The sequence below is a fragment of the Actinia tenebrosa genome, unplaced genomic scaffold, assembly GCF_029948245.1.
Source record: "Actinia tenebrosa isolate PJP-AT-01 unplaced genomic scaffold, QUT_ActTen_1.0 PGA_scaffold0__85_contigs__length_37466705, whole genome shotgun sequence".
NCBI classification, from domain to species: Eukaryota; Metazoa; Cnidaria; class Anthozoa; order Actiniaria; family Actiniidae; genus Actinia; species Actinia tenebrosa.
The window spans coordinates 29,819,361-29,941,256 of NW_028292569.1; the positions used below are offsets into that span (position 1 = coordinate 29,819,361).

General features: G+C 37.9%; 6 protein-coding genes and 1 pseudogene across 6 annotated transcripts; 5 read left to right on the forward strand and 2 right to left on the reverse strand.

Moving 5' to 3' along the window:
* The first annotated feature begins 104 nt into the window (after nucleotides 1–104).
* On the forward strand, nucleotides 105–9,508 carry LOC116299489 (deoxynucleoside triphosphate triphosphohydrolase SAMHD1-like). Its single transcript, XM_089026059.1, has 17 exons — nucleotides 105–110; nucleotides 416–518; nucleotides 958–1,015; nucleotides 1,781–1,896; nucleotides 2,245–2,315; nucleotides 2,785–2,937; nucleotides 3,792–3,839; nucleotides 4,084–4,181; nucleotides 4,406–4,564; nucleotides 5,071–5,127; nucleotides 5,473–5,581; nucleotides 5,733–5,816; nucleotides 6,862–6,957; nucleotides 7,302–7,406; nucleotides 7,857–7,948; nucleotides 8,394–8,439; nucleotides 9,101–9,508. Exons 1-17 carry the CDS (start codon nucleotides 105–107, stop codon nucleotides 9,209–9,211), a joined length of 1,512 nt encoding a protein of 503 aa, XP_088882185.1. The 3' UTR covers nucleotides 9,212–9,508.
* A 5,609-nt stretch (nucleotides 9,509–15,117) lies between these two features.
* On the forward strand, nucleotides 15,118–29,558 carry LOC116299487 (deoxynucleoside triphosphate triphosphohydrolase SAMHD1-like). Its single transcript, XM_031708148.2, has 17 exons — nucleotides 15,118–15,273; nucleotides 16,033–16,135; nucleotides 16,218–16,275; nucleotides 17,143–17,261; nucleotides 17,813–17,883; nucleotides 18,094–18,240; nucleotides 19,098–19,148; nucleotides 20,393–20,490; nucleotides 23,236–23,400; nucleotides 24,463–24,522; nucleotides 24,803–24,914; nucleotides 25,755–25,838; nucleotides 26,497–26,583; nucleotides 27,014–27,121; nucleotides 27,800–27,891; nucleotides 28,331–28,370; nucleotides 28,592–29,558. The coding sequence occupies exons 2-17, from the start codon at nucleotides 16,066–16,068 to the stop codon at nucleotides 28,622–28,624; spliced, it is 1,395 nt and encodes a 464-aa protein (XP_031564008.2). The 5' UTR covers nucleotides 15,118–15,273; nucleotides 16,033–16,065; the 3' UTR covers nucleotides 28,625–29,558.
* A 2,562-nt stretch (nucleotides 29,559–32,120) lies between these two features.
* Nucleotides 32,121–52,574, forward strand: LOC116299486 (deoxynucleoside triphosphate triphosphohydrolase SAMHD1-like). Its single transcript, XM_089026069.1, has 18 exons — nucleotides 32,121–32,216; nucleotides 32,943–32,959; nucleotides 33,162–33,264; nucleotides 33,352–33,409; nucleotides 34,285–34,403; nucleotides 34,993–35,063; nucleotides 35,275–35,421; nucleotides 35,996–36,046; nucleotides 43,956–44,053; nucleotides 45,286–45,450; nucleotides 46,248–46,307; nucleotides 46,597–46,705; nucleotides 47,056–47,139; nucleotides 48,523–48,609; nucleotides 49,020–49,127; nucleotides 50,719–50,810; nucleotides 51,288–51,336; nucleotides 51,782–52,574. The coding sequence occupies exons 1-18, from the start codon at nucleotides 32,210–32,212 to the stop codon at nucleotides 51,860–51,862; spliced, it is 1,506 nt and encodes a 501-aa protein (XP_088882195.1). The 5' UTR covers nucleotides 32,121–32,209; the 3' UTR covers nucleotides 51,863–52,574.
* Nucleotides 52,575–56,129: 3,555 nt separating this feature from the next.
* LOC116299490 (deoxynucleoside triphosphate triphosphohydrolase SAMHD1-like) lies at nucleotides 56,130–76,797 on the forward strand. The gene is made up of 18 exons (XM_031708151.2): nucleotides 56,130–56,308; nucleotides 57,042–57,058; nucleotides 57,338–57,440; nucleotides 59,541–59,598; nucleotides 60,637–60,761; nucleotides 61,279–61,355; nucleotides 64,640–64,777; nucleotides 65,128–65,175; nucleotides 66,799–66,896; nucleotides 67,566–67,733; nucleotides 68,455–68,511; nucleotides 69,000–69,108; nucleotides 70,146–70,226; nucleotides 71,194–71,268; nucleotides 71,840–71,944; nucleotides 72,521–72,618; nucleotides 74,065–74,107; nucleotides 74,766–76,797. The coding sequence occupies exons 1-18, from the start codon at nucleotides 56,302–56,304 to the stop codon at nucleotides 74,886–74,888; spliced, it is 1,530 nt and encodes a 509-aa protein (XP_031564011.2). The 5' UTR covers nucleotides 56,130–56,301; the 3' UTR covers nucleotides 74,889–76,797.
* Nucleotides 76,798–77,430: 633 nt separating this feature from the next.
* LOC116299488 (polycystin-1-like protein 2) lies at nucleotides 77,431–87,035 on the forward strand. The gene is given in 6 exon segments (XM_089039588.1): nucleotides 77,431–77,906; nucleotides 80,611–81,016; nucleotides 81,186–81,593; nucleotides 81,595–83,400; nucleotides 84,277–84,439; nucleotides 84,752–87,035. Coding segments are annotated over 5 exon segments (4,170 nt in total). The 5' UTR covers nucleotides 77,431–77,906; nucleotides 80,611–80,812; the 3' UTR covers nucleotides 86,341–87,035.
* Nucleotides 87,036–93,526: 6,491 nt separating this feature from the next.
* Nucleotides 93,527–119,110, reverse strand: LOC116299484 (uncharacterized). The gene is given in 32 exon segments (XM_089026071.1): nucleotides 93,527–94,071; nucleotides 94,523–95,297; nucleotides 95,865–96,407; nucleotides 96,520–96,750; nucleotides 96,952–97,049; nucleotides 97,201–97,383; nucleotides 97,908–97,924; nucleotides 97,926–98,103; nucleotides 98,483–98,919; nucleotides 99,557–99,900; nucleotides 100,019–100,167; nucleotides 100,850–101,224; nucleotides 102,160–102,941; nucleotides 103,274–103,333; nucleotides 103,841–104,018; nucleotides 104,624–104,928; nucleotides 105,337–105,788; nucleotides 106,223–106,251; nucleotides 109,376–109,508; nucleotides 110,147–110,349; nucleotides 110,676–110,853; nucleotides 111,219–111,435; nucleotides 111,921–112,191; nucleotides 112,853–112,977; nucleotides 113,624–113,771; nucleotides 114,262–114,914; nucleotides 115,208–115,270; nucleotides 115,938–116,097; nucleotides 116,188–116,924; nucleotides 117,234–117,552; nucleotides 118,203–118,800; nucleotides 119,075–119,110. Coding segments are annotated over 32 exon segments (9,012 nt in total). The 3' UTR covers nucleotides 93,527–94,036.
* A 944-nt stretch (nucleotides 119,111–120,054) lies between these two features.
* On the reverse strand, nucleotides 120,055–121,287 carry LOC148914046 (uncharacterized; annotated as a pseudogene).
* Between the last annotated feature and the right edge of the window lie 609 nt (nucleotides 121,288–121,896).

Genomic DNA, 121,896 nt, shown 5'->3' on the forward strand with positions numbered 1-121,896 from the left:
AACAAGTCCTGATGTTTCCCTCTCACTGGGCAACAATATGTTGTTGACCGGTAATAAAAATACCAGAAGTAATTTTCCTGGAAATGTGTTTTGTATAAGATAACATGAATGTATTAAAATAATCATAGAAATAATAAAAACTAATAATAAAATAAAAATTATAATATTTCTATTTTATTTTACGGGACTAAACCTGTTTAAACAAGTCACTTACCATTAAAAACAGTGTTCTGTGTTAAATTAATAACAAATAATATTAATATGATAAATAAATATTAACAAAATATTTACAAAAAAAATTTTCTATGAGTCTATACATCTAAACCTGCATAATTAAGTTTGTTGCCATGAAATAGTGTTCTGTATCAAACAAGAAGGTTGGGTATTGTCTTAATGTTAATTTTTTTATGTACAGGTTTTTAATGATCCAGTTCATGGTCACATTGAAGTGCATCCACTCTGCATCAAGATCATCGACACACCACAGTTCCAAAGATTAAGGAACATTAAACAACTAGGTGAACTATGAATCAGTTTAAATGTTTTCTTCATTCTTTGTAAGTTATTTGGTGGTCCTGTTACCTCCAACCTCCTAGGGAACAGAGAAAATGTTCATAATATACAGAATACAAGATAACGGGATGGTTTTCAATGGGACCCTACCATAGTTAATAAGCCTGGAAATATATCCTCCCCACCCCCCATTTTACCAATTTGGCAATTTGATACCATGTGTCATTCTTTTGAGAATAATATTCTATGTTCAAGGTGCATCCACGTTCTTCTCAACTTCAAAAAGTTGAAAAGAATTAGGTTAGAAAATTGTTTAAAAAATATTAAAATATTAAAAAAATAAGATACTCTTGAGGATGAGACATGGTCAGAAATACAAAACATTGTGTCCAAACTAAAGATGTCTATTAATATTTATAATGACTGTTACTTTTGACTGTTTAGGTGGATGCTATTTTGTTTTCCCCGGTGCTGCTCACAATAGATTTGAACATTCAATAGGGTGAGTACAAATTTTATGATCCAGTATTGCTGGTTTGCAATCATTCCCAAGAGAATAATATTTAATACCAAACAATGAAACAAGAACTTGCAAAAGCCATTCATTTAAATATAGGATGCCAAAAATTTCTAAGAATGTTTTTTAAGTTTTCTTTTTTTCCTAGATCAATTCCAGAATGGAATTCTCTACCCGCAGAAACCATAAACTTTATGACACTAGCTCTATTTAAGTCTAAATTAGAGACCTACCTAAAATAGGTAGTATAAGGATCTTATAATATTGAATATATTTTTTATATTATTTATCATTATTTATTTCGTGATTTGAAGATATTTATATCTTACCTTTATGCAAAACTAATTTTTCATGGTTCTATTCGTGTTTTTTTAATTTAATATATTTTTAGTATTTCTTATATTTATATGTAGCTATTTTGCTTTATAGTTGATGTGATATCTTACCGATTTTATAAATGGTGGTGCTTATATAGCACATTTCACATGGTTTCAATGCGCTTTTACATTGCAGTGGAGGACTTTACGGGCTGCATATTTAGGCGCTATTGGCAGCCGTGCAGCTTACAATCATGAGACAGTGATTTATTAGTACGTTAGTGTTATGCCTCCAGACAGGGATAGGCTGTTGAACCGGGAGACAATCCCCTTCTCAATCAACTCAATAAAATGTAGATGTAGATGAAATTTATCGTCAATAAGAGGACAGACACATAAAAAACATGTTTATATTTTAAATTGTTAACATCAGGACGTCATATCTAGCTGGAAAGCTTGTAAAGAGCCTTCAGAAAAGACAGCAAGAATTGGATATAAAAGAAAAAGATGTTCTGAGTGTTATAATTGCAGGACTTTGTCATGATTTAGGTAAGATAACATTAAAGTACATTGCAACTTTATCAACTCTAAAACTATGTCTTCGGAAGACACTTCGAGAAATTTTAACTCTTAATTCTTAAAAGTAGAGAGTTGTGTTCTCTAACTCGAAGATATTTTTGATATTAATTACTAATATTACTATTATTTATCATAATATTTTAAATATCAATTTATAATTCTTACATTTTGTGTTTTTTTCATGGATAAATCTGTTTAATTTGTGTATAAAACATGTAAATAATTAATAGAAGGATGGTAGCTTTTTCTGAGTTGCCTGATTACTGCCAATTATTGTAAACATTATTGATAAGTGATGTGTTATTGAATGCATTCCAGGACATGGACCATTTTCGCACATGTTCGATGGGCAGTTTATTCCAGCTGCAAGACCTGAAATCCACTGGAAGGTTTGTTAACCTTAAGTTAAATCAGGGGCATACTGATGGAGCAGGGGAGGGGGTTAAGCGATAAAGGGGGTAGTATATTAAAATATTTGAGATCAAAGTGCTGTGTTGCTACATCTACAAATGTTAAGATTTTCAAGTGGCTCGGATGACCACGTTAATGGCGGTCCCATCTTTCGACACTTCATCATTACTAACTAATATAGAAGGGACGTAAGAGAACCACTGAGCACGTAAAGAAACCCTGGCAGTGACCACCCTCAGTGCTTACACCTCATACTAACCATCTCTCATAAATTAATAACTCATTTTAAGCGCCTTTGATTATATCAATAACGAAGAAGGCGCTTAATATCAATCATGAATCATCAAACTGGCGCAGGACTTTGTATGTTAACATACAAATTGGTCATATGATATCTGGCACCGTTCAATCAGGAATACTGTTGTGAATGTAATTTCCCCCCTGCAGCACGAAGAGGCAAGTGTGCAAATGTTCGATTATCTTGTGGACTCCAACAACTTGAAACAAGAATTCGTGAAGTATGATCTAGATCAGCAGGATCTGACATTCATTAAAGAGCTGATTGCTGGCCCACGTGGTGATACTCCAGCAAGAACTCAGGTTTGAATTGGAATTGTTTCTACATAACTATATTTACTTCTCTTTCACTCCCCCTCCACCCCAACACGACAGCCAGCAATTCAGTCTAATGTTTTGATAAACCATATCAGTTATGAGAGCAGGGTTCGTGCTACTCCTTAAACTCCTTGAAAGTTCCTTGAATTTAATGTAAGGGCACTTGAAAAGCTTTAAGTGAATTTTATGATGTTAGCAAAACTCCTTGAAACTTTTTGCATTGTTCATTACTTGCATGGTTCTGAAATAGATCTAGTCAGAAATGTCGAAAAATCTTAACGTTGGCCATGTGCAACCACTGTGTAAAACCTTGGTATAGTTAGCTGGATATCCTCCTTGAAAATTCATTTTTTGGGTCCTTGTATACTCCTTGAATAGTCCTTGAATTTTTTAAGTGGTTACCCCTGCACGAACCCTGTGAGAGGTAACTGGATTGAGAATCTTTTGGCGGGCTTTTTATCACGATCGAAACAAATCATAAATCATATGATATTTATCTTTTTACAGTACGGTATCCTAAGAACTGTGCGTTCTGATTTGCTGTTGGAGCGGTAATATTTTCTGTGTCTGACCGCGGTCTACTATCCCTTGATAGCGGATTGCTAAATACCAAAACGAATTATAAAAAGAAGCATAAAAGTAAATGAAAAAAAAAGTTATTCACCGTCTAAAAGTCAGCCTAGAGAGGGAAAAACTGCTTACCATCAGGACCTCCTGGTCAGAGAGAGAAAGAGAAAACTATAAAATAACTACTACAAATGACGCGACGTGTACGTTAAATCTAGAGGAACAACGTAGGTGGTTATGGTATAATTTCTAATCCAGTCCTTTTCTTATAGGACTGGCCTTACTTCGGTAGAGAAAAGTGCAAGAGCTATTTATATGAGGTATAGTTGGTTTACGATATTTGAAAAGAGAAGGAAAAAACAAATGACCAGGCTGACATGTTAGGTGATGACGCTATAGGGATTATGGGATTGCGGGATACCCGAAGAAAAAGTTGTAAGATACGGGATGGATTAGATTTGGTACGGCAGACCAAAAGGAATATGCATAACCTTTGCATTAGCCAGTCAGTAAAGAGTAGTCGTTACTGATTTCTTTGACACATTTGCATTCCTTTTTTCCAAGATTGTGGCCAACAAGAGGACAGGCATTGATGTTGATAAGTGGGACTACTTTGCTCGCGACTGTCATAACCTCGGCATCAAAAACTCTTTTGATCACAAGTAAGAATTCTACTGGTTGAGCACTTGCCTTGAGTACAAACATGTATTGTATTTTTGGTTAGATTACTTTCTCATAGTTTACCATTCTCAAGGGTAGCATTGCAATAGTGCACTCGCCTCTCATCTTTGAAGCCTTGAGTTCGTTGAGCGTTGACTTGCGGCATCTCGCAACCCTTCTACAGCGCCGCAAATTTAGGATAACGACCCTTATTGCTCTTGAACAGGAGATTTATCAAGATGGCTCGAGTTATCAACGTAGAAAACAAGTTACAGATCTGTGTACGAGACAAGGAAGCTGGCAACATCTACGATATGTTCCACACACGGTTCTGTCTGTTTATACGAGCTTATCAACACAAGACATCCAACATTATTGAAACCATGTAAGTATCGGGAGCTCCTCGTTAATAGTGTAAGGACACACTGTGATACCGACAGTTATCTAGAACAGTTTTCTGTTCTAGGGCACACTACAGAAACAATGCAATAGCTTCTGAAATAATAATTTCTAAAGTTACGAACATGGTTCATTTTGTTCTAGGTTCTATCATCATCATGCCTTTAATGGGTTGTGCTGCCAACTCAACAATAGTCCCCTTCACAGCTCCCTACGCCATCTTGAAAGGTAGTTGTGCCTTTACAACGAAGCAAGACGAACGTTAAGCTTGCATTAATAGAGACCTTTTTAAAACCTTGAACAATTATTCACGTCTCTATTATTACCAAGCTCGCCGTTCGTCTCGCTTCGATGCAAAGGCACGGCTACTTTCCAAGATGGCGCAGGGAACTGTGAGAGGGACTATTCAAATTACTGTATCTTGAGAGACTGGTTCTGGCAAACAAACTAATTTCTTGTTTTTTTTTTTTCTTCCATATCTTTTCTTTAAAGGATGACCGAAGCCTTATTGAAAGCAAATCCGTATCTTCTATTTGAGGGAAAAGACGGGTAAGAAAATCCTCTGTGCCACACACCTTTTTGACACGTTAACCAATCAGAAAGCTGTAATTTCTTATTTTTAAAGTGCAACCACATGACCAAAAATTCCTTTGAGATACTAAAAACGATGAAACAGCCGCCATCTCAGTTGATCTAACAAGAAAAGCTTAATGAGAAATGCTTTGTTTAGTCAACCAACATGGAGGCTATGTCGTAACATACACCCCAAGAATACACGTAATTGTGTAAATGGAGTGAGCCCTCGATTTAACCGCTGAATTAGTCCTGTCGAAACTCATGGATGCATGTAATAATTGTCATTCAATTTGTACATGTTTTTCATCTCCAATGTAGAAAAAAGCTGAAGATGTCTGAAGCGATAGACGACATGGTGGCTTATTCCAAGGTAACAGACCAAGTCTACTACCAAATACTTCATGGCAGTGATTCACGACTAGAAGAGGTATGATTGTTTTATAAAACCACAGGGAGCCCAACTTTGTTTTCCCATATGAGTAAAATCACACTTAAAATCTCCAGGATTTACTTTTCCATTGATATTTCATGACATATAGAGAATGTATTTATGTTGTGATTGTTTTTTTTCCTTTTAGGCTAAGAAGATTTTACAGTTAGTTGAATGTCGATCGTTATACAAGTGTATAGGACAAACCATCTTGAAAAAGCCGAGAGAAAAAGTAGGTGACGACATTGTGGTCAGCGGTTTAACTTAACTTAAAATCTTCTCGTCATTCGAGTGCGCGACAAACAAGGACAGAATCAAAAGGATAATTGGGGCGAATACTAACACACACGCCAATATATGTGCCTTGTATTTTATAGTAATTGAGAAAATTGGGCCAAGTTCTAGACCACTTTACCTTGGGCGTAATATTTCCCCAATTCATACGAAGTCATTCTTGATAATAAGATTCTTTGTTGGAGTCGTGTCTATATTCATGTATTTTCATGCGCAACCGTTAAACATAGAAATTATTTTCAAGGAGAATGACACGTGGTCTGAGATCGGAAAGCATTACGCCCAAGGAAAAACCATCTATTGACTTATTCGCCTCGCTTGCATGATATTTAAGAACAAATTAAACTCATCGTTAATGATGAGCTTGGCCTTAGGGGCTTATTCGGTGGGATGGACGGAGCCAGGCACAAATTAGCGGTAACCATGGTCACCATGTCACCACCCACCTAACACCTGTCACATTGACCGCGACCAGTCAATGGAATATTTACCTCTACTTACCTGAACCAATGGTAGGGATGGCGGGCGGGAAATTAAACTCGTGTTGTAGCGTAATAGCGTAATAGCGTAATAGCTTCGTATAGCGAGTGCTAGCGATAGATATCGATGGCGAATAAAGGTTCGCGTGGTTGGCATTAAGCTAGCGTGATCACGTGTGTAGCGTCTTATCGTATTTCGTAATGATAGCTATGATCCATATCTCATACAGGCCACAGTGATCGACTAGAATAGATTGCGACATGCTATAAACAATGCTAGCTGAGTCGATCAACGATCGCGTGAGGTAATAAATGCGTTGACAGCGGAGATAGCGGTACGCGTCCGGAAAACGCTACTGCGAGATGTCATTGACCTCGAGTCTAACTTAGACTAAATTACATTTAACCACATTAATATTTGATTTTAGGCTTTGTTTTAAACAAAACCGTTTCTAGCAGCTGGTATATTGCATTTACTGTATTGTGCTTCCCTTGGCTTCGTAGGAAGAGGCACACGATATTTCTAAAGACATCGCTGACAGCGTACCTCCTGACATGGCAAGTGGTACACAACTGGAACCAGAAGACATTATTGTTCATGTAGGTGTTGTTATCAATTTATATCTATTAGAAAATCCTTCAGCTTTCATCGATACCCTGAAACCACCTCTGGGCTGATTACATTCAGGGCATGGCTAACTCACAAACCAAACCCTGAAACGATCTCTGGGCTCGGATCAAAGTCAGGGCACAGCCAACTCACACATAGAATTGGAATTTCGCTTGTTAGGCCGAAGAAAAACCTCTTTGAATCAATGGAGTGACCTCCAAACTCTACTCACATCTAAAGTGAAGCTTCTGCTTCTTGTCATGATCAGTCCATGCCTTCCGCTACGCTGGGAATCGAAATGTCATCTTACTTGATTTACTTTCTTGTATTGCAGTTGATTACATTCGATTATGGCATGAAAAACCAGAATCCAATCGATAATTTGCGGTTTTACACAAAGGAAAATCCTTCCCAGGCTATGAGATTCAGAAAAGATCAGGTCAGAACTTGTATTACTGTGGTGCTCAATCTTACTTCTGGAGCCTGCGTTCCTCGTGGCCAGCAGCTAGAAACACGAGAAGGTGCCGACGAGGAGGAACGCAGGCTCTTGGAAGAATGTGTAAGATATGTTTTAGAATGTTTTTTTATGGGCAGTGTAGTTTTTCGTGGTACTTATCCTATTTCTTCGATTAAATTACGCCAGAGAAATTTTCTGTTTACACTGGAAATGGCAGATTTTAATGTGTTCGTGTACATTGGGATGGCATTTGCTTCCCATAAAGCCTTGGGACTAGCCTATAGTGGGTCGACGCTAATGACGACTGCAAAGAAAACTAGGATAGGATTGGCATCGGCAAGAGTTCGTATCGGTTACGATTTTCCGAACATGCGCATTACTGTCATGCTCCATTCGAGAATGTGTCGTGTGACTTTCGTTATTTGTTCGCAGGTTTCTCGGCTCCTACCCGAGTCTTTTGCCGAACAACACATGAGAATCTACTGTCGCAAAAGGGACGAAGACAGTATAGAGAAAGCGAAAGCGTAAGTGTGACAAATATTACCTTCAGTTTGAACTTTATCTTGCCCTAAAATAAACATTGAAATTTGTGAAACCTAAGGGCATGGCAAACTCGCATAGCGGTTTTTCGGAGAGAAGAGGATTGAAATCCAGGTGGAAAAGGCCTTGAAGAATATGAGAGATGCAACACGAAACGAAACGGAACTTATGAAAGGGGAATCAAGGGTAGTATAACGGAACTGCACTCGCTTCTCATCTCCCTCAATAAATCGTCTCCCTCTGAATCCCAACCCCACAATTTATTGAGGGTCGCTACGCAGGCTATCCCTTGTTCGACTCGGCATCACGTGACTAGAGTTTGTTGGACCTCCCTAGATTCGAAGGTTTTTCTCGCGTGTTCTTTGGTCTTCAAAAAAGTAAAAGATGCATGGCACTCCTGGAACACACTGTTTAACGTTTCCTTTTCAGAGCGTTCTTCCAATGGACTCTCGGTCAAGAGTGCACTACGCCCAAGGTATGCTACCTGTCCTAGTTTGTAGCGCGTGTCATTCCCCTTGAGGATTATTTCTTTATTCAGCCAACATGCATAGAAATAAGTTATTACAAATTAAAAATATTGAAGTAATTCTCAAGGGAATGACAGGTAGTCTGAAATGTGAAAAAATTAAGGTGCTGTTACGATTTTCTAGCAAATTTTCTAGCAACTCGTCTGCATTTCTGTTGCGCGATAAAAGACAGTGCGTTGCAGTTGCATCAACATGGTATGTTACGCCAGGCAATGTTTCATGCAACTTGTGTCCTACATTAGACTGTAATGTTAGGGTAATAAATAATTTACGCCCGATGAAATATCTTTGTCTGTCATAACAAATCGTTGCGAGACAAGTTGCAAGAAGTATGTTACACTAGGCAATGTCTAGCAGTTTTGTTTCGCAAAAGTAGAACTCATTTCTACTTCTTACAACGGTTGCAGGCGACAAAATTAGGAGGCACTTTTAGTATGATACACTAGACAATTTCCCGATTTGTCTTACTTGGGAGTGGGGTGGGGAGGGGAAGGGTGGAGAGGGGAGGGGAGGGAAGGGGAGGGAACGGGTAGTGGTAGCGAATCTGTGCACGCTGTTTCAAATATCTAGACAAATTTTCATGATTGTATCTGGACTTCTTCCTTTCAGTTTGGTGATTCCGTTGCCGAACTAACGCCAATGAAGTCTACGACTGCTGACGGCCAGAGCGGAGGAGTCGCACAGAAGTTACAATTCAATGACGAAATTGAGTTCTTTTAGAGAACCTGTTCTAAATATTTTAAATAATACAATTCAGAATAAACTCGAAGAAGGAATGAATTAGTTTTTAGTGCTTGTCAAGAGTAATCTTCGTCGTGGCGAAGTAGGTCTTGATAGATGTCAATCAAGACGTTTCTATGACATTCCCGTAGTCACGTGCACTTGAAAAATGCCATGGAAATCTTTGATTGACGTCTACCAAAACACTTTTTATAATCTAGAATGATCTAAAATGAGATACACCTACTTGCAAGAACGTTGTCATGCGATATTAGAAGATTAGTAATTTAGCGAGAAAGGAATACATTAAAAGACAAAAGAAAAAGTTAGCTTCAGTGATCTTCTTTCGTTTTTTAATATAATTCCTATCCCACTAAATCACTATTTTCTATTTTCGTATGACATCTATTAGTGATTCATCTGCTTAATATTTTAAAAATCGTTAGTCGCGTTAAGAAATGTTTAAAATAATGAACTAATACTAGGAATATTATTTGCAGTTGTTAATTAAATAATATTAAAAACAGTTTTCTGGATTGTAATTGCTATCAAATCAGATATTATTTAAAGGTTACTGCATGGTTGGTAATTTAAATGAAAATCAGACAAAACAAACTGCGTTGTCATAGTAACAACCTGTATATATACCTTTCCTCAAACTTATTTTCCAGTTTTGCAATGTTTTTGTCACAAAAATCTATTTATCAGCCGACGTTCAGAGAGATTGGGAAAAATACAGCTGTAAATTTTTACCAGTTCACCGACGCCTAATAGACGTCTAATAAACTCTAAATACGAAATCCGGACAAAATAGGCAAAATTCTGTTCATCTTGGTGACAATGCTTTTTAAATACTTGAAACGAGCTTTCTTTTATTAATTTTTAAAACACTTTTGATTTCTTGGAAATGTTAGTCACGTGACAACGAAAGCGAACCTGAAAGAATCTATAACGATAAGCCGTTTCTATCTTGGTGGCGAGGTTAAGAGGGCGTCTCTGTAACAGCGTGCCACTCGATCTGGGCTCGAAAAATAGATTTCTTTTATATTCCTACCATCGAAAGTACTATCTATCCTCACTACAAAATTGCAGTTAGAATTGTTCTAAATTCTTTTTTCCACCCGCTATGCGAATTTTTGTCCATCGACCCCAAATCAGTGAAAGACGCCGATTTTCGAGGTCGGCCGAGGGCTACTTTCAAAGTCTGTTTTCTCGGGTTTCTCTCCACATAAAAGCTAATTTTTCTATCCAGAACTTTAGTCTAGTGTAACTTCTGCATAAAAACAGTAATAGTTTTTTTTGGAATGCTCGAATTCTGAAAAATAATCCTAACTGATCGAGATTACTGAAAGCGTGACGTGGAAAGCTAAGATTATGAGACCTCGAATATTGCAAATTTCTCATTTGTGGCACCTAACCCAGCCCTAAAATATCATTCAACCTTGAGATAAGAAGCTATTTTATAGATGTGTGCAATAAAATTTGCGGCACATTGCGTTTCTACGAAATAAGCTAAGTTTCAAATTGTTCTATTTTCAGTTATTTCCTTGCGTGACACGACAGGCCGTTGGGTCTGTGACGGCTACTTCTTTGCTCATTATCCTCAATACCATTACCTAAAATATAATATGATGAATTAAACCTTAACTTTACAATATTTGTTCCAATATAAAAGATTTCAATGATCTACGGCTTCATTTAATAGTGTTTTTATAAGCTGTTTTGAAATTTCACCGCACAGTAATTTTTTTTATTTGAATATCTCGAGGTCGGGAGGTCAATCGCTATTTGTTTATTTAATTGTCGTAAAGAAATCCTCGAAACATACTAAAGAGATCCAAAAATGAGAAGTGTTCTTGTTTGTAGAGCTGAATATTTCTAGTTTTTTTTTAGTTGAAGGTAACATATTATTTATATCATTGTGAGTGAAGGATGTACTCGCCCGAGTTAGCAGCGTTATTGATCAACTCTATACTTATATTAGTAGTACTTGGAATACTGAATCTATATGTCTTTGTACTGAATACTAGTGAGTTAGACTAGGACGTCTAAATTGAAGACTCTTGCAAAAAAATAAAATAAAATAAAACAAAATAACAATGCATAATATATATATTTTAATATACATCTGTAATATAATACAGATAACCATAATTACAAATACGAATATATATCTAAGAGCTAAATTATCAGAGAGAAATGAAACTATATACCATGGGCTCCGCCGAGAACCAGACGAAGCTTCTTATACAGTATATCACTTGTTCAAGAGACATCTTCAACACTTAGCATGGGCTGGGCTCTAAAACCAAGATCCGGAGCTGCTCTACAGAAAATGTGCGGTCGTATTTGACAGTGAAGTTTGACCTGGGTGAGAGGACTGGTTGAAAAGCAGACCCTGAACAAGTTGCCGCGGAAATGCGGTGCGCGAGAAATGATAACAATGGAAGGCGCTTTGAAAGAGTAGAATCGGGCTATCGAAGACCCAGATTGCAGGATTCTTTTCGCGTCTTTCCACTTCGCGAAAAAAATCCACAGTACGAGATATTTCCGTGACCAGTCCTCAACAAAATGTACGATCTTTGGTGGACGAGGAAGACATTCAGGATGTAATACGAGAGTCAGAACGTAAATCTGTTACAAGAAATTGAGGATAGCATTGGCCTGCAACACCACATTATGCACTAGTCAATTGAAACCCCCACCCCCCGACCCCCGCGAAAGAAGGATAATAAGAACCTATAAGGCTACAATTTCAAGAAAGGTTCCGATCAGTGGAGTTCAGTGTAAAAGTGTATAGGTAGAAACTACTATAAGTTTGTTTGAGCATGTATTTTGTGTAGAACATACTGCTATGCATTTGGCTACGGGTTGCCTGTGCTTGGAATCACAACGCCTTCTTTGGTATTTTTCAAGATGGCCGACCTCTTGTTTCAAACGAGCGTTAAAATCCCCGCTCGATTCCCCGCTGAGAAAACCATTCGTTAAATCCCCGAACCCCGGGTGCAATCATGCTCTTAAAAGCACATCAAAAACGCGTCACGACCCCGTTCAGTGCCCGGCTAGCCGCGGGGGTTTCATTTGACTAGTGCATTATGACACCTACGATCTATGCGACTACTATATCAAAGAAACAAGATCTCTGCCTTCAATGGCGGAAGCTGAACATTAGAGAGTTTTAGATTGACCAGGCGCAAATATTCTTTTGATGATCGATGACACTGACACTGACACTGACACTGACACTGACACTGACACTGACACTGACACTGACACTGACACTGACACTGACACTGACACTGACACTGACACTGACACTGACACTGACACTGACACTGACACTGACACTGACACTGACACTGACACTGACACTGACACTGACACTGACACTGACACTGACACTGACACTGACACTGACACTGACACTGACACTGACACTGACACTGACACTGACACTGACAATGATAATAATAATAATACAGCAAAACAACGATAAAAGAAAAGGCCGTCCAATAAAAACATCAATAAGAACAATCTACCAAAGATTTCAGGAATATCAACCATCACAGATTTTGAAAGAATGCTTTAGACGCAACCATAATAGCTTGGCTTCAAAGTAGTTGAACTTACTCGGGTAGAGTGAAAGCTGAATGTTTCTCTAAGAAAAATGAGCAATTTACAGAGTAGCTCTATATCTTCAAAATTATTAAATTGGAGGAGCCAGTACCCGCAACCTCCACTTCCGAACCGCCGCCCCTATATGATCATAATTTTCACAATCACTCGTTCTGTAGTTATAAATGAATTCATACGTTTGTTTGCACCTGTTGCTATAATACTAGAAGAAAAAATGACCTGCACTTACCTTTACCTAAATTAAGCTTAGGTAAGAAAACGTTTAAATATTCAGGATCTCTTATGTTCAATACACTACCTAGAGATATTAAGGATATTTCATCTTTAAGTATTTTTAAGAGTCGCCTAAAAAAGTATTACTTAGCTTAAAAGTTTCGTTTTTTTTTTAGACATATAACATATATAGTTTTTTTTCTAGGTACATGTTATTCTTAAATTTAAATTTTATATAAATATTAGTTAGGATTTTTTCAGATTTTATCATAGAATTAGTTTGTATATAGTGAAGTATATATTTTTATAGTTTGTAATTAGTTTATTGTTTTATATGCAGGGCCCCTATGGATATCAGCCTAGTTGCTGAAAGGGCTACCCTGCTGAAATTAAGTCTTTATTATATTATTGCAAAAATCGTCGTCTCAGCCGAAGAACAGTCAAGACTGCAAAGTATTTTTTAGAAAAAATGATAGTATATGGAGTTCGAAAATATCGGAAGGACGAAATACCTTTTCACAATAAAAAATGATGGATAACTTATAAAGGAAAGAAACGTTGAGAATGTTAAATGACTAGTGACAAAGATATCAATGATATATTACCTACAACTTAAAAAAACTATAAATATTCAGCTCTACAAACAAGAACAGTTCTCAGTTTTGGATCTATTTAGGATGTTTCGACATATTACTAAGCGAGTATTTCTTTACTAAATTTACTATAATTAAATAAACAAATAACGATTGACCTCCCGCGGAGCTCGAAATAAAAAAAAAACAAACTGTGCGGTGAAATTTCAAAACAGCTTATAAAAACACTATTAAATGAAGCCGTAGATCATTGAAATCTTTTATATTGGAACAAATATTGTAAAGTTAAGGTTTAATTCATCATATTATATTTTAGGTAATGGTATTGAGGATAATGAGCAAAGAAGTAGCCGTCACAGACCCAACGGCCTGTCGTGTCACGCAAGGAAATAACTGAAAATAGAACAATTTGAAACTTAGCTTATTTCGTAGAAACGCAATGTGCCGCAAATTTTATTGCACACATCTATAAAATAGCTTCTTATCTCAAGGTTGAATGATATTTTAGGGCTGGGTTAGGTGCCACAAATGAGAAATTTGCAATATTCGAGGTCTCATAATCTTAGCTTTCCACGTCACGCTTTCAGTAATCTCGATCAGTTAGGATTATTTTTCAGAATTCGAGCATTCCAAAAAAAACTATTACTGTTTTTATGCAGAAGTTACACTAGACTAAAGTTCTGGATAGAAAAATTAGCTTTTATGTGGAGAGAAACCCGAGAAAACAGACTTTGAAAGTAGCCCTCGGCCGACCTCGAAAATCGGCGTCTTTCACTGATTTGGGGTCGATGGACAAAAATTCGCATAGCGGGTGGAAAAAAGAATTTAGAACAATTCTAACTGCAATTTTGTAGTGAGGATAGATAGTACTTTCGATGGTAGGAATATAAAAGAAATCTATTTTTCGAGCCCAGATCGAGTGGCACGCTGTTACAGAGACGCCCTCTTAACTATCGATCGTTCGCTTGCTTCCACAGTTCTATATGAGTCATTTCTTGAAACTGTTCATCAATGCAACATCTTGGTCTCATAAAAAATAGATGGCCAAATGTTTTGTAAATCTTTGAAACACGCTTTCTTTTAATAATATATCATTTTTGATTTCTTAGAAATATTTATCGGCTAAAGTCAGCTGGTGGGAAAATCAATCACGTGACAACGAAAGCGAACCTGAAAGAATTTAACGAAAGCTATTTCTATCTTGATGGCGAGGATAACTATCGATCGTTCGCTTGCTTCCACAGTCTTATATGAGTCAATTTTTTAAACTATTTATAAATACATGCAGAATCTTGGTCCCATAATAGGTGAATAAATGTTTTTTTTTAATCGTTGAAAGGAGCATACCAAACCAGCTTGAAAGATGTCATGGAAACACTGATTGACGCACACTAAAACCCTCTCGATTTCTTGGAAATGTTTATCGTCTGAGGGCAGCTGGTGGGAAATTATTTACTTAACGTCTGAAGGAAACTACAAAATACTGCATATAGACAATGTGCATTTTATGTTTTTGTGATCCTTAAAGACTCCAGCTTCTAATTTTAAAGCCATTTCTATTTGGTGTCGAGGATAACTAACGATCGTTAGCTTGCGCTACAATTCTATTCGAAATGGTCGGTAAGTGAGAACATTAAAAACCATTTTCTCTTTCCGTGTCCGATTCAATGTGAATAGAATTCAATTTTATGTATTTCTATTTAAGATAGAAAATGGCTTCAACTAACTAATAATCTTTCTAACTCGACACTGAACAGCATTCGCTCTATATATACCTATATATGTTCTGAAGTCGTCGCTCCTTTTTTCTCAGCCCTTTTCAGCATGCTACTTCGCTCTGTAAAAGTTACTGCAAAGTGTATAGGAGACAGTGTTTTTCCAAACAAAGTTTCATACTTCAAAGTCAAAAGCGATAGTAGGCGATAAGCGATAAGAGATAGGTCATTCCAAGATCCAAGAATAGATGGAACACGGAGGTTCATTTAGCGTTGATATATTCAGTGTTGTTTGTAGTTGACAAAAAACCATTTCTGAAAGGCCTCGATTATTCCTGTTCAGCATAAACATTTAGATAATTCAGTTAGTTAGTAGTGAAGTTCGTTGTAGAAGTATAATAAGAATAATACATTCTAGAAAAAAATAGTATGCTCATATTCATTCTTTACGTTGCAGACAGGAAAAAACCAAAAGTAAGAAATATGAGTGGAAACTGAATTTATCGCATCGCAACATTTTTCTAACCAAGAACCACACACAGAATCGATTAATTCTACAGCTCCGTTTTAATACTTCATCATCATCACTAATGATTTCACTTATAACTCCTTTTACTTGATTCATCTTTAGTTCCCACTAATAAGTGATTTTTTTTTGTATTAGGTATTCAATGATTCTATTCATGGCTATATTGAGATGCATCCACTATGTGTCACTATCATCGACACGGAACAATTTCAACGTCTTCGCTGCATCAAGCAGATGGGTGCGTTTCGATTGACGACTGATATTAGCTCTCTTTTCTAAAGAAAAGTGTTGTTATTCATCATGAAAATGGTTCATTTTAGGTGGCACTTATCTTGTCTATCCGGGAGCATCGCACAACAGGTTCGAACACTCAATAGGGTAAGCCGATCATTGGATCATTGGACTTATGAGCTAATGTTAGTATTTATATATGTTTAGTATTTGGGTCTGGAATTTTTTTGCTAATTTTAAAAGGTTCACCTGGAAATAAAGTTTTTACATTTAAATTAACATGTAATTTTTTTTAAACATTCACGTACGGCGATATTCGTACTCCAACGAAGGACCAAGGCGAAAGCTCAGCATAATATATATATATATATTTATTTAATTATACAGCGTTCAAATTTATCCACCGTTTATGCTTTATACATCGACGGTACTCGAACTTATTCATTTATCTATTTGTTATCTTTACGACTAGTTTTATGCAAAAAAGAAACCACAAACCCAAACACATGCAAAAAAAGAAAAAAAGGAAGTAAAAAAGAATAAAAACTAGTTAAGGGAAAGGACAAGAGTCCCATATGAAGTTCCTCCAACACAAACGTTTTATGAATAATAAATACTTATGAAAAGCTACGAACAGCAGGTGACATTGTAAAAGCGGCATTTAGAACAATAGGTCTTCCAGGTTCTCGTTCTGTCAACGTCAAAGGTAGAGTCAAATATTTGGAAAAATAGTGTCTGTAACTAATAGAAGTTTATACTTGCCCTCCCAAGCTTTCTTTCGTATAACATGTAGTTTGTTCTATTGTTCGTAAAACCGCACTTGCTTCAATAAATATTTAACAGCAGCAACGAAAAAAAAAAAAAAGAATTCAGGCTCGTACGCTAAAACAGCCCCATGATGCAGAGCGCGCTCTACTTGTTATCAGCTTTCCGCGCAACCTCGGAAAGGCCAATATTGGCCAATATAGTGTACATCTAGTATAATTTATTTTAGTATTTAATCAACTTTTACAGGACATCCTATCTTGCTGGCTATTTCGTAGAAAGCTTGAGAAGGAAACAAGGAGAAGAGTTAAATATAGATGACAAAGACGTGTTATGCGTCAAAATTGCCGGCCTTTGTCATGACTTGGGTGAGTAATTGAAGCTTTAAACAGACCTCTTCACCTTAAACGTAATGATTATTCCATTTCTTTTGAGAATGATATTCTTCGTTTAAGTCGTATCGATATTCATGTGTCTTCTCATGTGAACCATTTAACAAAAAAGTGATACTCAAGGGAACAACACGTGGTTTGAAATAGAAAAACATTGCCCCAATGTAATTCTAAAAAGGGACTAAAAAGGTCTATTACTCCACAGTTTTAAATATGAAATTGTTGATCATTCGATACTTTGTGAATAATTCGTGATTATGGCTATATTCCAAACAATCGATTGCGATTAATACCCGATGAAGTCATCCCTTTAGGCATGCGTACAAAGAAGTACGTCTTCCTAAAATTCAAGAACGTATGACAAGAAATGCTCGATGCCTGAAATGCTACTTTTCGGCTTATCATCATTGGTATTATTTTTAAAAAAATTTCTAAAGCCCCCTAATTAATTCGGTAAAAACACAAACACAAACAAACACTCCTGCTTGTTTACTAAACTATACGTAATATATTTGGTGCTTCGTCAGGGCATGGACCGTTTTCCCACATGTTTGACAACGATTTTATTCCTAGAGTGATACCTGGGCTGAAATGGTCGGTAAGTTTATTTTTTTTATTCATTTGATAAAATTTTTCATTTTACTATTACACCGTCCATGTAGGGAGTAATTGCTCGGTCGAAGGCTCAGGAGTAGCCTGATAGTCGCTATTTTTCTAATTAGTATTTTTTGGGACAAAGCCGCATTATTTGGATCCTGGACCCAATAACCACATTTATCTGATCTCTGAATTTTGTAGTCATTTTCAGCATGAGAAAGCCAGTAAAGATATGTTTGACCATCTCATTGAATCGAACCCCAATGTCGAGGACATGTTTAAAGAATACGGCCTCGGTGACGAAGACAAATGTTTTATCAAGAAATTAATGACTGGTAAAACACCAAAATCTGAAGAGGTATGATGACAAATAAGACCGCTGATTAGATCAACGTTATCGAACAAGCCCAGCCATTATTAATCATTATTATTAGTATGCAGCTTCTCATTAATCCCATATATAGGTAACTGTCCAATTATTTTCTAAATTGGACAGGTCTTGTTGATATTGTGGATTAATTAGGCAGCTATATAATTAATAGGTAATGGTATTTCATGCTCCCCAATCAAGAAATAAATAGACTCAAAAAATTTTCTGACTGGTAAATTGGACTCGGCCTATGGCCTGTTCCAATTTTGTCAGTCCTCAGAATTTTGCTCGTCCAATTATTACTTAATTGGACAGCATGGAGTCCTATTACATACACTTATTATAATTATTATTACACTTATTATTATCATTATTATTACCATTATTATCATTACTATTATTATTATTATTATTATTATTATTATTCAAGCATCAGTATAACCTTGACCGATAGAAAGGTGTTCGAAAAAAACCCTATCGCTGAATAATACGTTTTAAACCTTGTTGACATTACAAAGGAGGAAGGATTAGAGAGCAAGGGTTTGATTTCTTGAGGGGAGGGGTGGGGCTGAAACGCTGAACTTGGGAACGAGTGCATAGTAACAAGACTGGTTGATAACATGGAGAAATACTTGTGAGGGCCTTATTGTGCGGGGAAAGTTGATTTTGGTACGATTTAAACCCCCAAAACAAAGTACTGTTCTTATTTTTGGCTGCTGTCTCTCATTTCAGTTTAGTTTGAGTAAAACTGCACCAAATTGGCCAGTTTTCATTGGGTGCCACTCTTAAATAAAGGTCTAGTTAAATCAACTGATATCGATGTCTGCTGTTTTCTTTTCTTTTAGAAATGGAAAAAAGTCGGAAGAGAAAAGAATAAACACCGTTTTCTTTTCGAGGTATGAAGGACGTTCATGGTCATTGCACGCGCGCATCCTTTCTACGCATGTGTTCTCATCGTGCGCTCATTGTGCATGCTGACGTCATTCCAATGTTTTGATTAGCAAAATTTCAAGAGTGAAGTTTTTTACTTCTTCGAACTCTGAAACAAACTGAAATCGGTTATTCCCATTTCCCCCGTGTTTTCAAAGTACTTCATCATTATCACCTACGCCTGTGTGGCACGTAGGCTGTACTTCATAATACCTAACTTTGGTGAAAATGTTGCATCAAATTAAAATTACATATTTTGTGCATAGTTGGGCTAATAGAATTTGACGCGAAGCTAAGGCTACAAGTTCACACTTGTTGCCCAATGACATTTCATATTTCTAATCATCGTAAAGTGTAAATGCTAGACAATTATTGGGTCATTTTCTTACAGTTATGTGATAATACGATACAATATGGCCTTTCCCCCACGGTTTTGATGTTACGCGTACCGGTTCGCGCGTTTTCATCGCAAAACTGAGGGCAAACGTCCGTGCAATCTAAAGTCAGTGAAACCCCTTTTTCAATTTGCTCATTTTATTTGTAATATATAAGAAAAATCTGAGGATGGGATCGATTGCCCATCACGTAGTACGTCCTTAATGACCATGTTATGGTTAGAGCCGTTATCATTTTCTCCGTGCTCAGCAACTTCTAAATTAACTTACTACTTATTTACTGCCTCTAGCAAAAAAGAGCCATTACTTTTTGATGTTTATTTAAACAAATTGAAAAACAACATATCTCTGGAAAAGACCGAAATCACAAAGAATATAACTTGTTAAACATAAAAAAATTTGTAACACTGTGTAACGTATATTCTGCTTGTATTGCCACAGCACTTAGCATCCATCATGTCAAATTTTGTAATATCTATGATTGTGTGTACAACCAAGATCGCTTATTGTCTTTTGATAGGACAGAACAAATAAAATAGTATTTAACTTAAAAAAATAAAAAAATTAAAAAAAACCCTTCTAAATTAAGTTAGAATCTTTGGCTTTGGGCTGAAGCAACATGAAAAGCGCGCTGAAACTTCTAATACCAAACTATTAACTACTAATACCTTATTATTAACTTTTAATACCTAATTAATAACTTTTAATACTTATTATTAACTTCAAATTAATAACTAATTATCAACTTTTAATACCTAATTAATAACTTTAATACCTAACTATTATTATTTTCCTACCGACCTTGATTGTTGAAGATTGTCGCTAACAAGATCAACGGTATTGACGTCGACAAGTGGGATTACTTTGCACGTGACTGTAAATATCTTGGCATCAAGAGCTCCTTTGATCACATGTAAGTTATCAGACTGTAATCTGTAAATATTAAAGAAAATCTGTAAGCCATTACAATTAGCCATGAAAAAGTGATAAAACCCGTCTGGTTGATATGTTAGATCACATTCGATGCAATAGATCTTTTCCGAGATGCTCGAACGCTGTCAAAAGTATTTGAAAGATAACTTTCAAATAAACTTTAGCTCTTTGGCACTTCTTTTCAAGGGTTTTAAAAATCGCCTTTAACTCTATAGTTTTCAAAGGCTTCTTATCACACTGCCGAAAATGCCTCGTTTTAATGTCTGCGCCTGCGATATTTATGAAAGCGCTCGCGCATCTCGGAAATCGTCTATTCTAACTTTTGTTACACGATCTCGATTTAAGTCATATTTATTAGTATTCTTTATATGAGTTTATATGAAGACTTAGAGCCTTCATAAAGGTGAGTCTCACGCTGCACCACCGACTGCCTACGAAATCTCGTCGACTAATGCCCCTGTCTTTTTTTATATTTTTATTTAAACATATTCTTCACACTTTAACCCCAAGAGCAAAGCTCATCGAGGGGGTCTATATATCTTTTAACACATAAAACTAAATTACATGGAGTACATAGGACAAAAAAAGAACAATATTAACTAATACATGAGCAAAATAATAAAGCAGAGGCAACCAAAAAAAAAAAAAAAAAAAAAAAAAAATTAAGAAAAATTATTATATAAATGAATACAATAAAATAAACTATGACAAAGAAAAACAACCAGAGTCTGATAAATATTGTTGCACGGAAAGAAATAGTTTCATTTTCAAAGGAAGATAGATCTTTGGAGCCGTGCAAGAGGAAAAAAGTTTTTAAAAATTAGACTAATTGTTAATAAGTTGTGCAGCTGAGGTAAGTAGCACATGGCATCGCGTCGAGCAGAGTACTGCGGGGCCAAAACAGAAGAAAATGTTGAACTGACTCTTTTACACCCTGTTGACATACACAATCCTGGCTCATGCTACGATTGATTTTGAACGAATTCAAAGAGCAATAACCTAAACACAACCGAGTATGTAACACCGAAGCGTAACGAGTAAGAGATATGCTATGAATTTTGTTATATTCGCGGGGGTAAAAAAAACTGATGAACTTTCTTTTTGAACAGAGAATTAGAATTTTAGGTTACGAAAATTTTGGTATAAAAATTTCCAAGATAAAACAGATGAGGGAAATATAGAACTTCTAAATCTTTCGGTACGAACTCTAAAACAAGTGTAATTATTACCTTTTCTAAAAGAAAAACTAGATATTTCACAAAATCTAGGAGGTAACAAACTTCTCAAGTAAGATGGGATATAGCCATTTACAATTTGAAAAAAAAGTCAATTTATGGATGGATCTTCTGGTTTCTAAATCTTCCCAGCAAAGCTCACTTAGCAACCGTTGCTTACTAGTTTCTTTTAAGGCACCTGTTACGATAATAGCTGATTTGTATTGGAGAGTTTCTAAAAGATTAGATAAAAGAGCACTGCATCCATTCCAAACACAATCAGCATATTCCATGACAGGTCTTATCATAGTTTTATAGAGGTTAATCAGGGTATCTCTGCTTAATTCATATTTGAGTCCTTTTAGCATGTGTACACGTTTTGGGGCTTTTTGGTGAATTCAATATACACCTACTTGCAAGAACGTTGACATACGAATATAGAGCATTAGTGATTTAGTGTGATAGGAATTACATTGAAAAACAAAAGAAGATCACTGAAGCTGAACATTTCATTTGTCTTTTATTGTATTCCTTTCTCACTAAATTGCTAATGTTCTAATATCATATGACAACGTTCTTGCAAGTAGGTGTATATGTCTTGAAATTGGTATTCTGTCCTTTCTAGGCTGACTGCGCATGTGACTTTTACGGCTGCTTTCATAAGCCAATTCGTAGTTTAAGAATCGCTTTTTTAGTGCGCACGCGATTTTATCCCGAATTTCTCACCTACTTTTGTTAAAGTGCATATAACACGAAAAAAAATAATTTAAAAAATGCGTAGTTTATTGGCATTGATAAGAATATCATGGTTAAATTTGTTTCAAAAACGTATTTCTCGAGTAATTCAAGAAAATTTAGCACAAGTTGTGACGTCATTTTGTTTACAAGTCTCCAGATTTAGTTGCAAATACACGAAATATGTTTGAATGTAGAATCTTAATTTCAGGCAGTACACTTTTCAGTTCCCCAACAGTTGAAGAATACTCTGAAGCTATCAAATGAAGCTGAATAGAATATGCAAATTGTTGTTATTTTACACGAATTACAATTTATATTTAGTGCATTACTACCCAATCTAGAGTATGTGTCAACAAGATGACGTCACAAATTGGGATTAATTTTCTCAAATATCTCAAGAAATATGCTTTTGAAACAAATTTCATTACGATAAATTTATTATTATTAACAAACTCTACATTTTAAACGATGAAATATTTTCGTGTCATATACACTACACTTTAAACCTTCTTTTGTTCTTAATCAAACATAAGAAGGTGAGAAATTCGGGATAAAATCGCGTGCGCACTAAAAAGCGATTCTTATACTATGAACTGGCTTATTCAACCAAAGTTTTATATATTATTCGGCGTGATTTTTTTGAGCTGTTCAATGAAACTGCAGATTCAGCTCTAAAACCTCCGAAACTACTTACTACGCCTCATGATTTTAAATCTGTTGTTAAAGCCTACAAACATAAAGGTTCAATAAAACAATTTTACGAACATCTGCAGGCGATGTATACCGCTGGCAAGAGTGATCAAACCTAAAGAAGAAGGTGCAGCAGAGATTTGCTATCGTGACATCGCGGCGGGAAATATCCACGATTTGTTCCACACAAGACTTAGTATCCATAAAAAGGCCTGTCAGCATAAGACAGTAAACGCCATCGAAATGATGTAAGTCAAGTATTACAATGTCTCCCAGTTACAGTAATTGCAAACGAGCAAGTTTTTTATGACAAGTGTACTTTTCAAGTTTTACTTGCTCATGTGTATGAAAAACACATTACAAGTTTTGACATGTTTTATTTGGTTGTTTACGCGAATAAATTTTGAAGCTATTTTAGCAAGTCTCTGAAAATTTTTTGTAGCGACAGCTGGACAGCTAGACCAAGCGACCGCCGAGCGCCCGCGATTCCTCGTCAAGTTTCCCAGTCAAGATTTTCTTGACAAGTTGCTTTGTTCATAAAGCTAGCATGCTAGCTCTTGTGGAGCAAGTGCACTTGACAAGGAAAATCTTCATAAGTTTTTATTTACACATGCACGAGCAAGTCAATCTTGTCACAGAAAACTTGCTTGTCATTAACGTGCTTAACTTAGGCCCCGTCCACACTATGCCGGATAAATTTGAATCCGCAGGCTTTCACGCCGAAACCGAATTTTTGAATTTTTAGCCTTCCCGCCATGTTCCCATGACAATCATGACGTCATGGTATTCGAAAAATTTTGGATACGAAATGTTCTCCGTCCACACTTATACGGCTAGCCGGCGTTTTCAAATTGTTCCACTCTGTAGACCGTATTCGAAAAAACTCGTTTTCGGCAAAGAATTGTTCCGGATTCGCCCGGAATGGTGTGGACGGTAGGCCTAACCGAAAAATTTAAATTCGGATTCAAATTTACCTGGCATAGTGTGGACGGGGCCTCAAGTCTATTTTACCAGATATAAAGTTGGCCTGCTCATAGGGTATAGCTTGCAAAAAGCCAGCCAGCTCTAAGATAATAGTAGCTGATTAGAACCTTTGGAGTAGCACGGCGTCATTTGCCGGAACGAGTATTTCCATGATTGCGCAGAACGATCTGCCAGACGATACCTGTGTTAGGCTGATCTACGAGGATAATTAATCATAGATTATAACTGCTGAAGCCCTATTCTCTGTATATGTCTGCTGCTGATACGACTATTTATTCTTAGATTACAACTGTTAACGGGAGATTATGTTTAAATTTGTTTTACAGGATAACTGAGGCTCTAGTAAAGGCAGAACCACATTTTACAATCGAAGGAAAAGATGGGCGGTAAGCTTTGTTTCGACCCCTTAAACTGGAATCCTGGATTTTTATACAAGGTGCAATAAGCCCATTTACACAAAAAACATGCTAAAAATAAACATTAAAAATAATGCCTTTCAATGGACGCCGAGTTAAATAAGGGTCATTCAGCTGTTGATGGCACATGAAAGGCATTGTTCTCTACCCGATTTCGTAAACCGACGACCAACTTAATTTTAGCTAGTTGATATAACAAAGTTATTTTTAAGATTGGTTTAACTATTTAACATCTTTGTCAAACGTATAGAGAAAGTACGATATCGAAAGCGATAGATGCTAATGACATGGTTGCCTACACTAAACTGACAGACCGCGTGTATTATCAAATCCTCTATTCAAGTGATAAGGGCTTAAAAGAGGTAAGAACAGTAGTTTGGTTATTAAAAACATACATGAAAAAAATACTCAAAGTAATTTGCAAAGTCAGCCAATCCAAATGTCTATATTCATAATGATTCAGATGTACTTTTAAGTAAAAAAAAAACTTTTTACAATCAACATATATATAGCCAAATTTTGGTTTTAAATAAATAAATAAACTTTTTGAATTTGAAACCAAAATCGCTTTGAATATAGTTGGTTGTGAACGAACGAATTTCATAAAATATTAGAGAGTTTTAGATTGACTTTTTTTCTCCCCGCAAACGGCAAACTTGACCACGTTTTTATCGTTTTCCTGTATTTTACTTTACCTCTAGCAAACTTTCTCACCACACACAAATTTTTTTCCTACTACTTAGATTTTTTGATATTCGTTTTCAGTAATTTAAAAGCATTTTTCACTGGTCAGCTGACGTTTCACGTTTGCCGTGAACGTAAATCTAAATCTCTCTAATATGCGTTGAATGTTTCACATATTTTCGTCTCTTTCTTTTGTAAATACACTCGTGCAAATTAATCCCAAATTGGACTTGAAACCGTATTATTACCAAGAATTTTTGAGACATATCACTCTAAAACAATACCGACGAATGAGCCGATTTTGTCAGCAAAAATGGCAAAGTTATGGTGTAAGCAAAAGGTCGGGCTAAAGTAAGATTAGTAATTACCTTCTCCAAGCACAGCAAATGTTTCTTGTCGATTTTTCGAAATAGGCAGCTAAAAGCTAGTCTTGCAGCTACCAATAACGTTTTGATGTATTCAATTAAATAAGAAATAATTATAATAAATATTGACATACTTTACCTTGCATGATACAGGCAAGGGAAATCTTGCAGAAAATAGAACAACGAAAATTGTATAAATTCATTGGGTACACGATTCCCAAAGACATCCCAGACGAGGTGAGTCTCAACTGATCAAACTGAACTATTTTCTTGGTTTACTTCTTCTCACTGCGCGACCCGGCTACAAATTCCCTGATGCTGATTGGCCGAGATCCGATCATCCGCCATATTTATTTATTTATGAGCCCGCGCGACTTTTAAGAAAACCGCATACGCGTCCATGCCACAGGAAGACCAATCAAGTAAATTATATACCACAGGAAGACCAATAACCTAATTTATTTCTGACTTCCCCCTTGACTACACATATTACCACCCCACAAACAATACATTTTCTTTGTAGCGGAAAGTTAAAACAGCAACGAACAAAATTTGGTTATGCGTGACTGATGGCGAGAGGCTCAAAGCTGGGGTCGGGTTGTTTCATAAAGGCCGCGCTGTTTTTTTACATAATGGCCAGTGTTTAGTACTACGAGTAAAACAATAACATAACATAAAGACCCAACGCTCAAATCAAGAAATATTTTACCATTCAACTATTCACTTCATGTAGAATCAGTACTGAAAGTATCATATCAGAGGTTGAGTGCACTTCGAGGTATATTTACCAACGTTTCGAGCAGTTCATGTCATTCGTTTGACATGTGCTCAAAGCCATGGAATACAAACTACCGGAACTAATTATAGTTGTTTTTATCTGTCTAACTGCATGTAGAAAGATGCTTCTGCCGTGCAGAAAGAGATATTCGACATTGTCAAGGATAAAGCAAAAGAGTTGAAAGAAGATGATATCGTTGTTCAGGTATTTGTTATGCTAAACGACAAAGTTTTAAAGTTTGTTGTCAGTTTTCGTACATGTTCGATTTCTCTGAATATTTTTGGCCGATCTAGGAAGGCGTATCAAAATGAAACTTGAAATCTGGCTCTATCACAGCTTGCGAAGGTGTTGTAAAGCCTTGGGCTAGTAGTCGAGAACACTCTATCCTATAGTCCTTATAATTAGTCCGTGGCACAGCCAGAAGATATTCTTCACCAGATCGTATGTTACGGGAGGTAATATATTCCTTCAGAAGAACAACACTTTGTTTTAGCTTCTAAAATACTATCGTCATAGTTTCTCAGCGGCTGAGGCCGCAGGCCAGTATTTACTGTATGTAATATCTCCCCTGATATAAAACAAAATGTCACTAATTGTTATGCTTTGAACCATATTAACTATGTTTGAACTGTAGCTGACGCCTTTCAAGTATGGTGGTACGGATGACAAAGACCCAGTGGACAACGTTCTCTTCTTTGCCAAAGATAACGACAAGAAATCTTTTAAGATTAAAAAAGAACAGGTACATAAATGAGTTATATATACGGCCTGTGAATAGACTGGAGTGTAAGCACATAGTTAAGTTATACATGAACTGAACTGAACATCATGTGGTAACTAATGAATCTCATCATTGGCATGCACTCACTCACTCAAGAATATCCCGCAAACATTGTTCTCTATATTTCTGCTACAAAAAGTTAGTATTATATTTATAAACATTCTATTAGGTTTAGTAAAAAAAGAACAAAACATTTTCAGTAGATATGAAATGAGGGTTCTGCGCCATGAGGAGCGAGGAGCCGGCGGAGCCAGGCGACCACCCCTCCCCCATAATTTTCGGAGCGGTAAAGCCAGGCCCCAGACTAACCCCACTCCTCCCCCACATTTTTTACTGACTGCAAAAATGAATTTAGGAACAAAAGAGAAGGGGCTTTTTTTTCTAAGATTTTTGTTGAATAACCATTTTTGGCGATTTTACGCCATCCAAAACCCTTTTATATATATATAAAAGCCCCTTCTCTTTTGTTCCTAAATTCATTTTTGCAGTCAGTAAAAATTGTGGGGGGAAGTGGGGTGGTCTGGGGCCTGGCTTTACCGCTCTGAAAATTGTGGGGGAGGGGTGGTAGCCTGGCTCCGCCGGCTCCTCATGGCGCAGAACCCTCATTTCATATCTACCATTTTCTGCTTTCTTGTGCAGGTAAGCCGCATATTGCCCGAGGTATTTTTTGAAAAGGAGATAAGAGTTTACTGCAAGGAAAGAGAACCGACGATGATAGACATGATGAAAGAGTAAGTGATATTTACTTGTAAAACTGTCAAAAGTGACAATCCTTATTTCAAAGAATAAATGGGAAAGAAAGAAAAAAAAGGAACGAACGAACGAAGGAAGGAAAAAAACCACAGTAAATAGACTTTACTATAGAGATTTTTCCTTTTGGTATTCTAGTGCTATTTGATATCTACAAGTCTGAAGTTAAGGTTAAAATTTTTCCGAATTTAATTCCAAGGGCTATCGCCTGGAATAACCTCGTTCCCAAGCACTAACTTATCTATATTTCTATATCTTCATGTATTTCATAAGTGCTTATGCGGTCCACATATACTCATCTTTGCGTTAAAAATTCATCGTTGTTTGCTAAACTATTTGTGTGTTGTTGTTTTTGGTTAGAGTTTTACATAAAGGTTTAAAATGTTGTTAGATTTTAATTTTGCGCACTTTATTTTTCAGAGCCTTCCGTGACTGGTGTAAGGATTATGGCTATAAGACGGTAAATATAGACTTAATCCACTGTTTTCCCATTGCTGACCACGCGTCATTCCCATAAGTATCATTTCTTTTCGAATTTACCGATTCCGGGTCGGGTCCCAATTTTGAGCGATTGTTTAACGTTGTCCCAATCCGCACCTTTTATATAAATTAGCCTTAAAAACGGTCTTTGTTTTGTCGATTGCATTAATTAATTTTATATTTTCATGCTATTATTTGCAGTTTTACTCCTATTCTGAAGCAGAGGAAACTTAAGAACAACTACTCGAGGATGATGTTTTGGAAGCCTAAAAATACTATTTGTAGAGACTGACTATGAATTAGGAGAAGATGGAGTAAAGATTGCAATAGATTACTCAATAGAATTAAGGAAAGGTCTCTTATTCCCTTACAGTTGAACATTTCATTCTTGATATGGTCGCCTGCTAATCTACGACCAGTTCCCATTACCCTACATTCACTTATTATCTACCAATATGAATTTTAGTTTTAGTTTTTGTAGTCAGTGATACTCGATAATATATTTGGTTTTGATCGGGTAATTACTAGGGGTGGTCTAATACCCAGCATAATCCAGTCTTTCATACTGCTTTGATTATTTTATCCAATTACAAGCTTCGTTCTATTCTACCAATAGCGGTCGACTTAATAATTGATGCATAAAGAAACTTTATGAATTTTATGATTTTGCACTTAGCTTTAAGCGAAATTCATCTGTATACTGCTCTCTTAGCCTGAGCAGTTTTCGTATGACTGTGAAAAGCTTGTGGCACGAACACGGCAAGGCATACGCCAAACCAATAACACTGCGCGAGAACTCCCACTCCTCCAATCAAATACCCGGAACACGGCATAAACAAGGGGCAGACACGGTCTTAGCCGAGGTCAAGGCACTGCCAGACTAAATACTTTTTGCGCGAGTAAAAATCAGCCGATCAAAACTTTAGAAAACATCCCAAGCCACAGTCGCGACAAGACACGCATACATCTATTTAAAAAAAAACGTTGTCAGTCGGAAATACCGACGGCACCGAGCTTTTCACCGAGTCATACGAAAACTGGTGTAATCTTGACTATGTCTTACTTCTGTGCACAAAGATGAAAACTACTATAGTCATTTATGCAAAGTGCACCTAAAAGTTGTTTAACCACATTATGCCCAAAGTAAAAGATTTGCTAAATCTAGAAATTACTTGTTTGTTTGTTTATTATATAAAAAAAACTCGTAAGAAAGAAGCGTTTGTTTGAACAAAGTGTTACCATGCTCGGGATGGGGTCCCACACGCAGCGAAAAAATAGAGAGACACCAAAGGAATAACGTTTATTAAAGGGAATGCCGGCCTGGGAATGGCAATCGAGGGTGGCGTAGCGGCAAGTATTTCAGTCGTCTCTCACCTTTGGTTTGATTCCTAGATTCGATTCCTAGATCTCTGGGTTTGATTCCTACATCTCGGGTTCGATTCCTAGATTCGATTCCTAGATCTCTGGGTTTGATTCCTAGATCTCCGGTTCGATTCCTAGATCTCGGGTTCCATTCCTAGATCTCGGATTCGATTCCTAGATCTCGGGTTCGATTCCTAGATCTCGGGTTCGATTCCTATATTCGGCATCGCATGTGAGTAGTGTTTGTTAAGTCTCTCCCTCCTTGATTCGAGGGTCTTTTTCGGGTTCTCCAGTTTTCTTCCCTCTCTAAAATCTATACCAAGATAAATTCCAATTCGATCTGTAAATTAGCTCTGCCGTACAGGTCAGTTGTTTCAGGGTTCGATCTATTAGTTATAGCTATGTCCTGACTTGACTGACTTAGATCAGCCAAGAGGTTGTTTCAGAGCATCGAAAATCTGAAGGTTTTTTGAAGGTGTTAGCCGAATCACTTCTAATCAGAAATAATCGACGGAGGTGCTCAATCATTCCAGCTATCCTTTCAGTGAGACCAAATAACCCTGAATAACTATCCAAAACCGTTATCCAGTAAGGATTGTAAACGGTGTGACGAAATAAAGAAAAGTAGACCCGTACTGCTTTGGGGTCTTGGCCGATCTGCCGACCCTTATTGTCCATCATCGGCCTTTCTCCTCAATTAGTTTTGATAACCTTCCTAGAAACAGCTATACACTTTTCTTTAATTCTATTATTTTGAAACATAAAAAATGCTATAATATATAGTTAAATAGTCTAAAGTTTTATAACTAGGTGCTAGATGAATAGTACGTCTTTCTGATAGTATTTTTTTATTTAAAATTGTTGATAATAATTATTTTTTAAAGAAAAATCTAACCGTCACTTAAAAAATTTAATAATTCATGAAGGAAACACAATAGAAATCATGACCGTGAAGGAGGTTTTTTATCTGATATAGATTCGTCTTCATTTGCATAAACTTGAACTTGGATTTTCTCTATCCAACTTGGTTCATTTCGTAAAGAATTCGGTACAATATGAAAACTTACATCATGAGTTTTTTAAGCCGTTCAATAAACTCGCAGATCGTGTTTTATCGGGTATAAAACCACTCGCCTACGCCTCGTGTTGTATACCCGATAAAACACTCCTGCTCGTTTATTAAACATTACGAAATGTCCGAAAACGTGACTGATATATTTTCAGTTATTCACGTGACGACAAAAGTACCAAACCAGACATACTATGAGTAAAGACAATATTTCTTTTGCGCAGTTACGATAAGTCATTTCTATCTTGGTGGCTATCGTTCGCTTGTCAGTACTACAGTTCTATATGAGTCATTTCTTGAAACTGTTCATCAATACAACATCTTGGTCTCATAAAAATTAGATGACCAAATGTTTTGTAAATCCTTGAAACACGCATTCTTTTAATAATAGGTCACTCTTGATTTCTTAGAAATATTTATCGGCTAGGGTCAGCTGGTGGGAAAATCAGTCACGTGACAACGAAAGCGAACCTGAAAGAATCTATAACGATAAGCCGTTTCTATCTTGGTGGCAAGGATAACTAACGATCGTTTGCTTGTTTCCACAGTTTTATAGAAGTCGTTTTTTGAACTGTTTATCAATACATGAAGAATCTTGGTCCCATAATAGCCGAATAAAGGTTTTTTTAATCCTTGAAACGAGCATACTTAACCAGCTTAAAAGATGTCATAGCAACATTGATTGACGCACACCAAAAATCCCCTCCATTTCTTGGAAATGTTTATCGTCTGAGGGCAGCTGGTGGAAAATTATTCACGTGACATCTAAAGATATACTAAAAATCAGGTTCTCGTTCTTTTTCTTAAGCTGCTGCTTCTCTTCTTCATGAACTAATTCCTGAAATAAAACATGCTAAGTCAGTGCGGAGTTTCACCTCCAATTATTGGCATTATCACCAGGTCTGAGTATGTTAAGATTTGGTGGTAGTACCGACGATTGGAGGTGAGACTTCGTCTGTCGTTCCTTTTTCCCTCATTACCTTTGTCCTTGCTAGTTTCACTCATGTAATATTAATTATCTTAACTTAGTGCACATATTCCCTTTTATCATTATTTGTACTTTTATAGATCTCAATTTTAGCGATATATTATTATTATTATCATATATTTAACATTTAATCTAATTCTTATCAATATATTTATTACTATTTATTTTATACAAATGTAGCTTTACATACTTTAGTGTTGATAAGTTTCTTCAACTTTCTGGAAAAAAAGTTTGTTATTATTATTATTAAAGAGACTACCAAACAAGGCATACAGAAAATATGCATTTTACGCTTTTGTGATCCTTAAAGAAAAGACTCCAGCTTCTAATTTTAAGGCCATTTCTATTTGGTGTCGAAGATAACTAACGATCGTTCGCTTGCGCTACAATTCTATTCGAAATGGTCGGTAAGTGAGGACATTATAATTAACTCTTTTCTCTTTCTGTGTCCGATTGAATAAAACTCAATCTTATGTACTTCTATCTTAGATAAAAAAATGCCTTCCAATAACTAATAACTTTTTAAACTCGACACTGATCAGCATTCGCTCTATATATACCTATATATGTTCTGAAGTCGTCGCTCCTTTTTTCTCAGCCCTTTTCAGAATGCTACTTCGCTCTGTAAAAGTTACTGCAAAGTGTATAGGAGACAGTGTTTTTCCAAACAAAAGTAAATCCAAATCTTATCACTAATTATAAACTCGTCTCACTACTCTTTCTCTCGTTTCTAAAGTTCTGGAACACGCCGTCTTTAACAGAGTTTCATACTTCAAAGTCAAAAGCGATAGTAGGCGATAAGCGATAGGAGATAGGTCATTCCAATGACTTGTGTTTCTTATTATTACTAGTACTCTCATCAAGAACATGGTGGTTAACGTTGAGATTTTCAGTTTGGTTTGGTAGTCGACAAAACCATTTTTGAAAGGCCTCGATTTTCCTTTTTAGCATAAACCTACTGGCATACTATCCGTCTTGGCATGACCTATCGCCTATCCCTTATCGCCAATCTCCTTTGGCCCCGACAACGGCATATACACTCAATGGTTTGTGTAAAACGAAATCTTTGGAAGTTTTAGCATTCTAGAAAAAAATAGAACACTATACACTCATATTCATTCTTTACGTTGCAGACGGGCCAAAAGCTAAGGTAAGAAATATCAGTGGAAACTGAATTTATCGCATCGCAACATTTTTCTAACCAAGAACCACACACGGAAACGATTAATTATACAGCTCTATTAAAAATATGTGCCTCTAATACTTCATACCATCATTAATAATCTCACTTGTTACTCCTTTTACTTGATTCATCTTTAGTTCCCACTCATAAGTGACTTTTTTTGTATTAGATATTCAATGATTCTATCCATGGCTATATTGAGATGCATCCACTATGTGTCGCTATCATCGACACGGAACAATTTCAACGTCTTCGCTGCATCAAGCAAATGGGTGCGTTACGTTTCGATTGACGACTGATTTCAGTTCATTTTTGTAAAGAAAAGTGTTGTTATTCATCATAAAAATGGTTCATTTTAGGTGGCACTTATTTTGTCTATCCGGGAGCATCGCACAACAGGTTCGAACACTCAATAGGGTAAGTCGATCATTGGATCATTGGACTTATGATCTAATGTTAGTATTTATATATGTTTAGCATTTGGGTGTGGATTTTTTTTTTGCTAATTTTAAAGGGTTCACCTGGAAATAAAGTTTACATTTAAATTAACATGTAATTTTTTTAAACATTCACGTACGACGATATTCGTACTCCAACGAAGGACCAACGCGAAAGCTCAGCATAATATATATATATTTAATTTTACGGCGTTCAACTTTATCCACCGTTTATGCTTTATACATCGACGGTACTCGAACTTATTCATTTATCTATTTGTTATCTTTACGACTAGTACTATGCAAAAAAGAAACCACAAACCCAAACACATGCAAAAAAAGAAAAAAAGGAAGTAAAAAAGAATAAAAACTAGTTAAGGGAAAGGACAAAAGGACAAGAGTCCCATATGAAGTTCCTCCAACACAAACGTTTTATGAATAATAAATACTTAGAAAAAGCTACAAACATCAGGTGTAAAAGCAGCATTTAGAACAATATGTCTTCCAGGTTCTCGTTCTGTCGACGTCAAAGGTAGAGTCAAATATTTGGAAAAATAGTGTCTGTAACTAATAGAAGTTTATACTTGCCCTCCCAAGCTTTCTTTCGTATAACATGTAGTTTGTTCTATTGTTCGTAAAACCGGACTTGCTTCAATAAATATTTAACAGCAGCAACGAAAAAAAAAAGAATTCAACGCTTGATAAGTACTCAGGGATCGTACGCTAAAACAGCCCCATGATGCAGAGCGCGCCCTACTTGTTACCAGTTTTCCGCGCAACCTCGGAAAGGCCAATATTGGCCAATATAGTATACATCTAGTAAAATTTATTTTAGTATTTAATCAACTTTTACAGGACATCCTATCTTGCTGGCTATTTCGTAGAAAGCTTGAGAAGGAAACAAGGAAAAGAGTTAGATATTGAAGAGAAAGACGTGTTATGCGTCAAAATTGCCGGCCTTTGTCATGACTTGGGTGAGTAACTGAAGCTTTAAACAGACCTCTTAACTTTGAACGTAATGATTATTCCATTTCAGACCACGTGTCATTCTTTTGAGAATGAGATTCTTTGTTTAAGTCGTATCGATATTCATGTGTCTTCTCATGTGAACCATTTAACAAAAAAATGATACTCTAGGGAAAAACACGTGGTTTGAAATGGAAAAACATTACACCCAATGTAATTCTAAAAAGGGACTAAAAAGGTCTATTACTCCACAGTTTTGAAAATAACATTGTGGATCATTCGATAATTTGTGAATAATTCGTGATTATAGCTATATTCCAAACAATCGATTGCGATTAATACCCGATAAAGTCATCCCTTTACGCATGCGTACGAAGAAGTACCTCTTCCAAGAATTCAAGAACGCATGACAAAAAATGCTCGATGCTTGAAATGCTACTTTTCGGCTTATCATCATCGATATTATTTTTTAAAAAATTCTGAAGCCGTCTAATTAATTCGCGGTGGTTTGGTTTTATAAGAGGTAAAAACACAAACACAAACTAACACTCCTGCTTGTTTACTAAACTATACGTAATATATTTGGTACTTTGTCAGGGCATGGACCGTTTTCCCATATGTTTGACAACGATTTTATTCCAAAAGTGAGACCTTTGCTGGAGTGGTCGGTAAGTTTATTTTTTTTATTCATTTGATAATATTTTTTCATTTTACTATTACACCGTCCATGTAGGGAGTGATTGCTCGGTCGAAGGCTCAGGAGTAGCCTGGTAGTCGCTATTTTTCTAATTAGAATTTTTTGGGACAAAGCCCCATTATTTGGATCCTGGACACAATAACCACAGTTATCTGATCTCTGAATTTTGTATTCATTTTCAGCATGAGGTAGCCAGTGAAAAAATGTTTGACCATCTCATTGAATCGAATGGAGGTGTTAAGAAAATGTTTGAAAAAAACGAGCTCGGTGACAAAGACATATGTTTTATCAAGAAATTAATGACTGGTGAAACACCAAAATCTGAAGAGGTATGAAAACCGCTGATTAGATCAAGCGTATGGAACAAGCCCAGCCATTAATCATTATTATTATTATTATTATTATTATTATTATTATTATTACTATTATTATTATTATTATTATTCAAGCATCAGTATAACCTTGCATGACCGACGGAAGGGTGTTCGGAAAAAAACCTATCGCTGAATAATATACTCTAAGCCTTGTTCATATTACAAAGGGGAAAATGATCGGGAGAGCAAGGGTTTGATTTCTTGAGGGGAGAGGTGGGGGTTGAAACGCTGAACTTGGGAACGAGTGCGTCATAACAAGACTGGTTGAAAACATGGAGAAATACTTGTGAGGGCCTGTGCGCACCCGGGAAAGTTAATGTTGGGTGTAAAGTTTACAAGGAACGATTAAAACCCCAAAACAAAGTACTGTTCCTATTGTTGGCTGCTGTGTCTCATTGCTATTTATTGTATTTCAGTTTAGTTTGAGTTAAGCTGCACCAAATTGGTCAGTTTTCATTGGGTGCCACTCTTAAATAAAGGTCTAGTTGAATCAACTGATATCGACGTCTGCTGTTTTCTATTGTTTTAGGAATGGAAAGAAGTCGGAAGAGAAAAGAATAAACCGCGTTTCCTTTTCGAGGTATGAAGGACGTTCATGGTCATTGCACGCGCGCATCCTTTCCACGCATGTGTTCTCATTGTGCGCTCATTGTGCATGCTGACGTCATTCAAATGTCAAGAATGAAGTTTTTTACTTCTTCAAACTCTCATAGCTCTGAAACAAACTGAAATCGGTGATCCCCATTTCCCCCGTGTTTTCCAAGTACTTCATCATTATCCTCTATGCCTGTGTGGCACGTAGGCTGTACTCCATAATACCTAACTGTCGTGTTACGGCCCGCTTTAATGTATATCAGCTAAATACGTGTGAATCTGCATGAGCATATTCATCCTAATTTACATACATCGCACTCCTCCCTTCTTAGCTTGAGGGTCGTGGTCAAATGAAATCTAACTATTAACAACTCAAATAGACTATAAGTCTTTCTTTTGACCTAATGTCTTTAACGCAATGTTCAGTCTCTTGTTTCTTTCTGTTAATACAGTTCTTTTCTCAACCTTTCCCTTCCACTAGTCTTAGTGGCGGTTTCCGTATCCTGGTTGATCGTCGTAGTGCAACTTGCTTGGGTACTTTCGTGACTCTTGTTGAAGTCACTGCTTCTGGCTCTCGTGTCGGCATTTTTTTCTTGGGTTCCCGCAGGCGGTCTTGCAGAAACATGATCTTTCTCTTCCCTTGTCTGTATCTCCGGCATGGGTCTGTCACTCGTTAAGGTACTTCCACTTAAGTTTGTCTCTATGTCGCGCTGTGGCACTTGACCTCTCGACCGATCTGGTACTATCTCTGGTCCATCTGTCATAAGATCGGATCTCCTCAGACGATCTACATGTCTCTTCCACACTCTTCCGTCCTGTAACACGATACATACGATTTTGGTCCTGCCCGCTCTACTATAGTACTTGACCACCATGTCTCCTCCTTTCTTGGGTCTTTCACCAGCACTGGTTCTCCAGCGTAGAACTCTCGTAGTTTAACTTCCTTGTCGTGATACTGCTTCTGCTTACTTTGCATGTTCACTACCTTGTTCTCTGGGCTTGGTCGTACTAGAGCTAATCTTGTAAGAAGTTCTCGTCCCATGAATAAGCTTGCTGGTGTACATCCAGTTGTTGGGTGTTTGGTAGTACGGTATGGCAAAAGGAAACGATCTAGCTGTAGCTGCAAGTTTTGTCCTGGTGACTTACTTGCCTTAAGGCTTCTCTTGAATGTTTGTACCATCCGGTCTGCAGCTCCGTTGCTAGCAGGGTGGCAAGGTGCTACCCTGATGTGTTTCACACCGTTTTTCTTGAGAAAAACTTCGAATTTTTCACTTCTAAACTGTGGTCCGTTGTCACTAACTATCTGTACTGGGATTCCATACTTGCTGAACAGGTCTCTTAATACTTCGATCGTTACTGTTGCTATAGTACTTTTCATGAGAATGATCTCGGGTCATTTTGAATATGCGTCCACTACTACCAAGTAGTTCTTGCCTTCTTTCTCTGCAAAATTAATATGTACTCGGCACCACGGTGTATTTGGCCACAACCATGGCAATAATGGTGCAACCGTTGGTACACTCCTTGTCTGCTGACACCTGTGAAAGTGTCTGACCGTGTATTCTATGTCTTCATCAATTTTCGGCCACCATATGTAGCTCCTTGCCATCTCTTTCATACGTACTATTCCGGGGTGAGCCGTATGCAGTTCCTCTAGCATCCCTTCACGGTGTTTACTGGGAATAACCACTCAGCGTAATCCCCAAATCAAACAGTCTTGCTCGATGGATAACTCGTGCTTACGTTGGACGTATGGCTTCAGCCGCATGTCGTCTACTTCTGAACTCGCTTGCTACGTTGTAGATAGAGTTTTCCCTCGTTGATGAACATGTGGCTAACAATGGCAATCTGGATAATGCATCGGATGTTGCATTTTCTTTAGATGGAATGAACTTGAGATTGTAGTTGAAGGCTGATAGGGTTAAAGCCCATCTTTGTAACCTTTGTGCTGCTAATGTTGGCACGGCTGTTTTGGGAGCTAAGATCCTTTCTAACGGTTTGTGATCAGTCATTATCGTGAATTGCCTTCCCCATAGATAACTATGGAATCTCTTGACACCAAAAATTACTGCTAGGGCTTCCTTGTCCAGCTGACTGTAGCCTTTCTCGTGTTTGTTCAGTGTCCGCGATGTGTAGGCTATCGTGATTGTGCATGATGACTGCCCCCAGTCCATATGGAGAGGCGTCTGTTGCTATCAACAGCGGTAGTTTAGGGTCGTAATGCGCTAGTACCTTCCTTGAGGTAAGTTCTTGCTTTATTTTCTTGAAAGCTGACTCACATTCCGGCGTCCACTTCCACTCCTTGTTGCCCAGGAGGTCGTTCAATGGGTGTATCACACTTGACAAGTTCGGTAAGAACTTTGCGCGAAAATTCAGCATTCCCAGCCACGAACGCAGTTCTGTCACATTATTGGGTGCTGGGGCCTTCGTCACCGCTTCTACCTTTTTCTCCGTTGGTTGGAAACCTGCCGCTGAGATCTTTACTCCCATGTAGACTACTGAATCTTTCATGAATTCGCACTTCTCTGGCTTCACTCTCAGACCATATTTCTTGAATCTCTTGAAAACCTCTTCCAGCGTTTGCAATTGTTCCTTATCATTACGACTGGTTACTAGAACATCATCCATGATACCACACGTGTAGTTTAAGCCTGCTAATACTTGGTCAGTGAACCGCTGCCAGATTGCTGGGCTTGACGATATACCATAGGGTAAGCGCGTATATCTGAATACTCCCTTAGGCGTGTTTATTGTGACTAAGTTCTGGGACTCCTCGTCGAGTAGCATCTTTTGATATGCACACTTCCCAGCTGTCCGAAAGACTACGCGCGAAAAGGATTGTTGGTAGAAATGGAACAGTCCTCTCACCAGTCTTTCACTTTTAGACCGCGCGGTTCATCACATGAATTTTGAGTCCGCCATCTTGAAAATTTGCCCTTATTAGTGATTAGTGGCAAATTTTTCACGCCTTTGTGTCTCCAAAGCCTCATCTGAGTTAATTTACTTATACACAAGTACTTCTGTTGATTGTAAGTGAAAGAAACATGAATAAATGCGAATATAATTATGACTCTAACGATCCGTAACTTGTCTTGGTTCTTTACTCGTAAAAATAGAGTTTGTTTACATTTGATTTTACTTGCTAAGTGTCGAGAAATATTCCAAATAGTAAGATTTTAATCTTGTAAAAGTACTTAAGAAGGTTCTTGTGCTTTGGCTGAGTCATTTTTAGCGAGAAAATAGCAAAATAACACTCGTTCGAGCAGCACAGATCGCTGTTTCAACTCTACTCGATGGGAAGAACGACCTAGAGGCAGCCATCAACTTTTTTAGCGGGTTTTTCTCGAAGTTTCAGTTTCTTATGAGCCAAAGACAAGGCAAAGAAGAATAAAAACACGAAACTCCTGTTGACCTACTCGCATTCGTGAATGCCAGAATCATCAAACGCTACTCTCAAGCCATTCAATCGTCTTATATTTACCTTTGTAGGTAAATAAACAGTGAAATTCTATGTAGATAATATAAGAAATATTCCAATGTGTTGTAAACTCTATTTTCTATCAGAAATCTGTGAAATCCGTCAGAAATCCCTTCCGAGCTTCGTTAGACTTGCTCCAAGTCTCGCTCGTTATTTTTTCCGCTGGCGAGTCGTCGAATTCAGATTTCGGCTCTTCGGGTTCAAACAGATTTCCGAAGGGAATGGCCGAGAAAAAATGAAAAGCGAGCGAGACTTGTAAAACTCGGCATCTCATTAACATTCAACAAGTTGGCCTGAGCTTTGATTGAAATGTTCGTTTGCATTTCCAGGGGCAACATACGCGTCGACGTGAGCCTGTAAATAATGCAGATTTATTATGGAAGAGACGAAAATTACGCCTCTAAAAGATATACAACCTGAATTCGAGGACTTTAGGAGTACTTGTCGTATTGTTTGTGTAAAAGAAATAGTCAGCCACAACAAAGTGCCAAAGAAAACATCATTCGACTTTTCAATCCAGATAATAAAAGAATAAAAAGACTTCGTTTTGTATTGAGATCGAAAATTATTTGTCAGTGACTATTCATGCCACGGACTTCAAAGTTATGTAAATCATGCTCCAGGAGCATAAGTTAAGCCTTAAAAATCATGTAATAGGAGATGGCTCATCGTGATCTGAATGAAGCCGCGATTTGATTCCTAAATTTTCTAATTTTCTCAACTGATCTCGCATCAAGAAAATCGAAGGCTGGATGACGAAAATTTTACACTTTGTGGTCTTGGATAAGACAATATCTTGTGATTTGGATTCAAGATCCACATCATTTTTTACATTGGAATGCTTCGAAAGCAAACGGGAATAACTGATATACAGTGGACTTTCCTGAACCCGTTGGCGTGAAATAAAACAATCTTTTCCCTCAAGAAGACTGCTAATAGCTTCCGTCTGATAATTTCTAAGATTTTCTAGCTTTAAAACATTCTTAACTGCTTCGATGGGTTTCCCCCCATAACTTTTCGACTAATGAATACAAGAACCAAATCAAATTTTACCAATGGCCGACGATAAATGATAAAGTCGTGCAACACGACTCCCCCGATATAGATTTGGTCTCTCATGTTCTTGCTCCTCATTGGTTAAGAATCAGTCGATATATTACGTCAGCGGACAGAGTCCTGTCCGCGAATATTAATGAATGCCGAGTTTTACAAGTCTCGCTCGCTTTTCATTTTGTTTCGGCCGTTCCCTTGGAAATCTGTCGGAACCCGAAGTGCCCGAAATTTGAATTCGACTACCCGCCAACGGAAAAAATAACGAGCGAGACTTGGAGTAAGTCTAGAGCTTCGTCGAACTGCGTGTATTTTTCTTGAAAGAGGACGAGGGCCCCTCGACTCAAATTCAAAATGCACCGTGATTGGTCAGTTCGCGCGCTCTCCAGACAACTGGTCAGGTCAATCTTTGAAAACTGCTTTCCACCAACCATCTTGGTCTGGAAATCTTCCGGCGTTGGTATCGGGTATTGTTCTGTATGAATTGCTTGATTCACTGTGCCTTTGTAGCCCCCACATAGACGTACTGTTCCGTCGGTCTTGGGTACAACCACTAAGGGAGTTGACCACTCCACTGAATTCTACAGCTTCTATAATTCCTTCTTGCTTCATCCTGTCGATTTCCTTCTCGACTGCTGGTCTAAGAGAGAATGGCACCGGGCGTGCCTTCAGGTGAATTGGTACAACATCGGGTTTTACATGCAAGGTTGCCTTTGTTCCTTGTATGGTTCCTAGTTCTGGTTTGAAGATATCTGCGTACCTCGATTTCAGCTCCTCAACTGGTTCCGACCTCGAGTGGTAATGCACTTGCGTGAACAAGTTCTGCCAGTCCAGCTTGATGGCTCTGAGCCAGGATCGTCCCAGCAGGGTTGGAGCATACTTGTCTGCCTCAACAATAACTATCGGTAAAGCTGCACACTGTCCCTGGTATTCGACATCTACAAGAATCTCTCCTGCTGTCTTCAAGGGTGTTCCCGCATATCCGCTAAGGCTTCGTGTTGTCTTCTTCAGCGAGATATGTCGAAGGTACTTCTCGTAATCCTTCATTGTCACGATGGAAACTGCTGCTCCGGTATCTAGCTCCATTTCCACCTTTGATCCTTCCATTAAGATCGGTATCTTGATCGTTCCTGTAAATTCTTGATGATCTACCTTAATCTTATTTTTCACGTCCTCGTTGATCTCCACTGCATTTACTGGGTCGTACGGACCTGTATCGGATTCACTCTCCTCCACTTCGCTCGGCGTCTCGTAGTCGTCGTCTTGGTTAACGCTCTCTTCTACGAAGCGTACAGGTTGTTTGCCCTTCGTGGATTTGTTTTCCTTCCTTACGTTGTCGTTACCTCGGCCTTGCCCCTGTTTGTTCCTTCATTGCGACTTTAGATGACCAATTTCATTACATTTGAAGCACTTGCGTTTTTGTGCCTGCATTCAGCAGAGCTATGGTTTCGCACCGTCCGCATTTCCTTTCCGATTCAGTTGAACTTTTTACCATTCTTCGATTTCCCCGATTTACCATTTTACTTTTCTCACTCATGCCCTTGACATTCTTTTCTGCTGCTTCTTCTGCCAAAGCTACCTCTAGTGCTTTTTGGAAGCTGTAATTTTGTGCCAGTAGTTTTGTATGGATGCTATCCGACAGCAAACCACACACAAATCGGTCTCTTAAATTCTCTTGCAACTGGTCTCCTTTAAAATCACAAATCGCTGCCATTTTCTTCAAAGTTGCTGCAAATCCGGGGATGGACTGTCCCGTTGTTTGCTTAGTGGAGTTAAAGCGAAATCTTTCAGCGATTACTAGCCTTTTTGGTTTAAAATGTGTTTTTAGTATTCCACATAGCTCCGTGAAGCTCTTCTCACTCGGTTGTTGTGGATAACACACGTCGCTCAAAATCTTGTACGACTTGTTTCCTATGCTGCTTAATATGATAGCTTTTCTCTTTACTTTGTTTTCTTCCCTATCCTCAATATCCCAGGCTATAAAATACTGACATAACCTGTTGATATAGCTAACTATATCACCTTGATTGTGGTCAAATTCTTCGAAAACACTTCTCGCCGTCGCCATGATGTCGCTGCTTTTCTCGCTTGAACTCTGTCCTTGGATTCGTAAATTCCCTTTGAATTCGCCTTAAAACAGTTCCTCGTTGTTTTATTGTTTTATGCTTGGCTCCGTAAATTCACGTTGAATTTGCCTAAGAAAAAGTCCTGAAAATCTTGATTTTCTTACAGCATCCTCGTCGCCAGTTTCGTGTTTACGGCCTGCTTTAATGTATATCAGCTAAATACGTATGAATCTGCATGAGCATATTCATCCTAAGGGGCTGTTTATATGGAGCGAGCCAGCCCGGTAAGCGGGCTAGCCCGCCTGGCCGAGATGAATTTTGGATTGCGTTTATATGGGAAAATTCAGCCCGCTTACCGGGATGAAATCAGTCATGTGATCATCCAGCCTCGTTAGCATACGAACTCGTCCCGAGAAAATAAATAAAAAACATGGCGGCGATGGCGGTAAAATCTGCCTTCCATCGAAAAAAGTATTTTTTCTTTGGATCGTCCGCCATGTTTATAAAATTTGGTATTGTGATCGCTTTGGTCAGCGAATTTCGCATGCGCAGTAGGATAAAATCCAGCCCGCTTACCGGGCTGGCTCGTTTATATGGGAATTTTTCCATCCCGCTTGCCGAAATCTCGGCACCGCCCAACCGAGATCTCGGTAAGCGGGTCAGCCCGTCTACCCATATAAACACAAAGCATTTTTTACAACGAAAAGAGGCCGAGCCGAGTTCTCGGCCAAGCGGGCTAGCCTGCATATAAACAGCCTCTAATTTACATACACCACACTAACTTTAAAGGAAATATGGCATCAAATTAAAATCACATATTTTGTGCATAGTTGGAATAATAGAATTTCACGCAAAGCTAAGGCTACAAGTCCACACTTGTTGCCCAATAACATTTCAAACGTCAGGGCAAACGTCCGTGTAATCTAAAGTCAGTTAAACCCCTTTTTCAATTTGCTCATTTTATTTCTATTATATAAAAAATCTGAAGATGAGATCGATTGCCCATAAACGTCGTACGTCCTTAATGAACATGTTATGGTTAGAGCCGTTATCATTTTCTCCGTGCTCAGCAACTTCGAAAATAAGTTAGGATCTTTGGCTTTGGGCTGAAGGAACTTGAAAAGCGCGCTGAAACTTCTAATACCAAACTATTAACTACTATTACCTAATTAATAACTTCCAATACTTATTATTAACTTCTAATTATCTACTTCTAATCAATAATTGATAACTTCGAATACAACCTAATTAATGACTTCTAATACCTGTTATTATTTTCCCACCGACCTTGATTGTTGAAGATTGTCGCTAACAAGATCAACGGTATTGACGTCGACAAGTGGGATTACTTTGCACGTGACTGTAAATATCTTGGCATCAAGAGCTCCTTCGAACACATGTAAGATATCAGACTGTAATCTGTAAATATTAAAGAAAATCTGTAACCATTACTTTTAGCCAGGAAAAAGTGATAAAAACCCGTCTGGTTGATATGTTAGATCACATTCGATGCAATAGATCTTTTTCAAGATGCGCGAAAGCTGTCAAAAGTATCGCGCGCTCAGATTCTAAAACGAGGCATTTTTGGGCACGATTATAACGTGCGCTATGGAAAACATATACAAAACTTTGAAAATTATGCTAACGAAGGAATACTTTGAAGTTTCTTTTATTTGAGGAGCAGGATAATAGCTCATTTTAGAAAAAATCTTTTCTTCAAGGGTTTAAAAGATCGCCTTTAACTCTATGGTTATCGCCTATTCTAACTTTTGTTACGCGATCTGACTTTAAGTCATCTTTATTAGTATTCTTTATAAGAATTAGATTACTTTATCAAAGATAAAAGTAGCTACAAGTTAACATGAAGACTTAGAGCCTCGTAAAGGTGAGTCTCAAGCAGGACCACCGACAGCCCACGAAATCTCGTCGACTAATGCCCCTTTCTTAAAATTGGCGTTCTGTCCTTTTTGGGCTGACTGCTTACTGCTTTAATATTCCAGTTCGTAGTCAATCTCGTAGCCAGAGCCTGCGTTTCTTCTGGCCTGCGGGTAAGAACGAAGGCTCTGGCATAATCCATATTTTGAGACCAGGAATTCTTGGTTCCCCATTTCAAATTTTTATTTTGATCAAAAGTAAACACAGAACTCTGTTTGAAAGCAGGTTTGAAAGCATGATTTTCATTCATTATATTTCACTTCTGGAAATCTGCGCATGCGCCAAAAAATAATTATGCAAGAGCCCTAGTTCTTCGTTGCAGGCCAAAAGAAAAGCAGGCTCTGGGTACGAGATTGGTTCGTAGTTTAAGAATCGTTTTTAGTGCGCATCCGATTTGATCTCAAATTCCTCACCTTCTTTTGTTTAAACCTTCTTCTGTTCTTAATTAAACAAAAGGTGAGAAATTCAGGATAAAATCGCAGGCGCACTCAAACCGATTCTTAAAATACGAACTGGCTTATTCAACCAAAGTTTTATACATTATTCGTGATTTTTTGGGGGAGCTGTTCAATAAAACTGCAGATTCAGGTCTAAAACCTTCAAAACCACTAACTACACCTCATGGTTTTAAACCTGTTGTTAAAGACTACAAACATAATAAAAGGTTCAATAAAACATTTTTACGAACATCTGCAGGCGATGTTTATCGCTGGCAAGAGTGATCAAATCAGGAAAAAAAGGTGAAGCAGAGATTTGCTATCGTGACATCGCGGCGGGAAATATCTACGATTTGTTCCACACAAGACTTAGTATCCATAAAAAGGCCTGTCAGCATAAGACGGTAAACGCCATCGAAATGATGTAAGTAAAGTATCACAATGTCTCCCAGTTACGGTTCAAAGCCTTTAGTGAAGCCCGATTTTAGCAGGTTAAAGCAAGTTTTTTATGACAAGTGTACTTGTCAAGTTTACTTGCTTATGTGTATGAAAAACACATGACAAGTTTTGACATGTTTTATTTGGTTGTTTACGCGAATAAACCTTGAAGTTTCTTTGGCAAGTCTCTGACAAGGTTTTGTAGCGACCTCTGGACAGCTAGACCAAGCAACCGCTGAGCGCCCGCGATTTCTTGTCACGTTTCCCTTGTTGGCCGATACAGACGAGGTTTCATAATTTGTCAAGTTTTCCTTGACAAGTTGCTTTGTTCAAAAGCTAGCATGCCAGCTCTTGTGGAACAAGTGCACTTGACAAGGAAAATCTTGATAAGTTCTTATTATCACATGCACGAGCAAATAAAACTTATCATAGAAAACTTGCTCGCTCGTCATTAACGTGCTTAACTCGGTCTAGTTTACCAGAGATAAAGACGTCGGGCTGCCCATAAGCTATAACTAGATAAAAGCCAGCCAGCTCTAAGATATTAGTGGCTGATTAGAACCTCAGTTGTAGCACGGCGTCATTTGCCGGCACGAGAATTTTCAGGATTGCGCAGGACGATCTGCCAGACGATACCTGTGTTAGGCTGATCTACGAGGATAATTAATTATAGATTATAACTGCTGAAGCCCTATTCTCTATCTATTTCTGCTGCTGATACGACATTATTTATTTTTAGATTATAACTGTTAATGGGAGATTATATTTAAATTTGTTTTACAGGATAACTGAGGCTCTAGTAAAGGCAGATCCACATTTTAAGATCAAAGGAGAAAATGGGCGGTAAGCTTTGTTTCGTCCCCCTTGTAAGGAATCCTGGATTTTTGTACAAGGTGCAATAAGCCCATTCACACAAAAAACCTAAAACAAAAATACTAAAAATATTGCCTTTCAATGGAAGCCGAGTTTAATAATGGTCATTCAGTTGTTGTTCAAATTGAAAGCAACAGACTCCTGTTGATGGCATATGAAAGGCATTGTTCTCTACCATTTCGTAAACCGAAATGTAAATAAGCAAAAAAATGATTTTTCAAATTGGTTTAACTATTTAACATCTTTGTCAAACGTATAGAGAACCAAGTACGATATCGACAGCAATAGATGACATGGTTGCCTACACTAAACTGACAGACCACGTGTATTATGAAATACTCTATTCGACTAAAGACGAATTAAAAGAGGTAAGAACAGTAGTTTGGTTATTTATTGAGTACAGGTTATTTTTTGCAAAAATGGCAAAGTTATGGTGCAGGAAACAGAGTAAAGTCGGGCCAAAGCAAGAGAAATGTCTCTAAAGACCAGCCAAACAAGTAAAGCTTTTGATGACAAACTGCAGCTTGAGGATGCTCACAAGAGGTGAGACTGTAACTAGTTAAAGGGATCGAATCCATTAATAGTTATCAAGCGATTGAACCTGTAAAATGCATCTAACTATAATCCTTGCCAGACCCAGGTTTGTAGCTTTTCAGGTGACTGACTTTATAGAAATAATTATAATAAATATTGACATACTTTACCTTGCATGATACAGGCAAGGGAAATCTTGCAGAACATAGAACAACGAAAATTGTATAAATTCATTGGGTACACGATTCCCAAAGACAACCCAGACGAGGTGAGTCTCAAACTGAACTATTTTCTTGGTTTACTTCTTCTCACTGCGCGACTCGGCTACAAAGTCGGTTGCAGAACAACAATATTACACCAAGGAAGCACGGCAGAAATAAATAAGTTAGTCTTCCTGTGGTATTGACGTGTGCTTACGAATACGTTTTTCCGCGAAAAATAGCGTGGGCTCAAGTAAATATCAAAGATGGCGGAGTACATAAAATTGACGGGGATTCGAAGGGAAGAGAACGGGGAGAGGAGTGAAACTTTTTCAAACCTTTCGACAATCCACGTCAGTTTTAGGGCTACTGGGGTTGCCACGGCCACTTAATGAGGTAAATTGTTGCATATGTTTGGGTCCCAATGCGTCCGAGTTAAAGAGTATTTTATGTACACCGCTATCTTTGATATGTTTAATATTCACAGTTGATTTCACGAAACTTCAGCATTTTGTTCGCCAGAAGTGCACATCTTGGTACGAACTTTGGGATTTCAAAGTGAAATTGATTAGCAATCTTTCAAACTGATAATACTGTAACTTCAAAACCTCATCAAATCTACCGTTTAAAGTCAGGAAGGAAAAACTACTCTGATAACTCTGTAAGTTACAAACTAATCCAATAAAGATCCATTTTTTTCTTAATTATTAAAAAAAAAAAGATAATAAATAATATTTCCTATTTGCATTTTCCTGTTTGCCTTAGCTTTATAGTAAGCCCTATTGTGAACTTAGAAGAATTGACAGACGAATATCGTTCAACATGTACCAATAAAGTCTACCTTTATTATCAACTTAATCAGTTTAATGAATCTTTATTCGTCAAAAGATAAGGGCTTTTTGTTGCTTTTTACGCAAGATGAACTCAAGTTTTTCAAAAAAGACGATTGGAATTTTGTCATTCACTAACACACGGCAATCCGTTTTACGGCATCTTTACTTGCTTTCAAGGCAGAAATGCTAAAAATTTCGTGTTTGTATTTTGCATCGGTGCTAATGCCAAAAAATGAAAGTAGATTGTTGTCCTTTCTTTCCGTCCTCTTTTATAATTTCCTTCTGCAACAAAAAAAGTTTTGCTAAATGTATCGTTTTTTAATTGCTAATTTATGCTAATGCTAGTTTTTTACGATAAACAGCCAAAAACATCGTGATTAGCATGCTACCAAGGACGTTGGTAATTCCCTAATGCTGATTGGCCGAGACCCGATCACCGCTATATTTGTTTAGTCATGAGCCCTCCCGACTTTTAAGAAAACCGCAAACGCATCCATACCACAGGAAGACCAATTAAGTAAATTATATACCACAGGAAGACCAATAAACTAATTTATTTCTATGTGCACTAAGAGGTATATCCACGAACGTTGTTTTTATCTGTCAAACTGCATGTAGAAAGGTGTTCCTGCCATGCGGAAAGAGATATTCGACATTGTCAAGGAAAATGCAGAAGAGTTGAAAGAAGATGATATTGTTGTGCAGGTATTTGTTATGCTAAAAGACAAAGTTTTAAAGTTTGTTGTCAGTTTTCGTAAATTTTCGATTTCTCTGAATATTTTTGGCCGATCTAGGAAGGCGTATCAAAACGAAACTTGAAATCTGGCTCTTTCACAGCTTGCGAAGGTGTTGTAAGGCCTTGGGCTAGTAGTCGAGAACACTCTATCCTATAGTCCTTATAATTAGTCCGTGGCACAGCCAGAAGATATTCTTCACCAGATCGTATGTTACGGGAGGTAATATATTCCTTCAGAAGGACAACACTTTGTTTTAGCTTCTAAAACACTATCGTCATAGTTTCCCAGCGGCTGTGGCCGCAGCCAGTATTTACTATATGTAATGTCTCCCCCGTATTTAAAGCGGGATGTCACTAATTGTTATGCTTTGAATTGCAGCTGACGCCTTTCAAGTATGGTGGAACGGATGACAAAGACCCAGTGGGAAAAGTTCGCTTCTATGCCAAACATCGTGAAAACGAATCTTTTAATATTAAAAAAGAACAGGTCCATAAATGAGTTATACATTTTTTTAAACTCATGAATAATTCATAAGCCTTTGGTCCAATTGGAGCCACTATACAAGTCACGTGCATGGACCTTTATACCCGATAAAGTCCTCTTCATTAGTATTCTTTATATAAAGAATACTAATGTGGACAACATTATCAGAATAAAGGTGCATCCAAGTTTAGATGAGGACTTAGAGCCTCATCAAGGTCAGTCTCGCGTACGATCATTGACGACCCATAAATTATCGTCGTCTAGTGCCCCTGTCTTGAGTTCGGCATGTTGTCTTCAACTTGTGGGAGTCTTTTTTGCACTTACTGCGCATGGCAGTGACGTACAAACCTCACTGCGCATGAAATTGCTGTACTAACGAATATCAAAGTATAAAAGTCAATGTTCGAAAGGTATATAGTTGCTCTACTTCAACTGAAAGGTTTGTGAATTTTACTTAAAGTTTTTGAAGCCGTTTAATAAACTCGGCTACGCCTCGTGATTTTATACCCGATAGAACACTCTTGCTCGTTTATTAAAGACTACATATATACATGTACATACGGCCTGTGAATAGACTGGAGTCCGGTGTAAGAACATAGTTAAGTTATACATGAACTGAGCTGAACAGCATGTGGTAACTCATCAACCTCATCATCGGCATGTACTCACTCAAGAATATCCAGCAAACACTCTCTATGGCATAATTCACTTTTTCAGCACGGATTTTCCGTGGTTCCGGTTTTAATGCGCATGCTCTAAAACCAAGACCTCATATTCCGGCTAGACTCACTTTCGGCTAGAAATGATGAATTTATATTTTCGTATATTTGTATATTGTAAAATTATTACATGAGATAAAAACTAATTGAATAGCTCCTGGATTAGTGTAGCTTTATGGTCACCAAGGAAACGGCCTCATAAATATATTTGGATGAATATAATTCTGCTAAGGAAAGAAAAAATATAAACTGGTTTTCCTGTTCATACCAATAAATAAAATGACCGGAGAATATCTGTTCGTGCTCCTGTGAAGTAAGATTGCGATCGAATTCGTTTAAAAAAATCGACCACAAGTAGAACGTACCGAGTGTAAATACGGTTAGTCAGTCTTTTACCTTGTCCGTTTATCGTAAGACCTCGAAATTGCCTGAAATTTACCAATCTGCCAATCCTCGAGTGCTTTATAACTCCACGCAGCACAGCAAACAAGTTTTTATTTCTTATATAAAATGCAAGGGCTCGTGCGTGCTGTGCTATCATAAGGCACGCGCTCCCAACTAATCAGAATGCGAGATTTGTAACAGTTATTTTATAAGAACCAATACATAAAATCCTGTAATAAATCGATGTTTCAGAACTTCACACTCGTAGCAGATGATGTAAGACGTACAATAAACGTTTAATTATCGATCTGCTAATATATTAGTGAGTGAGTGAGTGAGCGAGTGAGTGCAGGAATGACACATTTGCATATTCAGACCCCTCACAATAACTCTTTTCTACGCTTCGCGTATCCACGAGTTGAAATGGATCTTTTATGAATATTGTATTATGTCATTGTAAAAAAAACTAAATATTCTGCTTTCTTGTGCAGGTAAGCCGCATGCTGCCTGTGGTATTTATTGAAGAGGAGATAAGAGTTTACTGCAAGGAAAGAAAACAACCGACTGTAGAAAAGATGAAAACGTAAGTGATATTTACCTGTAGATCTATCAAAAGTAACAATTCTTATTTCTTGACCTTCAAGGGTCACAAAAAAAAAAAAAACTTGCAACTTTCCTCGATTCTTTTAATATAAATAATCCGAAAATAAAATTATGTGCGAGTGTGCTCATGCACAGTGGGTCCACAGTGCTAGAAATATCCCACATGAAACATCATTAGTTCATTTCCTCATATGAATAGCCAATGTGGTCTTCATTTTATAAGAACATTGTACTTGTTAGTGTCGTGTAACGTTCGTAAGTGAATGACGTAAGACGATCGATAAACGTTAAATTATCGATCTGCTAACATCTTAGTGAGCGATTGAGTGAGTGACACATTTGCATATTCAGACCCCTCACAATAACTCGTTTCGGCGCTTCGCGTATCCACGAGTTAAAAGAGGTTAACGAAAAGTTGAAAATATGAAAAGTTGTCATTATGCTATTCTATTTTCAGAGCTTTCCTTGAATGGTGTACACATCGGGGATATGAGGTCGAGAACAAAGTAAACATTAATTTTTGGACTGATAGGCTCAATCCACTGTTTTCCAATTCATAACATACGTCATTCACTTGAGTATTATTACTTTTTGAACAACATAAGCTTGCAAAGAAACATCAATACAATGAGAAAAACCAAGAATGGCTTATTCGAGAGAGTGACATAGTCTGAATTGGAAAACATTGCGTCTAATTGATAATAATGATGACGAAAGCAAGTTGTTTTGAACCATTCCATAAATAAAACCATTCCTAAAATAGGGGTTAGGCTACTCGGTACCAACCACTACTAGAAGTGGATTTTATCTTCAAATATCTTCAAAAGTAAAAGTAAAATAGCAGATCTTAGATGTTTTGCACGTATGCTGAACAACGTAAGTCTGGTCCTTATTTAGAACGATTGCTTTGACCTTGCCCCAAGCCACACACTAAAATTAAATCAGTTGCAGGGGCCAAGAATTCAAAGAACCGACCACAACCCAAACGAAGTCGAACACGATGACGATAAAGATCTTCATTTGGAAACCTAAAAATACTATTTGTATAGAGACCGCTCATAAATGCACGACAATATATGTGGTTTTTGATCGGATAATTACTAGGGGTAGTCTAATACCCAGCATAATCCATCCTTTCTCTGCTTTGATTATTTTATCCAATTACAAGCTTCGTTCTATTCTACCAATAGCGGTCGACTTAATAATTGATGCATAAAGAAACTTTATGAATTTTATGATTTTGCACTTAGCTTTAAGCGAAATTCATCTGTATACTGCTCTCTTAGCCTGAGCAGTTTTCGTATGACTGTGAAAAGCTTGTGGCACGAACACGGCAAGGCATACGCCAAACCAATCACACTGCGCGAGAACTCCCACTCCTCCAATCAAATACCCGGAACACGGCATAAACAAGGGGCAGACACGGTCTTAGCCGAGGTCAAGGCACTGCCAGACTAAATACTTTTTGCGTGAGTTAAAATCAGCCGATCAAAACTTTAGAAAACATCCCAAGCCACAGTCGCGACAAGACACGCATACATCTATTTAAAAAAAAAAACGTTGTCAGTCGGAAATACCGACGGCACCGAGCTTTTCACCGAGTCATACGAAAACTGGTGTAATCTTGACTATGTCTTACTTCTGTGCACAAAGATGAAAACTACTATAGTCATTTATGCAAAGTGCACCTAAAAGTTGTTTAAACACATTATGCCCAAAGTAAAAGATTCGCTAAATCTAGAAATTACTTGCTTGTTTGTTTATTATATAAAAAAAAACTCGTAAGAAAGAAGCGTTTGTTTGAACAAAGTGTTACCATGCATGCTCGGGATGGGGTCCCACACGCAGCGAAAAAATAGAGACACCAAAGGAATAACACGCAGCGAAAAAATAGAGACACCAAAGGAATAACGTTTATTAAAGGGAATGCCGGCCTGGGGATGGCAATCAAGGGTGGCGTAGCGGCAAGTATTTCAGTCGTCTCTCACCTTTGGTTTGATTCCTAAATTCGATTCCTAGATCTCGGGTTCGATTCCTAGATTTGATTCCCAGATCTCGGGTTCGATTCCGAGATTCGATTCCTAGGTCTCGGGATCGATTCCTAGATTCGATTCCTAGATCTCAGGTTCGATTCCTAGATTCGATTCCTAAATCTCGGGTTCGATTCCTAGATTCGATTCCTAAATCTCGGGTTCGATTCCTAGATTCGATTCCTAGATCTTGGGTTCGATTCCTAAATCTCGGGTTCGATTCCTAAATCTCGGGTTCGATTCCTATATTCGGCATCACATGTGAATAGTGTTTGTTAAGTCTCTCCCTACTTAATTGATTCGAAGGTTTTTTCCGGGTTCTCCAGTCTTCCTCTCTCCGTAAAATCTACATACCAAGATAAATTTCCAATTCGATCTGTAAATTAGCTCTGCCGTACAGGTCAGTTGTTTCTTTCAGGGTTCGATCTATGAGTTATAGCTATACCCTGACTTAGGCTGACTTAGATCAGCCAAGAGGTTGTTTCAGAGCATCGATAAGATTTGAAGGTTTTTTGAAGGTGTTAGCCGAATCATTTCTAATCAGAAATAATCGAGGGAGGTGCTCAATCATTCCAGCTATCCTTTCAGTGAGACCAAATAACCCTGAATAACTATCCAAAACCGTTATCCAGTAAGGATTGTAAACTGTGTAACGAAATAAGAAAAGTAGACCTGTACTGCTTTGGGGTCTTGGCCGATCTCCCGACCCTTATTGTCCATCATCGGCCTTTCTCCTCAATTAGTTTTGATAACCTTCCTAGAAACAGCGATACACTTTTCTTTAATTCTATTATTTTGAAACATAAAAATGCTATAATATATAGTTAAATAGTCTAAAGTTTTATAACTAGGTGCTAGATGAATAATAGTACGTCTTTCTGATTAAAGTAAGAGCTAACCGTCACAAAATGCTATAATATATAGTTAAATAGTCTAAAGTTTTATAACTAGGTGCAAGATGAATAATAGTACGTCTTTCTGATGAAAGTAAGAGCTAACCGTCACAAAATGCTATAATATAAAGTTGAATAGTCTAAAGTTTTATAACTAGGTGCTAGTAAGAGCTAACCGTCACAAAATGTCCGAAAACGTGACTGATATATTTTCTGTTATTCACGTGACGACAAAAGTACCAAACCAGACATACTATGAGTAAAGACAATATTTTTTTACGCAGTTACGATAAGTCATTTCTATCTTGATGGCTATCGTTCGCTTGTCAGTGCTACAGTTCTATATGAGTCATTTCTTGAAACTGTTCATCAATACAACATCTTGGTCTCATAAAAAATAGATGGCCAAATGTTTTGTAAATCCTTGAAACACGCATCCTTTTAATAATAGGACGCTTTTAATTTCTTATAAATATTTATCGGCTAAGGTCAGCTGGTGGAAAAATTAGTCACTTGACAACGAAAGCGAACCTGAAAGAATCTATAACGATAAGCCGTTTCTATCTTGATGGCGAGGTTAACTAACGATCGTTCGCTTGCCTCCACAGTGATATATGACTCAGTTCTTGAAACTTGTTTAGATTAAATTTATGCTAATTATTGAACATTGATTGTGTGACTTATGTCATACATTGATTTATGTAAATGAGTATCAAGACAGTTTTTTTGGTTTAACAAGCCTATATCGCTTCGAAAGCGATGATGTTTCGGCCCGTTATCTATTTATTTTGTGGCATTGCTGAAAATATTTTTGTTCTTGCTGTGGTAATGATTGGGTCTCCTGTATTTTGAAAATGGCAGACAAGAGCGATCTCGCGGTACGCTTTCACGTTGCAAACTCTTACGCAAATTTCGATGGAAACATTTGTCATAAGATTCTCTTGGACGAAACACATCGTAATTAATATTTTTGAGATTTTAGTGGTTCTTGCTTTGAAACGTAGTGTTTTGGGGAAAAACAGGGCAACGTACATATATGTACATATAACGTCTCGCCGAACGAATGAGAGATCCGACAATAGATATAAACAATGATTGAGTATCGCAGAGAGCAGAGGACTGGGTGGAAAATATTTTGGCACATGAGCATAACTGTACGCGCTATGTTGAATGTAAGATACTTTTTAAACCTTCATTCTGCTCTTTGACATTTATGGTAAATGTATTTAGCTCTTATGTCATAGATTAAAGACAATGCGAAAGTCTCAATTCAAACGAAAAGATACAAGGCTTGTCTTTGACCTGTGCGCCGTCACCAATCTACTCAAAATTTACATCTTTTGGTTTTTTTAAAAATATTACCGAATCCAAGAAATGATACTTTTAATCAGAGTATTAATAAATGAAAACTGATGATTTCAGACTTCTATCTATCTATCTATCTATCTATCTTGTAAAGTACGCACTGTTTGTTTGTGGGACCTAGTTTAAATAATAGCTGGTACCAAAAACATGTCCTCAGATGCACACGAAGCTGCAACATATAGGAAGCTTGCTTCACAAAATATATATGCATTAACTGTTAGTTACATAGATAAACTCACCAGTTTTCTCATCTTATGCATACGTGCAGCTGAGACTGGCAAATTGCCTTACAATCACAAAAGCTTTGGATAACTTTTCAATAACCTACTCGGACTTGGACCTAGATAATGACTTAGGAATAAAATACGCATTGTCGAAGGGTTAATCAATAATATATTTTTTTCCAAAAAATGGCGAATGCGAAAGGGTATAATATAGTCTACACAAAGAAGATTCACCGCAACTCTTCGAAATACTCCGCATGGTGAAATGTTTTACATTTTCACATTGCTTATGATGGAAACGGCATATGATTGGATTAGGTCCAAAACTCTGACAGCTAAATGACACGCACGGAGACTATTATGGGCCGGCAAACCGAATGTAGTAACTGTTTCGGCCTGAGGGCCGAAACAAAAAATGTATGACACGTGTTTTGCTAACCTGGACTATCAAGAGGTTATTGCTAACCTGTACTTTACATGATTGGAATTTTATGGAAGTGTAAGAAGTATGTCTTTGTATAGTCGCCACAGAAGTAAGTTGTGTGAATTTTATGATTCATTATACACGATTGTAATCGTAAATATTAAGCTATGTGATCTGCATGTTTTAGATCGAATACACTACATTACTACACAATAAACAAATGCTATACGGTTTGTGGTGACTCTGGTAACTTCTTCGCGGTACAAAACTGTTCATCAATTTAACAGCTTGAAAGATGTCATGGAAACACGGATTGACGCACACTAAAACCCTCTCGATTTCTTGGAAATGTTTATCGTCTGAAAGCAGCTGGTGGGAAATTATTCGCGTGAAGACGTCTGAATGAATCTACCAAATACTGCATATATTCGCTTTTGTGATCCTTAAAGACTCAAGCTTCTAATTTTTAAGGCCATTTCTATTTGGTGTCGAAGATAACTAACGATCGTTAGCTTGCGCTACAATTCTATTCGAAATGGCCGGTAAGTGAGAACATTAAAAACCATTTTCTCTTTCTGTTAAAACAAAGGTGTCATGGTAGATAATCTTTTCACCGTAGTAAGAACAAGAGTATCGCCATTGACTCCGACGAAGGACTAACGTCCGAAACGTCAGTTACTCTTGTTCTTACTACGGTAAAAAGATTATCTACCACGACACCTCTGTTTTAACTTTAATATCACCGACGCAGTCTAAACTAGTTCTAATACTAGTCGTCATCTTTCTCTTTCTGTGTCCGATTCAATGTGAATAAAATTCAATTTTATGTATTTCTATTTAAGATAGAAAATGGCTTCAACTAACTAATAATCTTTTCACTGAACTCGACACTGAACAGCATTCGCTCTATATATGTTCTGAAGTTATCACTCCTTTTTTCTCGGCCCTTTTCAACGTAAAAGTTACTGCAAAGTGTATAGGAGACAATGTTTTTCCAAACAAAGGTAAATCCAAATCTTATCACTAATCATAAACTCGTCTCACTACTCTTTCTCTCGTTTCTAAAGTTCTGGAACACGCCGTCTTTAACAGAGTTTCATACTTTAAAGTCAGAAGCGATAGGCAATAGGAAACCAATCTCCTTTGGCCCCGACACCCTTTTTTGAAAAAGGCATATACAACTCAATGGTTTGTGTGAAACGAAATCTTTGGAAGTTTTAACATTCTAGAAAAAAATAGAACACTATACATTCATATTCATTCTTTATGTTGCAGGCGAGAAAAAAGCTAAGGTAAGAAATAATAGTGGAAAATTTATCGCATCGCGACATTTTTCTAACCCAAAATCACACACAGAATCGATTAATTATACAGCTCTTCTAAAAAACATGAGTCTCTAATACTTCATCACCATCATTAATGATTTCCCTTGTTACTCCTTTTACTTGATTCATCTTTAGTTCCCACTGATAAGTGAGATCATTCCAAATGTAGAATACTGTAACACAATCAAAATTTGGATTTTAAAATTCCAGTTCGTTCGTTAACGTCAATATTATTCTAATTTTCAGATATTCAATGATCCGGTACATGGCCACGTAGAAATGCCCGAACTGTGTGTCAAAATCATTGACACTCCACAGTTCCAGAGACTTCGGTACATAAAACAACTAGGTATGAATATTTATGTAGCATACAATTAATTCAAAGAAGGTTGAAGGCGAGGCAAACGGCGATTGGCGTCAACTCGCCATCTAAAAGGTATTTGCTGAATGGTTCAGGGCGTTGTTCAGGTATTATCATCCCATAGTTCCTTTCGGTCTGCCAAGTGACGTCACTGGAAGAATCCACGCAAGTTGTTTGTAAAGGAAGCCATTTTGGATTTTCGATTACTTAATACATAATTACATAATCCCTTGTAATCAGCAGCATATTTTGAGTATTCTTAGTTTACTTAATGCTCTTTTTATTGGACCTTGAGATATGACATTGTCGTATTTATCATCACGTTGGAAGAAAAATCCGATAACATCCTGGTTTGTCATATATTGGATCGTTAAGACTCGGTCCAGATAATCTCAATCGTAGAAATAATCCGTAACCAGAAATCCGAGAAGAAAGGATTCTAGCCAATTTTTAATAGATTTTATCATATTTAGTGTATTTCTTTCTTTCTTTTTATATATTTTCATATTTATATTTGTAATCTTTATATATATTTGTTTGTAAACTTAAAAAGTTTTTCAATTTTATATTGCGAATTAAGTATAAAATAAATGTTGTCTTATCTTATCTAATCAGAAGCTAATAATTTAAGAGAAAATTCTCTTCTTATTCAAGCGGTGAGTGCCAAAAACTATTTTCTCGAAGAAATGCCGTTGTGAAAGGCTAAAATCTCTTTATTCAGAAACTTGTTTGGAAGTGGACATAACCGATGAAAGTGAAATCAAAGTGTTAACCCAAAGCAAACATTTTATTCCAAAATGACCTTTAGGCCTTCATTTGCTAATTTCCCATATATTTTCTATAAAAAAGGCTGATAAAGCAAAATTCTAATACAAATGCAACGAAACATCTTTGTACAATTGAAAATTGAACATGAAACTATTTATTTACACTGTGAACTAAGCGAATATTTTATAGAAATTCGTTTAGAAATGCTATTTATTTTGTCTTCATCCAAGTCTGTAAATTACTGATTGTTTATTGGAGCGAAGTTTTGTTAGACCTTCGCACATTTCAACATTCAAGAACATTATTGCTTCGGCTGTTTGTAGTGTGCAGCGATCAAACTACTTTTTATTCAGAACGGCCGAAGTTCCTTCAAAAATCCAATGGAATTGTTCTTTTTTTCGTCTTTTTCTATTTTTCCTACGATGTACATCTACATTGATTATTTTCTTGAGCTAAAATTTCGCTCGATCGAGTTTATAAGATTTTTTTGCGGAATACCGTCGTGACTTTGAGCTGTCTCTATGGAGAATAAAGTGCTCTAGAGCTTGAAATCAGACTTTCTCCTTGAGTTCTAATTAAAATAGCTTTTTTCGATATATAGCAGGCTTGATCTACAAGTCTTCAGAAAAATCGAAATGTTGACGTTGTACTTAAGCGTTATTGTTTACTTTTAATACATCAGGAAAAAAGGTTTGACTCATTGAAATTTTATTTCAGGCGTTAATTGTATAACTCTACTTCAACTTGCATCTTTCCTTGATTCTTTTAATATGAATAATCCGAAGATAAAACTATGTGCGAGACTGCGCATGCACAGTTGGACCCCATGGCGTTGACAAGTGCTAGAAACTATCCCACATGGATCATCAGCATTCCATCTCCTCATATAAAATATCAAAGCAGTCTATAATGTATAACAGTTTTGTGCATGTTAGTGTCGTGTAAAGTTCGTATTCAGATGACGTAAGACGATCAATAAACGTTTATTTATCGATCTGCTAACATCTTACTGAGCGAGTGACACATTTGAACGTCAGACCCCTCACAATAACTCGTTTCTACGCTTCGCGTATCCACGAGTTAAAAAATGATGACAACAATGATCACGCAATTATTTCATTTTGTTTATATTTTTGAAAACATTGGAGTTCCTGTGGATTACGCAATGTGCGCAGTAAGAGTGCGTGCTTACAACTGAACCCACCCATCCTTACTGATGAGTAACCTAACGTTACTTCAGGGTTCGATAAAATTTGTTTAGTAAAAATATTATATTTACAGATTTCAATAGATAACTTTATTAATCTTTGTCATTAAAAGGTGGATGTTACTTTGTTTATCCTGGCGCTGCTCACAACCGATTTGAACATTCTATTGGGTAAGAACATTTTTCATTTCTCAAAAACTTTATGATACCAAGATACGACAAATTATTGTAAAGGTAGTATACAACGGCGATATTTCGCATAACGTTGTTGAGTTAAAAATTGGCCTCGTTACTATTTTGAAGAATATTTTGTTGCAGCAACATGTTGCAGGTTATAAGGCCCCGTCCACACGTATTCGGAATTTTTTTTTTCGGATACCAAAATGTTTGCGTCCACACGCAGCGTATTCGAATCGTTTTCACGGACACGTATCTGTTTTCGTAAAATTTGCGGAAACGGACACAAAAATTTCCGGACACGTGTGGACGGAGCCTTAGACGAGCTTCAAAAACTCCCAACCTTGTTGCCATCATCTTGTGTTGCAGCGGGCGACATGTTACACGAAACTTTATGTCGTGTAACGTCACGGAAGAGAAATGGAATAGAATACAGTAAACACCCGTATATGAGAACAAGTGGATTAAGAACCTTCAGGCTGAAATTTAGCCAATAAAGCACCATATATATAAGAACCAATTCAGCCTGATAAATACCAAAATAAGAAAACAATGTCTCAGATTAAAGTATATACTGGGCATACTTTGACTTTTAGCGATTTTCATATGCTACCCCTCTCTAACATGCATCAGCCCCCTTTCCCTCTATGACTGGTCCCTGTTTTAAAGAGCCAGTGTCCCCTAATATAAGAAATTGCATAAAATTCATTAATTAATGTAACAGTACGTGCTAGTTTCATGGTTTCATGTAATAAAATATTTATTGCATGTTAATTAAACGTCACAGTAATGTATACTGCACTCTATATTATTTCCAAAATAATTTTAAGAACCTTCAGGCTGATTTCCCACTAAGTTTTTGATAGATAAGAAACGCATCAGGATGAACTTCAAAATCATAGGTTGTCATATGCGGGAATTTACTGTACGGCAAAGGTCATTTAGAAGGGTTCAGTTTTTAACCTACTATTTGACCTTTTCTTCCTCTCCTTCTCCTTTTTGTGTTACATACGACCTATTTGTCCGTTACAGGACAGCCCACTTAGCTGGGGTTTTGGCTGAAAGTTTGAAGTCAAGGCAGGACTGGCAGGAAGAACTTGATATAACCGAGAAAGACGTGTTGTGTGTCAAGATAGCGGGACTATGCCATGACTTAGGTAAGGAATTAAAATGAAAAAAAATCTATATAGAACTGCTCGTTACCTTAAACCCGAAAGTCATTTTCCCATAAGATTTTACAAGAGGTTTGCTGGGGGGCAACTAGCAGATGCTAAGTCAAATCATATCGAAATAAGTCCTCAAACTATTGTATTTGACTATTTTCACGACATCAAACCAGAAAATAAGAGATCAAAACAACCTCCAGAATTCTACAAGCCATCAAAAAAGAGCTATTACCGGAAGTGACGTCTATTTATAGAAACCTATAAGTTAAACCAAGTTAATAAAAAAGGAAACAAACAAAAAAAATATATACATAGACACTTGTTATATAACGAAACATGCATTTACTGCAACCTCGGAAAGCCTGCAGTATGTTTGCATTTGTGGTCCTCGTTGTCTCGGAACCACAAAACACGCATTTTCATAATGATTCCTTGTTTATTCGCCTCGCCCTGTTATCCCTTTGCTGTATGTTTTGTGATGCTGAATCGTTGTATTATGCTATTTTAGGTCATGGACCGTTTTCACACCTTTTTGATAGATCTTTTATTCCTAAAGTTGCTAAAAAGGCTGACAAAGATTGGAAGGTATGTAAATGAATGAAGAATGAATGACTGAACTAAATATGAGAGAGGGAGGGAAAAAGCGCAATGAATTTCATTTCGTAACAAGATATACTTCATGGAGTCCTCACTACCACCACTGGTGGCAACTCTGCACCAGCATAAATCCCGGGTGTCTTGCTGATGTTCCAGTGCCTGTTCAGTGACTTCACACAACCTTCAACGATGTACGACCTTGGCAATTTGGCTTCTAATTGTGCCATTTCGTGGTAGCACTCTCCGGAAAGAGAAAATCTATCCATTATATAAACAATGGATTTCACTTTCTCTTTTTCTTTATCATCCAGTTTTTCATAGGACCACTCTTATCTGTTGTCACCTGTTTTCAAGTTAATAGATTAAAGTTGGCTCTCAAATTACTGCAAATCATTTTTACATTTAACTAATATCTTGTTCGGTATCTCGGATATTGAGTGAAGATGGAGTCTCTAGGACGTCTGGTTCTTTCTCGCTCGTTGAATCTACAACAGAAATCAGATGTAACTAAGGAATCCATCTAGAGCAATCAATCTTTCTTAACCAGGTAAACGAAAAATGACTAACAAAAAGCAGAGTTAACTCTGCAAAAAGTAATGATGAAAAGGTAAATTATACACCGTGAAAAAGATGAAAAAACTTACTGACAAAAGGTGTGAAAACTTTGTTTACAATTCGGTGAAGTCGGCTTCAAACCAAAAACTCGCGATTTAAAAGTTGCATTTATACTTTGCTTACTTCTCAAAAAAGTTTCAAAAACGCTTTAATACTTTTAAACAAGCATTATTTAGGTTATTGGCTTAGACACTTCGAGAAAAAAATCGTTGTGATGAGTGAAGTCGGATGACTTCACTACGTTCCGGGCGACTTCACTGCGAAGTCACCCGGGAGTTTACTAGAAGTGATTTGTCTTGCCCTGAAGGTTTATAAAACTTGAATTTGATAACTAATACTCACCTAGATCATCTTTTCCGAGTTGAACCTCGACCGGTCTACCATTTTGATCCTTGAGGATTAACGCCTCGGGCACCAAACCGAAAGTCTCAGCAAACCAAGACACAATAAATAAACTCAGACTTCAGACATACAGCAATAGCCCCTGGGCACATACAATTTCGTAAAAGTAAAATTCGCTTATTTCATACGAGCAATACCTGTCGTTCGCTGTTCATTACTAACATAAAAAATAATAAAACAGTGAACCGTACCTGATTTGGTTGATTTGACGATGTTGTTTTTTTTGCTAACGTCTGCAAAATTCTTCCCTCGATGACAAAGATCTGTATTGTTCTGAAGTCTTCTGACCGTCAACATGGCCTCGAATAAATGCTTAGATTTCAGTTCCAACTTCTCGTCCCGCCTTATGGCTTTCTCAATTCAACACATTGAACTTGGCGTCAAATTCACTGATTATTTCTGCTGGCCCCTTTTCAATTTCAAGAAAATCGAAATGGATGGTCTTCCATGTCTGTGATTTCAATAGCCGTCTTTCTTTTCCGTTCCTTACACGCGACACCTTAGCATCAAAACTCCTGATTTGAGTCTGCAGTATCTTCCCAATTCTTGAAGAAGACGACTGCTTCAGGACATATCCAAACTGAAGGAGACTGGTATTCAAGGCCTTGAAAAGGGTTATTGCGCTTCTGTTTGCACTCCACTGCCGCAACGCTTCGCCATTGATTTGAAGGGAAAAAGTTAAATCTTCACTTTCCATACGTGGAGGTTTTAGGTGTAAAAGGAAAGGATGCACTGGTTTAACAGGAGGTTCTACGAGCTCTGAAAAGAGCTTCCTGCCATTTTCAGCAACATAGCAATCCATTTTTTTTCGAAACCGATAAAATCTCTCTAGATAGGAAAATGTTCAGTACGCGACAAAAGTCAAAGTTTGAATGAACTAGGCGGTTTCTCCGATGAAAAAAACACACAAGGCCGTGTTTATTCATTCAATTTGGAGACAAAAGAGCTAAATGATAAATGAAAAGTGACTTAATCCATAAACAATAGAGGTTATGTTTTTGATGCTGCCGAGAGTCCCGCGGACAGCTGCAAGTACTTCGGGAATCCCGCTCAACCCAGGCGCAAAGACCACACATTTTTATAACTTTAAAAACCTCAAATAAAATTTCAACGGATAGTCCGTGTAAAGGGTGCCAAATGTTCTTTAGACATTAAAGTTTGTTTTGCACCTTTTGGCCATCGACCAACTCACTTGGAAAACAAAATATTTCAACATCAAGATGTACGACCTCTATGTTTAAAACAAAGGTGTCGTGGTAGATAATCTTTTCACCGTAGTAAGAACAAGAGTAACTGACGTTTCGGACGTTAGTCCTTCGTCGGAGTCTTCATTGACTCCGACGAAGGACTAACGTCCGAAACGTCAGTTACTCTTGTTCTTACTACGGTGAAAAGATTATCTACCACGACACCTTTGTTTTAACTTTAATATCACCGACGCAGTCTAAACTAGTTCTAATACTAGTCGTCATCTATTTATTCGACCTCTATGTTTCCATACTTAAATGTTTAAAAAGTCCTTTTTTTTCTTGTTAAAATCCTCAAAAAAAATTTTATCGTTTGATTTTTTTGATTTTACCCAACGACAATATGATATCTCTACTTTCATTTGCACCCTTTGGCCATGTAAAAAACTTAAGAAGAAGATACAAAATTACTGGTTTTCAGAGTCTACTTGAGCCATTTTTAGCCAATTCTCTTGTAATTTTACTCTGTAAACGAGTCACAGTCAAGTGAACATGATTTGAAGCGCGCGCCAAAACAATAGAAATGTCCCGGATGTGTCCGCCTATTCTGTGCCATGCTGAAAAAACCTTCAAATTTGATCGATATCCTTGGTATCTTATCGGGTTCTCCTGTTTTCATCCATCTATAAACCTAACACGCTAAATTTCAATGATAATCCAAAAAGTTGTTTCAGGGTTTGATTGAATTTAAGTATTTCCACTCGTTGTTTGGCTGGAATTGACTCAGGAGTGTTGGAATCAGACTTTCTATTTATTTGGTCGAGATTCGGCACTGCCTGAAAGGAAATATCTATAATCATTATGTTTTCCCCAAGAGGTGGACGATGACACGACTGCTCAAGCACTGGGCATCGGATCTCCCTAATCTCCAAACCCAGTACCAATTTCTCTCTGCGATGCGATACGCAGGCTATGAAGGTCAAAACCTTTTTATCAAAATACTTAACCTATTTGATTTGAGATGTGCTAATCAATGACTGGCGTCTACTTCCAACATTTTATTTTCAGCATGAGAAAGCTAGTTTGCTTATGGTTGACTTAATCTACACGAAGCTGAAGAGCGATTTTGAAAAACATGGACTAGAGGATAAAGATGTTGTCTTTATCAAGGAACTCATCAATGGCCCAACTGAAGGATCTAAAGAGGTACAAGTTTATGTTATCGATTTTAAAGTTTTGAGTTTTTATACGGGATTTTTTCTCCCAAGGGTTGAAATGAGAAATCATAATAATAAATTTTATTTCTATAGCGTCTAAAACACTAATTGCTCTAGGCGCTTTACAACATTAAAGTATTAAATTTTTACTTTAAATATAAGTTATATATTTATTTAATTATTACTTTAAATATAAGAAAGAGATGAGAAAACATTAAATACAGTAAAAGTGTCCGTTTATAAGCCGCGACATTTGAGAGAGAGAGAGAGAGAGAGAGAGAGAGAGAGAGAGAGAGAGAGAGAGACGGGAGCTTAACACGTCTTGTTATTTATTTCTAGGACTGGCCTTATAAAGGAAGAGAAAAGGACAAACGTTTCCTTTATCAGGTAAGTGTGTGGATGTTTCACGAGGTCACAGGTACGTTAGAGCAGTGAGATAAACTAAACAAACAGTTAGAATCGCAGTTAGGATCCAAGTTTGGATCTCGATCGGAATCGCAATTTAGATAGCTTATTCCATAAAATATTTAAACATTTTAAATTTAATTTTCAAATTACACTCAAAAAGACCTCAAACTTTACACTACATTATCTACGGGATTTGTGATCAGATTCTTAAACAATTGCAATGCAAAGATAGACCATCTCCCTAGAAAGCAAACCGCTAAGGAATTTACAAATGAATTTAAAGTCGAGAGATTTTAATTTATTGTGAAAACGCAGAGCAAATAACCAAGTCATTACTGTAAATGTTTTTTTTTACCTTAAAATTATGGCGGGATTCAAAGACTGCGCAGGTTACATTTGATGAATAAGTATTACCCTTGAAGATCTCTGTTCATTGGAATGAGGAAAAGGAAAGCCAGCAGCATAGGTTGAACCTACTTCAGTTTTCCTGTAACCCCTGGGTGAGCTATCAAATTTTGCTTACCTTGATAAAATATTGTTTTCGTCTGTTTAAGAAATATAAAAGAGAGTCAATTATAACACCTTGAATAGCAAAATATAACATACAAAAGTACGGATGGGAAAGATTGCTATTACCTGAAGAAGCCATGTTGTGGCGACGGGAGATGCACTCCACGAGGCTGACGGGCGACAGTGTTGGTCACCCTGTGTTCATGTTATTTGCTGTATGGTTACCCTGTGTTACATTAAAATTACTTGGAAACCTCAGTTCGAATTCAGCAAAATATAGTCGGCAAAATCAAAATTAAGTGCTGAATCCATTTATAGTTCTGCCAGATAAAACTTTTGATGATCTTGGCAAGCGATCTTGACTGCGATCCTAACTACGATCCCAACTGTAAAAATAGCTAAGCTCAGAGTTTTCCTATGACTGTGAAAAAGTCGGTGCCGTATTCATGCCTTGCCGCGACCGTTGGACCCGTTGAAATGCAACGTTTTTAGTCGTATTCCAACGTGTTTAACTTTGGTTATAAGTCATCGCAGTGTTTTCTAACATCCTGGCGTATGTAATATGCACGTTTATCATATGACCCGTACGGCCCTGCTCGCGCGCTCTAATAAAACCATTGGAAAAAGTCACGTGATGGGGGCCGGACGGGTCGACGTAAGCGGGCCGGAAAAACCCGTCCGGCCCTGCTCGTATCCGCTCGCTTTCTTTTTTTTAATTATTTTTATTTTCGTGAGGGTCATATGATAAAATGCTCATTGACTGAGTTAGGTCGGGCCGTATGGGAAAATATTTGGCTCTCGGTCATTTGTACGGCATCTCCTCAAGCCAAATATTTTCCTGTACGGCCCGACCTAACTCAGTCAATAAGTACATATTATGTGCTAGTTTGATATCACCCTCATGTAGGCACCTGCGTTGCTGGCGGTCTGCGGAGTTACGAAAAAGAGAGAGGAAATGCGAGAGAAATACTGGCACGTGTCCTTTCCACCCTCTCTTCTTTCGTAACACCGCAGAGCGCTATGAAACGTAGGCTATCACGTAGTTGATGTATGGATGACCTTCTAATGTCGAACTTATTTCTATTTATAAAGATTGTATCCAACAAGGATAGTGGTATTGACGTGGATAAGTGGGACTATTTCGCACGAGATTGTTACCATCTTGGAATGAAAAGCAGCTTTGATCACATGTAAGATATAATTTTCCGAGTGCTAGTAATCTTTCAGGGCGCAACTCCAACCGCTTTATATTGCACAGCAGAATTGCGAGACAGTTGCATTAAACATAACTGGGACCACTTGAATAAAATTTAAGACGAAAAAACTTAGGCGATTACGAGAGAGCAAAAAATATCCTATGGACCTCAGCAAATCACAAAAATCTAAGTTTTTTTCTCAGATATCTAGGCTTCGTTGCTTGCTCCTGATTGGTTCAAGTTTGACTTACGTTTGATTCCAATGTTTTCACACATGTCGCGATTGGTTTTCGAGTACCCGGGTTAATGTGTCCGCACAGCCTTAGTAAGCAAAAAAACCGAAGTTTCGAATAGAGCCTAGAGTGCAAATAGATGCTGTGGCAATGCAACAATGAAAAAAAAGGCGTTAAGGCGTAAGAGAAAAAAATATAGTGAATCGCTTGAGGTTAAATCTGAATCAACGAGAAATATTTACAATCATGTTCCTTTAAAAGTCAGTAGAGTACAAACTCTAAAAGTGTGCAACACTTTGCACTATTTATTTAGTAGCAAGTAGTGCTAATTAAGCAATAGAAAACAATAGGATTAGCATAATTTAGCAGTATTTAGTGGTATTTATGTTACACAATTATAGTGTTTGTACTCTGTTATAATTTTAATTAGGCGCTGCATAAAGATGGCACGAGCCATCCAAGTAAAAGATGACAATAACAAGTGGCATATCTGTTTCCGTGACAAAGAGGTCCACAACATTTACGAGATGTTTCATGTAAGATCAATCCTTCACAGACGCGCTTATCAGCACAAGACATCCAACGCCGTAGAACTCATGTAAGTCATTCTAACTAAATCAGCTAAAAAAGATATGGAGGCAGAAATCTAAAGTTTAAGCATTATTTTCGAGAATTAACTAACAATATTTGAAGAAATTGTTGAGCATAATACAAAAATTAAGCTTGGTTTTAACTTAGAAACGGATAGAATCGGACTCGTAAACATTATAAGTGAAAACCGCTCGTCATAAGCACAAGACAAAAAAGTGAAATATTCCAAATCTGATGCGCTCCCGACTCCCTCCCAAGTAAAAACTAGGCTTTAAAGAACCGAAAATCGTTTTCAAATTTAGGATTTTGAAGACGTCGAGAGACGTCCTCCGAGCCACTTGAAAGTCTAACCCTTTGCAGATTTAAATACTCTTATTCTATCGTGGAGCATTGTTTGCACTTTCAATATATTACGAAGGGTAGCACTTTCTCCTCAGTTATTTTAAGACCCCAAGTGCTGGTCCGTCTGGGACTCGAATCCACAACCTCCTGCACGAAAGTCCGTTGCTCAACCAGGCTTGATTTTCAGTCTTGTTAGCAATCATGTAGCCGATTTGGCGTGTGATGTGGTGTGGTTTGGTGTGTCGTAGGATTGAGCATTTTTTTAAAGTCCAAATGAATAAGACTATGATGTTCTTGTCAAGACTCGATCTAAGGTAGCTAATGAAGAAGCTGCTGATAGTTCAAGCAATAATGCCTTCCGTTTGCCATATTTTTTTTGTTGAAAGGATAACTGATGCCCTAGTGAAAGCATATCCGTATCTTGATTTCGAGGGAAAAGACGGGTAAGAAAACTGAGCTGTGTCACCCAGTAGACATATGTGGCACCCAAGGCCATTTGATCACACGGCCGGCGCCATGATTATTGCTTGATTTCACTCAGTCTTTGAATCTCATTATCTGCTCCAAATGGTGGTCAAACACTGACCACCATGTACTGTCTACCAGAAAGAAGTCTATGAAAAACTTGTGGTTCAGTCGATGAACATTCCCCACTAGACAGGAAACGATGTCTATAGTGAAACCAAGCAATTTCATGTGATTAATAACCTGTGCTACCCCACGTAGCCTCATCTTAAAGCGGTTAGCTTACGGGGGAAACTATTCCAGTCAAAATGCTGCCGCGTGAGAAAAGTGGAAATGTCCAGATATTTAACCCCAACTAATAACGTAATTTCCAAGCCCTGCCGATACCTGCATGAATGCCGTTTGATTGCAACTAAACAAACGGCTGAATGGATAATATTCCGCAAGTTTTTCATCTCCAATTTAGAAAAAATCTGAAGATCCCTGAAGCGATACACGACATGGTGGCTTATACGAAGATAACAGACCAAGTGTATCATCAAATACTTCATACAAGTGATCCACGACTAGAAGAGGTCAGAACATCGAAGGCCTATAAAAATGAAGCAAAACCAATTGTCATCGCTAATCCCCACCGCAAAGTACAGCAGCCGCACAACGGGGTCGAAATGAAACTATGTGAAGCGCCTCCGACACCCGCTATACACCATTTATGATCCTGGAGCACAGCTCTAACTAGTTTGAAACAGTCAAGGTTGATTTGAGAGAAGGGAGAGAAACCCTCGGAGTCAGAAATAGAACCAACAACTCAGCTGACATGGAGCAACTGGGATTCAAACTCAGTGAGAGGCGAGCGTTTTACCACTACGCCATCCTGACTTCCCAGCAAAGTCTATTGCAAAGGCAATGAAAGCATGAAAAGCAAATCGAGACACAAAAAGCATAACTGAAGGCGCTTATGCAGGCATGCAGCCCAGTAATAACCCGAATGTCGCCAATAAAAACTACTAGAGCTACCAAGTAGTTTTGATTGCTGGCATCATAGTTAATAGAGGGGAATGGTTAGGAAACCTATTGTTATCTGTCTTTGTTCGCTTTTGATGTTGAACCGGTCTTGACCGTGCACAATGTTTGATTTATGCTCGTCCGAAATTACAAAATAAGTAAACATAAACTTTGTCTATGGTATTGTTGTAAGGAATATTCAAATATCTCTCATAAATCTTTTAGTATCTTGAATTAGCAGCCAAAAGAAAGATTTTTGTCTGTTCACTCAGCCATTGCCAACAATGGTAAAACAATAGTAATAAAAAGGATTGTGCACGGTCACGCTTGAAAAAAGTGAACAAAGACATATAACTATAGGTTTCATAACCATACCCCTCTATTAACTATGCTGGCATCTAAGATTAAAATATCGCCGGCTAACCAAAAAACGAGGTCATTACACCAAGTGGAATCAGATTCTCCCCCAAGAGGCACCGTTTTTTCACAAAGCATAGTGTGTATGTTCAAGCGACAGCCAAAAGCTCTTGAACAGTGTTACCCATTGTAAAATATTGTGCCTTAAAGGAAGAACAGGAAAGTTCACTCCATATTTTTCGGTTCACAGGCAAAGCAAATTCTGGAGAGGATAGAACGTAGAGAACTGTACAGATCAATTGAAGAACACACTACCGAGAAAGATATGTCAGTAAGTTTTTGTTTCCAGGTGAAAATTTTATTCTGAAAACAACGATTATGGCTACTTTCAAGAAAATTTTAATGGCTTAATCATGGTTCAGAAGTTTTCTCTTCTAAGGTTTAAAGTTTATACATAGTTCGCTGTGAGCATCCCTAAAAAACACAACGAACATTATTTATGACTTATTATTATACATTTTACCAAGTATCGCAATTCTGATTAGTCGAGAGGCCTCAGCCAATCCCTGATATCGTGTGAACTCGACATGATAAATGTATTATCTGTTGGTTTTCCTATACATTTATCATGTCAAGTTCATTCAAGGTCACGCTGTGGTAGCTTTGTTTTTATTCATTGTGTATTTATTTCCAGAATTATGTACAAAAACAATTAATTAGGAATCCTTAACTCATATGTTTATATTTTATGAAGAATTCTTAAAATATTTTCGAATTAAAAATTTTACGTTTTTCACGCTACATCATGGCGTTCATAATTCTTGTCTCTATAATTTGATGTTCATGTTAATGTTTTTCCAGTATACAAAATGTATAATAAAGCAATTATTGAATCGCATAATATTGTAAATATCAAGACCTTGGCTGTGTTATCTACACTTCCTCGGTCTCGATAATTTACGATATTATGCTCAACCTCATTCAATTTAATTTTAAGCCTAAAAGATACCAATTTGAAACATAAGATAAAGTTTTTGAGACGTGTTAAAAGCCAACATCTCTTACTTTTCCACCCCTAAATGAGGGAGTGAATTACCATTTGAAAAAGATACTACAATCATCCCGCTCTTCGTTATATGGTAGTAACCCTCTCCCTCCCCGTGGGGCACAAAGCAGCACTGAGGGCCGTATGTTAGATAACTCTTGTAAGTTAATGCGTCTTATTTTTCTTCAAAAAACGTCTTTAAATCAAATCAAATCAGCAAATAATAATTGACAATCTTTGTATTTTGGTCTAGCGTATAGATGTCGATGAGGGAACCCTTGAAATAGCAAACAAGAGTGGAGTCGCGAAGGAAGACTTTATACTTGACGTAAGATTTTGGAAATGTATTACTGATTCAGTACTCTTGGCCGCGCGGCAAGGTCACGGTAAAGAATTGACAAGATCTATTGGTAGTAATATCATGCGTGTAGGGCCAAAACGTTTGCCCGCTTAACACTAATCACGCTCCTTATGATTGTAAGCTGCGCTGCCCGTTGAGTCCTCCAACATTTTTCCACAGGTAGCCCAAGCTTGGCTTTTCTGTCAGTATATTACAGTAAATCTTTGTGGTTCCTGTGGTAAATCTAGCAAAAAAAGACCAGTTCGAGTTCCACATTACCGCTGTGTTCCTTGACTACAGACTCAATACACAGGGTTAGCCTCGTATCAGTGTCTAAATATTCACAAATACCAACGATGAAGTAAAGAATGCACAACTTCAACAATACAAACACTTTGACATTCCACGGTTCTTCACTGGAACGCATGAATATTCTGCACAAAATCGAGGCTAACCCTGAGCAACAGAGAACTGGAGTGTTTAGCTTAGAAGCTGTCCCTTGTTTGTCGTCAGTCAGTAAAAGGAAATCTTTACATCGATTACCATTGTTCGTTTTCAGAAAGTAAAATTTGATTATGGCAAGAAAAAAGAGAATCCTGTCAAAAATGTCTACTTTTACAAAAAGGAAGACCCAGATAAAGCCATTAAAATTGAAGAAGATAAGGTAAATATATTAACAAGATTTGTTGTATTTTTGCGCATGCCCCATTTCCCCTGTTGCTCATCAGATTACATCCGCTCATCAGATTCGACTTAAGCTACGGACACACGGTGTAACATTGCGCGCGATGTTGCACGCAATTGATGTTGCGAGCCATGACACATGACGCAATTCGTTGAATGCAACGTTGCCGAAGTAGAAAATTATTCTTGCGCGCAATAGTACATGCTTTTACGGTACACGCCAATTTCAAAAAACGTTGTCGGTGGGTGAACTGAGATGGGCGATCTGAGGATAAACAGAATTTGTGTACTTTTCTAGTTAGTGTTCGGCTGTCCAGTGACTCTGGACAAAGGCACCTCGATCATGTTTTAGTTTTTATAAGCAGTAGGATCCATATAGGCCGAACATAAGCCGAACTGTTTTTATGAGATAAGAGCTGAACATACGCCGAACGGTTTTTATGAGATAGGAGCCGCACATACGTCAAATGGTTTTTATAAGCAGTAGGACCCGAACACACGTTAAACAGTTCGAAATCGTAATATAATGAAGCTTTTTTTCTCTTTACATTTAAAGGTTAGCTACATGTTACCTGAAGTGTTCTTAGAATGGAAGATAAGGTTGTACATTCGCAAGACTGAGCTGGACGAAGATAAAAAAAAACAGTTGATAAAGTAAGTAATGAGGTAGTTTTCTTAGGAGGGTTTTCGTGTACAATTCAAACAACGCAGTAGTGACTTACATCAAGTGAACCATATTAGCGGTGTTCATCTCTTCACATAAAAAATATTAGGATAAAAGACATGGCAGCCATGTTGGTTACATAACGAAAGAAACCAAGGCCAAATATTTTGTCCAAGTCAATTATCAAGGCGGTTATGACGTCACATCCATCCCAAGAATACGACATGCCGTAACAGTGTAATGGTTTCTTGTGTTCGTGTGAATCATCCAATCACAAAACGAGTAGTTTTTTTGTGTGGTTTGTACCAGAAAGTAGTAAGCATAATACATAGTTGTAGACACTAATAGACCTATCCCGACTAATAGACCTATTGACTTGTTACGAAACAATGGTTTTGAGTCGAGGTTGAACTTGATGAATAAAACAATCAAGACCTTGAAGTCTCGACTTCAAACCATTGTTTCGGGATAGGTCTATTCCATTGTTTTCTTCTGTTTTACTTTGGCCGTTAGTCACTAATCATACAACTTTGTTTCGCGGGCCGAGTTAAACAAGTCGGCACACTGGGTACGACCTACCAGAACAATGAAATCGGTTCTTATTTTTGTCCTGCGCATCATCCAATCAAATAAGTAGTTGAGGCTAAGGTAAAATACGATAGGGGTACAATACGAACACGTATTTTCCCTTACGAAATCTATTCTAGCTGTCAAATTATTATGGCTAAGTTCAGCAAGCTGTAATAAGTTATAATACACCGAAAACACAAAAGAAAATCAAAAAGTGCATATCACGGGTTTTTGAAAACCACTCTATTGCACGTATTAGATAGATAAGGCAGTGCGCCGTGTGGGATGGGCTCGGATATCAAATAAGAACATGCGTAATAGGGATATTACGAGCCTTAGATGAAACGACTGAAGAAGAGTGCCATACAAGCCTGTCACAACTTCAAGTCGCGTAAAAAATGAGCCTTAGACTCGTAATTTACCTATTACGCATGTTCTTATTTGATATCCGAGCCCATCCCACACGGCGCACTGCCTTATCTATCTAGTACTACTTTTTCGTGGGATTGCCAGCTCACTAGATACACTGTGCTGACGAGGCCCAATACAGGCCGAAACAGCTGTCCACAGTTTCTAGTTGAGCTGGCTCATTTTTTACGCGACTTGAAGTCCAACACTAAGGGTCTTAAAATAACTGAGGAGAAAGTTCTGCAATCGCAATTACATCTATAAAAATGGTAAAATCTTTTTGTGGTTGGAATGACCACTGGTCGAGCATCAAAATTTAGTGAGGAAGGTCATGGTTCGAGTTGTGAAAGGCTTGTATGGCACTATTCCTCAGTCCTTTCATCTAAGGCTCGTCATTTACTTGAACGTCATATATAGATCGATTCAATAAAACGTTTTCTTGTTTTCTTTTCTTCCAGGGGATTTGGTGAGTGGTTCAAAAAGGTAACGGACGTAAAGGAGGTAAATTGACTAACTTGCTGAGAATACGATGTGTTTTATAAGTAAGGCTTACCCAGTTCTTTGATCTCCGATTTAAAAAAGCACATACAAAGAAAGAAAGAAAGAATAGTGAAAATCGTTGCCTTTATACTACTCAAATATCTCCGCAACTCGTACCGCGACAGAAAGAAATACAAGATGAAAGGAATACCGCCAAGTTTAAAATCCCAAAAGATGTCTGGCAATTTTTTTACAGCGCTGTCGCAATCGTTGGAAGCCAAGCGAGAAGAATCAAGCTATACTTTTCGCATCAGTGCTTAGTCTCCTTCGCAGTCATTTGTTTCGGTCCCAGATCTTCACGGACCCTTTTCACAAACTAGTGAAGAGGGCCGTGAGGATCTGGAACCGAAACAATGACGGCTGGGGGACTCTCTCGCCCCCAAGCCCAGGGTAGAGACTAATCAATGCTACAACAGATTACGGGATATTACCTATTGCCAGGATGGTCCTACTGGAACTTAGGCGTTTGAAACGATTTGTTATAACAGGCTCGATCGCGTAAATTACTTACTGCCCAGTCTTTTATAGTCGCATTTTGTTATCATGCAAAACAATTTACAAGATAACGGACATTGCCTAGACTAACGACTTCTTATGATCTTTCTATACATTTCTGTAGGAAAGCGCAGCCGGCAGCTCTGGTGCAGCGGGCAGGGAAGATGAGACTCCTGAGAAGAAACTTTCTCCCGAAGCGCATGATGGAGCACCGGCAAAGAAGAAACTAGAATATTCAAATAATTAAAAACACTAAGTTTGTTTTTGAAAGCCTTTAGTAACTAAAATAAAGCACTAAACGATTTGAGATCAGAATAGACTAACTTAGAGATAGCATGTGACTAGACTACACGTGATCAAGATCTGGCTGCATGTGACTAGACTACACGTGATCAAGATCTGGCTGCATGTGACTAGACTACACGTGATCAAGATCTGAATGCATGTGACATGTCAGGTGACATCCATGTGCACATGCGCTTGCATGAATAAACTATGATTAGAATAGACTAACTTAGAGATTCTTGGTTTTCACCTACGTCATCATGAATTTCAAAAGCGTAAATTCGCATTATAATGAAATAAAAGTTTCGTAATCTTGTAAAGTGGTCCAAACTACATATTCTGGCCAAATTTCGAGACTGTATAGCATTTCGTTGCGGAACTAGAGGCGAATAAACATGACGCAATTTTTGGTTAAAATGTATGGAGCGGCCATCTTGGTGTTCCAAGTTGGTACACCATAATGGCGGACGAAATTCCAAAGGCTTAAAATGATGGAATATTTAATATGTTTGACTATTTTTCACTTAAATATACTTTGAATAGATATTTTAAATGTGTCTAAGGGAAAATATTTTATTTAAAGAAAATTATTTTACTATTTTGATCGCTATTTTGATAGACGTGACGGCATTGCGTGACACAGACTCAACCTTCATAACTCGGGAACCAAACATCGAAATGACTCGAGATTTTTTCTTGTGACTTATAACACTGACTTCTAAAACATACTTGAGAAATGCCTTTATACGATCTATAGCTTAGATTTTGATGTTTTGATGACGTCATGTGAAAACCAGCAATAAGCGTGATCACATCCCAAACGCATTACTAGACTACACGTGATTAAGATCTCTGTGCATGTGACTAGACTACACGAGATCAAGATCTGTATAACGAATATAATCGATACAGTTATGGGGAATTTTAATCTTATTAAGTTGTTAATTTTAATATTAAGATCTCTGTTCATGTGACTAGACTACACGAGATCAAGATCTGTATAACGAATATAATCGATACAGTTATGGGGAATTTATCTTATTATGTTGTTAATTTTAATTTTAAAGTAACGTTATCGGCATGTTGTGTGACAATGTTTTCCCAATTCAGCGTGACAAACCTCTGAGGGAATGAAGAGCTATTGTTTTGAAACTCGTCGGGATATCATCGTTATTCCTTTCGTATCCTTTGGGATACTCATGAATTTTTCGAAGAGTAAAAACATATGAAAATGAATCCCCTGGAGGTTCGTCACGCTGAATTGGGAAAACATTGTCACACCACGAATAAGGTCTATTTTACTCCGACGAAGGACTAGCGTCCGAAACGTCAGTAAGTTTTTTCATCTTTTCACGGTGTATAATTTACCTTTTCATCATTACTGTTTCATTAGAAACACCGACGCAGCTCACACTAGTTTTTAGCTAGTTACATCTTCTATTGAGAGTTGTAGAGGTAGTGAACGTCAGGGTGTGTCGTATTCGATATTCCGAGGTAAGGTGAAAGACTGGGTCGAGTTGGTATTGCAGTGCATTGTGGGATGGTTTCAGGGGAATACACGCCATCTTGGAAATATGTGCCCTAAAACAGCCCACAATGCATTGCAATGTCAACTCGGCCCAGTTCTTTCCTTAACATAGGAATGACTAATCTTAAACATTTGCCTCTGGCTAAGAAGACTCGGCAATGACACCTTGTATCACGACGAAAAAATATAAATTATTAATTGACATTAGTATTAATATTCGTTCGTTTTTAAACTGCAAGTAGGTTTAACACGTCTTGCTTATCGGGAAAACGTATACAATATATTAATAATAATAATAATAATAATAATAATAATGATATATTTAAAAAACGGTTGAAGCTGACTCTTGGATGCATTTGTCGTGACTGCCAGCTTTTAGAATATAGTATAGTTTCACTGAGAGACAAAACGCTGCATCTCGAGCCAACATTTGCCTTCCCTGCTGAGCTTCACAGACAAACGGTGGTTGACAGTTAAGTAAACCACCTGAGGCACTGAAGACAACAGTTGCTCAATTACTAGTAACATTATTCAGGCTTAACGTGTCAACTATAACTACATACATGAAAAGATTTCACTCCGTGACTCTATTCTGAATCAGATACAGGGTAATTAACTGAAACATTGTTTTTTCTTAAACATTGTTTTTTAGCATTTTTTTTTTTTTTTTGCCACGCTTTTTCTCCAAATATTTTCAAAGAAAATTTTTTTTTGAACTCGAAAAATTGGATTAACCGAAAGTTCTAAGATTATTCATCTAAGCGGAGAAGGCGGGTTAAAAAAAGAGATTCTAAAAGAGTTTTTCCCGCAGACTTGAAGGTAGCTTCACCATCATTATCATGAAAACCGCAAATAAAATCTGAAGTAATAGACTTTTAAAAAAATACAAAATAGGCATAAAAAGATACTTAACGGAACTGAAAAAGATGACAAAGGGGCAGTATAATTTTTTTTCAGTTGTAGTTTTGAGAAATATGAAGAAACTAGTGGCACAAGGCGGTACGATTTAGCACCAAAAATAAACAATTGCAAGCTGGGAACACCAGACGGATTTCACCAAAGTACGATAATGTTGACATTATGTGGTTTACCAGCTATAACAAGTTAAATGCCTTTCTTTATATATATATATATATATATCACAAACCACAGCTTGCCAAAAGCGACAGCTTTGAGATCATTATATTTTCTTTGGCACCAATACCCAAAAACTGTCACGCCAATCTTATTGTTTACAGAAATTTAACACCTAATGGGAAAGCATCCTCGTACGACGAAATTCAATCAAGTTGAGCTGGAGAAATTCGGAGTGAATTCCTTAAAATTTGAATCAAGAATCCAAGGAAAAAATAACAAGAAATTCATTTTAGTTGTTGAAGCATACTTGAGCGAAATTTCCTGGAATATCTTTTTATTTTGCAAATATTGCCGTCTTGGTTTTTGCCGATTTAGGTAAGTATTTATCTATATTTTTTTAAGCTACTAGAAAAACAACTTCGCTTGAAGTGGTTGTTTTGACAAATACTTTAAGTATATTTATTTTGAACAAACAAAGAGTCTTAAGAAATCCAATCCAATAAAACAAGATTATCAACAGCTAAAATAGCCATAAAATACCATCGATATACTTTAAAATATCATTGAAAAACGTCTTTCTCATTCAGTTTAGAATGTAACATCACTCATAGTCGGTGGGCAAATTATAATCTTATTCTACAAGGGTTTTCTCCCTTCAGTTTAAAATTGCAATATTTTAAACTTTTCTCTCGACTATAAAAGACCTAGTAATTTATGAAAAGGTAAATTATACACCGTGAAAAGATGAAAAAACTATAAAATAAAAGACCTAGTGCTTTAGTTTATTAAGTTTATAATGTCTTTGCACGAATTTTCTTAGCAGTGAAATGCTAAACAGAGGCGACTAACTCGGCTCAGTTTATACTGGCTCAGCAAGAAAGAAAAAGTCGGTTTTTTATTTACAGCATAGTCAAACATCTAATTTTTGCCAAGCTGTTTCATATCTTTTATAGGCAATATGTGAACGAAAGACGATAAAGTAGTTGAGTGTTATTATAAATACAGGTATATTTTGAACAAATATTTAAACAATTGTGAAAATTATCATCTGTCGGAATGAAACTCTTTCGAATTGAGTCAAAAAAGCTGTTGCCCAAATGGAAAATGCATCGTTAATTTCCCCCACACATTTTCATACCTTGCCTTGTATAAGAAATTTTAGGGTTTTTTTACGGTAGAATCCTTCTTAATTTATTATTTTTATTACTCTAATTTGACTGAATATAACAAGATATCTAGATTGTTTGTTTTTGTTTCAGTTCATTTTATTTATTATTTCATCCCGGATACGGGTTGCGAAAATGCTGTAGTTTTCTTCACTATATATCAATTGATGAGTTTTTCTCAAAGTCAGAAAACGAAAAGTCATTTCAATGCTAAGGAAACTCCCAAATACCTTGCTAGTCCTTATACACGTCAAACCAGAAAAACCTGTTGGACTGAGTAAACTTGGGTCTTTACAGGTTTGAGTCAGTTTTGCAAATGAATGGCTTCGTGTCTCCTTCGTGACTTTCCTCTTTAGGCAACTATTCATTTTATATATTTGGTTATAAAAAGGATAAGAACTTAAGAGAAAATCATTTCAAAATCATTTTAAAAGTTGTTAGAAATTTTAAATATATAGGAACTTTTAAAAAACTTATTTTTAATTTTCATTCAAGCGATTTCGAATGTGGACGCGCAAAACATCGTTCATTTGTAGACTTTTTATTATTTCCATCTGGACAAATTGTTCATTAAAGACAAAAAATATCTTTTTTGAAGACATGTGGTTGTGTTCCCTCGAATGTTAAATTTTAACATTCAGCTAAAAACTGGAAGCCAAAGAATATTGAGTTAAAAAAAAAGTATTTTGCTGCTTGGCTTCCACGCAGCTGAACAATACTTTGTACAATTTTCAGGGGCCGCCTGTCTAAAAGTAGAATAACCAAGGTGCTAGGGACAAATCTTTTATTTTTCTTTCTCTAGAGTTAGCTCGTCCTAGCAGTAAAACGATATTATAATTCAATACTATATAGTTACAATTAATACCATCAATAACCGAATGAAAATGTTTTTATATTTTAAGGGTACAATCAATAACCGAATGAAAATGTTTTTATATTTTAAGGGTACAATCAATAACCGAATGAAAATGTTTTTATATTTTAAGGGTACAATCAATAACCGAATGAAAATGTTTTTATATTCTAAGGGTACAATCAATAACCGAATGAAAATGTTTTTATATTTTAAGGGTACAATCAATAACCGAATGAAAATGTTTTTATATTTTAAGGGTACAATCAATAACCGAATGAAAATGTTTTTATATTTTAAGGGTACAATCAATAACCGAATGAAAATGTTTTTATATTTTAAGGGTTTGAGCAGATCAAAAGTATCATTTTGACGGTGTACAGTTCGTATACTCATTCAGTATGTTCGTTGCTTTTCGTTACTTTTTATGTTCATATCCGCGGTTCTTAAATTTTGTCACGTGTTTACGAAATAGAGATTAAGCACTGATCATGTTTAAAAAATAGTAAACTCGCGCGTGTGCTGTAATAAAGCACGCGGGGGTTGGCAAAACACAAAAGAAGTGTTAGGAGAAGCAAGACGCGTAGCGAAGTGCATGCTAATCGACACTTCTCGAGTGTTCTGCCAATCCTCAAGTCATTTATAACTTCGCACAGCACAGCAAGCAAGTCTTTTATTGCTTTTATAAAATGAAAATTCCAAGAACGACGAAACTAGAAGAGCGCGCGTGTGCTGTGTACTCTCATAAAGCACGCGCTCCCAACCAATCAAAATTCGAGATTTATAACAATTATTTTATTAAGGGTTTTTCTTCTCGCAAACACGGTCTTATTCTTTCTCTGTATTTCGCTTTACCATTAGCCAACCTTTTCACCAAAAACTAGTATTTATTTTATGTTTCTAAGACTTGGAGATGTGTCGATTCTTTTTTACTAATTGTGAAAAATGTTTCGCTTGGTAGCTGACGTCACTTTCTCGTCTGCAGTAAACAAGCTGATTAAACTCTCATATATCTTACAACTTTTCAGGTTGTTTTAACCTGTTTTTCTTTATTTTCAAGTTTAAGACTGGACTAAAGAAGAACGAAGCCACTGTATAATACAAGGTTTTGAACATGATAAAAGTGTGCTGGGAGGTCAAAGTTATAACGAACACAACGACAATATGTTAAACGAGATGTCTAGTGATAAAGCATTGATGAAGAAAACAAGGAAACAACAGGTCAATAAAATTCAAACAGCTGAGGCCAGCTTGTCGTATGCATGTTAATCAAAGCCAACAACTACTCTGTTGCTACGGAAGACTCGACAACAGAACCACGGTACACAGTATCAGCGGTAGTTTACAAAAACATTGAGCATGCGTCGATGAATTACATTGTTCTGTCTGCCGTCTGTGGTGTCATTCTACTTTACGTGTTGGGTTTGCTGTGGATCAAGAGAATCAGATCGAAAGAACAAGTGCATGTAAGTCTTCAATGTCTTATGTTTGTCGGTAGGTCTTCAATATTTTATATGGGTTGAGTACTGGAGTGTAATCTCACCATTGTATCCACATCTAAAGCAGCATTCCCTTCAACGGCCAAGCTGGTGCCGATTAAAGGAATTCTCTAATCCTGTTTTCTTCTTTTTGTAGATCGGAGCCACTATAATCCCACACAGGTCATTCTATCGCCATCCACACCATTACTTCCTGTTGTTCTACACCGGAAGTGGACGCCATGCTGGCACCACCGCCAACGTGTACTGCGTCATTCATGGCAAACAAAAGAAAACTAAACCCATAGTGCTTCGCGATCCCGAACGACTGCTTTTCCAGTCAGGAACCACGACCTCATTTTTATTGACCCTGAACAAATCCCTTGATCAAATAACCAAGCTTCACTTATGGCACGACATCGGTGGACCCAAACCTTCGTGGTTTCTTGAAAAAGTTGTAGTCTGTCACTTAAATACTGGTCTGCTGTGGCATTTCGAGGCTCACCGCTGGCTTGATGTATCCGAGGATGACGGCTCAGTCGAGTGTGTTTTTATACGCGGTCCCGAGGTGTAAGTTCTTGCGAAGAAAAACCCTCTTTGACCAAATGTTTTCAAAAGGCTTTACGAATAATCATATTTGGCTGTCCCCTTTTTTGCTCAAAAGTAGAACAATGTTCTCTCGAGTTGAGAGGTTCACTTCTTGTTTAGCTGTTACCATGGTAACAGTACTGGTTGTTACAGTCGCAGTAGATTCAAAAAAAGATGGTGATGTTTTCCCCAGCACGAAGATCATTCTTGGTCCAATGGCTTTTAAACTGAGTGACATTATTTGGGGAGTTATCTGCAGTGTTATTCCATTCTTCTTGCGTCTTCTTCTCGAGCTTCTCTTTACTTACTCAGAGAGTAAATTCAGGCAGCTCCCGCCGGACGAGAGAGATGTAAAAGCACACATTGACTGGTGCCTGAATAAAGCTAACGAGATAACATTTCTTGATGGGCAATCCAACACGTTCGACGGTGAAAAGGAAAACAATGACGAACTAGAAAACGCAAAGGAAGAAAATGAAGCACAAATAAAAGAAAATGAAAGTGAATTGAGTCATAGGATGAGAGAAGGTAGTCTACAAAGTGAAAGTGAGTGGGAGTACTTGGCGGAGTCATGGTCTGAAGTCTCCTTACGCAATATTGGTGTAGATTTAACCGATCACGACTGCGGTTCCGAAAATCAAAATGAAAACGAGAGAGCGGAAACAGATTTGCACGCTGTTACGAATCCTGATTCTACTCTCGATGGAAATTCTGACACAACGATAAACAAAGGCACTGTGATCGAGAATCAAGGTGAAGTCAAAGAAAATATTTTCCCCTCGATGCCAAACGAAGATGGCAGCCCAATCATTCAACAAGCTGAAAATGAATTATCAACAACACAGAATACAGAATACGAGAATCTAGATGACATCCACTTGATAAAAGAGAGAGATTTTCTTGCAATACCCAGTGACACATGCCAAACTACTGCTGAATCAAATGCTCAATCACCAGAAAATGTACGACAAAAGAACAGTCTCGAAAATACGACAGAGAATGGAGAATGTGTGAAGGAAGTTTTTGGGGAAAGTGAATGCTCGTTTGAAGATGGAAGGATGTCAACTTCGAGTAAAAAGATGGAAAACGACGAAAATGATGGCAGAATTACCGATCAAGTGAACTTTGCTTATACCAACTCCTTGAGAAACACTGATAAAGTTCCCAAACTCTGGAAAATGATTCCCTTGCCTGGCTTTCTTATCGACCCAAACAGCATCAAAATAAGAAACGAGGAAAACACGCTTAAACTTTCTATCAAGTTTTTTTACCTGGCTTTGTTTGTTTGTTTAGCGTTGTCGTTAGCATCTTCTATCGTCACTATTAAATCCGGCCTTTCCTGGTCCAGTCAGACCACGGTATCCTGGTTAATGACGGTAATATTCGCACTCGTCTTTCAAATATCAATAGCAGAAAGTTTCTACGTGTTTTTCCAGGCGATATACTTCGGTGTCTACCTTCAAAGACCATTCGAGGAGAATGACGTCATCAATGAGCAAAAAAACAAGGTTTGGGCTAAGGAGGAAGATGACGTCAGATACTACGTGGATGATTTGGATGACGTAAGTTCTTCGGTTCCAATGCCACCTAGTGCTCAGGAGGTTAAAAAAGCGCGGAAAAAAGCAGGGCAAGATCGCCAGCTTGAGGAAGTCCTGATGATGGTCGCGTTTGATGTCATATTTTTGTTGCAACTCGTTATTATATCATTTGGGAATAGAGATGCCTATTCTTATCCAAGTAGGATTGTAGTGGAAACCAACTACAATATCTCCAACTATACCAGCGTAGGTATTTCTTTGGATACAATAGTGAGGAGTAGAGCAGGGTCTATATAGGGTAGAACGTGGTGTATACCGTGTGTAGACCATGATGCTTACTGTATAGAGCACGGTGTATACTGGGTAGAACATGGTGAATACTGGGTAGAGCATAGATGTTACTGCGTAGAGCATGGTGTATACTGGGTAGAGCATAGATGATACTGAGAAGAGCATGGTGCATACTGGGTAAGAGCATGGATGATTCTGTGTAGAGCATGGATCATATTGTGTAGAGCAAGGATGACACTGTGAAGAGCATGCATTGATTATACTGTGTAGAGCATGGTTTATACTGTGTAGAGCATGGTTTATACTGGGTAGACCATGGATTATACTGTGTAGAGCATGGTTTATACTGTGTAGAGCATGGTTTATACTGTGTAGAGCATGGATTATACTGGGTAGACCATGGATTATACTGTGTAGAGCATGGTTTATACTGTGTAGAGCATGGTTTATACTGGGTAGACCATGGATTATACTGTGTAGAGCATGGTTCCTACTGTGTAGAGCATGGTTTATACTGGGTAGACTATGGATTATACTGTGTAGAGCATGGTGTATACTGGGTAGAACATGGATCATACTGTTTAGAGCATGGCGTATACTGTGTAGAGCATGGATGATACTGTGTAGAGAATGGCGTATACTGTGTAGAGCATGGATGATACTGTGTAGAGCATGGATGATACTGTGTAGAGCATGGATGATACTGTGTAGAGCATGGATGATACTGTGTAGAGCATAGTGCACACTGGGTAGAGCATGGATGATACTGTGTAGAGCATGGATCATACCATGTACTGCATATTCCATCTTTTGTCATATTGTCTTTAACAGATCCAGAATGCTAACAACTTTTGGGGCTGGATCAAGACCCACCTTGTAACAGGCTTGTATTACGAAGGAAATTTCAAGCAAGCAGGCTCCCGCCAAACGAGGGATGGATATGGAACTTTATTGGGTGTCCCAATCCTAAGACAGCAGCGAGTCAAACCAAACGGTAAACCATAAACGTTTAAAGATTTGACGCGATTTTAAAGTACACGACTCGCTTTCTGATTGGTTAGGCTAAGTCCTTTATGAGGGAACACAGCAAGCGCACGCACTTTCTTATTCGTCATTTTAGAATTAAAAAGCATGCTGGCTATCTTGTAAGCAGTTATAAAGCAGTTGCGGCTTGGCAGGAATATAGCTATTCTAACACTTCCCTCGTGTTATACCACTGATACCTGCGTGCTTTGTAACTGCACATAACGAGCGTGCATTTTTTAAATAATAAAAGACAATATTCAATATTTTTAATATTTTTCAGGTACATGTACATTAAACGAATACAGCAGTCCCTACTTTCCGCAATGCAACGTTCCAGTACCAAGTGTTGAACACTACGATGAAAAAGACTACAGCCCCGGGTGGAAGTATGAAGCTGCCCGTGACTTAATCACCCAGTCACCATGGATACATAAGAAAGGCAGCCAATCAAACACAGACTACACAATGTACGCGAGGATTAACTCCTACGAAGCGGGAGGTTACATAGCGTCGCTAGGTTACAACAAATCCTCGGCTTTGAAAATGCTGAATGAGTTGCAACAATTGAACTGGATAGATCGTTTCACTCGGGTGGTTTTTATAGAGTTCGCTTCCTATAACGGAAATATCAATATTTTATCCGACGTAGCGTTTGCGGTTGAGTTTACGGCCTTTGGGGGCGCGTTCCCGAGATTTGACCACTTTTCGTTCCGTCTCTATCGGTACTTCACCCCTTTACAACTAATATACCTCGTCTGTGAGGTCATTTTCATCGTATTTATCGTCCAACTTATATACAAAGTCTCCTGTGAAATCTACGAATACAGACTCGCTTACTTTGCCTCATTTTGGAATATGACGGACGTGGTTCTTGTCGTCGCTTCTCTCGTGACTATAGGCCTCTACGGCGCACGCGCAATACAACTTCAGAACGGAATCAAGGCCATACAAGAAAATCCTACACTTTTCTATGGGTTCTACCCCATCGCTCTCTACGACAACCTCGTTGCTTTTATTTCTTGTATAGTCGTTATAGTACCAACTCTCCAGTTCCTCAAGTTTATGAAATTTAACAAAAATTTTATGATCTTCGATTTGACCCTGAAAATTCTGATTCCTGACCTTAAGGGTTTTGTTTTGATTTTCATGATCAGCTTACTCGGGTTCTCCTTCTGGGCCTTCCACATGCTGGGAACTGAACAGGAACCGTACAGCACCTTTATAGGAGCCTTCAACAGTATTCTCTCTATGTTATTAGGGAAGTTCAGCTTTAGGGTGTTTGCGCCTGGCGAGTCCCAAGATTTTGGGCCACTTTTCACCTACGCTTTTACCTTGGTCAATGTATTTGTTATCATGACTATAATCTTGTGTATAATAACCATCGCGTTCACCAAAGCCAGGCAGGATAAATCGATCAAGAATAAGTACGAAATAGTGAAGTTTATAGTGTATAGAGTCAAGGATATTCTTGGGTTAAATCCTCCGTATATCCCTCCGAAACCAGTCATCAAACCTACTCCTGTTGACTTTAGCCAATTGCAGCTTGAACTCAATACCCAATACATCATGGAAAGTCAAATGTCTAGGATTCAGAGGTTCGCTAACGTGGTGTACAGCGAGGAGACCATCGATGACGTTGAGATTGTTGAAAGAATTTTGGGGTTGGACAATGGCGCAGAATACTTAAAAACCATAATACGGAAGAGAAAAGAAGAGCAACAAGTGTTGATGGAAGGACATCACCCAACAATCGTCCCACACGAAGACCAGGGAAGTGAAGAACCAAAAGAAACAGCCAATCACGGCCAAGACAGGCGCCTTTCTACCCTTAGTATTGAAAACGAGTGTTCACAGGATTTTATAGCCTGATTATCGTATCTTTGCGAGGTGTCAGGAGTCCCTTTTTATTCTGTATTCGTACTACTCTAACTACTTATTTAATATAATGTTATCAACTTAGTACAGTAGAACCTCAACTAGCCTCGTCCCAAGGCTACTCCTTCAGCTCTCCCAAATCCAAAATAGCGGACGCTTTAGAGCAGTAGCCTGGGACGAGGCTAAACCTTACCTATTAAGCGGCCAGTGCAAAGTCCCAAAGTGGGGTTTTACAGTAATTTATACCTCAATAGCGCAGCGAACAGATTCTAAAAATACCTTCAAGACTTTGACAAATAATAATTAATAATTAAATAATTTATAATAATTTAATACTTATATTGCGCGTGTTACATGGGAAGATGGTCACATGCGCATCACAAACTGAAATAGAAATATAAAAATATAAATCATGATCTAAACATACCATGTAGACCCGTTGCATCAGCCTCAAAGCAGCGCAACCAGGGCCGGGTTGTTCAAAGCTGGATTAGCGCTAATCCAGGATTAACTCTATAGGTCTTATTAAGAGTTAACCCAGGATTAGCACTAATCGGGCTTTGAACAACTGGGCCCTGGAGGGCAAGCAACGAACATTGCATGTCATTTAACCGTGTCGAGTGTTATACGAAAAGTTAGAATACTAACCGAATTAAACAAAGATCTACTCCGATCTTCTATGAAAATTATCTGCTGAAAGTATAGTATTGATGGTTTTTAACCATTCCCAAGAGAATTAAATAACAAAAGACAGGGCGGCCACGTTGGAGGATATAACAATAGAAATCATTGACAATTCTTTTGTTAAGTTCCTCCAACATGGCCGCCGTGAAAACCATCACTAAGCTTGTTTGTCTGATTTTCGTCTTTGTGTTCTTTTTTATGACGTTATCTGCGCGCTGTTCGGTAGATCAAGGTAGGGTGACACTACTGCTAAAGTAATCGTTGCTGTCAACTAGAGAATGTAAACAAAAGAATTGTCCATAGCTAAATATGGCAGCTCAAAACCATATGGATCCCAGGCTTTGCTAATTATTAATGATTATTAACTAATTATTTAATTTAATAACTTGATGTCTCATTTTTTCGCTTTTTTAAACGGAGAGGGGATCGATAATCTGGTTATTTGTTGCAAAGCTAATTTTTTCATCAGTTTAGTAGGAAAAGAAAAAAGAATAAAAGTAAGTTAAAAATAAATTGGAAATAAAAGGAAATGCGAAGAAAAGTAGGAAAAAATTTAAAAAATTTTTTTCCAGAAATGCCACTTTAGTTGTTTTTGTTTTAAATCTTTATTAAGTCTTAATAAAAATAAATTATATTTTTTCAATGTCTTTATAGCTTATATAATAAGTCATAAATATACTAATTAATTTTTTGTCAGTTGGATAATTTGAATAAAGAATAAAGAAAAGAGAGAAAGAAAAAATGGGAAAAGACGTTGAAAAAGGCAGCTACCACAGGGAACCCACCTCTTTAAAATAACTTCCCATGATGCTCTGTTCATACTTCCAGCTGCATGTTGAACGTAAACAAAATTTTCGGTAAGTACTTCATGTATGTCTGATTATAATGTCCTGGCGATGCTTTATGTTATTGTGCATGATGACGTTCACTCACTGTATCCTAGTGTATCCACTGTATCCTAGTGTATCCACTGTATCCTAGAGTATCCAGTGTATCTTAGTGTATCCAGTGTATCCTAGTGTATCCACTGTATCCATTGTATCCTAGTGTATCCAGTGTATCTACTGTATCCACTGTATCCACTGTATCCACTGTATCTACCGTATCCACTGTATCCACTGTATCCACTGTATCCAGTGTATCCAGTGTATCCAGTGTATCTGCTGAATCCAGTGTATCCTAGTGTATCCAGTGTATCCTAGTGTATTCAGTGTATCCTAGTGTATCCACTGGATCCTAGTGTATCCACTGGATCCTAGTGTATCCAGTGTATCCAGTGTATCCACTGTATCCACTGTATCCACTGTATCCTAGTGTATTCAGTGTATCCTAGTGTATCCACTGCATCCACTGTATCCAGTGTATCCAGTGTATCCAGTGTATCCAGTGTATCCAGTGTATCCAGTGTATCCAGTGTATCTACTGTATCCAGTGTATCTTAGTGTATCCACTGTATCCAGTGTATCCGGTGTATCCGCTGTATCCACTGTATCCTAGTGTATCCTAGAGTATCCAGTGTATCTACTGTATCCAGTGTATTCAGTGTATCCAGTGTATCCTAGAGTATCCAGTGTATCTACTATATCCACTGTATCTACTGCATCCACTGTATCCACTGTATCCACTGTATCCACTGTATCCACTGTATCCACTGTATCCACTATATCCACTGTATCCACTGTATCCACTGTATCCACTGTATCCACTGTATCCACTGTATCCCCTGTATCCAGTGTATCCTAGAGTAATCAGTGTATCCTAGTGTATCCACTGTATCCACTGTATCCTAGTGTATCCACTGTATCCACTGTATCCACTGTATCCAGTGTATCTACTGTATCCACTGTATCCACTGTATCCACTATATCCACTGTATCCACTGTATGCAGTGTATCCGCTGAATCCAGTGTATCCTAGTGTATCCAGTGTATCCTAGTGTATTCAGTGTATCCTAGTGTATCCACTGGATCCTAGTGTATCCAGTGTATCCTAGTGTATCCAGTGTATCCAGTGTATCCAGTGTATCCAGTGTATCCAGTGTATCCACTGTATCCACTGTATCCACTGTATCCACTGTATCCACTGTATCCAGTGTATTCTCTGTATCCTAGTGTATCCACTGTATCCACTGTATTCTCTGTATCCTAGTGTATCCAGTGTATCTACTGTATCCAGTGTATCTTAGTGTATCCACTGTATCCACTGTATCCAGTGTATCCGCTGTATCCACTGTATCCTAGTGTATCCAGTGTATCCAGTGTATCCTAGAGTATCCAGTGTATCTACTGTATCCAGTGTACCCAGTGTATCCAGTGTATCCAGTGTATCCGCTGAATCCAGTGTATCCTAGTGTATTCAGTGTATCCAGTGTATCCTAGAGTACCCAGTGTATCTACTGTATCCAGTGTATCCAGTGTATCCACTTTATCCACTGTATCCACTGTATTCAGTGTATCCGCTGAATCCAGTGTATCCTAGTGTATCCAGTGTATCCTAGTGTATTCAGTGTATCCTAGTGTATCCACTGTATCCACTGTATTCTCTGTATCCTAGTGTATCTAGTGTATCCAGTGTATCCAGTGTATCTACAGTATCCACTGTATCCTAGTGTATCCAGTGTATCCTAGTGTATCCAGTGTATCCTAGTGTATTCAGTGTATCCTAGTGCACGATGTCGTGCTACGTCTACGATAACCGTGCCTCGAAGACCAGCATCCTTGAGTGATCCGTATATCCTAGTGTATCCAGTGTATCTACTGTATCCAGTGTATCCACTGTATCCTAGTGTATCCAGTGACAAGTTCCAGACAATCAGTTTTGGACAGAGAATACAGTGGATACAGTGGATACACTAGGATACACTGAATACACTAGGATACACTGGATACACTAGGATACAGAGAATACAGTGGATACACTAGGATACACTGGATACAGTAGATACACTGGATACACTGGATACACTAGGATACACTGGATTCAGCGGATACACTGGATACAGTGGATACACTAGGATAATAATAATAATAATAATAATAATAATAATAATAATAATTTTATTTACGTGTCGAAAATTTCTAGTTTACAATAAATTGTGAACTAATAGAGGACACCTATCATCCTATCTTCCTATCTATACATTATAAAACCCCTCCCATCCCATCTACTTCATATGTAATTTAAAAATAAGTTAAAACAACCCCCGCATAATAAATATCAGATAAAATACAATGTAAGAATATTATCAAAAAAATACATCAACTAAAAAAATCTCTAAGTATTGCATAAATAACAATTTTTACATCTCTCTGAGATGAGATTATCAATATCTACTTTCCTTACTTTTCTCTTAAATGAGTTGAATGATTCTGAATTCTTAATATCCCTTGGCAACTTAGCCCACACAACCGGCCCGATATATCTTAAACTATGCTTACCATTAGTGATAGTATTAAACCTAGGAATTGTAAAATCGTCTGAATTTCTAAGCCCATATTTATGAACAGTATTTAAACTAAAAATATCCGATATATAGGTAGGACACAAATTGTTTTTAACTTTGTACATTAGTATTGCAATATCCTGCAATCTCCTATTAAGCAGTGTCGTAAGCTTGGCTTTAGAGAGGAGTTCGCTATAAGTACTATATTTATCTCTATAAATTGCTCTTAGTGCCTTCTCTTGCAGTCGTTCCACCTTTCTACTATCCGATTGTCTACAAAATTGCCACACTAGGTGACAATATGTTAATTGCGGTAAAATGAACGATTTATAAATTCTTAATTTGGCTAAAGTGGGTAGTAAATGTAAATTCTCTACATGACAATCAAACTTCAGATATTCATCAATTGTAACTCCTAATAATGTCATTTCAGAATTAGCCTTAATGTTCTTATTTAGTGCTGTAATGTTCAAATTTTTGTTTTTGTGCTTCTGTCCAAAACTGATTGTCTGGAACTTGTCACTGGATACAGTGGATACAGTGGATACAGTAGATACACTGGATACACTGGATACACTAGGATACACTGGATACACTAGGATACACTGGATACACTGGATACACTGGATACACTGGATACACTGGATACAGTAGATACACTGGATACACTGGATACACTAGGATACACTGGATTCAGCGGATACACTGGATACACTGGATACACTGGATACACTGGATACACTGGATACACTGGATACACTGGATACACTGGATACACTGGATACACTGGATACACTGGATACAGTAGATACACTGGATACAGTAGATACACTGGATACTCTAGGATACACTGGATACACTGGATACACTAGGATACAGTGGATACAGCGGATACACTGGATACAGTGGATACAGTGGATACACTAAGATACACTGGATACAGTAGATACACTGGATACACTGGATATACTAGGATTCAGAGAATACAGTGGATACAGTGGATACACTAGGATACACTGAATACACTGGATACAGTGGATACAGTGGATACAGTGGATACAGTGGATACAGTGGATACAGTGGATACAGTGGATACAGTGGATACACTAAGATACACTGGATACGGTGGATACAGTGGATACAGTGGATACAGTGGATACAGTGGATACAGTGGATACAGTGGATACACTAGGATACACTGGATACACTAGGATACAGTGGATACACTAGGATCCAGTGGATACACTAGGATACACTGAAGACGACAAGCTTCCAGAAAAGGCTCTGGACAAAATGAACGAGAAAGTACAGAATGCCCTATTCATACAGCACCCCATATTCTTGTATGTTTATAATCTGTGGGAACTTGCTGTGCAGAACACGATGAAAAAATTATCGAAACCCATGTTACGCGAGATGCGAGCAACACGTGGACACCAGCAAAAAGGATAAGAAAAGAAAACAATCTTACATTGACGCCACTTGACCGCACACATCTTTTCACAAGAAAAAGAACCATTTCAACTAAAGCCGTTTTATGAGAAAAAAATATTTATACCGACATTATTAGTTTTTGTTTCCTAAAATTGTAGTACACTCAAAAAAATTACGCGACTCTGATTGGTCGAGAGGAGTACAATTACAGCGTTAATCGTACTCCGTAGAAGTACCGAATTAAGTCGCTATGGAAACACGGCCAAAACAATGTCAACAGCGGCAAAAAGAAAAAAAAAGCCGTAAATACTAATACGAACTAATCTTTTTTATGCCTTTCAGTTGCGCGATGGACTGAAAATCGGCCGGCAAATACACAAAGATGAACGACGTCGCTTCACATTTTTTACTGAAATTTTGTTGAGTGAACTATAAACAAAAAATCGCACGATCGTACAATTTGGAATTAATAGACACTCGTGATGTTTTGAAAGTTCTTTAATTGCACTTGCCTTTCTCGAGATCGTGCGATTTCCTATACTAATACAATATATATGACGCGAGTATATATTGAGTGGGATTCATGTGATAACTTACCGATACCGAAATCACTCGCGTAACTCAAGGGCGGATCCAACAGAGGGGTCCAGGGCTGCGGACCCCCCTTTACAACTCGTTGTTTCCCCTTTTTTAACATACGATATATTAAAGAAAATTTTCTATTGAAAGTCATGACTCTTATGTAGGTTTATAAGTTTACAACAAATATAGCGGTATGTATGACCTCAAAAATAACGTCATTGATTGAATGTACTTTTTGGACCCCCCTCAAAAATATCCTGGATCCGCCTTTGAAACTAGACAAATGTTACCTCAGGTGGTCACACACGTGCCCAATACGAGGGCGTACAATAACACGAGCCGATCTATTATTTTTGGTGCGTTCGTGGGAAGAGCAAAGTTTGCATTCCTATATTACATAAATTTGTTATGCATACAAGAGGGGGATATTGTTTTGAAAGAAAGCATAGTTTAAGGGGCTTCGACGAAATTTAAGTTTAGTCCTCAAGTGCCTGGGCCGGTAAAAAAAATAAGGTTTTTGAGGAGAACCCTTCATCCCCAATGGTTATGGCCGCCGGTGGTCACACAACGCTTTCGCGGTTTTGTGTAGATGGCCGTCACTACACCTAGAATTCATGATTTCTGAAGCGGTAGGTAGTAAATGCTGCTCTTTCTTCAGAAAAATCCCTCAAATTTGCTAAGTATTGATGTCTCAAACGGCTTATAAAAGATTTGAAAAATATTATTTTATTTTTGGCAGTCATTTACTTGCTAATTTATGCAAAAACGATCCTTTCTGAAACAGCGTATTTAGGCATATTTGATCGATCGTAGAAGCTTAAAAACACATTTACCTAAGAATTTTTTTCCACAATCTTGAACAATATCATCTTGACATCACATACATTGAAAATCTCGCTTTTCCGTTGTATCGGCCATGGTAAAATTCTCACTTGTTTTGAGGGTACTTTTAAGCTCAAGAAAACTGTGTCTTGCAAATAATTCTTCCAGAAATTCTTCGTTACAGCTACATGTCTGAAAATCATTGTGAGGCATATAGAGATACCATATTTGAAGTTTATTAGGTTAGAAAGGTCAAGTATTGATTGTATTTCGTACACGAGATCGGTGATTTATCTCTATTTCAGAGTCGTCAAATTAGCATATTTGCCTACCTGCATAAAAATTCAAATTTCTCCCGAACAAAAAAGAATTTTGCAAAACTAAGTGCACAGGGATTAATATCATATGATAGGGTATCTAACTTCAAAGTATGAACAAAATCGATTTTTTGACTGTTGCCACGAAATTTCGAATTTGTCTGATTTTTACTGACAGCCGCTCTTAATTGTCCCAATTGGCTGCTGGAAAGTCTATCAGATTGCTTATTTCCACGTAGTCCATCGATTGGGAAATCTTACCTAGGCAATTCTATTACCAAGTTGACTAAATAGCTTGGGAAATGGGAAGCAGGATTGTGCAGGATTAATAACTCTTGTTTATAGTATTAAAAATTTGCTTGTTTGCAGCATTGTTGATATCTTGGTTGAGGGTATACGCTACGTGGATTCAAGTTTCGACTGCTTCGTTGTCATTGCCATTGACTGTAAATCAAAGAGTAGCTGAGTTAGTACGTTTGTTTTAGAAAGAGTTGAAGCGTTTTGGTGTGAGGAGGGTAAAGAAAACTATGTTTAATTTCTTTTGGAAAGCATAAGATGTGCAGTTATTCTTCCGAGAGTCTTTCAAAGCTGTATGTACAAGGATAGTAGAAATGTCGTTAAATTGTCTATATGAAAATTACAGAAGGAATGAAAGAAGCCAAAAGGAAGGAAGGAAGCAAGGAATGAAACTTTACTTTTAAGTGTCTAGTCTTCAAGCAGTTCACAAGTATACCACTCATATCATGGACCTCTTGCTAAAACTTGAAACAAACTTCATCTAATTCTGTTTTTTTTTTTCGGTTTAGTGGGAATCACATTTTTCTGTCAAAACGCGCACGCTCATAGAATATATATTATATATAATACATACATATGTCGTCTATAGAACTCTTACCTTTTCGCCGGTTCGCCGTTTCTACATCGTCACCGCGAAGCTGTGCTCTTGAAGATTCTGGGGGTATTTTTGATTCTCTGTTCTTCTTCCTGTGACATACTACGACGATTATGACAAGGATAATCACACCCAAAACACCACAAACAACGGCGATGATGATGATTTTCGTCTCCGTTAGACCAGGTTTAGTCGTAGCTGATTCTGGAGCAGGAACAATGGGCTTGCTCTCGTCCTTTGTCCAAGAAAACGATACTGGGTCTGCTTTCAAGACGGTTCCGTCGGAAAGAGTTACCGAGAAGTTACTATTCTTTACTGCTGCCTGTAGGTTACTTACAGCAGCATCCATACTGGCGCCAGTATCCGATGGACTTGGTATATAAGCAAACATAACGATGATGCTAGCCTTTGAAAGGGTTAGGTTAACAATGCTTGATTCGTTAACCTTCATAACTGTCGCTATTGACTTCCTGACATCGGCCTTGAATTGTGCCTCTTTTGCTGGGGTAACCAGAGTATCATAATCCCCAACCAAGGCAAACTGCGCTCTTCGAACAGTAATTGGTGGATCAGTTGGACCTGCTGTTGTGGCAGGGGCTGGTGTCGTGGTTGGTGCTGGTGTGGTTGGTAGGCTGTCAACCTGGAATGCAGCAAGATAACTGACCTCCGTACAACTACACTCGATGTACTTTGTACCATTATCGCCATTTACAGCAGTAGGATTAGTCACACAACCACTTGCAGTCCACGAGGACTTTCCAGAATCCCAGCGTTTGCACTAAAGAGAAAAAGAAAACATCCTAGTTAGGCTAACCAATAAATTAACAAAATCAGAATTGCAACTAACTAATGTACTTATTATTGTTAGCAAAACTGACAAACTATATTGACATTAATAAAAACTGATGGATGTAGTTTACTAAAATGATCGTTTAGTCATCTACTTTTTAAAGTAGCACGATCTGCAATCACGTGCATTTATCTCTATTTACGTGCAGTTGTAGAAAGTATTGTATCAAATTGAGCTAATAGTCGCAGTATATGAGGCGAAGTCTTGAACGGGATTTGAACCCGAGCCCTGGCGATTCCGCTGCCATGCTCTAAACACTGAGCTACCAAGTCTCATATGAAACTTCAAGGACACATTAGGTGGGTTTATCGGCCCGATAAGAAAGTTATCTATGTGTATGAGAATATAATATATTGTACTGCGGTTGTAATGTATCAAATTGAAATGATCCTCGCAGTATATGAAGCAACTTATGCAGCTGCAAATGGAAAAGTGGCTATAGAATATATCACTAAAGCGTTTGAATGCTGGACCTTAACAATGTATAAAAGTTACCTGGAAGTATGTTTCATTAGAAAGCGTAGCATTCTCCAGGACGGGTAGTTGATAGGCGACTGGGTTCGATAGAGTACTGATGGATATAGCTGCATAGGTCTCAGGGTTGTAGATTTTAAAGTCAACGACGTTTGTCAAGGTCTTATTATTGGGTGCGCTGCTTAACAAGTCGTAGATTTGCTGTGATGTAATCAAACATACTCCACTGCAAGTTGTTTCTGCCGCGCAACTCCAAGACGAATACGTTGTTTGTAAAGAAACTCCAAGCTTGATTTTGGCACTCTTTTGAAGACTCGATGGGCAATCGTTGCAAGCCATATCAACGAATACTGTATCTGCGGTTGCTAATGAATTCTTTTCGCTTCGAAGTACCAAAAGCTTGTCTTTAACAACAGCCGCGGGCATACCCAGTACTAGACCAGCACAAATCTTAATACCACTCGACTCCACAAGGGAAAGCACCGATGCTTTCGTGGCCATCGTATTAGAGTCGTAAAAATTTGGATCGATCAAGTTGCTCACCAGAGAAATTGTGGTTTCAGCCTGTTGACATAATGAGAATCTTGAATTTTTGATACCGATCCCTTTTATCTTTGTCGATATATGTCTATTATTTATGTCATTATGAATGAGGTGTTCACACAAAAATACGAACCTGAGACACGGTGTAAACTTCAACAGACGAACTACTCGCAACATCTCGCCTTCGCCTTCGTTTGCTAGAAGAGGCTCCAGTTTCAATTCCCAAGATTGTATCTTTTATGTTGTTCTTGGGGCTGTCACTCATTGCTGATCCTCCGCTAGTGATGGAACCCATAGATTCGTACATGACGCTCTTTGCTGCTGCGTCATCAGCCACACCTCCGTTTTGCAATATCGAAAGAGTCTGAAACATAAATAATTAAATTCGGTTTCTTGTTGGATCAATACTTATATATGGATACATGAATGCAATATAAAAGGACAAGGAATTTCCCATGTATGGTTTGTATTGTCTATTGTGCACATAAAGCAGTTCCGCTGTACTGGTACGTCTTTCCTTCGTGACATACATGATAACAGAAACAAAATAAACACATCTACTTACACTGCCAGCAAAGGCTTCCTTCATTTCAGTCACTGCAGAGGTTTGATTAGGGTCCGATGAGTCAGATGGTAAAGCTGACAACAGGGCGCCCATACCACCTGTAAAGTCAATTGGGCAATCAATTAGTTGTTTTGGCCTAGAATTGGTCATCTTGATGGCGACCCCAGTTACTAAACGTTTTAAGTTATTGCAAGCAGCCTCTTATCTTTAATTCTGTTTCGTTAGAAGCTGATAAACAAAAGTTCTTACCTAAAGCTGAGTTCCAGTCTGCACTCTCAAAGGATTTAAGGATGTCGTTCTTAGCCTCTCCAAGGAAAGCAGTGGTGATGACTTTAGGCATGACTGTGATTGTTGCTGTCTGTCTTGTCACAGCACCCAAGGCATCCTTACAGTCCACGAATACAGTCAAGGAATTGCTATTGGACTCATCACCTGTAAAATGTAATAACATATGTTTAAAGTACTGTCAATAACGGAATGTTTCTCCTCTGAGGAAACGATATATACCACAGGGTGGCACAGGCAGCATCCATATATCCATATATCGCATCCATATGTGGATATCACGTAATCATTCACGAATCACACACATTTCAAGAAAAGAATCACGCGTAACTGTAAACCTGAAGTTCACGAATCACGCTCTACAGTTTGATAATTTCACGTGCCACGCTCTACATTTTGCTATCATTTCACGCGTAACCTCTGTGCCACTCTGCTATCATCAGAATCAAATACAAACAACAATTATGTAGGAACTCTGCGTATTAAAAATCATTTTTAGTAAAAACGAGAATTTTGAACACTCTACTTGCAAGCTCAAACTAACGCTGTTCTCCTACAAGTCAGTCCTTCTCAGTGCAGTATTACACCTCATACACTTGCAGTCTTCTTAAGACTTTGAGGATTCGCGCTCATGGATAATATGTGTTCAATGTAAGTTCTTTGTTCTTTACCTGGTGGAAATTTGATACTCTCGACTTCGTTCGAACAAGCCCAGCAATTTTTCTTTTCCTGAACTTCCTTTCTTAAAGTACCCAAATTGATATTTCAGTGGCAGGTCAGCTGGATCGTCAGACCAGCCTTCAGAAGCACTTAACGTGTAGGTTGTCACCATTGCTGTGCCATTGGATGGAGAGATATCAAGAATTCCTGTTGATATAGAAGTTTGGTTTTGATTGTTAGTAGGAATTCCTTTTGGCATTTGTTCCATATCGTGGCATAGGAAATAGAGCACAAAACCCTTCCTTTCTTAGAAAAAAATCGTTTGTATATTAATTATCTTTTTCTAGAGAGCCGAAAATTTTAGAAAATTATAGAAAATCCAGGACTCACAAAAATTCTGTTCGACTTCTTTTCTCTTGTCGTTTGACAAAAGCTTTCGCGCCACTTTGCGCGCGCTCGCCCCTTCCCCATTCACATATGGTATAAACGTTATCATATATGGCATGATGAGCAAAAGGTGTTCATATCCAAGTATAAAGAAGGTTAAAGAATACTCAGTTCACTTTATGATGAGTAAATGACCAACCTTGTGAAGGAGCAGCATTAGTAGTGATGATCGTTTCTCCAGCAGCAGAAGAATCAGCGTGAGCAACAGTTACTCTAAATTTGTAATTCACACCATTGGCAAGAGTGTTTGCAGCAATGACAAGTGCAAAATTTTTGGACACTCTACTCTTGCCACTCTTCTTCTTGAAAGTGAAGCTCAGTGGTGTCAAGGCAACACCGGAAGTGGTGAGATCTATGAAACCAAAACCATCTTCCTCTACACACTCCCAGCTTACGTTGTTAGATGGCATTGTGCTCTTGGCGACTGCTTTGATGATGACAATGGAGGTTGGGTTTTCCTTGGTGTTCGCCTGGGGTCTAATTTCGACGTCTGGAGGAGAACCAGGTTCGACCTTAATGGTAACTGATTTAGAAGCCTTTCTAGATCCTTTGTTGTAGGTCATTGTGAACTTGTATCTAGTATGGAATAATTATTCATAGATTTAGACTACATATAAGGATGAATGTAACGAATGGATTGGTGGTAAAAAGATAAGTGGATTTAATGTAAGTCAATGGATGGATGGATCGGTGGACGTATATATGTAGTGTGTAAAGATGGATGGAAAAAGGAGTGGTAGATAGATGGATGGATGTAGTGTCTGTAAATGGATGGATGAGTAAATGGATTCACAGATGGATGGGTGGATGAATGAGTGGGTGGCGGGTTTAGTAGATAGATATTTTACGTGTGTAAATGGATAGATAGATGGTGGTAATTGATAGAAATGGTTTAAAAGTTGAATTGTAGTTCAAAATTGGTAAAAAATACTCCATTTTAATGTATGTATTGAAATGCAATGAATTTGTTTTGAAATATGTTGATAATGATATGTATTATGGGCATGTTTTATTACTCACTCTTATTCATGAAATAGTAATTCTTTTCTTAAATTTATTTTAAATTTTAAATCTATTGAGTCACATTTTTATATTGTAAAGCGTCTTTGAACTTAAGGATATCGACGCTATATAAATTTTTCCTTATTATTATTATTATTTTCTACTGTCATACACCACAATCGTTCTACACCGTTGGAACCAAAACACTCACTTGCTGTTTGCCTCCAGATTCGATCCTACATTAACAGTAATTTTTGCAGTAGAGGAAAGAACAAGACGAATTTTTCGGGCAGCATTTGCAGGATCGGGAACAAAACAGGGATCCCCACTACTATCCGCGCACTCCCAATTGTACCATTCTGAATCTGACGAACCATCAGGATCAAACGACTTTCTGCCATCTAGCGTTAGTGTAGACGTTGCCCCGACAACCCGATACGATCCACCTCTTATCTTAGCAACGAGGGGACCACTTTGAACGTCAAGAACTATGTTTTTAGTAGTGGATAGGGTTTGGTCGGATGCCATGGCGGCGGTGACAGTCAGTGTGTATCGCTACAAGAAGCAACATAATGAATTGTTAGTTGGACTTGGTCTCTAATAGGATGAAATTCAATTCTGGATTGATAAGTTTTTATCAAAGATTGGAGGAGATTTAACAACTACTACTCACTCTTCCTCCCTGTAGCGTTCCTTTCTTGATTTTCAGCCTTGGTTTATCGGTAACTTTGAGGTCAATTCCTACGGCATCAATTTCCCAATTAAACAAGACATTGTTTGCCACACTGTTGGGGTCCAGACATGGAGACAATATTGCCCTTGCTATAAAGGAATGAGAAAGAAATTAGTATACAAAATCTAGGCTTCTAGTCTACTGAACCATTGCCGAGTTGCATATCGAGTGGGAGGACTGGGGAGAGCGGACAACTGTCCACCAATGTATGAAATTGTATAATATCATTGAGTTTGACAAATGCAGCCCGATTTTTAACAAAATGAGCAAAAAAAAATCAATGTAGAGATTCATGGCATCATTTTCACGATTGACCGGTTCCGACCCAGTCCTCCCACGATATAAACCTTGGCATCGCATTCGTGAAAGGTAAAGCAAGACTGTTCATGGAATATTTGTGACACCTATCGGTTTCGAGAAGCAAGGAGGACCCAGAAATTGTAAGACAATCCAGAAAAATAAGTAAAAGCTAAGAGATGATTAATAGACCCCTTGCAGCACGTCCGAATGCAGCTCAGTATCCAATTCTTAAGCAATTGAAATTCTTTTGTTTTGTCGTCAAAATTGAGCTGCTTTGGCGACACATGCAAGGGGTCTGTTGCCAAAATGACTATTAATTACCCAACATTTGTGTGAAGCATGTCTCCCTGCCCCTAACACAGTAGAACCATTTTATATTTTAATTCACTGAACGATGCATTCATTCAAGACATTGAAGACTTTTATATGACACCTATCACAATTTTGAAATCCAATCCAATTGAAACCAACCTTGTATCGTAACATCTCTTGATGCCCTGACTTTTCTACTGGCTTGTCCTGCTGCAAGTATTGGTAGCTGTTTGTTCTCACGTTCCACCACCAGACTGGCATTCTCGCTCACTTCGCCAAGAAAATTTTTTACTTTAACCGTAAATTCATACTTGAAGCCAAGCACAAGATTGTATCTGCCAAATGCCAGTCTAGGACTAAATGCAGGAAGACCCGCTAATCTAGCTTGAATTGAACTTAGGTCTGCAGTAGCGTTTGCGGTTAAAGCTCCACTGTCTTGATCCGCTGCCCAGGCTACGCTCCATGTGAAGTTCAGCCGTCGACCACGAGCCCCGGAAGACGCAGACGCATCTAATCGTATTTTTGCGCATGCACCTAAGGACATACAAAAGATCAAAAGAATTCAATATTTCAATTTTCAGGTTTTTGTCTTTTTGTTAGTCGATATTTAAAATCTCAGACGGTTTTAGATTTGATGGACGTGCAGCGCCCGGAGTTGTAAAACAAAAACTTTTTTATTTATACACGGTAGGCATTAAAGCTAAGAGCTTGTGGGGCCGTGTATCCTCCATACACACTCCTTATTTACTACATTCGAATATTCATACACACAACTCTCAACTCACATGTTGATTTTTACGGAGGGAGGAAAATGGAGAACCCGGAGAAAATCCTCGTAGCATAGGAGAGAACAACACATCAAACAAACTCAATTCACATGTGGCGACCGCAGGGCTCGAACCAGTGACCCGTTGGACTCACAGCGCTGAAAGACGACGCGTTAGCCGAGAACGCCGCCCATGCTACCCATATGTCCCGTTGTATGGTTCGCAGAAACGTGAAAGCACTCTGACCAAACCGCTCTTTCCCTGCTTTGGAATTTATCATACCGTAAACGTGCTTTAAGTCAGCACCGTTCGTTACCCACTCATACGAAAACTGAGTACCGTATTTACTCGATTAAGCGCCTCATATGAGAGAAAAAAAATCTTATAAAGAGCACCGCCCCCGCATAAGCGCCGCATACTTTCATTCTATCACAACAATGCAGATTTCAATCGAAGCATCATCAGACTGAATTGTTCGACAAGTCAAAATAAAAAAACAAGTACGGTACAAGTCAATCTACACCAGCCTCGGAAATTCATTCTCCTCGATTACGATGTCTTTCATATCGAAATGTGTAAATAACATACAAATGTTATGATTTTAAAAAGCGCCACCCCCAAAGTGCCGCAACCAAAACACTAAACATCCAAAGAGCGGAGTTAACTCGAGTAAATACGTCACACACGGTATATGGTACTTACCAGCTTTGTTAGGTCCAGATAGTCGAGCCTTGGGAACAATAGCTTTGGGTGGACCCTGAACGACCAACCTCTCAGTTCCACTTGCACGTTTTGTAACTTCCTCGAATTTTGCAGTTAATGAGCCGTTGTTGAATATCACGGAATCACCTGGGGCGACTGTTGGTCTGCCAAGGAGACTGATGAACATTGTGAGTGGCGTACGCAGTCTGCACTTGGCTCGGGTTCCGAAGCTAGAAATGGATGCAGCAGAGAAGATTCCAGAACATGAACGTCCCTTATGTTGGGAAGGCTTATTCATTGTTACAACCAAGGCCTGGAGGTTTTGAGAAAATGAAATGGCCGTAGGATATGGAGAATTGGCGAAGAAATGGAATCCTGGAGCTGAAGAGGGTACATTATTATCACCTTCTCCAAAAGACACGGCAACTTTGAGGTCAGCAGACTTCGGTACATTAGGAAACAAGCATTTGACTGTAGAGCTGTCTACGTACAAAGCTGGGGAAGAAAATTTCTTGTTTGAAATACATCTAATGTATCCAGTATCTGGAAAACCAGAGCCAGAGATCGTAACGTTAACGGATCCAGATTTAGCTTCAGTCTCGTTTGGTGTGATGCTAGAATAGCTGATAGCGCTGCTGTCATAGAATGTGAAGTTGTTCAAGGTGAAGTAATTAGTACTTAGGGCATCCAACTGGCACCGAAGTCTGTATGTTCCAACATTTATATTCACAGTTGAGATGACGAATCGTTTGTTTTTGATGTCTGCTCTGCCCAGGTTTTGACTGTGAAAAAATTAAGAGTCGTTTTTGAATGGATATTTATGAAAATAGGAAACTAATATCACCGTTATTATCAACGCCATTTCCATTCATCGCCACCGCCACCGCCACCGCCACCGCCATCCAGCATATTTATTGTAAATGAAACCTTCTCAAGCATACAAAAGAAATAACACTTTTTCTCAATAGATTTTGTGGTATTTATTTTGTATTTCCAATTTGAAGAAGGGTACATTCAAATAAATAAACCACATAGTAACCTGAAGAAGGATCAGCCTGTTTCGTCGTGTTGGTACTATCTATTTACCATGGATAAAAAATTCACCAAAATTCACTTAAGATCTTCACCAAAATTGGATTTTTTTCCTGTATTACCAAGAACGCAGTTTCCACATCTAAATGAAGAATAAACTGTTGTTAGAAGACAGCACTAAATCCCCGTCCGTGAAAAACAGGGTTTAATAAATACCCAGACAGACAGATGTGCTAATAAATTATCTAAAAAATCTTTGTTATTTTGTTTTGTCATGCAAAGTCGTTCAGCAGATCAACGCTCAACTAAGCATTGAACATTGCTTTTACAACTTAGCCTAAACTATCACGCGTCAGTCAGCTGTTTCAAGCAGATCAACTGGCAGTTCTTCCTCAAGTTGCGCGCACCCAGAAAACTACTCGAAATAGCTTAAAACTTAATTTAACGATGTGCAAGCGGTTAGCAGGGATTATATCGTTAAAAAAACGAATTTTATTGAAACTTCACTGCAAATATATAATCGACTAGGATTTTAGAAATTATTTGAGTCCCGAATATTTTGTTTAACAAAGACACATACAAAGAAACGGTTGAAAACGATTTATGATGATATTGCCATAATCATTAAACCGTTAATTAGTGTACTTACTTGTTGATTTTCGCGCCTCCAAAGCACGTCCCAGAGCAGTCTGTAAAATTTCTGACTTTGCCATACTTCTGGCAGACACCACAGTTATCTCTGAATGAGGTACCACAACCTCCGCCACAATCCTTACGGAAATTGAATTTTTTGCCTGTGGTGCGACCCGTACAATTGCCGCAGTGATCTGTAGATAAATCGAAGAAAAACCATGTCAACATTTACCAACCATTTCATTGAAAGGAATAAAAACCTTCGACTTTCATCAATATCTTGCAACAACCGCTGTGCTGATCAAAGTCAATGCCACATATCGAGTCCTGGAAAAATTTCTTGGAAGATCTAAGTTGGTGTAAGGCTAATTGATTATAGTAATTGGAAGTAAGCAGGCCGCAGTGTGTTGTATTTGTCTAATGATCTGGAGTGTTGGGTATGACTGAAAAGATTGGGTTTCGGGCAAAGGTTGATGGAAAGGAAAGGGACGATGTAACCGTTCCATGATTAATCATGCTGCAATATATAGACTCTTTGTACATGTGACGTCAAAGCAGCTCAATTTGGAGGAAAATACCAAATAATTTCAATCTCATGAGAATTGTTGTTCTCATGGAAACCTATTGTTATGTCTCCGCATACCGACTGACTTCAAGGGGTCTATTACTGAAGATATTTAATAAAAACGGGAGGTGATTCCACGAGGAGCAATCTTATCAGTTGGTAAGCTGGCTTTTCTTTCTATTTCCCCCTAACAACACTCCTCGTCATCTTCAATCTCTTAATTTAATAACCTACCAATGCGAGCTCCAGAAAATATGACACCATCACATCCTTTGCACCAGAGCCCGTCACCTCCACACCGACCACACACATCAATTCGACCGCGAGATCCTGGCTTGTTGTCACAACCAAAGCGTGCAGTGAATGCCGATGCATACTTGATACTAATCGAGGCATTCTTGTCCGTCGGGAAAAAGAAGTTGTGCACACCATCTGTATGGTTGTCGCTCTGGTCCCAGGCAGCAAGTAATACGTTGGCCTGTTTTCTGCCTTCAGTGTTGCTCCACCGTGCATCAGGGTCATGCATTTGGAATTTAAGGCTGCAAAAATATTGAAAATACGATTAAAATCAGCGTGGAATGCGCATTGAAGTCGTCCAATGAGTTATTGAAGTGCTCCCATCGGTCTCTTTTCTGAGGTTAAACCACATGACTGAAAATCCTTTGAGACATAAATACCTATAACGAAACAGCTGCCATATTGGTCGAATTAACGAGAGAAGTTAATGATGAATGATTTGTTATCGTCAAACAATGGCATAACGTAAGAAATGCCACATTAATTGATCATCACCTCCAACTCAAATATTTTAACTCTAAATTTTAATTGCCGGGTCCGGCCTGGGATTTCCGCGACCTTCCGTACGAACGTCTGATGCTTAACCAAGTGAGACAGCCGTGTGGCGGTTAAATGTAACGTATATTAATAGGATCCTTATTTATCCTCACCTCGACGTTGGCTTCAACAAAAGCACTTCTCCTCTTCCACTGGGTTTTCCGTTGATCAAAGTATTATTAAGGTTAACCAGTTTCCAGGATGATCCAGGTGTTTCATAGTAATAGGCCCCAAGACTACTGTTCTTAGCAAACACGATAGCGATACCAGGTACGTCCCCATCAACGTCCTCTATAAATGGTTTAGGCTTGCTAAACTTTGGAGGAGTTGAACTATACGGGATTGGAATCCTGGTAGTTATCTCACTGACCTTAAACCCATTGTATGGCGTCACACTAAGGTTGTATGGAATTGGTGGGAAATAAGTAATGAATGACGTCAGTATCGGAGCATCGTTTATGGGGATAACTTTACATCCCAGATTAATTGTCATATCACTGTACTGTACGAAGAATTTTCCACCGGATGGTAAAGTCACAGTGGCTGGGTCGTATCGCCTTGGAGGCTGAAATAATAACAACAAATAATTAATACTTGATTTGTCTTGCAGGAATACTTGTTAGCTACGTAGTGAAAACAGATTTGAAAACTTGATAATTGTTGAAGCATGAGAACACTGCTAGAACATTAATTTCTAATTCCATTTCGAAATCACTAACAAATCTTGCAATCTGATTGGCTAGAACTAAAACGTACGTAAACATTTTCAAATAAAATTTAATTAAATACATTTAAATAAAAAACAAAAACTTCTTGATTACTTGATTTAATATCATTTTAGTTTTTTCTTCTTTGGTTTAATTTTTTTTTAATTTAAAAACTTTTTGATTAAAAATATTTTATGACATGTGTTTATCAATTTTGCGCAATTTGGAAAAAAGAAATATGAATTAAAGTCTTGAAATATCAAAATTTGATTATAAGATAACCGGCACTCACCATTTCTTTTCCAGAAGTTTCCGCGGCAGCTAGGAACAACAAGAGACTCAATTAATGATTATCATGATATATAGTAGTGCTGTATAGGTGTGAGGACACGGATGGTGTTCATGATGATGATTGTGGCGATAATGGCAATGACAATGATGATTTTGGTGTTGTTGACAATAACAATGATGATTGTGGTGATGGTGACAATGACAATGATGATTGTGGTGTTGGTGACAACAACAATGATGATTGTGGTGTTGGTGACAACAACAATGTTGATTGTGGTGTTGGTGACAATGACAATGATGATTGTGGTGGTGGTGACAATGACAATGATGATTGTGGTGTTGGCGACAATGACAATGATGATTGTGGTGTTGGCGACAATGACAATGATGATTGTGGTGTTGGTGACAATGACAATGATGATTGTGGTGTTGATGACAATGACAATGATGATTGTGGTGTTGGTGACAATGACAATGATGATTGTGGTGTTGGTGACCATGACAATGATGATTTTGGCGTTCGCGACAATGACAATGATGCTTGTGGTGTTGGCGACAATGACAATGATGATTGTGGTGTTGATGACAATAACAATGATGATTGTGGTGGTGGTGACAATGACAATGATGATTGTGGTGATCGTGACAATGACAATGATGATTGTGGTGTTAATGACAATGACAATGATGATTGTGGTGACAATGACAATGACAATGATGATTGTGGTGTTGGCGACAATGACAATGAGGATTGTGGTGGTGGTGACAATGACAATGATGATTGTGGTGTTGGTGATGGTGACAATGACAATGATGATTGTGGTGATGGTGACAATGACAATGATGATTGTGGTGTTGGCGACAATGACAATGATGATTGTTGTGTTGGTGACAATGACAATGATGTTTGTGGTGTTGGTGACAATGACAATGATGATTGTGGTGTTGGTGACAATGACAATGATGATTGTGGTGTTGGTGACAATGACAATGATGATTGTGGTGTTGGTGACAATGACAATGATGATTGTGGTGTTGGTGATAATGACAATGATGATTGTGGTGTTGGTGACAATGACAATGGTGATTGTGGTGTTGGTGACAATGACAATGATGATTGTGGTGTTGGTGACCATGACAATGATGATTGTGGTGTTGGCGACAATGACAATGATGATTGTGGTGTTGGTGACAATGACAATGATGATTGTGGTGTTAGTGACAATGACAATGATGATTGTGGTGTTGGTGATGGTGACAATGACAATGACGATTGTGGTGGTGGTGACAATGACAATAATGATCGTGGTGGTGGTGACAATGACAATGGTGATTGTTGTGGTGGTGACAATGACAATAATGACAATGACAATGATGATTGTGGTGATGGTGACAATGACAATGATGATTGTGGTGGTGGTGATAATGACAATGACGATTGTGGTGGTGGTGACAATGACAATGATGATTGTGGTGTTGGCGACAATGACAATGATGATTGTGGTGTTGATGACAATAACAATGATGATTGTGGTGGTGGTGACAATGAGAATGATGATTGTGGTGATGGTGACAATGACAGTGATGATTGTGGTGTTGATGACAATGACAATGATGATTGTGGTGACAATGACAATGACAATGATGATTGTGGTGTTGGTGACAATGACAATGACGATTGTGGTGGTGGTGACAATGACAATGATGATTGTGGTGATGGTGATGGTGACAATGACAATGATGATTGTGGTGATGGTGACAATGACAATGATGATTGTGGTGTTGGCGACAATGACAATGATGATTGTTGTGTTGGTGACAATGACAATGATGGTTGTGGTGTTGGTGACAATGACAATGATGATTGTGGTGTTGGTGACAATGACAATGATGATTGTGGTGTTGGTGACAATGACAATGATGATTGTGGTGTTGGTGACAATGACAATGATGATTGTGGTGTTGGTGATAATGACAATGATGATTGTGGTGTTGGTGACAATGACAATGATGATTGTGGTGTTGGTGACAATGACAATGATGATTGTGGTGTTGGTGACCATGACAATGATGATTGTGGTGTTGGGGACAATGACAATGATGATTGTGGTGTTGGTGACAATGACAATGATGATTGTGGTGTTAGTGACAATGACAATGATGATTGTGGTGTTGGTGATGGTGACAATGACAATGATGATTGTGGTGATGGTGACAATGACAATGATGATTGTGGTGTTGGTGACAATGACAATGATGATTGTTGTGTTGGTGAAAATGACAATGATGGTTGTGGTGTTGGTGACAATGACAATGATGATTGTGGTGATGGTGACAATGACAATGATGATTGTGGTGTTGGTGACAATGACAATGATGATTGTGGTGTTGGTGATAATGACAATGATGATTGTGGTGTTGGTGACAATGACAATGGTGATTGTGGTGACAATGACAATGACAATGATGATTGTGGTGTTGGTGATAATGACAATGATGATTGTGGTGGTGGTGACAATGACAATGATGATTGTTGTGTTGGTGACAATGACAATGATGATTGTGGTGTTGGTGACAATGACAATGATGATTGTGGTGGTGGTGACAATGACAATGATGATTGTGGTGGTGGTGGTGGTGACAATGACAATGATGATTGTTGTGTTGGTGACAATGTCAATGATGATTGTTGTGTTGGTGACAACGACAATGATGATTGTAGTGTTGATGACAATGACAATGATGATTGTGGTGACAATGACAATGACAATGATGATTGTGGTGTTGGTGACCATGACAATGATGATTGTGGTGTTGGCGACAATGACAATGATGATTGTGGTGTTGGTGACAATGACAATGATGATTGTGGCGATGGTGACAATGACAATGATGCTTGCGGTGACGGTGACAATTGTAAAACAACCTGTAATGACATAGTATGTACATGTTAAGGTATACCGTCACCGTGGTTTTCCATAATGTTTTAATGGTGATTTAACCAGTCATAAAGCGTAGTCACAAGCAATTACGGTAAGATACATCGGCTACGATATGCCGCCTACAATCTAGCTTTATCATTTCCCAAACTGCTCTATTATGAAGGGAATGACAGATGGTCTGAAATGCGAAAACCTAAAACCAAAGTTCTTACCGTATTGAAAGGTTTGAGTGAACAACTTCTTGACGGCGTTTAATCCTTCGACATTTGAACCTTTTGCAATTAATGCATCGATTGATGACATAACCTTGGCCTTTGCTAGGAGCAGACTTCTTATTATCCAAGTCTTTCAAGACGCTATTGTAAGAATTTATGACATTCACACTGGCATTCTTGTCGTACAGGAGCTGTGGAAGATTAAATACCAAAAATAATAATACTAAGCCTTTGTTTAATATAGCGCTATTTCCATTTAGCCCAATAGCGCTTAACAATAATACACAAACTAATTATATATATATGATGATAATAAATAAGAAAAGAATACATGAAATAAAATTTAAGTCAAAAACCAAAACTAAATCAAATGTATGTGTAAATCATTCCTTAAAATCCAAATATCCTAATTTATGGAAAACTATGATATAAGCATTAATACAAAAAACAATAAATAAGATCAATATGCTAGACTAAATAGATAGATCTTTGGCTTAGATTTAAAAGAATCTAAAAACCTTGCATGGCGAAGACAGCCTAAATAAAAACAGAGCTAATGACATTTTTCCTATTTCCCCAAATTCCCATTTCCTCACATAGAATGAAGAAGGTGAACTCTATTTGGAAAACTGAGAAGTCTAAGATCATCGCCAATAGAATTTAAAACATTAAAAATCTCCATCTAATGGTAGGTTGTTGGAAAATTCCAAGTTCGTTTTGAGCCAAAGGTAGGGATATAGCGGAGAGGTTCTATTGCAAAAGACTTACAATATGGATGATTGAAGCAACATGGTGCGAAAACTGAAGAGCTCTGATAGGATAATCCATTGAGTATTTGACCAAATTAACACCAGCGAAGCTTGCATTGAACGGGCTATGATAATTGAGAGTTGGGACAAAATTGAAACTTGCCGAGATATCTTTTATGACTGGTTTGCCTCGGCTTACAGGAGGTACATTACTAAATTTTCCTGAAAAAAAGTTGATAATTCTGTCGTTGGTTAAAGGTCATCCCCTAATTGAAATATAAGGCGCGGGCGGATGGCCTGACTACCGTATTCATATCAGAATACAGAGACAAAGGAAAACACAAGGCTACACCTCGTGTTCCTAAGCTTGCTTCTCTCTTACTCTAAATCTTCCAGCGTGTTTATATCACAGTACAGAGACATGCGCGCGCATTTCATATTCAAATATATTTTTTAGCCAGATGACGCGCGCGCTTCCCATTTCCCGCCCTTTTGGAAATTCCAAATCAAAAGCCCAAATAATGTGTATTATTAATGTTTGTGCATACCTCGTCTGGGGTTGTTCTCCAGGCTAACAGCAGCAACACCGTATCGCGAGGTTTTCGCAAATTTGAGGGAATTAAGATAATACTGAGCAGAAGCCCGTTTCAAGAAAGGTAAAACGTCATCAGGAATGTTGCTCTCATGCGAGATATTACGAATCGTGATGTTCATTTTGTCTTCAAGCTGCAAAATACAAAATTTTATAAAAGAGTTTATAAGACATTTGTATTATAGCGTCATTTACTACGTCTACCAGAATCCCTTGTACACTTTCTTTTGTTCAGTTAATTAGCAACAATTGTCTTTACTATTCTCATGAGGAAATACAAATTTGAATTCAAAAAAATTCGCGAAGCATTTTGGTAGCGGTAGTCACGATGCAAACGGCCTATTACTAGTACGACTTTCCCACTCAGTCTTGTTTATGATTATCCTTATTATTCTTATTATCATTAGAGTTTTTTATTTTCATTGTCATTGTCATTGTACTATTTATTTGGCATGGATATGTGGATAAACGCAGCTATTTCAACAGTTGCAATACTCACAGAAATTTTATTAGGTCTGGAGTCTTCTTTGACCATGCAAGGCACATCTTTTCTGCCCAGTACTGGTGAAAGTTGATAAGCGAGAAGAAATATAGCAATGACGTCATCCGCCGCTCTTGCTGAGCTCGAAGCATCGATTTTTGCTCCTACTTTACCAGAAATGACTGTATAGTTCAAAAGTATGACACCGTGGTACGCTGAATCACTGGGTTTAAAACTAGAAATAGAAGCAAAAATGAACAAGATGAACGAGATGAAATAAGGCAAAGCATCATGACCACCATTAATAGCTCTTCCATTCTAACTTCCTTGTCTTTGCTCTTCTACGTGTTTTTTAGTTTACACTTCCTTTGCTTCATTTTTCTATCTGCTTTTCTTTCTTCCTTCCTTTTATTTTTTTACATATCCATTTTTCCCGTATCTCCGATGATCCCCTAAGCCTTTTCCCTCTTGTATCTCAACCTCTCTCTCTTTCGCTTCTATTTCTCGATTTTCTTGTTTTTCTCCTAACCTTCTATTATTTTCTACTTTCCTACTACTGATTTTAATTTCTCCTTTACCATTCTCTCTCTTTCCTCCTATTTCTTCATTTCCCCTCTTTCATTCCATCGTTTTTCAATTTCATCCATTCTTTTTCTTTGTACTCTCCATTCCTTCTTACCCCCCCACTCATCACAATTTACAACCAAAATGTTTCCTCACTTGATTCTCGATGTTTTTTCAAGTACGAGCGCAGACGATGGAGAAATACCACTGACTTCGACCCAAGAACTTCCGTCATGGTAGACCAATGAACCACTTACGTTGGAAATCGACGTAATTGCGATAGTGTTTCCAGATGGAAACAGAGAAGGAGTGATTGTCTGTAGTTGTTCAAAGTACCATACCGTTTTATAGACGATTTTGGATTGGGGTGGTAAGCAAGGAATGGTGTTATTGATACAGCCTCCAAGTATGGAACACTTCATTTGATCTGCAAAAGAAAAGACATTGTGTCAGCTTCACTGAACCATAGGAATCCCAACCTATTTTATGGTTGCTTGAGTTAATAAAGCTTGGTTCACATCTCATGACATGCATCTATCAAAAAAAAAAAACACTCATTGTACGCTCACTTTATTTTAATATAGTGAAGAAACTCAATTTTGAACTACACATAACACTCATGGTTGTGTATGTTGTATCTAAAACTAAGACATCCCTCGTGCTTTTATTGTATAGTATGTTTTAACGCCTGTCTTCAAAGCAAAAATCGAGTGGTAAAGGCAACTAAATACTAGCAGACAGAAGCGAGGAAAAAGCAACAAGAATCAAAATAAATTTGTTTTTTGAAACTATGAAATTAGGGAAGGGTGAGGGGGAACGGGAAGTGAGAGAGGGAGCGCCGGCCCGCCCCTTCCTTCTCCTCTCCCCCCTCCACCCCTTCCTCAATCTCCTAGAGTGCCACTACACAGGCTACTTAAAATTAGATTTACTACATGTAATCAGAATTTAGCCAATCTGCTATATATCTGCACACACTTGGTAGTTGTATTTATAAGCTTTGGTTGCCTGCGTAGTTAGCAATATAACTTCCCACTACCACCCCCTAGGTCCAGAACCCAATCAAATAACAATATAACACTGGTACTTACACGGTGGGCATTCTCCCGGTGCAAGACAGTAGTCTGAAGACCTGATACAGCGGCTGGTCTTGATACAAAACGTCTCTCCAACAGGACACTGCGAGCATGGAGAGCCTTTTGGAATACATTTACGACTGAGATAAAAGAACAAGTATTAATATAAAAACTATAAATACAGTGTGTGGACCATTCCACTCGAAATCCTTTGAGATGTGAATAACGATGAAAAAAACCACCATGTTGGTTGATCTAACAAGAGAAGCTAATGAGGAATGCTTTGTTATCGTCAACCAACATGGCGGCTATGACGTAACACGCGCATGCCTCATATACAATAAGCCCTGCTCAGGGCATTTGTATTATGGCATCATCAATTTAAAGAAACCTGGAAGACACTTTGGAAAAAGAAAAAAATTCGAAAAGCATTATTTTCAGAAAGGTGGACAAAGCAGCACAAAAGAAGTTGTCTTTTGTCTTAATGAGTGACTTTAAAAAAAATACAAACTAGGGAAAACGCGAAGATCACTCAACACCTTAACAACAACGATTACCTATTTTTACTTAAATATTCTCATCTCAAAATCCAGGAATTTCAACCAAACACGTGAAAGGGAGACGGTGGAAGGCAAAGCAGGTAATAAATGAAATATTGAAAACAGATTTTGATGAAATATTTGATAGGAATACCTTCGTTTCGCTACATATTTTTAGGAAAAAGGACCTCCTCAATCTACCCCGAATTCATTCCTGGAGGTTTGCCAAAGAACAAAGTATTTTTACCTTTTGTCGCATAAGTAAAATCCCTCATGGCATGGTTCTAATTTTCTTTCGAGACATTTTGAAAAGTTCTTGTTTGCTCCACACTTGAAGCCACCGTACAAGGTTTGTGGACAAAAAACCTTTTTTAGTTGGCACGGAAGAAGAAAACCTGTTGACCAAAACCACACGAGAAAGGTTAATAGAGAGTTACTTATTGAAATGATAGGACACCCTTTAAACGAAAGGTTAACGGAGAGATATATATCGAAATGGTACAACACTTTTCTTAGATTGGGGAATCAAGTTCTCACTTCTGGGGTCTCGGGTTTGAGTACCTGGACTCTACACCACCATGTGAGTAGAGTTTGTCAGGTCTCACTCTTCTTCATGGTTTTTTCTCCTGGTTTTCCGGTTCTCCACCCTCCGCAAAACCTTCTCTAAATTCCAAATCGATCTGTGAATTAGCCGCACCCTAACTTTAATCAGCTCAGGATTAACTTGTTTCAGGGTTTGGTAAAATTTGACGTCTTTTGAATTCTATCATTTATTTTCTGTTTTCAAGAGCATTGTGCATTTCCACAAAAATAAGCCAATGAAAGTAAAAAATATAAGACCACATCTCCATATCTCCCATCAAATAGAATAGTTTTACTACTAACCTGTGCCGTTGTAAGAAGCGCCAGTGAAGTTCAAGGCAGGGGAATCTTTACATGGGCCTCCCTTCTTTACACACGCGAACTGCTTTGGACAGAAGTCATGGTGAGGTCCACAAAATATATCAGCTGTTGAGATATTGTGTGTGGCATTCATAGCAAGAAGAGGGATGGGGATAGTGCAGTTGTCCATGTTTGAGATACACGAATATGATGCAAGGCAGAACTTTTTGCCAGCAGGACACGCCATTCCAAATGGACTAACACTGGTATTTCCGGCGTTCATCCAGTTTTGCAAAGCTCTCATGGTGCAGTTGCTTGAACTTGGTATGCAGCTCATCGTGAAGAGACAGAAGCTTTTACCTCCAGGGCAGGATTCACCCCAAGGTGACTTAGCAGACATTCCATTATGGTCCAAGTTAATACCACATGGTTCAGTTTGACATTCGTTAGAGAAAAAGCAGAATTTTTCTCCCCGTTTGCATTGCGGGATGGTGCCATTATTCTTTCTGAAGTACTTGGTCAGGTTTCCTGGTGCGTTCACAATCAATGGGCAGACTTCATGTAGCTTTCCACACGCATCGACCTGTTGGAATATTTTTCCACATAGTGTATCCTTACAAGCGTCCATCTTGCATTTCTCTCCCATTCTGATGCATCTGTATCAATTTTAAATCGTTTAATTTCAAATTTAAACATGAATAAACTATTTGCTGCAAAGGGGTCATGCATCAAACATTTATATGCAAGAAAGTTTCATTTTACATCTGAATCATATAAACCTATGAAATTATATGGTATTCAATCCCAAATAAGTTGATTCCATTCCAGACACTCTGCCCACAAACCTCTGACGTATTTCGGGTAAGCAGGCTTTTGTATCCGTATTCTTCTATTTACATAAAAAAGTTACAAAATTAGAGGTTACATAAAGCTTAGAACAGGCAGTTACCTATTGCGGTCGGGACAGAAAGTTTCTCCTGGTGGGCAGCAGTGATCAGAAGCATTGATGCATCTAAAAAAGCAAATTGTGAGATATTTAAACAAAAATAACAATAAGGTCATAGTTATCTAGGATGCCACTAGAATACGTAACACGATCATCAATGATGTCATTCTACCTATCATCATGAACGAATCCGTTCATCACCAATGAGTAGCTTCATGCACTGCAAAACATCATTATCTACACAACATTAAACAATAACCTCGACGATGTTGTCACCACCATCATTGACGCCATCGTCAGTTATACAGCATCATCATTATCTTCAATATTATTCACATTAATTTATCATTATTATTATCATCACCGGCAACCAATATCCAAAAGCAGGTAAAATGGCCGTGAGTGTAAAAGAGTGTTTAATTCTAAATTCTTTTCCGTTCGAAAAACTAAAATTAATGTTCCACTTTTCCATTCAAATTTTTTAAAACCTTTTTTGCAAGTGTTGGATTAATGCCACACCATAATGATGTTTTCAAATAAGATGTTTCTAGATTAAACTCTTAGTTATTTGTGAGTTCACAGTATTGTTGGCTTAATGACACAAGATGATACTGTTTTCAAATAATATTTTTCTAGTTAAACTCTTAGTTATTTGTGAGTTTACAGTAGTGTTGGCTTAATGATACAAGATAATACTGTTTTCAAATAATATTTTTCTAGATTAAACTCTTACTTCTTTGTGAGTTTACAGTAGGCAAATCGAGGCGCAAAACAACGGTACTTGGTGACATTTCGCGTAATCAAGCACTTGCCAAGAACTGGGAAACACTTGTCAACACCATACTTTTTACGTTGACAAAGGGGATTGGAAATCTTGCAGGCTTGCATCCAACCTTTGATAGGAAAAATATGCATGATTGCAAGGTAACAAGCCAAGATGAACGACATAAATAGAGGGTGATAATTGAGTAGTGTATGCTTACCGGTTCCTGTGTCGTTTACTCCAGTGTAGTTCAAATTAGGGAAAGCATTGCACTGACTTCCACCAGGGACGCATTTCAACTGATCGAGACAGAAATCATCGTGTCGTTTGCAGAGATCGTCAATGTGCGAATCATTTCTATTAGACGATCCGTTTACAGAAACGTTACCAGCATTTCCATGTGGAGTCATCAGGTTGTATTGGCATGAAGCATTGGCACTGATGCAACTCATCGTGGCAAAGCAGAACTTGGTACCAGCATTACAGACATGACCATTTGGACCATACGTCATATTACCGTTCGTTATCCATTTATATATTCTTCGAACAGAACAGACAGCCTCACACTGCATCGTCAGACCACAAAATGATTTCCCTCCAGGACATGACATTCCCCAAGGGGTACTAGGGTTTTTGTTTTTGGGGTTTGAACTGTTGTTGTGTGGAGTACTGCTGTTATTGGATGGTGCACTATCTAACGTACAGGGAGTACCAGAAGGGGTACATAAACCACTGAGAGGACAGTAGGTACCGTTGCTATGACAAGCCATTTGGTTGACTGCAGAAATTGCATGTGAGAAGGTCGAAGCGTTCCCATTTACTAGAGCATCACAAACTTTAAAACGGCCTCCGCAGAGATTGCTGGACTTGGAGAGCGTGTCCTTGCATGGGTCTGCACTTGGTGGGCAGGGGTCTGATGGACCTTCATAGGGACAGGGCTCGTGGAATGGAATGCATCTGTTGAATTCAAGAACAAATAGAGTCATTTATTGGTATTTATAACTCAAGTGATATAAACAGATATTTCCGTGCTTTTGAGGTTTTAATGTTCGAGTTCAAACCAAAGCAAGACAATCAGTTAACTATGGATAAGCTTAGTTTTGTACATGAAGCATGGTTGGTTCTTTTTTGTGTGTATCTTTAATGTAAAAGCTTTACTTTCAAACAACAACCCTATCGAGACTAATTATTTCTGTTAAGAGCCTTACTTTACTGGAATTTTGAAAGATGATCTGATAAATATTGTAACAATATTCTTAGTCTCACCTTCCATGTGAATGACATTCGTAATGATCGCGAGGACAGCAAGTCTCGTTGCTAAACATACATCTTCCGGCTCCTTTACAGAAGGTCTGATTAGCACCACAGGATGGTAACGTCGCATTTGGTGATGTTGCGTTTGGTGATGTTGCGTTTGGTGATGTTGCGTTTGGTGATGTTGCGTTTGGTGATGTCTTTGATGGTGATGGAAGTGGTTTTGTATGATTCTTTCCCTCACAGTGAGAGACTTTGGGAAAGCAATGAGCCAAACCAGCCAGGCTACGAGTGCACACACTTTGCCGTACTTGACAAAGCTGCTTCCAGCCTATCACCAAAACAAACGTTAGTAAGTTATTCTCCTCATAAGTACACGAGCTGAAAGTTAATTTTCAATGAGACAGATTTTCTGAATTGGGCATTGAGGTGCAGATGAATAAGAGTGTTTGAGAAAGTTCAAAACTTGGAAAATTTTTAACTTTAGGATGTAGGACTTGTAATTATCCCATTGTTTAGTAACTTACTGAATTATTTTTGTATTTAAGTCAAGAACTTTTATAGAACTTCCCTATGAAGTACTAATGGTCTTAAAGGAATGACATGCGGTTTTAAAGTCTATGAAAAACAATACGCCTTCCAAATCAAACTCTGATCCTTTGTCTATGGATCCTTTCCAGCCTATTCTCATAGCAGCTCATTTTGGAGGAAAAAATAATGAATTTCAGTCGGTTTAAATTGTGTCATCATCCGCTGGATGGGAATTGCAGGGTTTCGATCAGATGATCTTTAAATCTCATTATCTGCTCCAAATGGTGGTCAAACACTGACCCCTTTGTGCTGTCAACCACAAAGAATGCTACTCAAAGCGCGTGCGATGCAGCTGATGAACATTCTGCACAAAACGACAGAAGTGACGTCAAGTGAAAACAATCACTGCCAGGGGTCTAGAAAAACAGTAATCTAAGAGTTTTTACGTACCTCTCCCAGGGTCGGGTCGGTTAGTCATGTTTACAGCTGGAAATGCATTGCAAGTGCTGTTCATAGCAATGCACCCTCCTGTCTTGCCACAGAGTTTTTCTTTGTTCTCGCATGGCGACCCGGATGATGCATTGAAAGACACTTCACACGAAGCGTTTGCAGAAGCAATACAGCTCAATGTCGCTAAACAGAAGGTCTGTCCAGTCGAGCACGACTGTCCGTAAGGTCCATACGTCATGTTTCTATTTAAATGCCAATCGTATAGAGCCTTCAAGGAACATGTAGTGTTGACTGGAAGACATGACATCGAGATTGAACAAAACTCTTGGCCTGCACTGCAATTGGCTCCCCATGGGGTCACGTTTTTTCCAAACCGAGAAGCGACTGTGTCGACATTACAGGTGGAATTTGGTGCGAGACATTCTCTTGTCAAAGGACAGAAAACCTGACTACCATTACAGCGATTGGCTTCAAAAGAACGAATTTGATTAGATGCATTGCCATTCTCGATTGCAGTACAGATCTCATTGAGAGAGCTACAGATTCGATGCGCCTTTACTAATTCAAGACAGGCGTTCAACTCTGGTGGGCATTCATTCTAAATTGGAAGACAAACGAGAAAATTATTAAAAGATAAATTATGTATGTGTCCCTCAGTTTTACGGCTAAATCTTTTGACACTGAAATAAAGTTTATGTATTTACATATGAATAATGATATTTGTTCTTTGCATAAGAACATAAGAAAATCATTAAAATTATTCAAAGAAAAATTAGAAAAGTAAATGTAAAAAGATGTGTGGAAGCTCTAAAAAAAATTTCGCTAATCTCCATTGCAAAGTACAGCAGTGGCTCAGCTTAACGGGGTCGAACCGGCTGCTGAGCACGTGAAGCGCATCTGGCAGCCATGTATAACTCTGAAGCCCTAACCCGTTTAAAAGGAGTTCAGTTCAAATTGCATTATTAATTACTTTTATGTTTTTAAAAGAACCTGGAAAAAGAAGTTATAACTACAGTTGCATCGAAAATCTTCAGTGGTTTTTCACATCAGAAAATTATTAAAAGATGAGTAGATGGAAATTGCGTGGAACCTCGAAAAAGGAGTATAATCCGAATTGCATCGTTAATCGTGTTTGCGTGTTTGCTTAAAAATATTAAGAGATAAATTAGGAAACTATATTTAATGTTTAAAAAAAGTTTCGTGGAACCTCGAAAAAGGAGTTTGTCAATTTGCAGTGACCACGAATAATAGTTCCTAGCCGAGGCTGGAGTTTCCGCGCATAGGAAAACTACAGTTTATCATGCACGGTAACTCCAGCCTCGGCTAGGCATTATTATTCGTGGTCACTGAATGGAACTGTAAGATGAAGTATCTTTGAGTGTTACTTTTATAGTATTAGTATAAAGATAATCCAAAAGGAATGTCGTATTGTACATATTACATGCACGTTTTTTACTAAGAAAACATAAACTTCAACTGCAAAAAAGGTTTTGAATCGAAATAAAGATAAGTTCTTGGACTCTGGCGAAAAAACGAGGAAGGCATGTGTCTTGAATCAAACGGTATTTTTAAAGATTTTTTTTTGTGTGGAAGTATCTGTGCAAATACTCGAGATGCTAAAACAATACATTTGCAAAACGCCTTTTCTTCTGGAATATTAGCATAACAATAGACCAATGATTGTTTTTTGTAACAATTATCGTAGAATGATAAGTTATACACCGTAGTGAAAATAGTAACTGACGTTTCGGACGTTAGTCCTTCGTCGGAGTCAATAGAAAGTAAGAGTAAGAGAGATGTTTATATTGTAGAGGAGAGAGAAAACGAACCAATAAGAAAAAAGCAAGCCATTTAACAAAGGAAAACAAAAGGATCGAAAACAACAATAGGTGGGAAATAACTTAATTATAAGCGAAGCGTTCGTTCATCCCGTGGGGATTAACGGTGCCAAGTGAATGAATTAAGCGCATTTCTTTTGTTTTACGATGATTGTTGCTGCAGTGGGTTAAACACAGACCAAAAACAATAGCATTAAGCTCAGAGTGATTAGCAGAGTTAAAGTGCCGAGCAACTGGTTTAGATAAATCTTTCTTGCGAATGTCGTAAAGGTGGTCTCTAAAACGATCACCTAATCGGCGGCCAGTTTCTCCAACATAGAGCATGTTACAGCGTGAACATTGAATGCAGTAGATGACGTTAGAAGAAGTACAATCAAAATGATCTGTAATATTAAAGGTGGATTTGGGACCTTTAATAGAAGTATGTGAAGCAACAAAGGGGCAAGTGTAGCAACGTTTGCGAGAACAGCGAAAAGTACCGGGTTCTTTATTAGAAGGAAGTACACCTTTAACTAAGAAAGAGCGTAAATTACGGTCCCTTTTGAACGAAAAAAGAGGGCGTTCTTTGAAAATGTTGGACGTGGTGGGATCAGAGTTGAGTAAATTGAAGTTACGATTAATGACAGGTTTGATAGAGTTGTTAATAGGATGGTAAGTGATAGTGAATGGAATGCGGTTAAGGTTAGAATTGCGTGATTTGGGGGTGAGAGCAGTGTTACGATCTATGGAAGAAGCTTTAAGCATAGCACGGTCGATGATGGTAATAGGGTAACCACGATTAAGAAAAAAGGAACGCATTTCTTGACATTTGTGAGAAAAATCAGTGTCGTCACTACAAAGACGGCGCAAACGTAAGAATTGCGAAAAAGGAATAGAATTGAGAGTGTGTTTAGGGTGTGAGGAGGAATAAAGTAAATATGAATGAGAGTCTGTGGGCTTATAATGAATAGTGGAATTGAGATGATTGGCAGAAATACTCACAGAAATGTCAAGAAATGTGACAGAAGTTTCACTAATGTCCCAAGTGAATTCAAGAGCTGGGTGAAAAGAATTGACATAAAGAATAAAAGAATCTAGGTCTTGTTTTGAACAAGATTAGAAGTAGCACCAATACAATCGTCAATGTAGCGACCAAAAAGCTCAGGTTTAATGCCTGGATAGAGATCAAAAATCTGTTGCTCGATGTAGCCAACAAATAAATTAGCATAACTAGGTCCCATTTTGGTGCCCATAGCTACACCGTTAATCTGTCGAAAAAAGCGGTCGCCAAAGGAAAAACAATGAAGGGTGAGAACAAGTTCAGCTAAACGCAATAAAGTAGGAGTGCTAGGTTCCAAAAAGGTGCGAAGATCAAAAAAATGTTTGAGAGCATTGAGACCTTCATCATTAGGAATGACGGTATATAAAGATTTAACATCCATGGTAAATAAAAACTTGGATTGAGAATTTTGAAAATGAAAGCTATTAAAAATCCTGAGGGCGTGATTAGTGTCTTTAATGTAGGTGGGTAGAGTCTGAACGATAGGTGACATAGCTACACCCTAGTGTTTACTAGCCATCATCTGCATATTGTTTTTTGTAATTAGCGATAAATATTTGGTGGTTGTCATGGTGACTGGTTTGTTGACGGTCCCGTTGCTAGTACACTTAGAGCGTCAACTAATAAATCGACTAAACAAGCACAAAAATAAACTTTCGGAATTACGAGTAAATAACAACGAAAAACAACGCCTTCAAGAAAAAGACGGGTTGACGCAAAAATTGAAAAAAAAAATTTTTTAAGTACTAAATTCACGAAATAATCTTTAATCCTCTCGTTTCTGTTGCAACAATGGACTTCCTATTCGATAACGATA

Coding starts and splice junctions, on each gene's coding strand:
- LOC116299489 (XM_089026059.1), top strand. Junction 1,016..1,780: donor AGATTTGAACATTCAATAGG/GTGAGTACAAAT, acceptor TGTTAACATCAG/GACGTCATATCTAGCTGGAA. Junction 6,958..7,301: donor CAGAAGACATTATTGTTCAT/GTAGGTGTTGTT, acceptor CTTGTATTGCAG/TTGATTACATTCGATTATGG.
- LOC116299486 (XM_089026069.1), top strand. Junction 34,404..34,992: donor CGGCCTTTGTCATGACTTGG/GTGAGTAACTGA, acceptor GTACTTTGTCAG/GGCATGGACCGTTTTCCCAT. Junction 49,128..50,718: donor TTAATATTAAAAAAGAACAG/GTCCATAAATGA, acceptor TTTCTTGTGCAG/GTAAGCCGCATGCTGCCTGT.
- LOC116299490 (XM_031708151.2), top strand. Junction 66,897..67,565: donor AAAAGCAGCTTTGATCACAT/GTAAGATATAAT, acceptor AATTTTAATTAG/GCGCTGCATAAAGATGGCAC. Junction 74,108..74,765: donor AGGTAACGGACGTAAAGGAG/GTAAATTGACTA, acceptor ACATTTCTGTAG/GAAAGCGCAGCCGGCAGCTC.
- LOC116299487 (XM_031708148.2), top strand. CDS start 16,066: ATGCATCCACTATGTGTCACTATCATCGACACGGAACAATTTCAACGT. Junction 24,523..24,802: donor ATCGAAGGAAAAGATGGGCG/GTAAGCTTTGTT, acceptor TCAAACGTATAG/AGAAAGTACGATATCGAAAG. Junction 27,122..27,799: donor TTAAGATTAAAAAAGAACAG/GTACATAAATGA, acceptor TTTCTTGTGCAG/GTAAGCCGCATATTGCCCGA.